Source organism: Haemaphysalis longicornis, unplaced genomic scaffold (assembly GCF_048455015.1).
Source record: "Haemaphysalis longicornis isolate Haplotype H1 unplaced genomic scaffold, Haemaphysalis longicornis Haplotype H1 scaffold_1, whole genome shotgun sequence".
Taxonomy (NCBI): Eukaryota; Metazoa; Arthropoda; class Arachnida; order Ixodida; family Ixodidae; genus Haemaphysalis; species Haemaphysalis longicornis.
The window spans coordinates 142,321,341-142,437,500 of record NW_027526203.1 but is presented as its reverse complement, the minus strand read 5'-3'; the positions used below and the strand labels follow the sequence as shown (position 1 = coordinate 142,437,500).

The following is a 116,160-nucleotide window of genomic DNA, read 5'->3' as shown; positions in this document are numbered from 1 at the left end:
GGACCCTAAACCATCTGCAAGTCGCCAAGCAAGCCCCACTCGTACCGGCCGCCGACAGCAAGGCCTCCCACCCGCCGCGGTGGCTCAGTGGCTAAGGCGTTGCGCTGCTGAGCCCGAGGTCGCGGGTTCGATTCCCGGCCGCGGCGGCCGCTTTTCTGATGGAGGCGAAAAGCAAAAACGCCCGTGTGTGCGAGATTTCGGCGCACGTTAAAGATCCCCAGGTGGTCGAAATTAATCCGGAGCCCTCCACTACGGCGCGCCTCATCGCCTGCGTTGCGTCGGCGCGTTAAACCCTACAATCAATCAATCAATCAGCAAGGCCTCCCACCCGAGCTCGGTCTACTACTGCAGAAAGTGAAGAAGGAAGACGTCGCTACCAGCACCATGGTCAACCAAGCCAATCCTCCCGTCATTCTGGAGCAACCTCGGGAGCCCCCATCATTCCGAGGATACCCATGTGAAGACCCCGAAGAGTGGCGGGAGAAGCTGAACCGCGTCCAAAATTTCAACCGATGAGATAACGAAGAAACCTTGAGGAAAGTGTTTTTCTACCTCGGAGACACGGCTCGAGTATGGTTTGAAAATCAAGAGAGCTCGCTAACATCATGGCGCATCTTCACAACAAAATTTCTGTAAACTTTTACAACTTTGGTGCGTAAAGAACGAGCTGAGCTATTGTTGCAGACGCAAATCCAACACCCCAACGAAGGTGTTGTAGTGTTCGCTGAGGAGATGAAGATGCTGTTTCGACGAGCTGACCCCGAAATGGCAGCAGAGAAGAAGCTGCGCTTTCTAAAGCAGGGCGCTAAGCAACAGCTCTTCGCTGGACTCCTTCGCAACCCACCCAAAACCGTCGCTGAGTTCGTGAACGAGGCTTCCATGATTGAGAGGACTCTGGACGTCCGTTCCAGGCAGTACGATCGACCACTGAGCGTGTTTTTGGCGAACCCCGTCAACTCCCCTGGATTCGTGACACAAGACACACGGGAAACAATCCGCGCCGTCGTTTTCGAAGAACTGAGGAAACTTTTCCCAACAACGCCGCAACCTCAAGCCGCCTTCCTGGCCGACGTTATCCTAGAAGTTCAACACCCACTGGGAACGTCTACGCCGTCGGAAGCCTTTGGTGAGCCACAAGCTATGGCCTACGCCGAAGCTGTTCGTCGACTCCGCCCTTCTCCAACCCGTCGTCAAGAGGACCCGCCGTACCGCCGCCCACTGTCACCTGCCCGACTGCCTGCCGTTCAAAACCAGACGCCACGGAACACGGACGTATAGAGAACTCCCGATAATCGTCCTCTGTGCTACCGCTGCGGAGAGGCGGACCACGTCTGCCGTCGCTGCCCATACAAGAGGCTCGGACTGCATGGTTTTTCCGTCGACGCACCTCACCCTCTCCCTGGCGAACGACCACGTGATATCGACGAGTATTTATCTATCTCAAACCAGCCAGGGCCCAGCACGTTTAAACCGTTCGCCGTCGCCTTACCTATACCAGTCGCCGAACTGCCGTAGCAATGCTGACTTCGCACATGGAAGATCCCCCAGCCCACGCAGGGGAAACTAAAAGCAGCAACTTCTGGGGGTGGAGTTGCTCTACCGCGAAAAACTGGAAACCCTCCAACAACGCAAGGATGAGCCGAAGAGCGTGATTCACGACATACCCTCATCCCGACGACCCGGCCTAACCCTGACAAGACTCCCGAACACGACCACCGCCACACGGCGCGACATGTACCCGATATGACCGAGACTGCCGCTGATAAAACCACGACGACAACAAGGACGACGCACACTGCCCGACTGTCAACACGCACAAGCCGAGATGCGACGCCCAGACGCACCCGGAACTCGAGGAAGGCGATGTTCGACGCAAGGTGTCCATCACCGGCTTTGATGTAGCCTTCCTCATAGACACTGGAGCCGACAACGCAGTAATGAGCAGATCATTCCCGTCTAAGCTGAAGATAGTTACAACCAGATGGGAAGGTCCGCACATACGCACAGCAGGAGGCGGTCTCGTAACACCAAGTGAAACGTGCACATCGCGCGTTCCCATAGATGGCAACACATACGCTGGTGCTTTCGTCATTTTGCCTAACCGCTCCCGCGACGTAATTCTCCGAATGGACTTTCTGACGGACAACGGTGTAATAATTGTTCTGCAGACCAACTCCATAACTTTTTCCTCCGATCACTCCAGGACCGCGGACCCGAATCCCGAACACCGTGCTGATGTAACGATCGCCAATGGTCACGTCACTCTGCCACACCGCGCAAGCTTGATGATCACCGTTTACTGTGAATATGCTGTCCATGACGTCGTTGCTATCGTTGAGGGTGTTCAAAGTTTGCTTTTCGACCGTGGTGCCTCCGTCGCGAGGGGCATTCGGCGCTTTAGGCAACGCAAATACCGCGTTTTGGACTCTAATTTTTCCGAGGAGTACCAGCATTTAAACAAGGGCGCTGCAATAGCGTTCCTCGAAGAAACACAAGGAGCAAGTGACGTGATGGCGGTCGCCCACTTTGAACGCGCACCCGAAGATACCTTCAAGCTTCCGCATCCCTTCGATGACAACTCAGCGCTACCGCAAGACAAACGGAACAAATTATTGGCTGCCTGCGTCGCTACAGAGAGTGGTTTTCGTCGAACTAAAAATACTTCAGACACGTCTGGCGAAGCACCGAATAGTAACCGAAGATGGAGCCCGACCTACCCGACAGCCGCCGTACCGCGTCACGGGCGGGAAGCTATCCGTACACAAGTCAACGACATGTTTAGCGGCGACATTTTACAGCCATCGAAAAGCCCCTGGGCTGCGCCGCTCGTAATCGTGAAGAAAAAGATGCCACATTAAGGTCCTGCTTTGACTACCGGCGACTGAACAAAATCACCAAAAAGGACGTGTACCCCCCGCCACGAATCGACGATGCCCTCGACCACCTCTGGCACGCAAAGTATTTCTCTTCGATCGATTTGAAGACAAGCTACTGGCAAATTGAAGTGGACGAGAGGGACCCAGAGAAAACTGCATTGATAACCCCGGACGGCCTATACGAGTTCAAGGTGATGCGGTTTTGGTTGTGCACGGCACCAGCAACGTTTCAGACTCATGGACACTGTGCTAGCTGGCCTGAAGTGGCACACCTGCCTCGTATACCTCGACGACGTTGTGGTATTCTGCCGGACTTTCTACGAACACCTTGCAAGGTTGGAGACTGTAGTCGAGGCCATTCGTCCGTCGGGGTTAACGCTGAAGCCTGAAAAGTTCCGCTTCACGTACTAGGAGCTCAAGTTTTTGTGCCACGTCGTTAATGCCTCGGGAGTCCTACCTGACGCGGCGAAAACTTCCGCCATTGCGAAATTCCCAAGACCGAAAGACAAGAAGGGTGTGCAAAGATTTCTAGGATTATGCCCGTACAATCAGCGCTTCGTCGGAAACTTCGCACGCATTGCAGAGCCACTCACGCGCTTGACGAAATATAGCACCCCGTTCAGCTGGGAAAACGCACAAGAGGAAGCGTTCTACGAGCTGCAACAACGCCTGCAAAGCCCGCCTGTGCTCGCTCATTTCGATGAAAACGCCGAAACCGAAATTCCGACGAACGCCAGTGATATAGGTTTGGGGGCCATCCTCGTCCAAAAGAAAAGCGCTTGCGAAAAAGTAATCGCCTTGGCGAGCCGTGGTCTGACAACGAAAGAAAAAAACTACTCAGCCTCTGAAAAAGAGTGGCTGGCTATTATATGGGCGATTTCAAAATTTCGCCCATACGGGTATGGTAGACCATTCAAGGTTGTTACAGACCACCATGCGGTGTGTTGGCTCGCCATTTTGAAGTACCCCTCCGGCCGTCTCGGTAGGTGGAGCTTGCGCCTGCAAGAATTCAACGTCACAATCGTCTATAAATCCGCCAGGAAACACTCCGACGCTGACTGCCTGTCACGCGCCCCCGTCGAACCACCACCACACGATTCCGACGAAGACGGCGCATTCTTCGGAGTCGTGACGGAAAGTGACCTAGCCGCCCAGCAGCGTGCCGACGCCGAGTTACGCGTCATGATCTACTATCTCGAAGGGAGCAACGTCAGCGTGCCAAGGGCCCTCAAACGCAACTTACCTGCATTAAGAGTCAAAAACGTCTTCCTCGTGAAGAAAAATTTCAACCCTGGAACGAGAACAAGTTATCTTCTTGTCATCCCCGCATACATTTGAGATGAAATTTTGGAAAAGTGCCACGACGACCCGTTTTCCGGACATCTCTCACAGCTCGCACTATTGGAAAAATAAAGACGAAGTTCTGCTGGTTCTGCCTTACAACCGATGTGTCCCAATACGTCCGCAGCTGCCGTAACTGCCAGCTCCTAGAAACGCCGCCGACGAGACCCTCCAGAGTTCTGCAGCCGATCGGCTACCCATCGAGGCCCTTTCAACAGATTTGAATGGATCTCCTGGGCCCGTTCCCAACGTAACGATCTGAGAACAAGTGGATTGTCGTAGTGACAGACTACATGATGCGCTACGCAGAGACGGCCGGCTCTTCCGAGGGGGACTGCACAAGAAGTCGCGAAGTTTTTCATAAACCAAGGTTTGCTGCGACATGGAGCCCCTGAAGTCCTAATCACGGACCGCGGAATGGCCTTCACTGCGGTGCTTATGCTAGTAATCTTACGGTTCAGCAACATGGATAACCGAATAACGGCGGCGTACCACCCCCAAACGAACGGACTAACGGAACGTCTGAACAAGACGATCGCGCATATGCTGTTTATGTACGTCGACGGTGAACATAAGAGTCGGGACGGAGTCCTTCCGTATGTCACATTTGCGTACTACAGGGCTATCCAGTAAACTACGCAAAATTCCCCGCTTCATCAGTGATGTTCCGTACTGGAAAAAAAAAATTATAATTTCTGGGTTCAGAAATTTCCTATATTTTGCATTTTTCCCGCAGGTTTCTTGAGAATTCCCTCTACATTCTCTCGCATTCTCTATTAGCTGCTAATCGATCTTTACGTGGATTCCTGTTCGGTTTTGAGGGTCACCCAGCGCCACCTCTGTCTACATTACTTAGCCTTGCATGCGCAGGCATCGTTACGAGAATCAGAGTTTCAGCGTGAACTAATCCCTGTACATCTCCGCTTAGCAGAAGTTTACTGTGCATTGCCATTGATTTGATTGATTTAGGCGGATGATGCATTTCACGTTTTGTACCAAACAGCATGCTTACTTTGCATGCTAAAGTTAAAAGTGTCTGTATGAAACAATCGCGACATTGCTGAGCAAGTGAGATACTTTTATTTCAGCGCCGTCTCTGGTTCACAGCACGCGCACTAATGCCCACGAGAAATGTTTTTTTTTACATTGCTCAGGAGTACATACGAACAGGCTTGAGCCTTTCAGCCGCCACCTATTCACGCTTGACAAGCTCTTTCTCATAGATTATTCTTTCCTTTATGCTCCCTCCCTGTTTTATGATTTTATGAACTGGATTGGAAGTGGTCTTGGATGCTTGTGGCTTGCGCGAGTACGACTGCGGATATTTGAAAATATATCCGATGAAATGTTAAGAGGTTTGTTCAAAACAAAACAAAGTAACAAATGATACGAGGTTCGGCTTACGGGCATTCTTTTTTCCTTTTTACTTAAGGACTCCTAAAATTTCTGCATCTATTAACGATTCCATTTTTTTCCCTTTTGGCCAAAATACAGCCGAAAATCTTTGAAAGACGGGAAATTTCCTTTACAAACCAACTTTCCTCCCACTACCTGAATTTAAACCACAGCACTGGGTGTGGCTCCTGAACAGCTCGTCCCTAGCCGTACAACTTAGGCTGGTGGTGAGGGCCCATCTCCCAGGAAGCACCAAGTCAGCTTGCAGACTTAGGGACCTCCCACCTGCAGAGCACCCGAAGGTCGCGCTTTCTGCCCTTCAATGTTTATGCACGCACTCTCTTCCAAAGGTCGTACTTTCTGAAGTTCGGACGGTTGCGTTCGAAGCCCAGCACGAGTTGGCTCAAGTACTTATGATGTAAAAGTGCAGGTACAAAAATTTCGGTGGCCGTAGTAGGCTTACCCGTAGCAGCGCACCCAAGGAAATCTAGAAAAGCACATGCTAACTCCACTGGGGTATTCGCTAGCACTTGTATAAAGTATAACAGTGAAGTTGATTTACTCTTCGTTCGGTTCGTCTCGCCCGCGAATAGTTTTCTATTTTACCGTTACTTATACTATACATACACATACCTTGGCAGTACAAAGATACGATAGTTCCTCCATTCACCCTCAATAATTTTTGAACAAGCGCACCAAGACAGAGTACTACAGGCGAATCAGATTTGTAACAAATTTCAGTGTTTATTGTGTAAAAAAGCAGGTTTGGTAATTTTTGAAAGGTAGAGTTTGTGTTTCTCAAAAAGTTTTTGTAAAAGTAACCAAGATGCGTTGATTAAACATTTGTAGGTGCTCATATTACCATTGTTTCCGTACTTTTAGGGACAAGTCTCTTGTATCCTGTCTTGACATTCCTGAAATGCTGCCATAAATCGTAGCGCTGGTAAACGTATATGGCAAGGACACGAGTTTCCTGCGTTTTGAAAATTTGCTTGTTAATAAACAAGTTCGGTGGCCACGAGCGGTATATTTATATCAAATTGATTCATTGTATTCTAACGATATCGGCAAACGTGCTTCTACGTTTTAGTGTCTTTTCGGTATTAGACGCTAGAGCCACAAATTTTGTCTGTGCCCGGTCTCATTGCCCACTACCTTACGTTTCTCGCAGGGTTCCCTTGCAGTCGTGCCACAGACTGGCTGCATTTATAACATGTCTGTTAGAGATAACATCCTCTTTGGCAAGCAACTTGATGTTCACCGCTACAATAGGGTGCTCGCTGCCTGCTGCCTCCATAAGGACTTGGCTGGCTTTCCTGCAGGAGACCTCACTGAGATTGGCGAGAGGGTACGTGATCTGAGAGCAACATAGATACGAAACCCTTTATTTAAGGGAGCACAAACTTTCCGCTCATTGCAGGGGTGTGAACCCCAGTAGTACCTTTTTTTGTTTCGTGATCAAGATACCCCTGAAGAGCAAAGTGTGGCTGTCAATGTCTTCAAAAACTGTCTGCCAGTTGTCTGTCATTTGGCTGTCAGTTGACATACAGTATGTGGCGGTCAGTTGTCTCCAAAAACTGTCAATAATTCAAGCAACCTAAGTTCTTTACCTGCGCCGAAGATCTTACACACAAGCATGATTTTATCTAATGCTTCCGCTTCTTCAAAGTTAGCTTGAAAATGTTTCTCTAGCTTACGTTAGGCTTAGTCAATGAAGATGTTCAATAAAGCAAAGTATTCAATCAATTGTATTAAAGTCTTCGTTTAAACTAAATGCTGTTCATGTTATTTATGATGCACTCGTGTGACTGTCAATAATCAGTCACTACTATGATAGAAAGGAGCAATGAATTCGAGCTTTGCAGATGCAGATTCACCGGTTATTTCGTTCATAAGTACCACTCCTACCTGACCCCAAAGTTCAGTGTCGTGTTGGTAAGTATATAAAGCAACTGGGTTGAGGTACCAGCCGCGCTATGCGTCCAGGGTAAATTGAGTCTAATTTTATTATGCTAACAAAGGTGAGACCAACATAAAACCTTACAAGTAAAAAGATTGAGGTGCTCAACACCATCATGAACTGTACCGATGACTGGACCTACATTCCATGGTTATACTTGATCGAAATATCATTTGTCTTTGTCAGCATAATCAAGTTGTAATAAAGTTTCTTACAAAACCTCCCCAAAGAAAGTAAGCAATCTGAAGTGTGATTTATTGTTCAGAGAATTAACAAACCCCTCGGGGGCTCCCAGCCTTGTCTCTTCCATGGAATCTGTAAGCCCTGAACGTCGTTCTTATCAGCAGAAGCCACGTCCTCTGAAGTACATTCCCCGTTTGAAGAAGCATACGCCATGCGGTCACTTTAGGAGGCCACCCTGTGGTTGTCTTGCCGTTTATACTAGTACATTAAAAAAATGCATAATGTGCGCGCACAGCAGCCACTAAGCATTTTGGTGGCAGGTAATGGCTCATAAAACCGATTCGAATGTATTCAGAGCGGTCAGTTATTACGCTGGTCTCGCTTTGATATTTTCCAATTACTGAACTGGTCGGGCGTCACCTCCCTAAGATTTTTCCGAATTTCCTTTCTAGGGCACAACTTTGAGCGGAGGACAAAAGCAACGCATTTCCCTCGCGCGAGCCGTCTACAGCAACAGCAGCATATACCTTCTTGATGATACCCTTAGCGCGTTGGACATCCACGTCGCTTTCGAGGTGTTCGAACGTGTCATCGGAAACAACGGAATCTTGAAAGGAAAGGTTGAGAAATCTACGCTTTTTCTACTAAAGACTTGTGCAACATCCGACCCAAAACAAATCTGCATTTATTGCCTGCATGTGTCACTGCGATTGTACTAGCGCCAAATGCTGTGTACAGCTGTAGCACGTGCCTTCTGCAGTATCACCTGTTAATGCCACATCCGTCGTGAAATGGTGGCAGTTGTGCCATACAAATGGCCCTTAGCCACTCAGTGGGATTGGCCATTAGAAGACAAGTGGTCCTTTCTCACTGGCGAAAGAATTACCATGGTTGCTTAAAGGTGGAACGCGTCATGCGCGGAGACTGGTCTATTATTATTAGATATTTATGTTTGCAGTGACCTTACGGAGGAAATAACCGTTGCTCAAAAGACGTTTAAACCCCTTGAGCATCAGCACAGGAAAACAAATGACCTTGAAATCTCTCCGGGAGCCCTTACGCATATCACCCCAAACGTAGTACATTCCATTCTGTAATGTAAAAATTCGAATCTGTCGGGAAAGCATTTCCCTGCCACTCAGGTTACCACCTAGTCGGTGTGTTCTCCAAAAATTTGCATTTGGAATTTTAATTCGTTTAGTAAGAACATACAATAACGTTAATGACATAACCACTAAGTTTATCTCTGAACGGCCAAGAAACTGTACGTGGCCCATTCTTTTTTCAGACTCGATTCGTAGTGTGTACCCAGGGAAAGTATCTCAAGAGAATGGATAAAATTCTCCTTATAGGAGATGGACATGTTCTATTCTTCGATAATTTCACGAAACTACTCAAGCACTCTTGGTGCCCAAAGACTATTTACGCCGCCGAGAGTGTGGAAGACGGTGTGTTAAGAAGTTCCGAAGGGTACGTTGCCATTTATACGCTATGTGTGTGAAAGTATTTGACGTGCATTTTTTATTTCGGCCAAAGTTGAACACATGCAATCAAACGCAACCGAGAAACGGCATGGCCGCGTACACAGAAGAATACCTTGCCGTACAGGCGAACACGCGAGCATTTTCCTGTAAGATGGTGCGATATATAATGGCGATGAGCAATATTCGTTTAGGCAGTGTTGCTGGAAAATGTTTCAACCATGAATAGAGTTTGAAGGTAGAAAATTTGTTCAGTTACATGTAAGGTCTCATACAGGGTGCCACAGCTATCGTGCAACAAAGCCTGAACAACAGAGCATTCATGTTACTCGATGAAAACTTAGCGCATAATGTATGCAGTCCAGTGGATTAGTGGCCAGTAATTTTATTGTAATGAGATTTAATAACAATTGTAATTACTTATCTAACTCTACAAGTGCTGTCTTAATCAGGAAAGGGTCAATGGGCACTTCTAGGTACCCACAAGAAGCATCTAACTGCGGCATTTTCAGCAACGAACTAATTGCGTACTCATTTATACTGACAATTATAAGAAACCCTGCAAATTTTTGAAAATACCACGTGACAGCGCTCCTGCCCGCATCACAAAGCACTGCCCTCCAACAGGCTGCCTCTGAGTTAGCCAGAATGAAATAAGTAAAATAGAGAAAAAAGAAATTGCGACCGGGCAGAGAGTTTCTAACAGTACACACTAGATTGGAATCTGGCGCTAGCATATATTCGGCTCCCATGAAGGCCGTCTGTGTCGTGATGGCCTGCCATTATACCCTGCGCTCGCCTTGGCTAGGATTGAAATGTTTTGGTAGGCGTAAATTCAAAAGCAATGCCACTAACAAGCAGAGAGTTGTGTTAGACTACGTAATTATAAAATAAAACACGTTGTTTTAAAGCTAAAGAAATAAAAATGAAGAGTTTTCTTGTTACTGAGAGACTGACAGAACGTTTAGGCCTACTATTCTGCAGACAAAGCAGATAGTTAACAATAATGTAAAATTTAGGGAGAAGCTCATTAAAAAGACTGTTATTGTCCTAAAATTTCAAATCTAAAATTGTTTCGAAAGCTCAGAAAGATTTTATGCATTTACCTATGAAAACAAGCACCTACCTTTCGCGGTGTTTTCGTTTGTGTTTTCGTAACAGACCGTATGCTACAACTTCCTCAACGCCAAATTACCTACTCCAGAGCCCTACAATTGTTCCAGAGCGCTCCACTACAGCAAGCTTCACAGCCGAGGAGTAACTTCAGGGCGTTCAATCAATCAATCAATCAATCAATCAATCAATCAATCAATCAATCAATCAATCAATCAATCAATCAATCAATCAATCAATCAATCAATCAATCAATCAATCAATCAATCAATCAATCAATCACGCAATCAATCAATCATTTAAATAAATTAAAAATAAAGGAATAATAAATAAATCGATCGCACAATCGATCAATCAGCTTCGGTGCGTTGAACCCCAAGTTAAATTTGTTCTTAGATTAAATTGCTGTCACGAGGCTCCTCAGTGTTTTTATTGTATTATATGGTTTAATTAGCAAATATCATAACAAACCGGAGTTTACCATCCCACACTCTTTTTTACCATCCCATACCATTGGCCACAGCATACGTTTTAACAGAAAAATGAATCCTGCACTGGGACCTACCGCAGCGCGAGCATGTCGTTTTTTTCATTGCGTGATGTCATAGCACGGGCTGTTTTTGGTCAAAATGTTCTTGCGATTATATTTCATCAAATCTACAACATAACACCTAACTATTTTTCATTCTTGTGTAACGAAGGGATTAAGACGAGAGTGATTTTTTAAAGTTTGGCGTGGAAATTTAAACCATACAAATCTTGCCGTAGTTGGACGCCTTAAACATTAAACTTTCTAGAGCTAGTTTTTGCGCCGAGAGCGCGCAGTAAACCGAAGCACAATTGCACCACATAACAACACACTGGTGCTGGCCGCGTAGTCGAAGCTCCAGGCGTGAACAAGCGGTGAACTAGGATGCATTCCTCAACAGAATTTGTCAATATCCGAAATTTGCGAGCCTCCGCTTTAGAGACCGGGCTGTCCGAGCACGCCTACACCGTTGAAGCTGAAGGGCAAGCGTAGTGGTGCGACCCCTGCAAAACGAAAAACTTAACTTTCCCAAGAATTTATGAATTATACAAGCTAATGAGTTTTCTGTGCAAACCAGGAAACATACACTTGTGTACTGTTTGCTTCGTTTCCACGGTTTTATCTTTTATGACTTACGGCAACAGTCGCAAGCACTTGAGAGCTACTTCAACTTTCTGTCGACGAATGGCCAGCTAGCCAAATTGCCCCATGCTTGCCTCGTTCATTTGTTTCCCCCAGCACAAGGGGGCAACAGCGGACCGTATTTTGACACATGGCGCTTATGGGGAGGTTCGCAACTGGTGTTTGTTAACTGTGGCCAGACCCTCCTTGTATCACTTTCTGATGGCACGTACTCTTACCCTATCCTCCTATGCCCCTTTCCGCACACTGTTTCTTGAAAGAGCGAATGATTCGAAGCTTTCACAGCGCGAAAGTGCACAAAGCGCTGGCTTGACCTTGGCTGAGCTTGAAGATCAGACTGACGGAACGAGCCGGTTTCTGGGTTTGTACCTGGAGTAATAGAGCTTTCGATGTTGTGTTTGTAAAGTATTCCAAGCAAACTGTGGTGAACTACCAGAAAGTTTTAAAGTCCTCACCCCACAAAAGTTTCTCAAGGCGGAAGCACAGCTACGTTTAGTGCATTTGAGCACAACAGAAGCACTGCGAACACGCGGATGGCACTGTGACTTCTTTGAATAACATTTCATGCAAATAATCTGCATCCCCGAAATAGTGAAGATTGAAATTGGAATGACTAATAAAATACTTCATAGATCTGCTCCTCTTTTGTCCCATTTGGGCAAGCATGTTTATTTCTCCAAGTATGGTTTTAGCCTAAGTGAACACTTGTGAGCTATAAACTTAGCGGAGGCATGCGGAGACGAAAAAGTTGGGGCAAATACTAGTGACCTAACAAATTGGCTTTATCTTCCATTGTTCTCTTCAGGATTTCTTCAGTAAAGCATTCAGATCAGGAAGGGAAAGACCGGGTGACTGAGGATGAAGTCGAAATGTCAAAAATGGTATGTCATTACCGCGCTTATTGAAAGCCGCTGACATCTAATTTTTGTTCTTCTTTAGGTTACAAAAAGAATAGGTCGGAACAACGAATGGTATGACTGCTATACAAGTTCCTTAACATAATCATTCGAGGAATTAATCGCCAGCTTGTGGAAAGGGCGAACTTGTAAGCAGCTCCTCCTGCATTGGGATGCAGCCGCTAATCCACCCCGTAGGCGTGCCGAGAGAAGAATGCTGGGTCATCACCATTAACGTGAAGCCTAGGGAGGGGCCAAGCATGCAGTGTATACGCCTCGAGCTTCGCGATCGCTGCGCCGCCTGCCGCCGCTTCTCCGCGGCGTTGACGGGATTTGCGCTGCGTGGCTGATAGGGCCGCGTGCAGTGTTTAGGTTCTGTTTCGCTTCTTTTCGCCTTTCCGCGCGCTGTAAAATACTTGTTATGGGGACGTCTATAGGCAAAGAGTACGTTTAGGTCACTTAAAAAGCAGCCGCGTCTTCGTAGAGTACGCGATCGCCTGCAAGAGCTACCCGGGGACGCGGTTCTGCGTGCTTCGTCGCCGCTCTTCCGGGCGTCGGCGACGGTAGCAACATATCACCCCTGTCACCTCCAAAACATCAGGCACAAATGAATTCTACTGTCGCCTCGTTTAGACCTGATACTGGCACAATGAGAGGTTGGCTTCATTTTGCAGCGTCGACAACGAATGCGGCTTCGTTTCGAATATATACGTCGCAGAAAAATATGTTTCGGGGATGTGATTACCAAATCCCGGACTGCCGGGGTTTGGAAGACGTGATGTGCATGTAACACCGAACAACACGCTTTCCGCCACAACGCTCCGCTACCTCTCGCATAGCATGAATTCGTGATCATCGCCGGCATAGCAAACGCAGCTGACGTAAAATAATGAAGTAAATTCTTAAGCGCCAACCTGTTATAAGCATATAAACCATGCGAAAATGTTAAGTATATTCCAAGCCTAGCTGTGCGTCGTTAAATATGTGCCCACAAACCAAGGCAAGTTAATGAAACCACGGAAAAATAAATGCTGTGCAAGTGCGGAATTAAGAAACATAATTCTCTAACGGAAATAAAGAAAACAGTGCAGCTTCTGACATGCTAAAGACGTTCGTCGAAACTGAAGCCAGGTAGGGTTCACTAGACCAACTATACGCGAAAGGCACTGCTATTTCGCGAGACATCGGTGGGGGGGGAGGGGAGGGGGACGCTGTGTAAAAATGCGGAGCGGAATCAAGCAACTACGTTTTAGTAATCACACACAAATCTCGCGTTCACTTTCCTTTTGTGTTTATACTTCAACGAACAGCTGATCATGCGGCGGCCGCATTTTTGGAAGTATACAGGGTAGGCTGTTCAACAAGCGATGAAAGGTGTCGTAGGAAGAGAGTGGTTGTAATAAGGCCCTCTGATTTCAGTTTCTGCTTTATTCTGCTGGCTCCCTGTGCCATGTGACGATATTTCGAAGAAGCATTAGTCGCGGACGCGGATTATATTCCAAGCCCGTCTCCGCGCTGCTCGCAGAGGAGCAGATGAATGTTTGCGGGCGCTCACCTCACGACAAGAAGACTTTGTCGTGTGCTGATCCCCGAGTATAATTACGTATGCATTGTCCATCGTACTTTTGTTGAATATTCCCGAAATTAACACAGACTGGCTTGTAAATGGTGGTGATCAATATCAAAGTTATAATATTGGCAAACGCAACTGGCGTGCTGTCAGGTATGAGAGCCCCGCTGATTATGTAAGCGCACAAAACCAATTTAAATCGTAGTGTATAGCCGTAGAATGAACATCTGAGGAACCGGTGGTTACGGAGACACTGCTAGTAAATTCAGGTCTGTGTAACTACAATCGGCTCCATCACACGCCGGTTCCGCGACGCTGGCCTGTGACACACACCTGGCGCTTATACAGATCGAATATACAACACTAAGATCGCGTCAGAAATATTTACACTCTCTAAAACAGACCTCATTTGCGAACAGAAAGACTGCTCCACATAAACATGGATTTCAAACGCCCGCACACGATAAATCTCAGTCGTGGACGTGACGCAAAAGCAGCGGCGGCACTGGGGAGCGGGACGCCGACTCCCGCGCCTGCTTTCGAAACGGGCCGCTAGGGGGATTTCAGTGGCGCCCCTACAGGCCGCGCTCGAGGCGTATAAGTGCATTCAAAGATTGCGTCTCTCTCGTGCCACACGGGGTGCGCTGATTAAGCGCCAGAGAAGCGCCAGTGGGAGGAGAAATCGTGCGCTTGCTGAAGTGGTGGCGCCATCTCTTGCGTTGAACCGGATTTAAGCAATTTACATTCCCCATCTGCGCAATTTTTGGGGTCAGCGCGAGCGCAGTGCAATGCCCGCGCCTTGCCCTGGGGGTTCGTCCTCAGGGGTCAATGAGGCCCGGCAGCAGGTAAGTATGCCTTCCCTTCCTTCGACCGACCACCCGACCCGATCACGCTTAGCGTCCAGAGCGGGTGGGTACTTGAGTGTAACACAAATTATAACCCTTTAACACCAGCTTTTGCTTTTGCTTGACGACTGCTGAAGTGGACAGGGAGCGTTCCATAATTCTTTAAAACATGTCAGTTTATTTGGAACTGGTCTCGTTTTTCTTTTGGTACGTGTTACCGTCTACGGCGAGGCGGTGAAAACGAGTGTCCCGATGCTTTAGTACCGTGACTACATGATATGACGACGACCGGAGACGCCGACAGTCAGAGCCCCTAAGGGGCTTCACCCCTAAAGAAGCCGGTCATGCTGGCACTTCTTATGGGTTGTGATTTCGAAAGACTGAATGTCCATCTTTGCGCCTCACACGAATTGTTGGTCCCCATATTGTCACACGGCTTTGTAATCTTGTCCGTGGAGATAATTTGATTTGCGATCTACCTTGACGCTTTCGAATGGCTTCCATCTCTCTCCTACGCGTTGCGCCCTGATCTCTCATGCCGCTGTATAATGGGAGAGTGTACGACAATGGTAAATTTTAGTGATTTTTCCCTTCCCTTTATCAGCTGTGTATTGGCGGGGACGACCACGCCTCGCTGAACCGAGTTTGTGGTCAGAATGTGGAACCTCTCGTGAAGGGCCCAAGTTTTCTTTAGGGCAGCCAATGCCGAAGGCTGGCTATTTTCGCGCACGTTTGTGCCGCAGAACGCCTCAGCGTCCAAACGGAAGTTGGACACAATGCTTGAAGAGATGTCGCTTCTGGCAACGTTCCTCTTTGATTCAAAGTAAGCATCCACAGTAGCTTCTGCCGCGTACAGCCGTTGATCGCGTCGGTGAAATGTCCGTCCTGCCATCGACGGGGAGGGAAGTTTTTTTCTGCAATCTGTATAGCAACCTGTGATCTTCCACACTAGAGCAGTGCAAAAGTAACTTCAGGGACCAAGCATGAGAATGAGCTCCGCTCCCGTATATTAAAACGACCATGCCACCATGCTAAAAAGTATGGTGGGGTTGCCGCGTCTTGGCACGAAATTAGGCGGATGGTGTAGGCACATTTTAATCCGATGATCACTTTCTAAAATGCATCCTATCCGCCATTCCATGCACAGTCTACAATGGAGCATCGAAGGAACGATTGGCGAAATCAGGAATTTTCGTTCTCTTTTTTTTGCGAGAGTTTGCCTTACGGCATAATAGTTGATGATGATGATGGTTGGAGGTTTTTGGCGCAAGGCCAGCTGGGGCAAAGAGCGCCAAACAAAAGTATCTAGAAGAAAATAGTGGCTACTAAAGCCAGAATAACACTAAAATCAACTAACGACAATGGTGATAGCTGGTGTATAGGGCCAGTTTTGATTACGCATGATAGGAAATGAGGTTTAAAAAGTTTACATCAGACAAATATTTAAAAACGCGTTGCACAGAGACCACGGCATTATCACCCAAAAACAACGAAGGGTGTAGCGGAATGTGTTGTCTGTATAGTTCCTTGAAGTGTCTGTGTCTTGTTGTGTCGAGTGCCTTGCATGTGATTAGGATGTGGACTACGGATAGGCCCTCCCCACACCTGCTACACCCAGGTCTTGGAGAGCTAGTGAGCAGGTGTGAGTGTGTTACATGAGTGTGGCCTATCCGCAACCTAGCTAAGGTAACTTCAATGTGTCTGTTATGTGAGTCAGTAGCGTATGGTCCCAAGTGCGGTTTTATTACATGTAACTTTTTATCTGTCTGTTCACTCCAGTGTGTTTGCCACGTGTTGTGCAGTTGGTGTCTGATGTGTGGCTTCATATCTGTGTACGGAAGTGTTGCTATGCCCACTGAATTCAAGAGTGTAGCAGCAGTGGCCATTTCATCTGCAGTTTCATTCCCGGCTATTCCACAATGGCCAGGAACCCAACATATTGTTATTTCAAGACTTGATGCGTATGCCACCATAAGGCCCTTAAAAACAAGATTGATTGCATGATTTTTTGAGCGTTTTCTAGACAAAACTGCACGTACAACACTAAGAGAATCTGTAAAAACTATGGACTTTGGAATTTGCTGTTGAACAATGTGGTCTAAAATAAGTAAAATGCCGTGTGCTTCAGCTGTAAAAATGCTGTTGTGGGAGTTCATTCGTTTTGCCATGTTAAAGTTCGGTCCATGCGCAGCACAAGACACAGCATCAGCTGTCTTTGATGCGTCGGAGTAAAACTCTGCACACTGGTACTTATCCTGTAGGAAGAGGAAATGCTGCATAATAGCTGCCCTTGGTGCCCTGTTTTTGTCGAACTGCACAAAGGACAGGTCACAAGAAGCATCCCTGGCTTGCCATGGTGCAATAAAATCAATGATCGCTGTCTTGTGGATATATGAAAATGACACTGCTAGCTCAGAAGCTTCTGCTCTCACTCTGAGAGGGAACGGCATGGGAATAGATGGACGGTTTAAAAAGAGCTGCTGTGAGGATGCATCATGAATAGTCGAGTTAAGAGGATGATTTGTGAGAGACATGATTTTAGAGGCATACAACAGGTCAGTGTATATCCTCTGGTGATACAGGGACCATTTGTGGCAGTCTGCATAGTGGCTTTCAACAGGGCTGGTGCGAAAGGCGCCACAAGCAAGGCGAAGCCCCAAATGCAGAACTGGGTCAAGCATTTTAAGTGCCGTTTTCGTTGCAGACCCATATACGACGCTGCCGTAGTCCAAGCGAGATCCAACCAGTGCAGTATACAGACGCAGGAGTAGCTGCTTGTCTGCACCGTACGATTGGTGGGAGACAACTTAAGGATATTCATAGTTTTTAGGCATTTTTGCTTAAGCATTTTCAGATGAGGAAGAAATGTTAGTTTGTTGTCGAATATTAGGCCTAAAAACTTGTGCTCCTTTTTTACAGGAATCCACACGCTGTTTAGAGTAATGTCAGGGTCCACATGGATCCCGCGAACACGGGTGAACACAACGCAAGTACTTTTTACGGGGTTCAGCTTAAAGCCGTTTGTGTCCGCCCAGCCAGCAAGTTTGTTCACGACGAGCTGGACTTGGCGTTCACAGATTGACATATTACATGATTTAAAAGATATTTGCACATCATCTACATAAACTGAGCCAGAAATGATTGGTGGCAATGCCTTACGGAGTGAGTTCATCTTCACTATGAAGAGTGTGCAGCTCAAAACACCTCCTTGAGGCACGCCATTTTCCTGAACATGTACATTAGAAAGTGCCCTACCAATTCTTACACGGAAAGTTCGTTCAGACATGTAGCTAGAAAGAGTGCTAAGCATGTTGCCCGAAACACCGAATGACTTCAAGTCACTCAAGATGCCGTATCGCCAAGCCGTGTCGTAGGCCTTTTCCATATCAAAGAAGACTGTAATGCAGAACTGTTTGTGAATGAGGGCATCTTTTATGTAAGATTCCAATGCAACAAGCTGATCATTGGTGGAGCGCCCCGCCCTGAAGCCTGCCTGGCAGCTCTCGAGAAGACCGTTGTACTCGAGGAAGTACACGAGCCTGCGATTGATCATCTTCTCGAAGAGCTTGCACAGGCAGCTCGTTAGGGCTATTGGACGGTAACTTGTGGGGGACGACGGGTCCTTTCCCTCCTTCAAGAAAGCCACTACAATGGCCTCCCTCCAAGAGTATGGAATGTGCCCCGAAAGCCATATTTTATTGTATAGATGTAGAAGTGCTTCAAGTGTGTCTGCGTGTACGTGTCGTATCATTGTGTATGTGATGTTGTCTGGGCCTGGAGCTGAGGGTTTACACGTGCTCAGAGCAGCCCTCAGCTCATGTAGTGAAAACAGGGAGTTGTAAGAAGTCTGTGATTTGTTGTTGTCGTGTAGGGACTTCTTTTCACAACAGGCTTTATGTTTCAGGAAAGTGTTCGTGTAGTGTGCTGAACTGGACACGTGTTGGAAGTGTTGTGCGAGTGTGTCAGCCTGGTCTTCAAGTGTGTCCCCTGTAGTGCTGACCAGAGGCAGGCTGTGTGTTTGTTGTCCCTTGAGTTTGCGTATTCGTGTCCATACTTTCCGTGAGTCTGTGTAGGAGTTTATTGATGTTATGAATGTACGCCAACTCTCTCGTTTTGCCTCACGGCGCACACGTTTTCCTAACGCCTTGGCCCGTTTGAACAAGAGGAGGTTTCCCGACGTGGGGTACCGACGAAGGATACCCCACGCCTTGTTCTGGGCCTCTCGCGCCCGCCTACAGTCCTCATTCCACCACGGCCTCCGCTGGTTGCGCGGGGCACCAGAGGCGTGGGGAATAGACTTTTCGGCGGCGTCGAGGATGTGCGCCGTGAGGAGTTGGGTAGATTCTTCAACGTGTAGGTGTCCTATGGATGTGTGGTGTAGTTTGGATGTCTCTGTAAATGTATTCCAGTTAGCTCGTGTTTCATTGAACCTATTATGGGAAGGTGGACTGCATGGGCCTTTACCTATGTATGTAAGTGAGGTGGGGAAGTGGTCACTGCCATATGGATCAGTTCCCACACCCCACTCGAGAAGAGGAAAGAGAACTGCGGAGCCAATAGCCAAGTCAAGACATGAGTATGTGTTGTGTCCTATGTTATGATATGTAGGCTGTTTATTGTTGAAAAGGCATGCTCCAGAGGATGTAAGTAACCTCTCTATCAGGCGACCCCGGGCATCCGTACGAGAGGAGCCCCAAAGAGAATTGTGAGCATTAAGGTCGCCTGTTAGAATGTATGGTTCGGGCAGCTGGTCAAGCAGCGCCTCGATGTCAGAGCTCGAAAGTGTAACATCAGGAGGAATGTATATGGAGCATACCGTTATCAACCTATTAAATATTATTAAGTGTATTGCTACAACCTCAAGGATAGTGTTTAAAGTGACAGGGTGGCATGCTAAGGATTTCCGGACGATTATGGCCACACCAACAGAAGAGTGTGTGCAGCCATCCCTGTCCTTTCTGAAGACCATGTAACTATTCAAGAAATTTGTGTGCTTGGAATTGAAATGTGTTTCCTGAACACACATTACACTTGGCTGATTAGCATGCAGTATTTCATACACATCGTCAAGATTTTTAAGGCCTCTACAGTTCCATTGAATTATGTTTTCTCTTCCCATTATTTAGTGTGAGAGCTACTGGAGTGTGTGTGTTTGTTTATGTGTCGTCTTTCGGGGCTGTGACTGTCGCCTTTTTCGGCTTGTCGGGAGGCTTTGGCGTCGGGACGCGTTCCTTGCGGTGCACCGCAGGCAAGAACGGCACGACATCCATGTCATCGTTCGATGTCCTGGGTGTGCCCGTCGAACCGGGCCCCCGGACTTGGTCCCCCCTCGGGAGCCCTTCGTTTGAGCCGCCACCGCCGAGGGCGTCCGGGGCGGCAGAGGTGGCACGGGCGGTGCGGTGGCGGTGGGAGCCGGTGCGGGGCCCGTGGTGTCCATGGCACTCTCCAACGCACTGGAGGACGGGGAGGCAGGGACGGGAGCGGCACCGGTCCCGACGGAAGAGGTTGGCACCACAACCGCTGCTGCCTCAGCAAGCGGTGTAGTGGCGGGTTGGGCTGCCAGAGGCAACCCAGGGGGGGGGGGGGGGGGCAGGGGAGGGACCAGGTCAGACTCGCTGAACTGGGTCCCTGTGGAAACCAGACGCCGCTCCGCCCCCCGGCGAGCTGCGTCGGCGTACCTCCCCAGAGGGAAAGAGGCGAACCTCTTTCGCGCCTCGGGGAAGGTGATGTTTTCTGTTACCTTTATGTTAATGATTTTTTTCTCTAGTTGAAACTTTTCACAGGCGCGAGAGTATGCTGCATGTGGACCCTGGCAATTCGGGCAGGTAAGGTTGGTTGCAGTGCAGTTGTCGGATAGATGATCATGCTGGCCACATTTGGCACATGTTGTTCTACCACGACAGGAGTTGGTACCATGCCCGAACCTCTGGCACTTGAAACAGCGCCGCGGGTTCGGGATGTAGGGCCGGACAGAACAACGGACGAAACCTGCGTTGATATGCTCGGGCAGTGTGCAGCGGTCGAAAGTCAGAATCAGATGTTTGGTGGCTATTTCTTTGTTATCTCTCCTAATGACGATGCGCCTTACTGCTGTCACGCCTTGATCTTTTAGGCCTTTGAGCAGATCGATCTCTGTCTCGGTTAGGAGGTCTGGCTCAGATATCACACCCTGGGAGCTGTTGAGGCTGCGGTGGGGTGTGACTCTGATATCCAGGTCTGCCATGCGGGTTTGGTTCATGAGAGTTGTGGCTTGCTTCTGTGAGTTAACCTCAACTAGGACCTCGCCAGTTCTTAGTTTTTTAGCATTGTATGTGTTGCCTAGGATAGATTCAAGAAACTTGGATACAAGGAATAGAGATTGTGAGGAAAGAGGCTTGGATTTGTCAACCGATTCAACTATCAAAAAACGTGAGTAGTTGTCAGGTTTCGGTGAGTTGATGGCAGGAAGAGGTGGAAAAGATTCTTCGGTGCGGACCCTTTTCAAGGTCCGATCATGTTTGGGGGGGGGGGGGGGTTTACGATTTATCATATGGCATGTAATAGAAGCAGGGGACGGGGGTACTTTCTTCCCAAACCTTACCCTGATAGCCTGAGAGGTCCCGGAGCTCCCTGCCTGGTAGACAGACAGGGAGCCCATCCCCCGGAGCTTGACCTGGGCACCGAGGGCCACCGTTTGAGGCTTCTACCCTTGACCTTTAGACACATCACCCCGGTAGGTTACAGTTTATGTTGGGGGCTCGGGGTCCGCGGTGTCGCCAACACCGTCACCATGAATACTCAAGGTGCCCCGTGCGGGGACGGCATAATAGTTATATGTACAACATCACATCTCTTGAAAAAGCAAACAATCATGGTTATTCGGCGCAAAAGTGTCACCGACGCCGCCGCCGCCGTCGACGACGACGACGACGTGACGACGACGACGAGGGCTATGACGACCACTGTTTCGATGCAACGAATGTCGCTGCCACATGCTGGGCGAAAGCGAGAGGAGGACCGTGGCTCTAAAAATCACTATATATGGAACAGGAGACTTTAGTTCATCACCATCAACAACAGTATATTTCTGTCTCTGCAGGGCAAAGGCGTTTGCATTACAGAAATTACGGCTGATGTTCCAAAAATTGCGGATTAATCCTTAACTCTCTGCCGCATTCCTCAATTTAGCTCTCGTTCTCCCGTTTTGTAGCCTGTTCGTCCGTAGCCATTCCGGGAAACGAATTGTCCCCCTCATTTCCTCAAGACATTACATATCATGCCCAACCCTACTTACCCTTTATATGAACTCGGAGATCTTCCACCCGATTTTGTTCCATAATCCACGCCACTGTTTTGTTATCCCTAAGTTTAAACATGTCATTCTCTCGCCATGTTTGGTAACGCCAGCCTATGTTCTCATTCAAGGTGTTAATTATTACCTGTAGGATCTGTCTCTACGTCTTCACCGGAAGAACGCAGTCGTTATATAATAGCCTTTATAGTGACAACGGGAGCTCACTGCTCATTGCGTTTGAATATTTCACGAAGGCAGCTGTTAAGTTCCGGCACTTGACATAACTAATAAAGAACCACCGGCAACTGGTTTTGTTTTTGTGTTGTTTGACTTATTACTTTATGTTTTTTTTATGTCGGACGAGCTGATGTAGTGTGTGAGGCGTGCGACGTGCTTGCGCAGCGGCATTTTTCATCGTCTGTGTGTTTTTACGGAGAGTATAGATGGAGGGGACCGAGAGGCCAGAAGTGATTCCGGTCATAAACGAATTTTTTAGCCCGTTCTTTTTGTGAAGCCGGAAGAGTGTCTGTTTTCTTGCTAGTGACGTCGATTACAGCCATTGAGAATGCGCGCAACGGACGGAAATGCGTGTGTAGCCATATTCGTGGCTTAGAAAATTTAGTGAATACGTTTTTTTGGGGCACCTGAGCCTTTTCAGCAAAACTGCCTATGGCTAGGTTCCACCATATCGTCTCTGGCAACAGAGCGATGTAGACAAGAATCGCAAGCGAGCCGAAACCCCACGTGGGTGCCGAAACCATACGTTTCGACACCCACTCAAATTATCCGGATCGAAACACTGTGCGCCACATCTTCCGCGCATGGAAAAGCTCGACAAAAAATTTTAAAACGTCCTAGGGCATTCATATTTTAAGACAAGAGGTCCCGAATTCGCGCTGAAAAAATTTCTTCCAAGCATTGCATTTGTGTTTAGAGGTGAAGCCGACCTTAAAGAAATCGTTGTATTCTTTGTTTTTGTAAGATGGCTTTCCCGCAGTTAGTCCTGCACAGTGAAGCACGTCCACATTTGAAGGGAGTATCATTACAGAAGGTGGCTCTACCTCATGTTTATTGAAACTTTGCCTAACTAAATCACATGATAATTAGCCGCTAAGATGACTTCAACATTCTGCCGAGTTTTATATTTTTCAAAAGTACAATGTTCACTGTAACGTTGTAAATATTCTGATATTGTCGTGTGCTTTGAATACACGGGCTTCTACGGGAGCGAAAAGGGCAGCTTCGTGTTTGTCCACTGGAATAAAACTCAAATTCATTAATGTTTCACTCAGGTAATTAACCAGGAAGTATTCACAATCACAAATTACAAACACACGTATTTTGCTTCGTGAACCGCTTGGACTACGACTTTTCCAAAGCACATTGTCGCTTACTTTGAAGCCCGGCACCACTGTTTTGCTGGTCATCCTTTTTGACATTCCGTAAATGGTACACCCCATCCCTGCCGCCTCGATGCCCCTTCTGCGCCTCCCTCACACCCGCCAATCTCCAGCACCTAATTTGGCACTGTCCAAAATTCACGCGTTACAGAAACTTCAAGCCTCCTCCAAATGCCTCCTCCTCATACATCGACCCTCGAACACTGGAACCCTCCACGCTGACTTTAATTGCGCACTACTCTCTAGAAAGCGGTCTAGCGCGAGCAGTTTAGAGCCGTGAGCCTGCTCTCCTCACCCCACGTGGCCTCTTCCGCCTTCGTAAGAAGCCAACCAGCTTCAACTTGAATGGTTTATTTTCAAGATGTCCCAAGCATCGAATATCCCACCCTCTACTCCCACTTCCCCCACTTGACCTAGTGTCTTCCTAATGTAGTAAAGGCTATCTCCTCCTCCTCCTTTTTGACAGAGTGGAAGGGTTATGTATATTTTTTCCAGCGTGTAGTGCTGTTTATGGTTCCCATCGGTGTATTGAAATGGTCATGGCAGTTAGGGGCCCTCGGAACAGAGACGAGAATTGTAAGGTAAGTCGTGTGGTCAGGATGTAGGAATTTGAATACCGCGGCATTAGGTCTGCGGAGCCCATATCGTTGAAGAGTCGCAGCGGTGCTTAGATTCATCAGGGCCTTGCGGTTGTCGCCCTGACGGCAGAACTATGTTGTCGGGGGAGTGTCAGCGCTTTTGTAATGGGCGTGCGAAGCGAGTTCCGCGAACATGCAGGGATCGACAAGAGATTGGACTCTTCTGCAGGGACCCACGTTTCAGCGTTATTTATTTGGCGGGAACTGAGACGCACTTTTCCGAAGTTTTTATGGTCTTCGCTGAGCGTTTGCCGTTATTTGATCGTTTTTTGTTATGATTGAACGAGTTAGGTGGACACCTTGGAGTTTCCGCATGGAGTGATAGAGGGGGCTACGTGGTTATTTGTGTACACACCTACGATTGGTGGCCGTTGTTACCAATCAGAGTCCTATTGTGGGCTACTTGATAGGTCATGAATAATCTGTGTTGGAACGTCCCTTTGAGAGGCGGGACTTTCGGAATAAAACGGAGGTGTTTGGTGTATAGTGTGTATATTGTGTTTGCGGGGCGTGCCCGAACTCTTTTTTGTGATACATGCGATGAGATCTAAATAGTTCGTGTACATAAATTGCAACTCTTTGGAGTAGACCGTCGTCTCCTACGTGCCGCCGACCACGAGCCAGCCGTCTTTTTTTCTTTTTAACTTCCATCGGCCGGTCCGAGTCTGCACATCTTCTGGGAGCCTACCTGAGAGAAGCACAAAATGATTGGGCGCTTAATTTTTTGTTAGCCAGCACTAACAACTTCCAGTTATTGTTATACTCATGTACATTCATTACTTTAACTCCTGCCTTTAAGACGTGTTTCTCATCATGTTGTCCAACTTGCTTCGAGTTATCAGTGTTGCGGTTATTCTTCCAACTGCGCTTTTTATGTGCATTTCTTAAAACATGTTCTGCAAGTCTTTGCTGGGCTGCCTCTAAAGGTCAATATCATTTCAAAATGTAAAGTTACTCACGCATGCGTCATTTATTTCCAACTCTGGCATCTCCAGATTAGGCTCCCTGAACACCTCTTCTTGACAGGCTCTCAATTTCGGAAAGAGACGTCTTCTTGACTCACACGATTCCTGATGGTAAACGAATTTGTCTTCTTATGGAAGAGTATCCTACCCATCCATCCTCCGTAATGTCGTCTAATAGATTTATGTATCTATGGCCCCCATCTCCACGATTGCTGGAGGCTTCCACCACCGTTGCATTGGGCCCACAGTCAAGCATTTATTATAATCAATGAATGCAGTACAGAAAGGTGAATTATATGCCGGATATGTATTTATTGACTGGTTGATGGCAGGAATACGATATATTGTATGGAAACGTTTCGAAAGCCAGCCTGTTTTCTCCGTTCCTAAACATCTGGATAGCCGTTTATGCGCTTAGGTATTCGTTCGGCAAAATACTTTTGGGGAAAAAATAGGTTTGTTGTGGTGCAATTGTTTCCCTCCTTAGCGTAACTTTTTTTAACAGCCAAGTTGTTTAGCAAATCGCACTTTTCGTGTCCGCAGTTAAAAATACCAAGAAATTGCCGAGAGCGAGGACGTGAGCGCGGGCTGCGCGGCGACCACCCGGCAGTTAACAAAACCAAGAAAAATGCCCAGCGCTCGTGTGTGCATGTCTCGCGATGACTTCCCATCGTCTCGTGCGCACGTTTGTCAGACCAAGCGTGCCCACTTATGGAGATTGTCCAAGATTGCGGCGACCGCCTGGTAAATAAAGCGCTCGTGTTTGCGTGCCTCATGGCGACCGCCCAGCCTCCAAGGCGCATGTTTGTCAAGCCAACATACCCACTTAGGGAGATTGGCCATGACTGGCAAAAAACAAAACTCCAGCGTTCGCCGTAATCGTGGCAACACTTGGGCAGAAGGAGAAAGGCACGTCATAGCGTACGCCCCTCCAAGGTGAGCCCCTCCAAGGTTATGTCCAAGGATTATCATTTCCAAAAACAATGAAAGAACCTCACACATATATCAACAATGCCAGAGTAAAGGTCCTCTAGGTAGCGAATAACGAGCAAATTGGCTGCAATCGAGGACTTAAACCTTCGTGACGGGCGTGAAGGTTGCGTACACCTTCGGTACTTTCCGAGTCTTACGCGTTAGTGTGAGCTTCTTTCATTTTTTGATATTAGAATTAGGTTCGCTTATTTATACCAATGTTACCTTCAAAGTCTATAATAATTATTACAGGGATCATCCTGAATTTTTTACTACAATGCCTCCTCAATGATGCAATAGATAACTCTTGTTACCGGTATTCACTGTTTTGAAGGCCTTCCCAGCTTCATTTGGGGTTATACTGGTTGACCGTTGAACAAGGTTCAACAAGGTAATTTTTTTCAAAACTGTTTTCTCAGTCATCGTAGCAGGAATGGACATTTTTATGGGACATATTTCCGCTGTTCCCATGTATGACCCATGTATTTATTTATATGTCCGGTTGCGTCTGTGATTGCACAAGCTGCTGGACTTCCCTTATTTTTTGTGGGGCATCCATCACGCTTTACTATGCTCATTTGGCTGAAACAGTGGCTGCCTCAGACATGCGTCGACGAAAAGCATGACTAGAGCTTGTTATCTACATTCCCACCCGCTTCGATGTAGCCCACAACCATTCGTAAAAATTCTGATTAGCTGTGACGGCCTTGCAATATACCCGCATCAGGTGGATTTGGGAGGGAAGATGGCAGTGCCCGGACAAAGCTTGCCGCCCGTTAGGCTTAAAGGTACGCTTATAGTTCTAACGTCCTTATCTGGAACCTGCTATTTAACGGTCGCTGAGTTTAAAAGTTTCTTCACCAATAATTAGAGTCAACGAAAAGGTCGCGTAACGTTAATGCTGAATGCACGCCTCCAAACATGCAATGTACGTAGATTGGCATTACGTGGCATACGTGGATTGGCAATATACGGCATTAGACAGCAGAAGCTCTTCAATGTCGTCAATTGGAATGGGTAGCTTGACGAACGAGATTCACCTTTCTTGGAAAGCCGTTTTGCTCAACGTTAAGGCTTTGAATATGCCGAGCGAAATACCCAATAAGTGGATTGTGTAGTGACTATGAATGCAGCGGTATCTCGGTTGCGACGTTACTATGTCAAACCACTGTCCCCAATACCCGCTAGCCGATTCAGCGCGATTCCCAATTGGCAGCCATGTTAACATGTCCACCCACACATGTCCTCTAAACATTGAACTGGAAGGGACGCCCTCGCAGTTCGACGCCATTAAAGGAAATTTTCCTGCCGTAACGAATTATTACACCCCCCTTTCTAACGCTTCCTCTTTTTTTGCGACGTTGTGCTCACGAATGACCGCAATCATGCGGTTAATCGATTTCCAAAACTACGCCTATTCCATTGGCTCAGCTTCGGGGATCATTCAGTTGAGCTATTGTATACGAAACGTCCTTTGTGAACCCTTCGAAGTGGTTCTGAAGCAGTATTCTGTCTTCTTCCACCCTGTTTCTTGCGGACTGCTACTTATATCTATTTGACAACACTACGCTGCCGTATTTATTCGCTTAATGATCGCACTTTTTTTTCAAAAAAAAATTAATGCAAATTTAAGGGTGCGTTCATTACTCGGAGTAAATTTTTCGCGAAAAACTTTTAAGCACAGAAAGGGCAACCAAGTTGCAGGTCAAAATTTTTATGGTAGGCCTCATAAACACAATAAAAATAATAAATAAAAACATAATACAGTTCCGCACACCGCCGCCAGCTGCTTTGCAAAGTGACACAAAATGCATTGTTTTAATGAATTGCGGAACGAGTTTACTGCGAGGTGACGACAGGGCGACTTATAAGTGGCTGCCGCTGTCATAGTACAGGACATCAAAAGAGACATGGGGGCCGACGCAGCAAGCTGAGCGCATTTTTTTGCTTGTCTTGTGAGTACGTTATCTGCATTTACTGAGAGCTTTTTCCTCATCAATATTGAACGCATGCTTGCCGATATCGCTATTATCGGCGAGTCGGCGGCACTAACGTAGCCATGAGCGGTTTGAAAGGGAAGGAAACAGAGGTAAGCACGATCATCATCAGCTAGACTTGGCACACATACCACATACTGCGGTGGCAAGTTCAGGGTGCGTTCATTGCGCGGGAAATTTAAAAAAATCTAATTTTGACGACAAACTTCGGGGGTGCGACCATTATGCGAGTGCGATCATTAGGCGAGTAAATACGGTATTTCTTTTTTCTTCTCAGACTGAGAGGGAGTCGGCTGCATACTGTGTTGTGACCACTGGTTGCGACCTCACCAAGCACCTAAACATTTTGTACAGTATTCGGGTTTGCCTTTAAAATACGGACTATGGAATTTTTGGCGTGGGAATTGAGGATTTTTATGAATTTTTTATTCTTGTACTTTTTAAACGACGTATTCATTATTAGGGGGTTATTTTCTACCGCCGATTTACCCAGTGGGACATCTCGGCTGTTTAGAACATTTACTCCAAAATTTCCCAGCGCACACTCTGGTGAATTCTTTTTCTTTTTCGTCTGCGGTGGAATACCGAAAGTTAAACTTATTTATAGCCAATTAAACATCCTCGTAGCCCCTTCCTAACTTTTACCTGCGTAGACAGACATCGGTACATCGACTTGTATTTGCTTATTTCAGCATTTATTATATACATAAATGCAGGAAAATGGGAACAAAAAGCTAGTCGTGCTACAAGTTCAGGCGGTCCCAATACCCATGGCATACAAACAATGGCAGATACATTGTGTACACATGGAAAACAACTAAACTAATCTACATACAGATTTTTTGCGTGAGTAACACAAAGCCAATTGAGCATAGTAAACCTGGAAAGCAACGCATACAACGTACACAAGTGTTTTATCTTCTAGTTAACAGAAAGTCATGTATGTGGTTTACACATGATAAAACGGCGCACATAAAACCATACAGTTGCTTAGCTCTTAATTATTACAAAGTCATAGCAGTGATGAAAACAAAATTAAAAAATGTATATGTACTTTGCTAAGTAACATCTGTAATTAATAAAGGAATTCTCAACGTGCCAGATGAAATCGAAGCTAATAACATCTAAATGATAATGCCACACTAATACTGCACACTGCTGGAAGAATATCATCCTTACACAAACAATACAACTCGCAAGAATTGCCTGCAACTTGCGCTGCTTAGATGGGGATAGCAGTCATCTACCCATTCAAACTGTAGGATTCATCCACATACTCTGCTATCTCCTGGTGAATCAGGAAGCCTAACACCAACTCCTCAGTGCCTCTATGCCCGTCGTTGCACAGAATATGGCCCCTAGCCACCAGCCTAAAGCCTTCTACTACTTTTACCGGGCAAACGCTATGAAGTTCTATTCATTTCTGAGAGCTCCTGTTATATTACTGCTAAGCTACATTAATAGAGTTTAAGGTTAAACGTTGAGATGTTGAAATTCGAGTGATGGCCACTAAGGGCCTCCCAATTGTTACCACCTTTTTCTGTATCGTTGTCCAGCCAGCCATCTCGGACAGCTGCTCCACCGTTTCTAGGAACTGAGGGCAAGCGTTGCGTTGACGAAATCATCAGCTGCGTAGGGAAGGTGTAAGATAGTATTTCTGTGTAACGAAGGCGCAGACTGTGATAGGCATACAATCAGTTCCGAAGGGTTATTGTAAGGATTACAAGGCACCCACCGCGGTATCTCAGTGGCTATGGCGTTGTGCTGCTAAAACCAAAGACGTGTGTTCGATTCCGGCCGCCGAGATGGCTTCTTTTCACATGAATGCGAAAAGAGAAAAGGTCCGTGTGTCGAAATTTTTGGGGCACGTTAAAGAACCACAGGTGGTCAAAACTATTCATAAACTCTAGACTATGGCAAGTCTCATAGCCCAGGTAGAAAATCCGTGCTTCAAGGCCCTAAACAAGAATAACACTGTAGAAGACCTACTTCAGAGCCAGCTTACCCAACATAGAGCTCATCAATGAAAGCAGCTTTATAGCGCAAAGATGTAATCGGCCAAATTGGCAGTGTTCCGCTGCGAAGAAAACGCTATGTCGCAGTAATCCTACGGAAATATAGCAACGTTGCAGCAACTCCAGCGTGTAATCCGCCTCGCTGGCGTTGTTTTTTGTTTAGTTGTCGTTCATACAAACGTCCCCTAAATATTTATCATTGTATTAGTGATAAGCCACGAACGATCACCTTGAACTGATGTGCCGCGAAGATCCGGCGATGATCAAACTCATCGATATTTTCCGGGCGGGTTGCACAAACCCCTGCAGCTGTCTCACTAGCAGCTGTGGTTTTTTTTGCATGGTTGTTGTCAGTAACGTTGCCAATAATGACGCTCTTCAACCCAAAATACCTCAAAAATATTATGATGTCAGCAAGGTTGTACCGGTTTTACGAGGAAACATTTTACTGGCACAGAATTATATTCTTGATCGTGTGTAAATGTGGCGCATTAGTAAAAACTATTCGTCATTGCCTGGCGGACTGTACTTGCCTCTGATTCCTTAACTCAGTTATCTTTCAGACGTCGGCGGACTTGCTTCTCTCCGTGGCACGGATTTGTGGCCCATGGCTTGTCATCGCGTTCATCTGCTTTGCGCTCCGTGCTGTGGCTGTCGGAACATACCTTGTTTGGATTAGGATCTGGACGGACGAGAGCAGGGCTGGAAAGTACACGCCTTATCGTTTTCCGGGCCTGGCAGCTCTGTGTCTTTCAGAAGGTGAGAAATGATATTATTGATTATGCAACATTCGCCTCACGTGAGGCTGCTCACGTGAGGCGAATGTTGTATTGTGTTTTGATCCCTGATATGAGAAGAGGAATGATCTACGTTAGGGCTGGGGTGATCGTAACTGCTTTTGTGGGTAGCGAACGCACTTTTAATCATTTTTAATCATTGCTTGAATACTCTGAATGCCTCTAAGGGCGTCATAGAGAGAAGTGGGTAAAATTACGTAATGTTTAGTTAGCCGCATTATATGATTAAGGGTCGGGGTTGGTCCTTGTCGATGGAAACGAATTGAAATGCACATTTGATCGGCAACTCAGCACAGTGACTAAATCTTTGGTCAATGCGTTATGAAATGTAAGTAGGTGGTGAGAGAAGGTCTTGTCTGATATCAGGATTGGGGAAGTAACTTTTGTGAAAAAGGCAGATGCGACAGATTTTTCTTCTGATCGATAAGTTAGGACGCCAAGGTTAGACTCAATTGTAGATGCGTTAGCCGTGTGGGAGTGTTTACAGATAATAATCCAAGCTGAGCGGTTTTGGGTGCATTCTAATACGGAAAAAAAGATACTCGGTTGGTCTCAATTTGTTGAACCATACTCAAGCTTAGTTCTAACAAGCGTGTTAAAAAAAGTAGTTTTATGAAGATTAGAGCTAGAGAAAAACTTTGGCACATGAACCCAAATGTGTGGTTAGCATTGTTAGTGGTGTAGTCGGTATGCTTATGCCATGATAAATCATTAATAATGTGAACCACAAGGTATTCCTCTGAAAAAACTAACTGTAGTGCAGCTGAATGATAAAGGGCTGATGCGGGTTATAGCGATTATAAACGTCAAATATCCTCACATATTTGCAATTTTTTGGATAAAGGTTCATGAGCCACTTGCACACCAGGATGATACGTCATTGAGGTCCGACTGTAGTAAAGAAATTACTCATTTTACGATAGGTTACACAATATTCTCAGAAAAGCTGAATCGGCAAAGAAACATGGTCAGCAACGTCATTAATGTAAATATAAAAAAGCAAAGGCCCCAATACACATCCTTGGGCAACCCCAGATGTTACATAGTCTGGCATGAATTGCAGTCACTAGCATCGACATGCTGCGTTTGTTTCGATCGGTTGGAAAAGCTTCGATGCATTTTAGTAGGCTGAGGTATAGGGTGCGTTTGCTTAGGTTGTGAAGATGGTGTGTGACGGAATAAAATACTTTCTGAGGACATGAAAAGCTACAGTCAGTGACTAGCCTAATAAAATGTACCGTACAGATGATTATTAAAAAGTAGGTGATGTGTTCCGCAAGAGTAGTGCTTCCGGATCGGCGGTTCGTGTTTATTAAAAAAATTACTCAGGTGAGAATTATAATTTGTAGAATTATGCAGGAAATACTAAAAATTTAATGGGTATAACGTTCACGGGGACGGAAGTGTTGCCTTGCTTCGGCACTGGCGCCACTTTTCTCGTATTCCAATTATTGAGGAACGTTAACCATCGCGAGGATTGTGTGAAGATATGATACAAGATTACGAATGAATTCTATTCGGTGCACTTAACGCATTTAGCAGCATTCCAGTCAATACCAGGTCATGAAGTCTTCATGCGGGCAGTCAGTGATACTATATTGAAGCAATAAAAATAAAATTAATTGGTGCCAAGGACAAGGGGTACGCACATTCATAAATTCAGAAATAGTGTATTGGTGCAAAATATACATAACGTCTGTAACATATCTACAAAGAGTCAGTGACCGCACATTGTAGAAAATGGAGTACTTTGAATTTAGTTTTAAGGCAAGGCAAAAGAGGAGCTATTGCCGAATGAAACAGTATATTCCTCTTCTGTTACTTCGCAAAAGTGATCACAGGGAATAGATCTACCGTGTTCACCGGAAAGCGGAACTTGTTATTGTTTAGGGCCAATAATTATATTCTATAATTTACGTTGGTTGCTTTACAGCAACGAAGCTAATGTGTTCGTAAACCACTTTGTTTTCCATTCTTTAAGCGGATTTATATAGTAGGAAAGAGTGGTATATGCAGAGCATCTTTCTGCTTGATGTGTCGACACACCACATTGGTAGAAACGCTTTTTAGTTGTGAAGCGCTTATATTCGACGTGAACCATGGAGACCTGAATTTACAACGCATGCTACGGTCGGGTATGACTTTGTCGATGAGCGACGATGTTTTCGTTTTGAAAGCCGTCCTGTTTTCTTACTCTGGGGTCTTTAAAACTGCAGATGGAAGAATCTATAAAAGCCTAAGTTCAGAATTGATGGAACTGTAATAACCCATGTATAACATTTTATTTTTGTCATTCGCTGTCTCCGAGGAAATTTGACGTTGCACTGCAAAATTCAGTGTTTCATGTGCAGCACAGATCGGCGTACTCCTCCTGGATAAGTAGCGACGACTGGCTCAAGCTTCCGGCGCCTAGTCTACTATTGTGTAACGCTTAAAAAAATTCTCTATTCAACAGCCTTCTATCCGTTTAGCAACTGGCAGAGGGCTGTTGAGTGCAGAAATTATTGAATCCTTCCACATTAGGAGACTAGGCACCGCAAACGTGAGCGTGGCGTCCATTATGCTTAGCCAGAAGGAGTCGCCTATGTATTCAGCACTTGCAGCTGAAATAGGCGTGGCCAGATGACCAGTGTGTCTGAAACACGAGCGTCATTGTGACCATTCTTTGGTTTTTGAGTGTTTCTTGTCGTAAAGGGAAGTTTAACAGGAAGCGAAATATGACCGCAAATGTATTGTCACTAAAGGGAAAAGAACTGCAGTGCCGCATACCCCCATGTTCACCCACGACCGATAACGACGAAGGAACGGGCAGCCCGCAGCCTAGGTGGGACGCTTATTGACACTTGTACATAAATCGTCTCATGTTTGTAAATACATCGCATCATTCTGATCCATAGATCATCTCGCCTGTTCTGCCACCTCGTAACAATATCTTCTGAATTTACAATAAAAATTCAGTTGCGAGACTGCACTCGCCTTCGTCTCTACTTGAATTCCTTCCTTGCTCAGTAAAATCTTTAAATTACGAGGATTGCGTACTGGTGCTATTGAGGACTACATTGACTGTGACTGTGTTTCATGATGTGCTTAGTGAATTACTTGAGGGATCGAATCACAGCCATATTCGATTAATGTTTCCATCGATGTATAAAACAGGCATTCCTGCTTTCCATGGGCCTACTCGTTTCTCTATTAATCTTCCACAGTGCTGTTCAGCTGGATGGGGTACGTGTTTTTAGCTTTGGCCTTCCGGAACCTGTCCAGCCGGCTGCACAGCGCCATGGTTCGTGGGGTGCTGCAAAGTCCAATCTCTTTCTTCGACGCGACACCACGTGGGCGACTCCTCAATCGCTTCTCGGCCGACTTGGACTGCATTGACAGCCGATTCTTACTGGCCACCAAGGTGGTTATGCAGACCGTCATGCTAGGGGCCGTCAGGATAGTAATCACTGGCCTCCAATCACCACGAGCCGGACTGTTGGGTGGCTGCGTATTCACCGCTTTTCTACTTCTTCTGGTGGGTACTCCAATTTTAGGGTTTGGAGATAAAGGCTTCCTTAGGTATCAAATCTGCTGCAGTGGCGGTAGAAAAGTACTTTTCCACGCGATACTGCTCACAGCATTCTTGAGTAAAGTACTAAGCTGTCAATTACAACCTGACAGTTTTTGAAAGGCACGCCGCCCATAGAGAGGTCCGGCAAAGTAAGCTCTTTTTATTCACTCTGGCACAGCTTCAAGAAACATTTTTTTTTGTTTTTGCCGTACCCACTTGGCGCACCACTCTTTTGCTTGTTTTCAGCGGCATGTTTCTTGTTCTTGTTCAGCTATTTTGCAGTGCCAGCGTCACTGCCTGCTTTCGTCCTTTAGTACCAGAATACGTGATTAAGCTTGTGCGGTACAAGCTGCTGTGAGAGTGGCAAGTGTATCATCAGCTAGAAGATACCAACTGTTTTGATCAGATGGGACAAAGGGTATTATTTTAATGCAGCATTGTTTCCGGCCGCACCATACAGCCACCACAGAATCATCCCATAAAACGTTCCGGAAGTGCAAATTTTAAAAAAGGCTATCTTTAAAGGAAAAGGAATTTCTATTACGAGTTCACCAGCTGACCCCCTTTAAGCCTAAGTGATGCAGGACATACTATGAAGACGTCACTGACTGATTTATTGGCTCGAAACACCTGTTATTCAAGAGGTTTTTTCAACAACCCTACTGCGCATAATTACTGCTCACCGAACCTACCTATATTGTATTCTGCTTTACGCGTATACAATCACCAGTGTTCAGCGTGAATGCTTCGTCGCACTTATCAACGCCCACATTTTACTCTTCGCAGCCATTCCTGTCCAAGGCTTCTAATGCAGCCAGGCGGCTGGAGAGCGCTGACTATTCGTTCGTTTTGCAACATCTGGCGGAAACCCGTGACACACTGAGTGTGGTGCGCTCCTACCGCGCCGAGGATCGCTTCGTGAAGTACTGCTACCGGCTGGTTGACGCATCCATTCGGGGACTGTTCGGGTTCCTTTGTAGCTTCCGTGCAGCCCGATTCCTTGGAGGACTGTGCGGTTTGCTCGTCGTCCTTTCCTCTCTGGCCTTCGCATTCTCCGCATTGGAGAGCAGCAAAGACATCGCAGATGCCGGTAGCACCATAGGGCTTGCCCTCACCTCGTCTATGGGGGTAAGACCGCAGTTTTCAACTAGCATTCCGCAGTGTTTACGACACGGACATACGCGCACTATTCACCTACTGCCAGAAAGAATACCATGAATGCTGAAGTATTCAGCAAGGTTGTAAGCAGATCCATAGAATCAACAATGCAGACCGATTCGTCGAACAGCCCTATACGGATTTTATCAGAAAAAATTTGACACAACAAATGGAGACAAATATTCTAACTTTTACCCTTGGTAATTTGCAGAACACAGATGCACTCAGCGAAATATTAAATTGGTTCCTGGTAAGCCGCACGTCCAACATTTAAATGTTGTCTTGGCACTTCAAATGACCGTCGCAAATATTTCACGCTTTGTTGGTTTTGTCCCGGTGCCATCGTAGTTGCTTACTTACGAATGAAGTAAGCAATGTGTGCACGGGTGTTACAAAAAGCTGAGTCACGAGTAACAAATCTTGCGGCTATGCTAGGTGTTAAAATAGTTGTGTGGAATTCTGGAATAAAAGCTTGTGCGCTGTTGTGCCAAGGTAAAGTATGTTTTACAAACATATTTCACAAAACAGTCATTTCCTGATTCATGTCTTCATGAACTATATTTACAATGGTCGCCGGACCCTCCTACAAAAGCGTCATGGCACTCCCCTCCTTGCTCAGCCTGCAGCCTGCATAAGACAAATTATCCCCTCATTTAAACAACATGTAGACTTGCGAAAACCTCTGGAGATGTGTGAAAACATTTCTTTTTTTTAATTTCCTCCCTTTGCACTCAGTGAAGAAGGAGGACCAGCGAAGCTGACCGTTGACAAGCAGTCACGAGGGAAAACACGTCTGCTTGTAATTTGTGATTGAGCATACTTTGTGGTTAACTGAATGAAACCTGGAAGAACTGGAGTTTAATTTAAGCGGATACACATGAGGCGGTCTCCCGCCTGTAGAAGTCCATCTATTGATATCAGCAGGAATTATTTATTATTTACAGCTATATCTCTGACGTTACCTGTATTATTACACTTTCTTATGCTCTTTTAGATTAGGAGTTCGTCTCTTTGCTTATCCAGCAGTATCTTACCAGTGGATGCTTTATATATGTAGTATACGAGTCGCATGCAGACTTTTCTATACCCCGTCTTTTAATGCTTCCAGCACTTCTGCGGAGCCTAACGAATCAAACGCTTTTTCGTAGTTTCTAAATGCCATGTAGAGGCGCTTATTATACTCTGCGAATTTTTCTATCACTTGATTGATTATTAAAGTAAACATGCTAAAGGCTCCAGGTGACGTAACGCTCGTCAACATCGTATGGCGAAGCCGTAAACGGTAATAATCAGCATACACTGAAATATTAGGATCGAGCACTGAGCGTGACAACATTTGTATCTGTGCTCTCTAAAAACCTGCGAACGGCTGTGCTAACTGAATTTGTTCACTTCTTTATTCCAGATTCCCCTTCTCTTTGTTGCTAGCACTTCTGGGATTTTCTATTTCTTCCAGACCTTTGTGTCAGTCGAGCGGTGCCTCGAGTACACACGGCTACCTCCGGAGGTACGTTCCGTCATGCCTTTTCACTTTGTTCAAGCTGCGGTAAAATCCTACGGGCTACGTCTCTCAAATGATATTTGAGGAATGGTAACAACTAACGAAGGGAGACCGTAAATGATAGTTCCACAGCTAATTCACTGCATTGGTAGCGCTTTGAACCGAACATAAATGTATACTGCAACAGACGTCGATCGCCTTCTTTTGTAGCACGAGATACTGGGAATACGATGCCTCCAATTACGCCGAGTGTAAATTGGTGTAGTTGCCGAGTGTGGTTGCTAAGAGTAACATAGAACAAGGGAGTGTGTGGGAGGTGCTCTTCAGAACACCAGCTCTGGGTAACACATTGGTGCCTGGGAAGAGGCAGCTATATTTCCAAAAAATTATTTTTCAGCACACCCGTAGGCACTGTGCGCGCCAGCATACTTGTTTTCGAGCAATTGTAGGAGGGCCACGCGTTCCCATGTTCTTTTTATTCAAAACATTTCAAAATTTGGGGCTTTACGCGCCGAAACTAAACCTGGGGTATGAGGCGCGCCTTAGTGGAAGGCTCCGGATATTTTGTTCCATCTGGGGATCTTCAGGTGCGATGAAATCTCGACACACGTGTGGTTCCACTTTTCGCCTCCATCTGAAAAGCGGCCACGGCGGCGCGAGATCGCACCCGCGTCCTTGGCCTCAGGAACCAAGCCTTAGCCACTGAGACATAGCGGCGGGTGTCACATGTTTTTTTTAGCAGTGAACCGTGAACCATAGTGTATGTTGCTGTAACGGGCACGGCGGGCGTAAATTTTCGCAGGTCAGCTGTAGAGCACGAGCTCATCTACCATCATGTGCCGCGCCTTCCGGCGCATATGTTATATGTTTATATATTTACGACGGTCATCATACTCACTCAACAAAGGGTATTTCTAGCTCAATGGCGGCCGAGGATCGAGGCCCGAAGTGTTCCACTTTAGTGAATAGACGTGCTACCCCATTCTTCTTGCGTATTGATTTTTACTCTCTGCGATGCGTGTATTTAAAATTGTATGGGGTGCACAGGACTGTGTAATGCGCCCGGGCAGTACGGGCACCTAATGCTATTTCTGAATTTCAGCAACAACTGCCATTGCATTTGTAGAATTTTTTCTCGAACCAGAACTGAACTTGAATAGCAATGGTTTTGAGCCTCAAGGGTCTCTACCTCTAGTGGAGAAAAACCGAGGAAGCACTCTGACAGTTAGCTGAGGCAAAGTAAAAAACGATCGCCCTACTTGCTTTGATTATAATTTACCCGCTGTAACTAGCTCAGCATCCGTGCTCCCCTGCTGTCGTCGCACGGGCGATACCTGACGTGAAGTCAGTGGGGTAATGCTATTTTTAGTGTTTGAGACATCTGCAGCCCGGTCAACGATGCGGTGAAGCTTATACATACTCCATGATGCCCTCTTTTGTCACAAAGACTGGATTGTCATCTTTATGTGAGACGATAAAGATCTGGGCAATTACAGATATATCCCACACAATAAGGACGCTATTCTCGACCGAAGCAACAAGATATATAGCCTTTAAACGTAGTACCACCCTCAGTATCAGCAACACTGTAAGACCTGGGGTGCTATTCCAGAAGGCCCGACGTTGAGCGAAGCTCGGGAAAGCCGAGCTGTGGTAATTACAATAAGCTCATGATAATATTTCGAGGCTGAGCTAAAACGCTTTAAAAATGCGATACATGTCATTTGCTGGTTATTGAGGTGACGTAAGCGATTCAGGGCAGCGCGTTCCAAGGATGCGCGATTAAGGCGTGGCACAATTTTCAGTGCGTTCTCTCGCTCCACTGTTGCTCCGGTGGCTACTGGGGCAAGACAATTGACCTTCTTTACTTTATTTGGCTCTTATTTTATTAATCTGTATTTCACTACAATGTTCACTGAGGTTTCATTTGAGGCGTCCATACGAGCTCTTTATTTGAAGATTTTCGTCCTGAAAGCAGCTTCTGCCGTCGTTGGCAAACAATGCCATCACTGGACTATGGACGACTGCTAAAAAAGCAAGCACCTGATGGAAGCGCGCCACATTCAAAATAACTGCTGCTCGGTGTTACGTTATCTTTATCCTCTGTCCGCTCTTCGATACGAAATTTCCCCGGGGTACTCAGGTCTGCTTAGATGCTTTAAGGCGAAAGCCTGGTGATACGTATTAACGTCTTTACTGATACAGTGTAAGCGCCTTTTTCCTAGCTTTCGTTTCTTTGTATTTTGGCACGGATTACTTATACCGGCTTCCTTTCTGCTATAGCGTGTTTTCATTCATTTCTTCTCTTTTATTCGTTCGTATTAGTGCGTCAAACGTCAGCGAGCATGTAGGAACATGCCACAGCCTCGCTAAAATCCGGGTTCGGTGAGGGTGGTGTGCACCTGTCCTACTCCCGTGACATCACGTTCGGGTGTCACGCGGCATGCACTATTCTACCACTTTTACTTGTCATATTCACAGTGTTAGGAATTTTGCGAACAGAGGCACATTAGCTCCTCAAAGCTCCCAATTGCGGGCATATCCCGCAAGTGCACGTGCTACGAATGAAGAATAACAACGATGACAACAACTTTTCAGATTTCTTTGGTTTATTTCCATTTGCTTTCCACCGGCTCTTGTTCGACGAAGCCGTTTTATTTCTTCATCGAGTTCAATCCCCTCATTCCCCTCTCTTCCTCCGCACCCTTCCCAACCCCGCTTACCATCCCTTTGGCGTCACGCGGTTACTTTGATTTTCAACTCTGCCCTTTACTCGCTTACCATGCTCTGCTTCTAGCCAAACGACGATAACGCTGAACAAAAGCCGCTGAAATATGTAGAGATCGCGTCCTGCGAATAGACACGCGCCGTTGATAGTATATGTATATTCCTATCAGCTATCGTTTCAGTAACCTTTTCACAAGAAATATGCGTCACGCTACGCCCCAAGCGAAACTGCCAGCCGCGCTGGCGATAATTGAAACGCACGGTCATGCGATGCCTCGCCCGAAATTGCTTGTCGAGCAGACAAAAACTGAAGCGCACACTCAGGCTGCAGACGGATATACGCGTGGTAGAACATGCGGAACCCATGCCCGGCGGACAACCTGAACGAAAGGCAAGGTCTTGGAAACACGTCTCCAGGATCATATTGCGCACTCAGGCTGGCTGTCGACTGGTGGCGGTCGATGGTGCTGTCTCCACCAACGCTTCTGTGGAACTGCCCGTCGCGTAAATACGCAGCGCACATAACACTTGCTACTCGACGGCCATGGGGCGAAGGCCGCCTCTAAGTCGTTGCAAACTGGGTTATGTCGCCATATCACTGCCCAGTACTTTCAGCACTTTCCGAAAGATAAAACGAGCTCGAAATTCCTCCGCCGTTTAAAAGATCTTCAGGGTGAAACCAGTGGAAACACGTTACACAAGAGGATAGGCAAGACAAGGATAGTCCCTGGATTTACAACAAATGTCCTTGCCTTGCCTCTCCTCTTGTGTAGCGTGTTTTTACTGGTTTCTCCCTTAACATCATGAACATTTCTCCCTTACACTTTACTCCGTTAAAAAATCTGTCGGGGTATAATTATGCCTTCTACGGTGTCCATGAACCACGACGAAGCAGCGCCGCCACGAGCGTCACGAATTCAACACGGCCGTGCAAAACGGTTCCCGAGTTTTGTCCGAGTTCTAATGTTAATGACACACACCCCGCCCATCTTTGGTCGCGGCGCAGCGACTGGTGCCACACTCACCCATGGCGTCCACTTTGTGTGGGCGTAGCGCCGTAGCCACGAAGTCGTCATATGATGCCCGCTAGCAGCGACAGGTACGTAGCACCAAACAAAAATGAAGTCCCCAGGCCACCGTCAGCCAGTGGTCCCACAATCGCGGGGGTGCTCGGTCCGAAATGGAGTTCTCTCTTGTCCGAGCCGATATGACTGGCCAAGAGGACAAGATTTTCTCACAGGAACCGTTTTCATACATTGTGAAAACAAAGTCGATTGCAAATGACACAGCTTGAACTTCTAAAACGCACTCCAATTCCGAAACACCTTTTTATACGCTGAATTAGGACAATTACTGATAAGCACCCGCCGTGCACACTTAGCAGAGCTATAACCAAAAGCCAAATTTCACAGCCGGGAGCAGCGCGCGCTCTGTTTACTACAGTGAACACACTTGCTTACTTGGTTTGGGTTGGCATAGAGCTTCAATGGATCTACCCTCAAGCCACATAAATATTTCCATGAAATATACATAATTTTATGGTGGATTTGTTGGGAAAAAGCCGCTCTAGGCAGCTTGACAAGCCCTAAAATCCATTGACAGCAAGCATAGCAAACATAATTCAGTCGAAGCACATAACACCAAGAAAAAAAATTCCCGCGCCTTCCCGCGAGGGGAACACGAGTAAATGCAGAGCATTGGGGGTCGTTAACGCCGCGTAAAGTCGCGTTAGGGTGGGTATTTGGGTCGTAGTTGCGTTGGTGTTGTTTTGGGGTAGAGAGAGGAGAGCGAGACGAAAGTGTATATAGGGCTGAATGCGTCATTTATTATTATTATTGGTCGGTTCCGTCGTTATACTGTACGGAGAGAAGGACTGCTTTATGGTCGCTGAAGTGGACCGTCAAGTGGTCTTTGAGCAGCGTTTGTGCGTTGGTACAACTCGCGAAGACGAGGTCGATGCAACTGCCGTGGATGGTGGTGGGTTGCTTGCTGTTGTTGTTTGAGACGCAGTAGAGTCCGTGGTTGGTGGTCATGTACTCGATCAACCAGTCGTCCTTGCGCAGGTCGACGTTAAAGTCTCCGACGAGCACGAGGGGAACGGACGACTCGGACTTCTCTCTTCCCAAGCGCTCGTACACGCTGTCGACCGCACGATCGACGCACTCGGTAACCGTCGTTCGGGGGAGGTTGGGCGCCAGGTAGATCGCGAGGACGGTATCCCCGTTGCCGACTTTGTAGGTCTTGGTGTAGAGAGTGGTGTCGACGCCACTGTCGGCAATTGTCGCAGCGGCGTGGGAGGTACAATTGGCGTAGACGTTGCCGACGAGGTTGATTGCACAGTATTCGCCGTGACGGCAGCGCGCGCAGTAGAGGGAGATCAGTACGGGGGGGGGGGGGGGGGGGGAGAGAGCGCATGCGCAAGCAGCGCGCGCCCTTCCACGCCCCACCGCACTGCTATCACGCACCTGTTACGCCGAGACCACGACGGAGCGAACGGGCTGACTACGACGCATGAGCGCGCCAGCTGCTGTTGAGAGAGAGGAGGGAAAAAGGAGAGGCGCACCTGCTGCGGACGCGGAGCTGTGGACGCCGTCCGACGCAGGAAGAGGTGAGGCTAAGAAATGCTCTGCATTTAAAATGGACCGCCCCGCGCCCGTCGTGGCCAACAGCAAGGCTGGGCATTTGAATTCAGTAGTGGTGTGATCTAGATAATGCCAGGGAGTGAGTATTCAGCTCGATTTCACATGGCGCGCATGCCGATGATAGCACAAACTCTACTTCCTCAACGTAAGCGTCCCAAATACGGCGCGCTGAATTTACCAGGCGTACTGTGCACGATTGTACCGCTTTCGCTCGAGGTGTGTCGGATGCTTCACTATCACTAAATCCATAACTCGAGCAGCTGGAAACTCGGGAGCCGGCAGAACTCGGACCTTCTGGAATAGCGCCCCTGTTCAGGACGAAGGCACCTCCCATGCATCTCCAACAGTACCTGTCCTTCGCTGCACGAGCGCATACTCTGCCTCAAATTTTCGTAATTCGTGCCGCCATCCAAGTAATGGACTTCCCCTACGTGTCCCATCCGTCGGTAGCACTGTTACCTTGGAGGTCTACCGGTCGTCATGTTGTCGCACTACATGCGAAGCTTGAGTTCATTTATTCTTTTTCTTCAAACTAGGACATCCAGCCGAGCTTGCTCCCTCATCCAAGAGGCCCGTTTCCTGCCACAAGCTTTATTGCAATTACCCTCCTTTCCAAGACTTGTGTACTTCACCAAAATTTTTCACGAGGTTTTTAATCAGGTATAATACTTGTGAACCATCTATCACCACCGGTATTAGTAAAATAAAATTAGTAAAATTAGTAAAATTACTAAAATTAGTAAAATAAATTAATAGCATACTAATATTTTCAGTGATAAGGGTCTACTATTCCTTATTTGACAGTGCTTGGAGCGTACAGTCAAGTCCACATATATTCGGTTCCATATTTCCTTGTCCTGGTTGGGGGTCTGCACTGAAGACCTGTTGTACATGGTAGTTCTATTCGTCCACTTTTTTACCGTTAATATACCTAGGCTGAAGGAGGGCGCTTTGACTGTCCACTGCGAACAACCTCCGGTTTACTTAAATTTATCTTTATCTTAAGACCAAGCCTTTTTCGTGCAGCTAAGGAATCAGTTTTGCAAGCATTTTTTCAGACTCAGTGAACTAGGCCATACAGTCTGAAAACGTTAGGTTGCCCAAATATTCTGAATATTCCCGTCATCCTGCCTTCTCCCACTCAAGCTTCGCGGATACCCCTTACTGACGACCTGTAAAGATTTTCGGTGCCATGGCTTGTGCTTGCCTCATTCCCTTCCTTATTGTGAACTTTTCGCTTTTCTTGTGGTTGAACATTGAGACCGTACATGCATTCAGCCAAGTCACCCAAGGGTATAATACAAGTCTCTTGAAATCCATAGTCTTTCAATGAGTTCAGTGCTGCTGCGGGGTCGACAGAATCAAACGCTTTTCGGTAGTCTATGAATGCCACGCGAAGCTACTTGCTATCCTCCGTGATTTTCCTGCTTGTTCGTGACATCAGAATGACAATTTGTTGAATATCCTGTCCTTACTTCACCCTGTTACCGTTGTTAGAACCGGCGCCTGAAGAAGCCGGGGAGGGAGGACTCAGAAGAAAATTTTGATTTAGAAGGGGGAGACGGCGGGGAGCAATACTTGGCAAACGTGCTGGTAGTAGAAGCTAGAGGGAAATGAAAAGATGAGTCTAGAGAAACCAGGAAGATGAGGAAGAGTGGGAGGACAGAGAAAGAGAGAATGCCACAGAGGAAAGAAAAGTGGATGAAATTAAGGGTTGGAAGGGAGGGTGAGCTCGCCTGAGTTGCAGGGCATGGGAAAAAGAATACGTCATGAAGGAGACGGGACGAGTAGACTTGGGCGAAAATTATGCGGCGAAGGATGCTGGGGGAGTGATTGAAACATTAGAAAAGGAGAATGCAGCAGATAGTGGGCGGAAAAGGAGTACTGAAAAGTGAATTACGTGGCGTAGGGAGCGTAAAATTGCAGTGATGGAGTATGAGGGGAAATGAAGGGAGACCGAAGAGACAGGGGAAGGGAAATGGGAGCTTTATATGCGGCGGGGTGGGAAAAAGGAAGCAGGTGAAGGTAAATTAGGAAAGTGGTGGAAGAAGACGGTGAGAAGTGTTCCGGAAGGTGGTGACCGTACCGAACAAGCAGCCCTAAAGAGACGGGACGTAAGAAGGATCAACGACGTCGTCGTTCATCCGTCTTATGTCCCGTCTCTCTTGCGTTGCTTGTGCTTGTTCGATACGGTCACTATGAACCAACTAGCCTAATTTCCTATCCTTCGGAAGGTGGTAGTGCTGGGGAGGAAAACTGTCATGGGGAGGCGACCGCGCAGGAATGGGAAATAGGAAAAACTTAAGAGGAGGGACGGAAATTGGGCAGTGCGATTGGACGGTGGTGACGGACGTTCAGGAGGGAGAGGATATATAGCAGGTGGTAATACTAGGGCGGAGAAGAATTGAAAACAGAAAATGAGGAGGGGAATATGGGGACGTCGGAAATAGCCTTTACCGTCTAGACAGCAAGCCGAAGTTGTGCTGATGTCACGGAGTGCTAAGGTAAGTGATAACAGAGGAGCGGCTGCTGGTAAAGGCGGCGGCAGCAGCGTGCGGCCATGGCCTCCGCGATAACCCTGTGCGCGTTTTGCTCCGGCCGTCCCAATCGGCCGGAGAGAGCGTAAATTGAAAAGGGGGCGTGGCCGCGTCTTTCGCCGCACCGCGGCGCTCGCCACCTATGCATAAAGTATTCCGCAGCAGCTTCGCGCAAGCTAGGAGACACGCGTTTTCGCAGCTTGCAGTGAAATTGAGTCGAGCAGCCAGGTTTAAAATGACAGGTACAAGACAATAACCAATAGTTTAATTATGGTTAACTTCATAATATGAGGCGCGCAAGTACAAAGATTAAGCAGCAATCACCCGAACGAAGCACAGTTGCTTCTGGCGCTCTACGCTGCGGTTTCGCGTCCTTATTTTTTAATTTTTACATTTTTGGATGTGTATTTACACGCGGTGCCCTTGAAAAACCTCACCTCCTCACCCAACATTATCGGCAAGACCGGCGACTTGCGTAAACTACTGTCGCATAAATGCAATATTAAGATTGTTTCTGATTGGTATGCATGTCACGGTAGATTTGTTGGCGCGGCTTTTTAAGGGAGGCTTAGAAAATTGTAACCACAAGTCCGACACAAACCAACCATGGTTACATTCAGACACCACCGTCCATTTCAATTCAGTGCCAGTGAGTATTTGTGAGGTTTTAGTAAGCGCTTTGTGAACTAATATAGCGCATTTCGCGGCTGTTAAGAAAAGCTAATAACGGTCTGTAAAAACTAAACGATACATCGTAGCACATAAAGCTGCATAATTATCGCGGAATCTGCGACTTCTTATTTGCCTGTGTTTACAATTGAGAATGCTTTTTGCCTGTATACCTGTGCGCGCAGATGGCTCAGCTAGATTCGGGGTTCCACATAAATTACACAATTAAATGTGCTAACTCCCCTACTTTTTTATTTTGTAAGATTTTTATTTTTGTTGTCTTTTCTGTTTTCAATTTCCATTCCAGCTCCATTCACGCTATTTTTAATACTTACCATCTTATCATGTGAAATATGCACTTCTATGCAAGGCAGGGGTTACACAGTTGGTCGCTCTCACGATATTTTTGTACGTGTTTCCGTAGTTCTTTACAGCGCTTTTTTTTTAGTTTTTGTCATCCTTTTTGTAGCAGGTGTATGAATGCGCATTTTTTTTGTTTTGTAAGCTGGCTTTTATAATCCATTATATTCTGCTCCTGGTTTTTTTTAAGATTCCGTACGACCAATCGTCTCCATTTATAGCTTATACAGTTTTTCCTCGAAGGCAGGGCGTTACACTTTGGTCACTTTTCATAATTCTCTGCTTCCGTCGTTAATTTTTGTCAGAGCTTTTTATTATTTTCTTCGCTTTGCGCGGGAGATGTATAGAACTCATATTTTTGAATTCGTATATTCACTTTTATAATTGTGTTCTAGGTTTTGTATTTTTTGTTTTTAAGATTCCGTTCGATCAATTATCTGTATTCGCGCTATTATGCATTTATGTGCACATGCAGGGCGTTACAAGGCTATAAATAGTATGTTCATGAGATTTTTTCATTGGCCTTTTTGTCATTATTTTTGGTGCTCCTTTATTTTTCTTTGTTTTGTGGAGGAGCTCTACAAGATTTATATTTTTAAATTTATTGATATCACTTCTATATTTCTTGTTTTTCTCCTTCCTGTATTTCTGTTTTTCTTTCTAAATTACGTTCGACTAATTATCTTTATCCACGCTTTGTCGCCATCAATTACATTAACTCCGCCAATTTACATTTCTGTGGAACTCCGCCAATTAACATTTCTGTGGAAATCCAGGGCTGCACATGTGGTGCCGTACGTGGGGTACACGCTCTGGAATCAGCCAACAACGATAGGCTGCTATTTTTCTAAATGCGATTGTATGCCTCATCGCATAAAGCGTATATTATAGTTATGTGTTGGCTTTCGTTCCGCGGAAGAGTGCGAGGGAGCAGTGGTGGGGTCAATGAACATCGGGGGGCTCGACCTGCAAGGGCGAAGGCCTGTGCCTCGAAGTTGTCGAGTTCTCGGCTGTTCCAATGAAGGACACATCTATTACAGGTGTTCTGTGTAAGAATCTTCGACAGTAGCTCAGCAGAAATGCGGCCAATAAACTTGCAAATACACTCGTGTCAAGACCAGAAAAACTGCAGCGTTGACACACTGCGAAATGCCGCATAAACAGCGGCCCAACGGGCTGAACGATGCATTCGATGCATAGGTGCGCACTGCCGCCTGGGGGTGCGCGGGGGAACCAGCGCGCTTACAAAATTTGGCTGGGGCGCGCGGCGATTGGGGCGGCCGGAGCAAAACGCGCGCGGGGGAATCTCGGAGGCCATGGTGCGGCACGCGTGAAAAGCACACGCCGAAGCAATTTTATAGGCGTCTTTTCATGGAGTTACAATAGATGGGCGCACAGTAATGCGACAAAAATATAATTCCCTGAATTGTGCTGATATTTTAATAAGATGGGAAAGCAATTCTCTGTGCGGGTATATAAACATTGGTCACATAGCCGTGATATGTTCCAAAAATACTGTCATGTAGCGGAAAACGCTGTTGTGAAAGCGCAGTATACTTTACTGCTGTGTATACGAGGTGTCGCATCACACCGTGCACGTTAGTTTGCTGCAGGCGCGCGTGGGTGCACGTGCGCGCACGTTGTACTTTTGCACAGATTTCCTCACCGTGCCGGTTTTTTTAATTGTCAATACCAGTCGTTTTGTTGCGATGGTTGGAACTTCAATAAACAACCTCTTGAATTCGCCATGCTGAAGAAGTGTTGCGTCCCTCAGTGCCATAGAAATTACGAATCGACGTGCAAGGTGCGCGGTATTCGATTTCCCCAAGACGAGGAACTACGCTGGAATTCGGTGCACCCTATTCAACGAGAGAACCTGCACAGTATTCCAGTTTGAGTCATCTCGCAGAATTTCCTTCGCGCTTTAAATTACAATAATAGTACGCAACGTTTCGTCTTCAAATAGCACATGGTTTTAACAAGGCTGTGCAGCGCGCACTCGAAAAAAGGTTGAAGTTAAACGATGACTAGTTTTTTATAGGTTTGCGAGCTTCACTACTTACCGAAGACGTGATTTCCGAGACTCGGTACGTCGCCGAACTAACAGGGCACACGGCAACCGCACCATTTCCTAGTCCCTGCATTCGTCCCGGTGCTGTGCATTCAAAATTTCGGGGCTGCCCATCATATTTTTCCAACGAGAGCATAACCAGAGAAATCCCGCACTTCATGCGAAAGGCGCTTCAATCAGCAGCCATCCTGGCAGATATTGCCGAATCCGCGGAGACGTCTCGCAGCGAACAAGAGGCAAATAGAATATCCTCTTCTCCGGGCCCAGACGGGATAAACTATGCGGTTTTATGTCATCTAGGCGGCAATGCGAAGCGGTGGCTTTTGTCAATATTCAACCGCTCCTGGGAGACCGGCCGTCTTGAACCTGGGTGGAAGCGAGCTCGTATCGTGCCAGTTCTGAAACCTGCGAAAGACCCCACGGACATTGATTCGTATCGGCCTATTGCGCTTCTAAGCTGCATTGGGAAGCTCATGGAGAAGATGGTGCTGCTTCGCCTAGAGTGGGATCTAAATGACAGAAGCGTTTATCCGTCGCAGATGTCGGGCTTCCGAAAGGGCCGGAGCAGCATCGACAACGTAATTGCCCTTGCAACACATGTGAAGCACGCAAAGCTCTTACGGCAAATTACCATTGCAGTCTTCATTGACATTAAATCGGCATACGACTGTGTTCTCCATGAAGCTGTCCGGACAGCAATGAGGTCTGTAGGCATCGCGGGACGAATGTACGACTGGATGTCTGATTACCTCTCTGATAGGACCATCTACATGTCTGTAGCGGATGGTAAGACGTCCCTCCATAACGTGACCCGTGGTGTCCCTCAGGGTGGGGTATTCAGCCCGACTCTTTTCAATATTTCAATGATTGACCTTGAGAGATGCCTGCCGAAATCGGTTGAAATCTCTATGTACGCTGATGATATCTGTATCTGGTGCTCGGGCCGCAACAGGCGTGTGCTCCAATCGAGACTTCAGCGTGCAGTAAGTTCAATTGAGAACTTTCTCGCGACACGTGGCCTCGCGATATCACCGGTAAAGTGCGCTGCCATGGCCTTTACGAAGCGGGACGTCTCAAACTACCAGTTAACGGCCGCAGGCGTACCGATACCGTATGAGCCTTCGACCGCCATCTGACATGGACGGCTCACATCCGAAGCCTAAAAGAGAAGTTAACGTCATTCGCGCACATCTTCGGCATGCTTTCCAACAGAACTGATGGATGTAGCGTCAGCTCTCTTTTACGGCTATACGACGCCCTCTGCGAAGGCTTACTTCGCTATAGCCTCCCAGCTCTGCCTTCTCTTTCCAAAGGGAATTATAAAATACTAGAGGGGTTGCAGGCTCGAATACTGATGATATGTCTGGGTGTCCCGAAGACCACCTCCACAATGGGAACCATGACAGAGAGCAGACGGCTTCCGCCCACTGCTTTGCAGGCAATGGAGCAACTTCGCACGCGCCTGCGCGTTGTGGCAAGGCAACATGGGCATCCGCTTGCTGCCGCCTGGGCCTCTGAAGTGCAGCACGCTATGCCCTCCCAGTGTCAGCCTTCAGCCTCTTTTCCTCACCCTCCGTGGCTATTCCCTCCTATGAAAATTGTCACCATGGTACCTGGATTTAAGCGGAAGGCGGATATACCAGCCCCGGCTCTAAAGTTCTTTGCCTTGGAGCATATTAACAACCAATACAAAGGCCACACTTATGTGTACACTGATGGCTCAGTGACGGCTACATCGTTGGAGATAGGGATCTCGATTTTTTCGTCGCTCACTACCATCTGCGCCCTATTGAGCCACTAGTCCTCGACGACAGCTACTGAGCTGGCTGGGCTGCGCGCTGCTTTTCAGTATATTCTAAAGCAGCCGGCCAATCAATGGGCTGTATTTACAGACTCCAGGTCAGCACTCGAAAGCTTGAAGTCACTTCCAAAAGAACAGCTGGCTTGGGAAATCAATCTCTTGCACTTACAAGCTATACAAAGGGGACACAGCGTAGATCTGCAGTGGCGTCCTGCCCACTGCGGAGTTGCCGGCAACGACGCAGCTGACAAAGCCGCCTCATCTGCCCAGTCTCTGCACTGAAGCTGTGCCGATCCCATTCACGAGAAAGGATGCGGCAATACTCGCCTCATCAACCGCATTGACTGCGCAGATGTCTATCTGGACTGATGCAAGGCAGCAATACGCACCTCTTCATGAGATTGATCCCAAGTGCACCTTCAGAATGCCACCTGGACTTAGCAAGCACGAGGAAGCCATTCTGCATAGGCTGCGCTTGAATGTGGCCTACACGGGACATTACCTGTACAAAATCCAGCAGGCATCTTCACCTCTTTGCTCCAAATGTGACTCACGAGAAGACATCCATCATGTTATATGCGTGTGTCCAAAGTACACCGTGCACAGACAGAAACTCATATTATCTTTGTGCAGGCAGCTTGGTGCGGGACTTGATCTGAGGGCTGGTTTGGGTCCATGGTCGGGTCCCAGTCAGGCTGCGCGTGCAATCAAAGCTCTTTTGGAGTTTCTTCGGAGCACAGAACTGGACAGAGTTTTGTGATTGAAAATTTTGGCCGCATCAAATTACATCATTTCGTTTTCACTTTTTTTTCTCTCTTTTTTTTTCGTTTTGTTTTTCTTCTGTCATCTAGCGTAGCAAGCCAGCCCGACGGCTCGGCTAACATCGCTGGTTTTCATTAAAGTTATTCTCTCTCTCTAGAATAGTGTGCGCGGGAGATTTACTTGACATTTCAGAAACCAAAAATGAACCCTTTGGCACTGCATTGAGAATGAGAAGGGACTCCTAATATTCCACATCGTCGAAGGCACAAGCTGGTTTCATACAATACTCGCTTTTCAGAGCTGACATGGCGACCACTTTTCATTTGATGAAGCCGATAACCACGTTAGGGAGGGATTTGTGCGTCCCGCCAACCCCGAACAGCAAGAGGGCTGTAAGGGAATTTCTCGAGTGTCGAGGCGTGGGACACCTACACAGATTCGCCGTTGAAACAAGAGACTAAGGATATTATTAATGAGTAGCATTTTTCGCCGAGTATCCCCACAGCGAGGACCTTGTAACGCCCTGCCTTTCCACAAAAATGGAGACATCGCAGAAGTTCGACCTACAATCCCTATAATAGCGTAAATAGAGATAACTGGTCGCACGAAATTGCGAAAAACTAAAAACTAAGAAAAATACAAAAAATGCGGGAAACGGCAAGCCGTGTAACGTCCTGCATTTCTATAATAATGCAGATTTCGCGAAAGGCCCAAATGTAGTCGTTATAACAGCGTAACTGGAGATAATTGGTGGAAAAAAATTTTGAAAAACTAAAACAAGAAAAATATACAATAATTACGAAAAATGCCAACCCGTATATAACGCCCTGCATTTCCACAATAATGCAGATTTCGGGAAAGTTCCCCTTCGAATCGGGATAATACCGTGAATGGAGATAATTGGTCGGACAGGGTTTAGAATACCAGAAACGTTGATTGTAAAAACTCACACTCAAGACAAGCGGCATAAGAATGCTACGCATTAGCAGATGACTCTCGGAATTTCGGCAGAATTTTTAAAGCCATTTGTTTTTTGCTCAATACACTGTCAACGGCGGAAGAGTAAAATGCCAGTGTAACACGATTCCTGACGGACAAGCTCAAGCTTTTTTTGAGAATAAGACGTGGAGGCGCTACTTACCGGAGTTCAGAGTATTTTGTTGTTTTCTGTATACAGTATCGCCACACGGGTACAAATAGTTGCGCCCTTATGGAAAAAATCACAAGGCCACATCCCCTAACTATTATGTGTACATGTTCCTCACATGGAATGCATCCACAGGCAGAACATCACAGGTATACTTGCTTAAGTTACATGAAAACAAGGAAATCTGGCCTGGGTGAGAGTCAACACGCTGTTACTGGCATGGTGAATGCGATCCAAATTAACTCTTTCTTCGACTACAAGGGCGGAAACATCACCGGCATTGCGGATAACACCTGTAAGACATGTATTAGCGTCATAATTTTTAACGCTAAGAGCATTTTATTTTGTTTTAAATAAGTTGCCCAGATATCTCCTTTCCGCGGCGCCACAGCAAACATTCTGCACAAACTTCTCATAGAGGTAACCTGTGGTCTTGAGAAGATCGGGTACACAGTAATTTGTGTTCTGACCGATAACGACAGAGTGAACCGTAACGCAAGGACGCAGTTCTGATTGGGGCCAGCCAGTGACTCGCCAGCTTTCGTCTACCCGCAGTCATGCGATCCCAAAAGGGCTTTAGTCTTTGTGATTGATCCAGTGCACATTCCAAAGTGCGTTCGCAACAACTGGATCAAACAGCGCAATAACGAAACGAACGCGGCTTCGATTTTCCGGACTTCGAAGAGAAGACCACGTAAGAAAGTCGTATGCTTTCGGTATCTTTTGGTACCCTTGTGGGTGTACAGAACAGTGAAGTCGGCTAACTACTAAGGCATGCTTACACATGGTCGCGGAAAGCGCTTTTTCCGACACACATCGAAAAATAGAATGTGAAGCTTCCTCTGCAGCTGCTGAACTATACTGTCCCTCGCGCTCTTCGAGTAATTGGTGAAAATAACAATTTCTGCCGAGTAGAAGGTACTGCGAGGTTCATTAAAATTACGGTAAAATGGTTCAAGATAGTATACGTAAAGACCCCGTCTAGGGGATCTAGATTAAGATACGACTTTCAAGAGCCCCCTGTTTTTGCTTGCCGGCTGCAAAGCAGATTTCGTCTACAACCTTCCGGAGTCGATGGAGGATTTTAAAGAATGGACCAAAAATTGCGGTAGTGGTACGCTGTCTAAGGAAACCCATACTGCTCGTCACCAGACTACGCAAGGTACTGCTTAGACGAATTTAACTTGATTTATGTGCTGCTTGGCAAAATTCTCACCGTTGCCTAGCAGACCGCTTCGGCAAATTTAGACAACTAGCGGCCGCTCAAAACCTTGCGTAGAGAAGGCAAGTGTATGAGCATGAAAACAAAAACTACGTTGGCAAAGCACGCTTCCGACTGTCGCCAAAACTCAAACTTGAGTGACAAAGACGCACAATGGCAGGACCAAGACATAGAAGCTCACTGTTGACGGCCTGTTGCCAACGTAGTTGTCACCAAAGAAACACTGTCAAAGACAAAGGACATCATCCGTGCACTGGTGCATGTTTCAGGGTATGCAGTATACGCGGCCTTGAAAAAACTCAGGTCTAAGAAATGGAGCGAATCATTGACCCTTAACAAAAAAGTTTCATTGTCAGTTGCTGACAAACATTACGATCGCATCACAGCGATGGATCGAGAAGGCCTGGTGCACCCAGCAATATCTCTCGTGAATGGTGTGGCACATAATTATTCTGCGGTTGAGCAACTGTCTGAAAACGAACTGTTTTTGAAACTCTCGAACCGGCGGCAAGTTGTTAGAGACCTCACCGTGGAGCTCCTGACCAACGACGAGTCGTCCGATTTCGACACATGCTACGACCGGCGCTCCAGAGAGGTATATTTGAAGCGCGTGTTGTGGTGTAGCATAAACATTCAACTCAACACCGTTTCCAGAAGAATGGCTGATGAGATTTGTGAAAGCGCATTGTGATACACCAAAAAGAAAGTTACAAACACTCAGCAAAATATATCCGGGGAAACAGCCTTGCGCGCTGTAAACAAACTTGCTATCAATTCGTCCACTGTAAATACACTTGTTCAGACAAAATGCTACTAGTCTCCCGATGTTGTTTATAAAGCGTGCGAAATGTTTCGGGTCGTATAAAAGATTTGCTTTTGAATTTATCTTCTAACTGCCCATAAATGGCTCGCCCGCTGGCAATTGTAACCCCGTATGACAAATGTTTGGGAAATATGCACTATCGGCCCAAAAGAGTCGGCGTTTTATTTTTGTGAAATATCAAACGTTAATGCTTATCTACGAGTCTCTTTTGTTTATTTTAGCGTTCCAGTATGTTTTACGTGTAGGAAATTCTTTCCGAGATGCGACGATAACTATCCGTTGGGACTGTTTTCTGTTTCATATATCAATTAGAGCAAAATTGTCGTTACGTATTCTATACGTAATCGAGAATCGATGGAAATATCTCTGTTCCGGTTTGCTAATGCACTGTAACTATACTTCTGCAAGCCTGACAAACGTCGGTTTCAAACGCTTGCTAGTTCCAGCGGTTTAAAAATGTTACATTGTGTGAGGTTTCCTTGTCGTTAAATATGCGCAGCTGTATACCTTTCTTTTTAGTAACGGAAATAGCTTGCTCTTTAATTCGCACTACTTGCGGAAGGCACTTTTCAGTGGTTACTGGCCACTGCCTCTGCGTCTGCTTAGAGACGTTACGATGGCAGCCGTCAGGTCTAAAATGTCGAGAGGTTGTTGAAATATCAGAGCACGAGTGGGAATGGAGGAGGAGGAGAAGGCATGGCGGATAGCAAATTCAAAAGGATAGAGAATTGGAGGAAATTTGCAGGAAGGAAGTTAGGAGTGAGAAATGATTGTGGAGAGGACGATGGGCCACAGGCGATTAAAATACAAAGAATAAAAGAGGGATCATTGGGGTGTGCTAGAGATGGGGTATTCATAGGGGTGTGGGGAAAGCGGCTGGCAAGTAGAGAACAGGAGGAGAGCATGAAAATGGAGTAGATGTGCGGAAAAGTGGAGTTGAATTGCAGCTAGGAAAAGCAGGCAGGGAGGGGTGCACAGGCGAGGGAGAAAGGAGGGGAACACCACGACGAATAGGAGGATTACAAAGGTGGGGACGTTACGCGCAGGAGCGAGAAAGGCTCATCATTTGATGTAATTGGCTGCGAAGCGAGGAAATATGTGGTATTGCCGGCGTTTTGGCAGTCTGTGTCATGCGATTTTACGGCAAAAGCCTTATGGGCACCATTCTGAAAAAAAAAAAACGCCATCGCTTCTGTTGTCAGTTCAAGAAAATGACCTCCGCCGTAAAGAGTAATTAAATAAACAGACATGTGTGATCCAATGGGGTTTGAACCCGAATGTGCACAGCGGCACCGCAGTGCTCTGCCAAGTTTGCTATGGGAGAGTTTTTTTCGTTTTAACATGGTAATCATACCAATTTTATGCGCTTAAAAAGTGCAGTCTATAGGCCGCCTAAAATATTCACAGTTTAAAAAGGGGCACAAGTCAAGTGTAACTAAAACTCCAGTAGGCACACACACGCACCAAGAAGGTAGAGCCATTGTGGGGGCTCACTTTAAGCAGCATATACGCTTCCTACCCACGCACATTGCTCCCGAAAAAGTGATTTTGTTGGACGAGTAGGGTCCTCATTTAGATTGATCATGCGACACTTACACAAAATGAAAAGCCCGATATCTAGGAAGAGATATGACACGGAGCTGCTCTGTCTGGAGGAAATCGAACAACATCGGGGGTGGCGTCTATGTCCTTCTTCAGTGTCCGTCGTAGAATGTCCCAGAAGTGCACTGCGCGTCTACCCATAACAAAACAATGGTTTACAGCTTAAGGTTAGGGGCACTGACACAAAAATTTTGCATCTTGTTTTTTTTGTTGCGATAAGTAGCTAGTGACCTACTTATAACCTGTAGAAACCTCATTTGCTTCAGCGTGCGACGGTTGTTTAATTAGAGGCATTTTCAATGCGGCCAGTCGCAGTTTCGGTTTCAGCGAGTGCCGCGAAACGATGGATTTTGTGGATTTTGTGTGAGCAAAGCTGACCACGTGACCGTCGGAGGGATATCACAGAGCAGAGCCGCCGTAGCACTGTCGAATCCGCATCGACGGCAGTTTCTGCGAATGCCCCCACGTACTGATCTCGTGAGGCGCTTAATTAAAAAGTGACTGTGGATGTGACGCAGGCGCTGCGAGTGCAAATGCTACCGCGGCTAAAGAACGACGCGCGACGCTCGAGACGGTGGGTGGCAAGACGCGCGCTGGGAGCAGCCGGCCGGTCTGCCTACAGGTCCGCCTACAGATGTGTTCGGCTCAGCACTGCGGCGGATATTCGAGTGCCGCTCTCGTAAGCGGTGCAGATGACAATTTTTAATGCAACCCGCCATCGCATCATTAACTCCTTTCTCACGTAAGCCACCATGGTCGGGACTTGGGGGCAATTTCGTGCAGCGGTAACAAGCTATCACTCGAGCTACCTGCGCCGGCCTGGGCCACTTCGCGGCCGTGGCCGCCGCCTGCAGAGCGACCATGCGGCTAGCTCAGTGAGCTTTTCGTGCCTCCGGCGCGTTTTAGCATCCAATGGTAATAAACAGTAATAGAAACAGAGTGCCTGGAATCGCTGTAGAACTTTGGTCGCGGCCAGCTGCCCGATTAGCTGACGAAATCACGGCGCCTCCGCCGCCAACGATCGGGTTGTTCGTTCTCGAGAGCAGAAGCTCCGCCCTCCGTGCCTCCGATTGGAGCGGCGAGCCGCGCGAGCCGGCGCAAAACGCCGGTAGTGCGGAAGCGGCAAACACAAACTCGTGACGTGTATGGATGTTGTTTATTTACAATTGCGCGTGGTCCTCTGCTGGCTGCTCGGTTGCGTTTCGCACACTTCAAAACTGATTTTAAATATGTTCTAGGCTGTATTCGCCGCTGATATTTTGCAGATGATGTATGTGTGTTCCCACCAATCTATCTCCGAAGTTATCTCGCCTTCAAAATTTTGTGTCAGTGCCCCTTTAAGGTTGATTTTACAACCGACAGTTGGAAAACTATGATAAAAAATCTCTTAAAATGTAGCCACGTTTCAAAAGCAGGGTTGACGTGGGTAATTAAAAGAAGAATGTTTTCGCAGCCGGCTGAATGCGCATGCGTCTAACACGTGATAAAACAGTGTCGTCACTAATATTCAAGTATGGCTGACGATACATAGGCTCAGGAGACACGTTTTCTGATAATGCACGGGTATTCTGCTTACTAGAGAAGTAAAACAAGAATTCAAGTGAGAAATGTATTTTCAAAAATCGAATGTCTCCACAATTTCTTCAAGAATCCCCAGGAAGCCCTACCCACCATTGGTCCAACAGGAGGAAACCCAAACGATGCTGCAGCTTCGTTCATTAGAGCTTGGTTCATTAAAGGAACCCTGCAACACTGTTTGAGCAGTGCCACTAATCCAAGATGACACTGCCAGGATTACCCGAGCCAAATATTACACGTGCACGTAAAGCGGTAAGCTTGCAATCGCTTTGAAAGACGCGGAAAAACCAACCGCGCTCTCTTCAATTGTCCTCATTATGCACCCCTTGCATGGCCTAAACGACGTCCGTTGGACCACGGCTGTCCTATTGGCTGTCACTGGCCAACTTCGCGGCTTATTTCTCGCATTTCCTGCGACGATCCGCCGTCATCGGCGCTGTGTACCAACCTCTTCTATGTCTGAACCTGTACGCATAGTTTTGGTGTTTCTGTTGTGTTTTGAGTGCGCGCGGAGCTTGAGTGACGGGCTCAATACTCCCCTATCCACGAGACCACTCTACAACAAACATTTATTGCTTCGAAAAAAACGCCCCACCAGCACAGCGCCCGCTTGCGAGCAGGCAGCCATGACTGCTTGTTTGTTGTACCAGACCGGAAATAGACCCCTTCACGTTGCGCAGAAAAGCAGAAAACTCCCCGGCCTGTGATTTATCGGAGGCCGCCGAGGAGAACGCCGCGAGCCGCCCCCTCTTCGGTAAAGGGAGCGCAGCTTTCGTCGGGTGTCCGGGGTCGAGTTGAGAGAGAACAATTGTGCGCGATTTCTCATCACGCGTAGTTTCGGCGATAGTGAACTGATTTTTATCATTCTTGCGAAATGAGATTACTGGGTCAATAGACTTTACACCAAAATACATTCCAAGTAGTCGATGGTAAGTGTTGCAGGGTCCCTTTGAACAAAAACAACGAACACGTTCAAACCACGTAAACAGACTTACGTCCCGCAAGGAGTTGGTTTGTTATCCTCTCCAAAATCCTTGATTGTGTGGGCTGTTTACCTTATAACGTTTCCCACCGCAACTCCGATATTCAAAACTGGAAACAAAGCAAGAATAAAAATAGAGACTTGTCTCGTCTGGAATTATTTATGTGAAAATTATTTACCACTATAATTAATACCACTGAGAATACCCAACCTAAACCGAACTTTTTTTCCCAGGACACTTTCGTTTGAGCAAGCAGCTTCGTTGCTCCTCTCCATTCCTGCAATCCACCCATGCGAATTTCGCTTCCATTAATATTGGAAAACATGTTAACTGTGGATTTTTTACATGTTCAGAAAGCATTTATTCTGTGGCAAGCAACGTTCTCTTATATATTTTTTCGAAATTTACTGTTGTATGTTCTCTCACGTTTCTTGAAAATCCTTGGGTCGATTTCTCGACGTGATTGTCCATAGCAAAAGGCAAGGAGCGAAGTAAAGGCACAAAGCAGGACCAGTATTTTGTCTACCGAATACAGCGGGTTATTCTGACCAAATTGAATCCTTCCGAGGTCGAAGTTGTAAAAGGGAGATTGCAGGGACATATACAACGGCTCCCTTGCTTCATGGTATCTGTAAATTATGTAGGGCCACCAGTATCATACCCCATGACCGTGTTCCCCTACTGTTCCTGTACATGTCATGCCGCCGCTCCTTTTCGCGAGTCCGGTCAACTGCGAAGTGACCGACGTGCTATATTGTCGTGGTGCAACACGTGAGATCATAATGCATGCTTTTCAAAACTGAACATCGGGGCTTTCACAAGCACAATGCAAACAGTGAGGCAGATCAATTTTAAGGACGCGAATGTTTTACCATCGTGCCAAAATGGAGGTACCTGGGCGTGTATTCAGAAGGACAATTTTAAATACTTTGGTGCTAAGAAAGACTCGGTTTCAATTTTATGCTGTTGCTCTAAATACATTCCTAACAAAATACCAAAAACGCGTTTTGACACGTACTGCAAATCTTCAAGTACGGATTCGTAGATTTGCTTCCTGAAACCAAGATATCTGCACATTACGTGCAAAGAATTCAGAACTTGGCTGCGAGATGTATGCTTGGAAGCCATGACTAGACAAAGGCTAGTATGGCATATCCAAGAAATATCGGCAGTTTTTTCGGATAAAAAGAGACCATTGTTTACGGCTGAAACTGCTTTACAACATTTTTAAACTTACCTGACTCGCTTGAGTAGAAATATGTACACCAATTTCCAAGTTACATAAGTTACATATTTTTATTGTCGGACGCATTTTTTCTGCTTTACGAATATCAATGTGCGTAAATAGCGACATACATTCTTTCCGCGATAATTTCGACGAGAAAAATAAGCTACCCCAAGAAATTGTCGCCGCACCACAATCCACGTTTGGAAGTGCTTGTGTTGTTTTATTGTTGGTGGAACAAAAGCTGCCATCGTATGCCTATTTCTCTGTTAATTGTTTCATGAAAATCGGCATGGCGTTGCATTCCGTTTAAATGCTGCGCAGAGGCTTGTCTTGCTTGTGTTATAACTCCTTTCAGCACACATATTTTGCTTATAATGCGTTGTTCGTTTTCTTATTCGGTTTTTCTCGTCCTGCATGTGTTCCTTACCTGTTTCTTTTCTATTATACGCCCTCCTGCCACACAACCCATTAGTGTGCGCGGCAGGTTCTTCAAAAATTATGCAACTATGTAACGCAATTTATTAAGCATTTATAAACAATTAAATGAGAATGCGTGAGCATTTCACAGATTTCCCGGCCGAACTTGAGGCTCCACCCAACAAAAACGCTTTGCTTTGAGTTCGTATTTTTCCACCCTATTCAGAGGAAGGTGGGAGCCGCGCTTCGAGACGACATCACCCTGGAAACGTCGCCACAGTGACGAAGGCAGCTTGCAAACGACGACTGTCTTTCTCAAGGACAACTTTCTCCGCGTGGTTTTTCTATTCTATCGATCAATGCCAAAGTTTTGTAGATAAGCCCCGTTATTGCTCACGCAATAATACACAAGATAGAAGCTTTCATGGCACTTTTACTTAAAAGTTTCAGTTTCGTTTCCCACGCATGCATGGGAAACCAAACCGGGTTTACACTGCTTAACCATCCTGGTTTTTTATTATTATTTCGAAAGAAAGCAAAGTTGATATGTTGGTAAAACGGGATGTAAAGGAGTCAACTTGCCCAAACACAATACCAAATAAACCTTTGAAGCAATACTATGAATGGGTTGCATGCTTCTTGTTCAACTTTCTTTTTGTATCAGTAACAAATCGCGCACTTCCAAGTCAATGTTTGTTAGCGATCATCGTAGCTGTTTTTAAGGCTGGAGACGGAGTAAAGTTTGCAAACTGGGCTCCTATATCTGTCATTTGTACGGTTTGCAAAATCTTGTAGCAGGTAATTTGTAAACAGGAGGTGGAATATATTGAATATAATATCATTTAGAGAAAACAACATGGTTTTCTAAGACGCCTGCCAACTGTCATGCAATTACTTGCAAACATGATGCACTTTTTTGCAGAGGCACTAAATTTGCTTAAACAAGTCGACGTCATCGCACTTGATTTAGCAAAATCATTTGACAGGGTTAGCTATACCAAGGTTATTGAAAATTTTAATAGGTGTATTCTCAATACAGAAATCCTAAATGGATTCAGGCTGATGTACACAATAGATAGCAGTTTGTTGAAATAGCTGGTGAGTGTTTCTTTGTGCTTGTGGTGTCATCAAGTGCCACTTAAAAGTCGGTTTTTGGACCAATTTTGTTTATGGTGGGCAATAATGATATTGCTACTAAAGTGCATCCAATAAATGAAGTGCGGTTGCCTTCCGATAATTGTGTCTTGTTTTGCCGCGTCAAAAGTTGTGTCGATCAAGAATTACAAAATGATTCTTATGTCGAATTCATAACCGTTGCTAAAAGGTGATGTTCAGATCAATGTTGATAAATGTGATTGTACGACGGTTACGAAGAAAAAAGCTGTATTGATGTTTTGGTACTCTGTTAATTACAATCTAATTCAGCGTTTTATACACCTGAAATATCTTGATATAACAGCTAGTAACCTAACGTGCAATTAACATGTCGAAAACGTATGTGTTCCTGCCCAGCGCAAGCTTGGATTGCTACGACGTAAATTAAGAGATGCTGCTCCAAATATCAAGCTTCAGCCATACACTACTATTGTTAGATAAAGTTTAGAGTACCCTAGTATAATTTGGGACCCTCATCAACAGTACATAACACATAAACTGGAACTTAATTATTCAGCGAATGGCGGCTAGGTTTATTTTTCGGATTACAAGACACACGGGATAACCTGCATGCTTGCCAGGGCTGGTCTCACTGCGCTGGCTATGCCCCCGAAGATCGCACGTATTATGTTTTTATATCAAATTTACAACAATAGGCCAAACTTGAATTTTAGTTTGTATTTGCAGCTGCCTGAAAGACTTTTACCGGGAACTAATACCACTCATTCTATGATGTCTTATGTGCCTATAGTTGATGCGTGTAGGCACAATTGTTCAGTGGAACAAACTCAACTCCTTTCAGCACAGAACATTTCCAACTAACCACTCGGCACATTTCCAGCACATTTAAGCACATTTCCAACTAACCACTCGGTTGACTGATTTGAAGGAAACTTGAAAGCATGTTTTGCATAAACTTGTTTTCCATTACCACCCTGTAACAGACCGGGTGAGCTCAAAGTATTCAAAATAAATAATAAATAAATGGATAATAAATTTGTAGGTACCATGAGTCGCAAAATAAACCAGGTTGACAGTCCTCAACAGTCATGTCTCATTTTTTCGCTGTTTCACTAGTACAAACTTTAACATGTCTTTTACCAATTATTTCCCATTTTCTGCACCACTCGAATCAGGCCGAGACCACGGGCGTTGCTCCACACGCTACGACCGAAAATTCGCCGCCTGGTGACCTTTTGGTCTTTTGGAGAGCCCGCCCTATCCCAGCTGAATGGCCGTCTGAAGGAAAGCTCGAGTTTGATCACTACACGGCATCCTACAGGCCAGGGATACTTCCGAACGCCCTTAATGACGTGTCCTTTGTAGTGAACCCCTGTGAGAAGGTAAGTCATTTCAAGCTTGAAATAGCACCGCATTCTGTACAACAAATATTTCAAATTGCCTAAACTGTTGCGCACTGCCAATTCTTTCTGGATGCAATACGCACGAAAAGGCTGGTTTGAGAGCTTTTAAAAGGATGACAGAATGACACTATTAATTTTGTACTGCGTGATGATGATGCTGGCAATGATGATGATGATGTTGTTGTTGTTGTTGATGATGATGATGATGGTGGAGGTGGTGGTGGTAGTGGGATCGTTTATTTTGTTACTAAAACAGGAAAAAAAGGCTGGCCTGCCAAGGAGGCCACGTAGGCCTTCGGTGGGAGAGCCTGCCTGACATCATGAACCAAAGGCGCTATGAAATACAAGCCAAAACGAAACCAAATAAGAAAACAACAATTTCGGGCCATCGAAGTTTGCATAAAGATACAAGGCAAATACACAGAGTAGGGGAAGCTGGCAGTACATTTATTATTTATCGACTTATGAAAGAAGGAAAGAAAAGAAGCTGTCCACGTATCAGCAAGCTTTGCCGCAAATATCTTCAAAATGTGATAGTGTTCCGCCCCCTACCATGTACACCTCTTTTAGTCTCCCCGTCAAACACGTCTCACTATGCGTATCCCATTACTCCTCCCACGATCAACTCAATAGGTGTTCGTTTCATTCAATTCAGCTGTCCGCGGTTCAAGCGGCTGGAGCGCCATTTGTTGGGGCAGCTAGGGTTCATTCTTTTACCAGTTATTTTTGTTTTGCGTGGAACAACAAAGCCCAATCTTTTTTGTGCGTTTGCTTTTATCCCCATTCCCTTCGACACCATTTTTTTTAAAGCCGTGTGTATACAGTTTCTCAATTTTCAAGCATTCTCTCGCTTTGGCCGAGCGGCTGAGTTCCGTATCAGATACACGGACACACTAGACACATGGTCAGTATTCACGCTTCGTCGAAGAAAAATATATTGTCCTTTTGAGGCCCCGTGAATGTTTGCGTCGAACCTCGTGCGTAGCTCAAACGCTCCCTCGAAGAGTGGTACCGCCTCCCATGATGATGATGATGATGATCGTTGTGGCCAGAAACCCTTTGTATCGGGCGAACACCGAAATGTCCAAGCCAGGTGAAAAAGTTAACAAAATACATATAAAAAGAAAAAAAACCGGCTGAATGCCTAAAGTCATTGCACCGTCCCCACCAGCGAGAAAACTAAAGGTAGCAGTTTTCCCGCAGTCTTGTGCATATGGTACACTGCATGCGTATGTACGTTCACTGCACTGTCACCATTCACTGCAGTTCACTCGTGCGTTCACTGCACCGTCACCACAGCCGCACCCAGCCGAACCGATCGCTGCCAGAGTTGCAGTCGCTCTTTCGTCGTGTGTACGTCCATGGCATTGTCAACGCCGTCCTCGAACCCTAGCGCCTGTTGTATAGTGGCGTTGACTCTGGCGGGTGGGCGCAGCTTGTGGCAGTGCAGCACCAGGTGCTCCATGCTTTCCTCATGGTCGCCGCATGCCCTGCACTTTGCTGCTTGAACCTCTGGTGTGCTGTCGTAGTGCCGGCAGTACAGCAGCGCGCGCAGTGCCCCCGCACGGGCCTCGAAGAGGAGTGTGCTGCCGCTGCTGTTGTCGTAGACACGCATCCGGCCTATATCTTGCCTGTGGTTGCGGTACAGTTCCAGGGTAGACTTTTGGTGCATTGCGGTCTGCCAGTGAGCGCGTTCCTCTTCTTTCACCCTGGAGCGCACCTTCTCCGTGATCTTGTGCGGCGGGCCCACCTCGATCGGGCTTGTAGTGAAGCCAAATTTTCGACGGAGGTGGTAGAGGCGGTTGCACCACTGTGTGCGAACACCCTTGAATGCCATGTAGCGGAAAAGTCGCCGCGCCCAGCGTTCGTCGTTCATGACTCGGAGTCGCTCTTCGAATGCAATTTTGCTGGTGGCCTCGCGAGCCTCAAATGTTGACCATCCCAAGTCACCCTGTATGGCCTCCACAGCCACTCGGCCATGGCAGCCCAAGGCAAGGCGGCCCACCTCTCGCTGACCACGCTCGAGCCACCCCCGTGTTGGCGCCGACACACACACCACAGCGTTCGCAAAGGTGAGACATGGGACGTGCACCGACTTCCACAGGTCACGGACCAACAGGTATCGGTTGCACCCCCATAAGCACCGTCTGCGCAGGATACAGCTGGCGCGTCTCGACCTTTCTTTCAGTAAAGCCTCGTGTGTAGCATACTTGTCGCCAGTGGTGTTGAAAGTGATGCCAAGGTAACAATAGCTGTGCATCGGTGGAACTTCTTCACCGCCAGGCAGCAGCACAATGCGAGCTTTGTCCTCTGGGTCGGAGAAGCACAGGACCGCTGACTTGCGCGTGTTGAAGGCCAGTCCCAGTGTTGACAGATGCTCAGCCGAGGCGGTGACAAGTCCCTGTAGCTCAGCCACACTTCCAGCGAGCAGGACAAGGTCATCGGCGAAGACCAGCCCCGGTAGTGTCCACATTTGCGGGAGTCCATCTTCAGAATAGGGCAGCGTGAAACCAAGTCCCGACGCAATAAGGGCTTAGCCCCGCTACATACAGCATGTATAGCAGCGGGGAGAGCGGGCACCCCTGCTTCAGTCCCCGGTGTATTGCCACTGGCTCCGTGTGGACCTCTCCGAAGCATGCCACTGCCTTGTTGCTGGTGTATAAGCGCCGCAGAAGGTCAATCCATTTGGATGGCATAGCCAGGTCGCTCATGTGCTGCAGCATACGGGCGTGTGGGACATTGTCATATGCCTTAGTGACGTCGAGAAAGCATGTCACCAGGCCGCGGGATTCTTTCCGTGCAATTTCTATGCACTGGGAGAGTACAAACAGGTTGTCCTCCACCCGACGACCCCGTCTAAATCCATTTTGCAGCTCCGTCAGGTGACCACTTTGCTCCGCCCACGCGCTCATCCAGGCCTTAAGCACTTGAGCAAAAAGCCTATACAGTACGCTGGTGACTGTGAGTGGCCTGTGATCCCTGAGAAGGCTGCTGTCACCGCCTTTCTTTGGTATTAATGACACTTTTCCCAGTAGCCATGCCTCTGGGATGGGGTCGCCGTGGATTATGCCGGTGAGGATTGCTGCAAGGTGTGCTTGCGCCACTTCCCCCAGACACTTGACCAGTTCCGCAGGGATGCCATCGAGTCCGCTTGCCGTGTGAGCCCCAATGCGAGCAAGAGCACGTTTGAGAGCCAGCGGTGTCACTTCCCATTGGCAGTCAGCCATGTGCGAGTCCTGTTCACTTGGCGGCTCTCCTACCGGGCTGGCTTTGTGCTGGACGTCACCTTGGTTGGGTGTAGGGTCAAAGATTCTCTCAAGATGCGATTGGAGGTGCCGACGTATATCAAGCACTGTGTCACCCGTCATTTCATCTCGGAGCTTTGGCAGTGGCGATTTGCAGTCGAGTGAGGAAACATAGGTCCAAAACTTCCGGGTGCTGCTGCGGCCTGCTGCAGTGATCTCCTCCAGTTGCCTTTGGTCGTTTTCTGCGATTTTGCATTGGACCAGCTGTTGCACTGCTCGTTTGCAGCGCAGATACTCTTCCCAGGCTAGGAGGCATTCACTGGCTGTGAGATTTTTCACTGCATGCCTGTGTGCCCGGTTCGCCGCACGCCGCTTTTCAAGGGCCTCTTTGATTTCCCTGTCCCACCACCGCTTTCGCTGAGGGCCTCCACGAGAGCCTGTGCGAACCTCGTGCTTGCGCATGATTCTCTTGAGCTCATCGACAAACTCCGAGTACGTTGCCTTCCTTGCGTGGATGGGGCTGCACTCGAATTCGCTGGCAACTGTTTTGTATGCAGGTGCCGGCAGATAGCGCTTTGCAGGTTTTCGAGGCTGTCGCACATGTTTTTGGTGGGGCGATGAGAGTGACAGCTTGATGCGATTGTGGTCACTCCCCAGGCTGAAGAGGCCGCCTTCGTCGATGTGGACCTGTCTGATGTGTGCTGCCAGTGAGGACGATATCAGTGCGTAGTCAATGCAGCTACGACTGTTGCGAGCACACCACGTAAAGCCACCTTCACAGTCTCCTCGCAGGTTGGCTATCTCGAGAGAGAGCTTCTCAGTCAGGCCAACCATAAGGTTACCATTATAGTCCTGGAACCCATCGATGGCCTGAATGTGCCCATTGAAGTCTCCCATCAGGAGCACTTGTTTGTTGGTTCCCCACCGTGCCACATCCTGTTCTATGCATTGCAGTATGCTGCAGTTGCCGTCGTGTGGCCCTTGGGTGACAGCTAGGTACACAACACCGATGATCGTGGGCTTACCAAAGATGTTTCCGGTGATCCAGAGATGTTCCCGGCACGATCCTTCCAATCTCGCCCATGCATCACCGTGTCGCCACAGCACGCCCACCCCACCACCTCTGCAGTCAGCTTCCCGGTTGCAACCCGCCCAATGCCAACTTCCATGTATCGGAGGTTCCTCAGAGCCCCGAAGGTGCGTCTCAGTTACTGCATAGATTGAAATGGCCTCCCGGTCAAGAGTTGCATACAGCTCTTCCCACTTCGAAGCTTTCCTTGCCCCGTGCAGGTTTAGGAAGCCGATGTTTACCGTTCCTGCCCACTTTGTGCGGTGTCGACAGGAACGCTTCCTTTTTTGTTGGGCACTTTTCCGGGGGTCAGTAGGAGGTGCTCCCTCCCTCTGCGGGATGTATCTGGTCTGTTGGGTTGGCGGCTTCACGGTGGTGGCTGTGGCCTGCTGAAGAGATGGCGGTGGCGGTGGTGGGCTCCCTCGGCCATCGGTGTTGTTGCAGGTGTCTCCTACTGGGTGGGCCATTTCTTGGCTAGGATGCTTTCCAGGGACTGTGCGATGAGCTGAACCAGCTCCATTTGGTGCTGATTTGTCCCGCTCTTCCGTCTCTGCTGGTTTTTGTTTACCGGCCTTTTTTGGGTATGGTGCATCACCCCTGTACCTTGTTTTGGGTCTCCACGCTTGTGCCCATGCTTTACAGGCAGCTGGCCCTCCTTGGACAGCATCCTTGTCAGGGGTTTTGGTTTCCCCAGTCGGGGTGGGCCTCCCCGATCTAAAAAACGCACCAAGGACTGTCCAATGAGTCGGCTGATGAGGCGTGTGCTGTCCTCGCTGTAGTGGAAGCCATCTTTGCCATAGCCGATAGGCAGCTCTATCTTGTTCATGTCGATGAAACGTTGCCCGGTCTTCCGACACCACTTTTTGAGCTTCGCATTGGCCAGCACAATTGCAGCGCGCACCTCTCCGCCTCGGCTGGTGATCTCTGGGATGGAGCACACAGTGAGCTGTCCGCGCCGACCAGACCATTCCCGCGAAAGGATGTCTGTGATTCCCTGAGAGGTGCCTTGCAGGACGTCATGGATTCCGGCATGCAGGATGTACTGTCTCTGGGTAGATGGGGCCTTTTTCTCAAAATCAGTGGCATAGCGGACAGCATTTGCCATCGTTGCCTTTGCTCCGTATAGGAACTCAAAAGTTCCCCGAGAACCAGTCTCGGCCATCAAGGTCTCCGCCAGGAGGCTCACATTTTTGTCGCCGGCCATCACAACCTCCCTCAGCCTGCTCTGTGGTGGGCACCCCCTCGCGTTCTGGTGTCCGTGCTGGTCGTTGGCAACCTGTGGCTTATCCGGATTCTTTCCAGCAATGGTCAGAGCCTGAGCTCCGCCACTGATGCACTCTGGGGTGTTCCACTCCGAAGCCTTGTTCCTTTCATTACGCCGCAGCTTCCGGTGCGTTTTTCCTCGCGTTCCCTTTAGCTGAGCATGTCCCAGGTCACATGACTCTTCCACATCCAGGGCATTGGGCAACTTCTCTTGGCTATTTTGTCTGAGGTTGTTCTTCGATGCGGCATTTACTTGCGTGTCACCTTGCCCAGTCCCAAAGGCCACCTCATCTGGACTTGTTCCCGATGATTCATGTGCGGCACTTTTCTGTATATCTGGCTTACGCGCAGGGGTCCTTTCCTCCAGATGTTTCCTTGGTGGTTCGTCCTCACAAGAGTTCGGTGCTGCACCCAGATTCGCATCCTGGAAGCTTGTTACTTCCGGTGCTGTAGCAAGGGGCTTGTCAGCGACGTTGCTCAGGTTGTTGATTCCAGATTCATCCTGCGTACTGCTGCCCGCGCCGAGCGCTTGTATAGGAAGGACTGTGGGTTCAGCTCGCCGGGGTGGCTGCTGTTGACTTTCCAGAGCAATTTCTTGAGCACACTCTGATGGAATGGAGGGCACGAGGGCTGACGTTGACTCAGACGGTCGAGAAGACTCCAGCTCGGGTCCAGAGCTCCGCTGCTCAGAGATCACGCCACTTCTTGCGAGCTGTGTATTCAACACCAGGATTTGCTCTTGCAGTCGGGTTATCAACTCTCGCAGCTTCATTGTCTCCGTTTCCAAAGCATCCAGTTTCGCAGCAGAAGTGGCATCCGAGACGCAGAGAGTGCACATGAAGCCGTCCGCGGCTCGGGCCTCCCGGAGCGTCTTGTACCCCGTCTCGTCCAGGTACACCCACCTGTTGCAGTTGCATTTTACTTGCGGCGTGTCGGCATCCTCCCGTCGCACCGTACTTCGTACCATTTTCCCGAGCGCGCCGGCGAAGAAGCGGATGGAGTCGGCGCACAGAGAGGGTTGAGCGGTGGGGGAAGAGGGAAGAGGGGAGCGTCCTTGAGGAGAAACAACTGCCCCTCCGACGGGCCCGCTTTGCAAGGAACTGCAGCGGCGCTGTCCCTACGTCACGTATCGGGCGTCCGAACAGGCGTGCGTAGTTTTGTTGACTCCCTTTCTCACATGGGTGCACCACTTGGCGGAAGGCCGATGGCCCTGCGCTCGCGCCGCGTGAGGCCTAGACGACCAGCACGAGAAACGAGTCGCAGCACTGTGCGGCGTACGCCTGCCGACATACCGTAGTGCATCGCTGTGGTACTGCAGTGCTCCCGGCGTCTTCACACGTAGTCGCACCAGCAGCGACACACTGAGAAAGCTTCGCTAGACAGGCTCGTGCTCCCGAGCTCCGAACCGCATATGGAAGGTTAGCGCCATCCAGCGGCAGCCAGGAGAGACGTTGCGCGCTCCAGACGTTTTAACCACTTATGGTGCAAGTTGCGCGGTATACGCCTCGAGCTTCGCGATCGCTGCACCGCCTGCCGCCGCTTCTCCGCGGCGTTGACGGGAGTTGCGCTGCGTGGCTGATAGGGGCTCGTTCAGTGTTTTGGTTCTGTTTTGCTCCTTTTCGCCTTTCCAGGCCCCAAAAAAACTTGTTACGGTGACGTATATTAGCAAAGAGTGCGTTTAGTTCGCTTAAAAAGCAGCTGCGTCTTCGTAGAGTACGCGATCGCCTGCAAGAGTACACCCGGGGACGCGGTTCTGCGCACTTCGTCGCCGCTCTTCCGGGCGTCGGCGACGGTAGCAGCATATCAGCACTGCCACCTCCAAATGCGTCATGCAGAAATGAATTCTCTGTCGCATCGTTTAGACCTGATACTGGCGAAGTGAGAGGTTGGCTTCATTTTGCAGCGTGGGCAACGAATGCGGCTTCGTTTCGAATATATACGTAGCAGAAAAATATGTTCCGGGGATATGATAACCCCATCCCGGACAATAACTTATGCCTTTTATAAGAATATAAAGCATGGGAAAATGTTAAGTATATTCCAAGCCTGTGCGTCGTTAAATATTTGCCCACACACGCCTTATAGCAAGAACCAAGACAATCTAATATGAAACCACGAAAAAATAAATGCTGTGCAAGTGCGGAAGAAACATAATAGCTCTAACGGAAATGAAAAAAAAAAAAAAACAGTGCAGCTTCTGACATGGTAAAGACTTTCGTCGAAACTTAAGCCAGATAGGGGTCACCAGACCAACTATACGCGAAATGCACTGCTATTTCGCGAAACAAAGGGGGGGGGGGAGGAGGAGAGGGGGACGCGGTGTACAAATGCGGAACGGAATCAAGCAATGACTGCTTAAGTAATCACACACACAAAACTCCCGTTCACTGTCCTTTTGTTTTTCGACTTCAACGAAAAGCTGATCGTACGGCGGACGCATTTTTGGAAGTATACATGTAGGTAGTTCAACAAGCGATGAAAGGGGTCGTTGGAAGAGTGTGGTATGTGATAAGGCCCTCTTGATTTTCGTTTCTGCTTTATTCTACAGGCTCCGTGTGCCATATGACGATATTTCGAAGAAGGATTTAGTCGCGGACGCGGATTATATTCTAAGCCCGTCTCCGCGCTGCTCGCAGAGGATATACGTAGCAGATGAATGTTTGCGGGCGCTCACCTCACGACAAGACGACTCTGTCGTGTGCTGATCCCAGAGTATAATTATGCATTGTCCATCGTACTTTTGTTGAATATTCCCGGAATTAACACAGACTGGTTTGTAAATGGTAGTGATTAATATCAGAGGTACAACATTGGCAAACGTAACTGGCTTGCTGTCAGTTATGAGGGCTCCGCTGAATAGGTAAGCGCACAAAACTGATTTACATCGTAGTGTATATCCGTAGCATAAACATCTGAGAAACCGGTTGTTACGGAGACACTGCTAGTAAATCCAGGGCAGTGTAAAACTACAATCGTGTCCATCATACGCCGGTTCCGCGACGCTGTCCTATGACAGACACCTGGCGCTTATACAGCCCGAATATACCACACTATGATCGCGTCAGAAACATTTACACTCTCGTAAAGACACCCCACTTGCGAACAGAGTGACTGCTCCACATAAACATAGATTTCAAACGCCCGCAAACGGTAAATCTCGGTTGTGAACGTGCCGCAAAAGCACGGGCGACAGTGGGGAGCGGGACGCGGACTCCCGGGGCTGCTTTCGAGACGGGCCGCTAGGGGGATTTCAGTGGCGCCCCTACTAAGGTCCCTGAAAGAACTAAGGTAGCGCCAACTGCTCCCTCCTTCTCCGCTGCCCTCCTCTTTTTTCTCTCCCCTCACCCGCGGCGCCGCCGTCCCTTTAACTCCGCGGCGGGGCCGCCATATTTGTTGGCCACTTGAGAGCAGACGCCCTCGCTACGCTTCAGGGCGCTCGCTGCAGTTTGCTCTTGTTTTCGCGCCGAAATCGCTCTTTGGTAGCATTTATAGGATTTCTAGAGCCCCGTTTTACCAACAGGCACTGAGTGATAGTGTTTTGTTTTATATCTTTGTCTACAAGGGGATATTTGCGAGGCGGATGCCGCTGGCGCATACGCACAGCGCGGTTTTTGTTTACGTGTGCGGCATTCCGTAACACCTCAGGATAGCTCGTGAATGCGAAAGGATCGAGCGTGGACATTTCAAACTGCTCTGTTACGGTAGTTCCGTTCTTGCATTCGCGTGACTGTGGTCGTGCAATCACTGCACAGAGGTCTTGCGCACGGTTCGCGGCAGTATACAGTGCGCTTCATTCGCAAATGCCGTAGTTCGAGCGCTGCGCTGGCGTCCTTGCACTCGCCTTTCTTGCGATAATTGTGTATCCTCAGCGGCGTTCACTCTGTGCCCGCTTTTACTAACGACCTACAGTCTACCTTAATTACGCGCAGTTTAGAGTGCTTTGCCGTTTTTGTAGAAATGTTTCCTTCACCTTCATGTCGTTATAGGCTGCTGTGAGTAGACTAAAAACATACACATGCTGTTGTGCGTGTGTGCACGTACAGCGACGTGAAAAGCCCCTGCTTCCCCGACTTCGCAGCCGGATACACTAAACTACACTCGCGGCCGTACGTTCATGTGCGAACCTAGTGAAAAACGCAGACTTGTAATTCTGGGAATACGCGCCAGCGAAGACTGCGATCAATCGATCGGGTAAACTGAAATTACAGTCCCTCTAGGTACAAATTATGTAACTAGTTACTGCAGTTAATTAATCATGCAATACGTTTTTTCACCGGGCGCGGTCGCTTACAGCCGTTATTAATGGAGGCGCCTGGACAGAATTGTTTTGTGCTGGGATATATTCTGGCAGATTTGTACATTGCACTAACACAGGGATACACCCGAAAGAAATTCGAAAGAGGACCAATGTCACGATGATTATCAAGAGAAAACAATAAATCACAAAAATGAATTGGTGCCAGCAAATAGATATTTTATTGGAACAAACGTCTGTAATGACGTCGTGCAGGTGGCTTGTGCTGCTGACGTGGCTTCCCGTGAGAAAAAATGTTGGGAGTGGCATTTGGGTTTCGTTTTTTTAACGCCAAGCTTCTCCAATATCCGTTGCTCAAATTGATCCGTGAAATAATCCTATTGAGAAGGGAAAAGAAATGTCGCCACCGAGTTTGAGATGCGCCACAAACACTCCGCAAATATAGGCAATAATGCATTGCAGAAGGGAGTTAGTGACTGTTCTACCATAGCATGGTCAAATTCGTGTTCGCGCATCTGCTCAGTGCTGCGTCCGCTCAACTCGCTACACTAAACCCGTTTAGCAAGCGCTTTGCTGGACAAAAATACGTCTGCTGAAAATAATATAGTCGCCCAGTGTGTTTTGGTTCAAATCGCAAAGACTGGATACGCTGCGCCATTGACTACTAAGATGAAGTAAGCGCGCACACTGCAAATGTACGGCATCACGTGTAATGCAAACGTAAGTCGTAATTAACGTTCCTCTGTGCATACACGGAAGAAAGGGCGTACAGCCGTTACGGTGCGAATATGCATTTGAAGTGCTCATTCAAACGTGCGCGAATTTAATAAAGCGATAACAGAAATTGCGCATCAAACGTACGTCAACGGCGCGGTCACTATATTAGCTGACCTTAAATTGTTTTACCTAGCCGCAATTTTTTTTTTCTCGCAACAGCCTCAATTTGCGCCGCACCGACCAAGCCCATATTACGCAGCAAATCACTCCGATGTCATAACAACGAGATTATAATACCACCCGGGTAGCTAACACACAAAACATGACTTCACGCCAAAAAGAGCGTACACGCACTCGGAACGCACACGATACATGGTCAGACGCAAGCTGCCGTCGGCCAAAACAAGCATGAATTCAGGTGAACAATTCTCGCGTCACGAAACCCTTACGACAACTGACTGAACATGCTACGCCGCTGATATTGATGCTGGAAGTTAAGCGCGCACATGACAAATACACGGCCTCTTATCCAAACCAAAGCTTACGACGGGACGAACTCGGCTCTGCGCGCAATGCCTACTCAGAACAAAGCGTGGACGACGGTCGCGAAGGGAATACGCATTTCTTCGTAAGTGACCGCTCAAGCTCGCGCAGAATTTAACAGAGCAAGAACAAGCATTCAGAAACTTACCTCGCAAAAGAGTGATGGTAGCGTCGGCCTGAAGTATGCCCGTTCAAATCTATGCAACCAAACTTTTCTCCTTTCTGCGTCGCGTTTCCCGGACGGAATAACGAAGTCTTGTGCCCTGCCTGACGATATTCGCGCTGCCTAAGGCACAACACATCGACACCGAGAAGCAACCTAAAACGACACCGGTGCGACATTTTTTCGAAGCGAGCAGCTAATTCCGGTTCTGAAGCACGGTGGCGACGGTGGCTCGGAAGCCAGCAATGGCGTCGCAGCGGCGGCGTTGCGCAATGTCCCAGCCGGCGAGGCATCGGCGAGGCGACCCGGCGGCGGAGCAAAAAAAGCAAAACCACGTGACTTTTCCCTTGGCCAATGGCGCGCGGCGTTCGCCGGCGAAAAAGAAAATGGCAAAAAACGAAGTAAGAGAGGAGCGCGGGCGAGGGCGAAAGGCGGCGAGATCTAAAGATGGCGCTACCTTAGTAATTTTAGGGACCTTAGCCCCTACAGGCCGCGCTCGAGGCGTATAGACAGTGGCGGCGGCATCCGTCTTCACGTTTTCGCTATCTTATACCCTAATTTAAAAAAGCTAGATGTAAGATGTATATTTGTATGTAAGATGTATATTTGTGCTCTCGGTGAGCTAATCGATCGATCAACGTGTATTTCGGTGAGCAAAGTGTCGGTGAGCAACGCGTGTTTTGACTTCAGTATCTTTTTAAATCGCCGATATATAAACGGATGAGGAGAAATATAGGACATGGAAGAAGGCTACCTGGCATATCTGCAGGAAAGCTGGGGCAAAATAAATGGCTTAATCTCCTTGTTTACTGAGTGCATTTTATTATAAAGAAACTTGCCGTGTTCGGAAATGAACGTCAAGCATAATCTTATCAAGTGGAGTAGGCGCACTCTTGCTTTTTCTGTAGCTTTAAAGAGTGCGCGGTAACGGTGGCACGCTATAACTTTATTTGTGCGCCATTTGCAAGTATGTGTTCGGTATCACATCTCTCATTTGGGTCTTCATGACCCTGCAGCAGCTTCGCATTGCCAGAAAATCGACTAAAAGGTACGGCGAAGCATACGTTTGTGTTAACGTAATGGCAAACAACAGGCTAAAGGAAAAGCTCACACCGTCGGTAAAAATAACTAGTTATCAAAGCATGGTGAGTTGCCTCATAGGAAACAAGCGCGAGATATATATACAAATAATGATCATTTCATTTCGGCTGGTGTAGATCTAGAGCGAACTATTGTCTGTATATATATTTCCTCCAGTTTCCGCCGATTAAATTTCTGAAGAAACCGCGCACAGACTAAATGACTGCTTTACTATCACACATGTGACAATAGTCACAGAAGCGGCGTGGGCGCGATCGGGAAGCAAATCTCAAATAGTAGACAAGTTCTTGCCGATGTAGCACCGACTGAAAGAAAACAGAATGACACTCTAGGAAATAAAAAAGACAAACACGAAGGAGTATATTAAAAATTCAAAAGGATAACTGCCACAGAAGTGACAGATAAACATGACGGTGGCAGCAACAAACTCATAGGATGCTGGGAAAGACGGCTTGTATGATGAGTAATCCTTGGGTGCCGGGGCTACCACATGTGTATACGCTAGCCGGCTCCGGTCTTTTCGGTACAGGACGTTTCGGTACAGGGCGTTTCGGTACGGTCTTTTCCGTGCACGGGCGTTTCGGGACCCGGGCGTTTCGGGACACGGACCTTTCGGGACACGGGTGTTTCGGTACAAAGACGAATTCCGGCGAGCGCTTCAGGCTGCGCGCGCTGTCGACGTGGTGGTTGCAAGCACGCAATTCGTACCTATTTATTACAGATGTTCTTGTTCCCAATTCTGCTTTATTTTAGGCAAGGAGGTGGTCTTGCCAGAAAAAAAAAACGCCTGTTTATGTATTCAATATTATAGACAACCTATTGTTCATTATATTTTGTTTTTAGAGACTTATTATCCCCAGTATTTTATACACTAAATCAGAGACAGTATCGTTGTGTTTTTCACCTGTTTTTGACGACTTATTATCACCTGTTTTTTTTAATCGAGAATGAGTGAGATCAAGTATTTTTGTATCACTTTGTGCAGTCCCTACGACAGCGGCTGCGTAAATGAGTGCCACCGCACGGGGAAAGGATCCTGTGACGGGTGGGTGCGAGAGGGACTGCAAAGCCAGGATGCTTCGTGCACGGGTTCCCCGAAAGCGAAACATTTTTGGGGGCGTGCCTTACTGCCAGCTTCGGTTCACCGTGGCGACCGTGAGAGGGACCAGTACTGCAAAAAGGTTCATAGCTAAGTGTTGCGTATTTTCGGCAAAAAGAAAAGTTTCTAAGCTGCAAAGTGCAATATTATCGATGTCTGAAATCATGATTCGTGCCCCTTCGCTGATCCGAACTGAAGATATAGAAGCATTTCAGGTGGCGAGCGCAGTAATTTGGCTCAGCTAACGCAGTAAACCGTTCAGCAGGTAAAGTTCTTTGATATATGGGTAAATCGTTGAGCGTGATGCACCAGTACACGTCTATATTGAGTGGCGGTCAGCAGTATCGACCCACTCACATTTTAGATACTTCACATAACCTAAACAATACCGTCACTGTAAATAAACTAACCGCGCAGGCTCAAGTGGGAGTCGCTTCCGAAGCGTCAATAAACCTTTATATCCGTCAGAGTATTGCACGCCAGCCAGTTAAATTAACGCAACAGCTGCGTTGCACCACTTTATAAAAAAACTGCGTGGATTAAGAGAATCAATGTGGCAGTCATTTAGTGTATTCACTTTAACCACTATGCGGGGGCTGCTAAATGCACACAAGCTTTGATGAGCCAAAAAAAAAAAAAACGAGCAAAGGAAGCACGGGAGCGCAAACACGTGCGACGAATTATGGGGTGTTTGTATACATCATTTAGGGTCTAGGAGAACTCGTCAAAAGTGAACTCGTCGCAGGAAACTCGTCATAGGTGAATTCGTCACATAGGGCAAGTTGTCATAGGCCATCTCGCACTAGGGAAACTCGTAACCTAGGGCAACTGGACACTCGGCCAACTCGTAACAATTTACGTTTTTCGTCTATCATATTCAAATGAAAGAGTACAGAAGCTTGTATAATTCTCATCTTATGCGGAAACATTCTTACACTCCTTCAATTCACCACCCTTAATGTTTCCTTTGTCGCCTTCGATGAACGCGCCAGCCAGACAGTGTGTCTTATTTATTTTTTTGTGCAGCTAATTACGTGAGTCTTTTATATTAGATTTAGTTTGCCCGGTCTGTTTTTTATGATACGTTTTTTTTATTTTTGGTAGTTAAGTGACGGTGCTGTATTGGGATTTGCGATTTCGTTCTGTGCTTTCGCTTTTTAGTATTTTGATCTTTTGTTTTCATGCCTGATGACAAACGATGATTGTCAAGCTGGGTAACTTTCCTTTTTTAGTTTTCATATCACCTTTATATGGGAGCGAAAGTCAAGGCTGGACTTAAAAGTTGACCCTCCCCCCCACACACACCCACTCACACAAAAATGTGTGACGAATATTTTTTTAGAAGCAGAAGAAAAGCAAAAAAGAAACCGGAAGTTGTGCTGAAACCGAAAAGCCAATTTCAACCACCACCTGCAAACAAACAAGAGGCCGACATTTTGCCCTATTTATACATATATATACATGCAGGCAAAAAGCTTCAAAAAATAACGTAAAAAAAGAAAAGAAAGAAAAGAAAACGCAAAAGAAAGAAAACGTCAACCCCTCCTCCACAGAAAAAGTGTGAGGAATATTTTTTGGAAGGAGAAGGAAGAAAATAAACCTGAAAAGAAACTACTTACCAAGTAAAAAAAATTGATTTTTTTTGCAACATGAAGGGAAATAAGAAGGGGACAAAGGAACATGTGTTAAAATATAAAAACCATTTCAAACACCGCCTGCAAACTAACAAAAGCAGAGGAGGACCCCCCGAACTCTGAAGAGGTCAACCTGGGAGTAATAACATTAGAAGCCACTAACGTTCTCTCTCTATTTCCTGGACATCGGCCAAAAATGGAACCGCGAGACGACTTTTCCTAGCACGAGAAGGTCAGTGCTACCACTTTTCCTAGTACGGGATCACCTAGAACGAGATGCCCTCTTTGACCAGTTTCCCTATGACCAGTTTTCCTAGGACGAGTTGGCTGCGACGAGTAGGCCGGTTCCCCATCATTTAACTTGCTTGAATTTGATATATTTAGCAGTTCGAGTATTCGGGTGTGAGTAGATGAGTAGATCGTCAGGGAAAGTGGCAGCGACTAATACCTGAGCTTGAACCAATGTGGCCTGCAACGAAAAGACGGGCGTCTCCCCTGTAGACGAAGCGAGAAAAAGATGAACCCTGGCCCAAGCCATGGCGCTAGCGCGGGGTGTTGGTGCCCAGAGCGGACTGACAGATCCGCTGCCTTTTCGGCCCCAGTACGTTTGAAGTACCCGCGAATGTATGAAGCGAGCTAATCAACACAGTCACAACACGTTATTCAACAACGTGTTTATAAAATGTTACCTATAATGGTATCGCTCAACCTCTGCAATAACTTTAGCCGGGCGGCTGAATCGAGGGACATGCAGACAGGCAGACAAACTGACATACAGAGAGGCCAAATTTTCCGTGAATAATGAGCCCAAGAAAGACTATCGTCTTTAAAAATACTGATGGTGGGGAGGTGCAGGTGCAATTTATCTCTGATAGGAATAAAACCCCACCAAGTTATGGCAAGTATAATTTCTGGCAGAACGTTGAAAATCACTAACGAACAGTCCTGGCAAAAATATATCGACGTAGATTGCAGAAAACATTGCAGGTAGCTTTCAATATTATACCAGAGACTTTTTAACCTCTAAATTACAAACACAGCACGCCCAGCATAGTAACTGCTAATGACGATAAGGCCGGGACGGAAGCATGTACAAAAGGGGCCTTCAGGAAGGAATTGGTAATGGCTCGGTATGTGCATTGCGTTATCGGGAGAAAGCAACACCCACGAATTCGGAATCCCAAACTATTGCAAGATCTTCGTCGTCATTACATTAGAAAGACACAGCTTCCTTAACCCCTGTGGTGGCGCTTAATTACGTAGCTGTTATTGTAGTTTCTGGAAAGTGGAGAAAATGGTTACTGTCGCTGATTTTTCATAAAAAAACGAGAGAAAATACATGATGATACTGTAGCTAAAGAAACGAAGTAATGAACGCGCTATACTTTTTCTGGCTACTGTTACGCAAATAGATAGGCATTTTTTGGCAAGGCCGAATACATTTAACTGGCCTAAATTAACGTAAAAATACGAGCAACAACAGTTGTAATAAACACCTTCGATTTGCGTGCTTGCAACTCCCATGTTAACAACACGCGCGGATTTTGCTGCCTCCAAAGCTCGCTCGAATTCGTTTTCGTACCGAAACGACCTGTACCGAACCGCCCTGTACCGAAAAGTCCTGTACCGGAACGCCCGTGTCCCTAAACGTCCGTGTACCGAAAAGACCGCACCGAAACGCCCTGTATCGAAAAGACCTGGACCCTACGCTAGCTGCTACAATGACGTGGCGGCTCTTAGTTCAAACTTCTCAGCGCCGTGCCTTCGTGGTGGCAACACGGAGCGGGTGGCCTACAGGAGCTGGAAAAACCGAGGTGACGAGCTGATTGGGCGGAAAGAAGGAACTTTATGGCAGTGGGCGTAATTACGTACGGGACAGCCATTTGCCAGAGCCTTTTGGGTGCAGCTGGCACAAGCCCCCTCAAAGCTAAGGATGTGGACGACATGTGGGAGTTATTAGGAAGAGATCCTGCTTTATGTAATCTTATGAATATGCATCTCGGCTTCAGCTGATATAGAGTCGTTTCCATTTGATGTACGGAAACGCGAATCCAATTCCTCACTGTCTTATTATGAAGCTAGTGAAGCCTTTCTTTTATTAAGCAACGTGCACTTGACGGCAGCTGAAGGACGTTACTTCTTTGCGGTGAAGTATTGTAATAAATAAAAGCTTGGAACACTGCTTGCATGCAATCCCTCAACATGCTATAATTTAAACACTCCATTTCACAGTGTGCTCTGCGCGGAATCCACTTTCACCGCAGAGGCGCCTGGATTGTGCCGTGTTTAACGCTAAAGTCCCCGAGTCACGTAGTTTCCCACTTTCTTGCTTTGGCAGAAAAACTTCACTTGCATGCCTAGCAGCCCGTGTGCTAACCACGTGAGCTTCTGATCCACTTCTGTCGGCTTGAATCAGAAGGAGTGCAGTTCTTAACAAGCAATGAGGACTGCGAAATTACTGAGCTGATGGTGGTTTTACATTTTAGCTCCAGTCTCGCCGCATGTTAAAATAGTATACACCTGCCGGCACCCGGGAAAGTAATTTATTCTTACTTGTGTTGAAATACTGGCGGTTTTTATGCGCGTGAACTAAATACCTTCAGGTTACAAAGGTTCGCTAGCGAAAGCTGGTATCCGCCACTGCCTTGTGTGGCCTTGGTATTGTGCCCTGCTTATGACGTTCCCATGTCGCTGATCTCGGATGTGACACCCATGCTTGCGAACACCGCGTGTGAAAAGACGCTGCACATATCCAACAAGCATAACTCTTCGGGCTGGTGCAGTTGTCGCTCTGAAATACGCTTCTCGCCGATCGGCAGTTATCCTGGCAGTTATTTCAACAGCGCAGCTGTGATAAGTAGAGCCTTGTCGTCATTCCAGCGGTGTCACGCAGAGGCAGCTTCCTGGATCCCCCGCCAGAGGGCGCCCAAGTCTCAACGAAATGGGGCCATGCCAATCGGAGTGCCTGCCGGAGTAGGAAAGGCATATCGCCTGCGCGTGTCCTTTCGCCCCATGCACTCCGCAGGGTGCGAGCGGCAGCGGGAGCTTGTCCGCCAACTGCAGCGCCGACGCCGCGCAAATCCCGAAATTTTGAGAGCGGGAATCCGAAGCCAAGCGTCATAACTGAGTTTCATCGACAAACTTCGCGCCGTCAAAATCGAGTCTCGCGGAAAAGCCAGATTTCCAGTACGCACATCTCAATCTAACGAATAGTATCCGGAAAAAATACTGAAATTACCCGCTGAGCTCCCTCTTTCATCACCCCGAGTTTCTACTAGGTGTTTTGTATTGTGCACTTTGTCTGAACCCAGATCCGCTGGTCATCCTACTTCATAGGGAGGAAGGAAGGGCAGTGAGTTTTTTATACCGCCGCAGGTGGGCATTGTTGGGCGTACCGGAGCCGGCAAATCTTCGCTAGTGCTGGCTGTGCTGCGTGCCTTGACGGCGTCCAAAGGAAGCATCCGCATCGACGGCGTCGACATCGCCTCAGTACCACTGAAGAAGCTGCGCACTGTCATCACGGTGATTCCGCAGGCAAGCAAAGCGTGCATGCTTGTGGGCTATGTGCACCTTTAAATATCTTCTCGGCTCGTCAGAAAGAATTCACAAACTAAAGCCAAATAGGTAATCCTAGTCTTGATTTATTGGCTACTGAAAGATAAACCGCAGTGTTATTTTTTTTCTTAGGGTCAACATCATCCGTATCCTCCGCTTGAAAACTGTTCAATACTGGTTGTTTCACCAACCAGTGCAAGGGATAAGAAATAAGCTTCATTTATCCAGGATTGACGCTGTTCAGGCTGCTTAATGGCTGTTTTTGGAACTTTATACTCATTCGTGCTAATATTGTTAAGAGCAATCATAGACGGTAAAAAAACGAATTCTTTGATAGAGAAAACAGTGAATCATTGCTTCTGACAAAGTTGTCGAAAACTAAAAAAACGTTGGCATTAACCGCTTTGGCAAAAGTGCACACCTTTGAGCGTTTTTGCGGAACTCCGAAATAACTAGCCCGCTGAGCGCTCGTTTCAAATATCGGTTGTAGCAGCACCACACGATCTGCTACCAGCCGCCGTCCTGGCCGGGAATGCGCACATTCAGCAACGTTCATCATACCGGCCTAACTCAGCTTTTCTAAGACAACCTTACTTGTCCCAAAAATGACAGATCTCCACGCCGTGAACGATGCCGAGAGTGCGAAGCACTGGGACGCACGCTGTGTATTTTGAGCGGCATCGTCAGTGCGTGCTGATGCACTCTGAGTTTTAAATGATTTTGAGGTGCAGTAAATGCACTGTAAATGACAAGCGCCGCACGAAAAACAATTGGCGTCCCAGCACTTCGCACCCTCGGCGTCGTTCGCGGCGTGGAGATGTGTGATTTTATTGGCCCAAATTGGGCTGAATTGACACGAATTATTGCGCATTAAATGCATTAATGAATGGATAAACGTGTATGCAGTGTATATATACAGTGATTTATTGGTGGTATTGGTGGTACGTTGTGACGAGTTTTGGGGTGCGTTTCCCCTTCACGATCACGGCCTTGTGGTCGGTGAAGTGCAGAGAGAGTGGTTCTTCGAGCGGGGCTAGATTGCAGTTGGCAAAGACGAGGTCTATGCACGTTCCCCTGATGGTCGTCGGTTGATTCTGGAACGCGCTTATATACGCATTGCACTGCAGCGCCCTTTCGTCTAGCTCGTTGTAGTCACTGTAGTTTCAACAATAATTCCAACTGCTCTTTTTCTGCGAATTATCGTTGGCAGTTTATGGTTTTTGCTTTGTTTTTGCGTTTTGTACCCTTTGAAATTCGCGCTCCTTGCTACTACAGTTTGCGGCGCTCTCCCCAGATGGCGCGCGGATGGTACTACAGTGTGCGCCACCCTCGATAGATGGCTTACAATGCTGTGCGCACGGACAACTCCCGACAACGGCACGGACATTGCGGGGTCCTGAAGTGCTTCGCACTTAGAAGAGACAAGGTGGCGGCTTCGTGAACAAAAGATGGTCGCCAAAACTTGGCTACACATCTGCTCACTTCACTCGAAATGTCGTGGAAACACGATAGGGCTTTGCCGCCTTACCCACGTGAAGGCCTCTCTTGTCTTCCCTGACCACGTCTCACGCTCTTCCCCTCCCGCCTCGCTCTTCGTGGGCTGAACACGGTGGAAGTTATTTAAAGCCAATTAAATTTTCCCGTGCTCCACAGTCCACGTCCCATCTATTGGAACCTTCCATTACTTCCGGATTTGGGATGCTTTCACGAGGTCCAATCTCCAGCGCTAGCTCCTTCTGATATTTTTAGCAGAAATCTTGTTTTGAACGCACCTTTTTTATTTCCTATCGCTAAAATCAGGCAGCCATATATTTTCATTTTCTAGAGCATTGCAAGCATCACTTATGCGTTGCCGTTTTTCCTTAAATGTGCTTCATTTTTTCTTTGTGCTGAACAATATTGACAGGTATGAAGTAATGCACCAGATTTAGTGGTTGGAAATAGTTTTGCTTACCCAGGGTGTCCCAACTGTCATGCCCCAAGATGTTAAAAAAGCAATGACGTTGCTCGAAGAACACCTTGTTCATAAGGTTTCCAGTACATTGGAAGAGCCGCAGTATTTTTTTCGTTAATAAGATTTAGTTACGTAATTATAATTAATTTCTAACTCAAGAAGTATCGTCCTAATTGTTAAAGTGTAAACGAGGCACTTATAGGTAGCCACGAAGAACATCCAACTGCGGTGTTTCAGCGGCCTACTAAATGCGCACTCATTTTTTTTGGACTGATGAAAAACCGCGCGAAATATCAGAAATACCACGTGACGGCGCTGCGACTCGCCTTGGAGTTCGTGTATAAGCTTCGCAAACTTGCGTGGCTACTTTCTGCGAGCCGCCGCGCCACCGCTTCCACCATTGCAGCAAAGCCCGGTTTCTGTGCTGCCCAGTGAACTTCCAGTTGTGCACAGGTCAGCGGCTGCGGCTGCCGCGCGCAGCAGCTGGCGCAGCCAGCAGCACACGCACGCACCGACTTTGCCCACCGCTGCAACCATCGCGGCGGCGTCTATATGCGCGACGGCTCCGCCTCGGTGGCTCAGTGGCTATGGCGTTGTGCTGCTGAGCACAAGGACGTGGGGTCGATTCCCATACGCGGCGGCCGCTGTTCTGATGGAGGCGAAAACCAAAACGCCCGTGTGTTCGCAATTTCGGCGCACGTTAAAGATCCCCAGGTGGTCAGAATTAATCTGGAACCCTCCACTACGGCGCACCTCATCTCCTGCATTGCGTCGGCGCGCTAAACCCTACAATCCATCCAACTGTAACAAAAGTTCGAGAACCTTCCAACAGTGACTGAAGGTGGTTTAGGTTGAATAGCTGAAGCAATAATTTGGAACACTTGTGAAGCTGGTAGAAACGGTTTCGCCAATCTTTAGAGAGTCATGTCTCTGGATGTCAAGCATGCACTGTTCATTCTGATTGTACAGCCGCAGTAAGAATAGAAAACAATGATGCGGCATATTAGACTGGCTTAACGTCAGGCCTTCAGTGTGTCATGTCGCTGGTTTTCAAGCGCACTCTGCCGCTTCTGGCCAGACAGCTGCAGTAAGAATTGGAAACATTTCCGCAGTTCTGGCTAGAAAGCTATGCTAGGAAATGAAGACGCTTATGTAATATATACGTTGGATTGGATTCAAGCTACGCGCTAAGGTTGCTAAGTCGCTGCATCTCACGCACACGCTCCTTCTTCTCGCTTTAAAGCTGCAGTAAGAATTTCTGATCTGATTGTAGGGTTTAACACGCCGACGCAACGCAGGCGATGAGGCACGCCGTAGTGGAGGGCTCCGGATTTTTTTGACCACCTGGGGATCTTTAACGTGCGCCGAAATCTCGTACACACGGGCGTTTTTGCTTTTCGCCTCCATCAGAAAAGCGGCCGCCGCGGCCGGGAATCGAACCCGCGACCTCGTGCTCAGCAGCGCAACGCCTTAGCCACTGAGTGCAGTAAGAATTTAAAACACTGGTGAGAAAATACAGATGGATTGAACGTCGGGCCTTCAGGGTGTGCTTCGCTGCTCCTGGCTGGAAAGGTGCGATGTGGTGAGAATAGAGAACGCTTGGGCAGCAGCTCATGACACCTTGGCAAGAGGCAGTAACAATTAATGCTTTCATCTCCCCGTTCCAGTTCGCTGTCCTGATTGGTCGCAGAAGTGGACTAAAGAACAAAAATGCTTACATGGCATGTCAGCACGTTCTTGAATCAGTCGCTTAGAGCTCGTCTTCGGAAATATTTTGACTGCAGAGTGGCTGTCTGAAGAGGTGCAGTAAGAATCGGAGGCGCTTATGTAACTGTTCATTGCAGTTTGGTACGTTGCTGTCGGTGTGCCACGTCACTATTTAGTGTACGTCGGGGAACATTAGAGCTTCAGGGAGATTATCAGAAGTGAAAAGCATGCGTCCACGAACGTTTGAAATATGGCTTCAAAGAAATTATGTCCTAATCGAACAGTTCTCCACGCATGCTGTTTCAAAAGCCTCATCAGCAATTGAAATATGTTCACGGGATCCTGCTACACTTCAATGTAAAGCCACTGAACTTTTAATGTAGCTTAACTTGGAAAGTACCTATCACTTTGGAAGAGTGCATTGGCAGGTCACCATTCATTTCTTCTATACAAGTATTCACAAAATCCCTTTTTGTTAGGATCATTAAAGTGTAGAACAAGATTTATCAAGCGCAAGCGGGCTGTAAAGATGTTTTGCTTATTTGATTGCTTATGTTTATGTGAATAAAGAATAGTAAATAAAAAAAACAATAGCAATGTTTTTAGACAGCTGCTATTGCTTTTCCATTATTTTCATTAGCAGTCGGCATTATGACTCTGCTATACAATTTCAATGAAAACTTCGGGGCGGAAATTTGAAACAAAGGAAACCGCGAGGGTTCTTTTGTCACATCACCGGTAACCAGATCGAAATCTTCGCCAGGGTTGCACCGTACCCTCAATCAAACCAACTGACGTAGCGCGTCCTACCAGTCGCATGTCTCGTGAAGAGCGATTATTCGAGCTGTAACATTTCAGGTCGCGCAACTCTCCGCTTGCGCCATGCGATGGTGTCGTCTCCTTCGTATCGAATGAAATAAAGCTTCTTTCGTCGCCCCTATGACTGACTTTGCGAGAGAGGAGACCCCATGCGACATCGCGATTTCCACCGTTACCGTGCGCCGCGGCGATAGGCGTTTGCAAGACGCCACTATGTTCGAAACAGTCGCACAGAGCACTGCGTTGCCCGTTCGTATTGTGGCTGATTTTTGATAGGGGCACATGAATTTTCGCCGTTGGTTTCTGTTTCATCCCAAGCCTACACAGTCCATGCCCTGTATCCAAACATTGCGGCGACTGATCGTCCCTTTCTTCCGGCCTGCGTTTACGACGCTTGATTCGGCGGTGGTGATAACAGTGGACGATAATTAACCCTCTACATTTCTTAACAATGCGTGCACATTCTAAGAGAAGGAATAACCGCACTGTGACTAGCACTACCAAATACAACCGACGACCACATACTTTCCTCCACGTAGACCGCAGATAAGCGACGCGCAGCGAGCGAAATTCGAACTATTCATACCCAAAAATGGTGTTTAGGTTGTTTATTTTTATTTCTTTTGTCTAACAGTAAAACAATCACAGATAGCATAGAGTTAACATAAAATAAACTAGAATTGGTTTGCATCAAACATAAATTTGTCTGGGTAAGAAACTTTTTTTTCTTCCAGCATGTTTTCAATGAGGACCAGCTATTCTTTTTCCTTTGAAAATCATTCATTCGTGGTAATAAGACATGTATAAACAACTTTGCAATCCAATGATTATACTTCCTTCCTTGTATATGAGTGATCATGTGTATAAACTTCTCCAATCTAAGGAACTATTTTTTGAAACTGCGGAGGGTCAGGAAGCGGCCATACAACGCTTGCAGGCGGAGCTTCTCTCGTGTTCTTAGTGTCTCGATAACTATAGGTACCTGTCTCTTGTACGACGTGGATGCAGGATGAAGGTTCTAATGTTGGCCTATTTCCTTAATGTAACGATACGATTCTACAGGGCGTCTGACACAGTGACATTCTGAGCAACCACACTGCTGACAAGAATGCTGCTCTAACCGTTTTCAACAGTAGGGTAGACGTCCAACAGGCCTACCGGGTCCCGTATCAGGACCTGAAGCCAATGCTTCTTAACCCGAGGCAGCAAGGGCATGGCGAAGAAATGTATTCACGTTATAAAACCACAGATGGGTACATGGTCGGGAGCCGCACAAAAAAATCACTAATTTTTATATGCAGAATAAAATCGGTGACAGACCGGTGAACCATTCTTTTTTACTAAATGACACCGAACCTCCAATCAGCAACAGATGTAGGGGACGACTGTCAGTCCTTCATGCCCTAGTTCAGTGTACAACATGTGACGCCTGAAGTGGCAACACTTTGCGAAGGTCTACACTTAACAACCCTCAAAATTGTAGCATATGAACCTATGTAATTGGCAAGTTACCTGTCACGGTACCTTCATAATATCGAATATTTAATATTCATCAACAGTAGGTAACCTGCCCGCCGCGGTGACTCAGTAGCTAAGGCGCTCTGCTGTTGAGCCCAAGGACGCGGGTTTGATTCCAAGCCGCGCCGGCCGCTTTTGTGATGAAGGCGAACAGTGAAAACGCCCGTGTGTTCTAGATTTTGGCGCACGTTAAAGATCTCCAGGTGGTCAAAATAATCGAGAGCCCTCCACTACGGCGCGCCTCGTGACCTGTGGAGCGCCGGTGCGTTAAACCCCATAATCAATCAAATCAAGCAATCAAAATGAATAACCTCCGCTCCCTTCCGGCCCATTGGGGCAGAGGAGGGTCAGTTCTATCCGCTTTGACTATCATGGCCCTTCTTAAGCAAACGGGCATTCTTTGACGCTGATGAAGCTTTCCACGACCGAGCATCTTCATTTTAATTTATAAATGTTGCAGTAGTAACACTTTAGAATTACGGCGCTCTATACCCACATACCAACCACTTTTTGCACTTGCTTTCATCTGATTTTTTTATTTTAACCCGAAGTAATAACGAAATACTGCGCGCCTAATATTCGTGCTGTATGATTTCAGAAACCTGAGACCCATAAAACGCAAATGTTACTATTCAATATTTGTCACTATTTAAAAGAACAGATGGTAGTACTTAATAGGTGGGGTCTAATAAAGTATGCCAAAGAGAGCCCTCGCGCTCTGCTCATCTCATGAGTACTTTTGGTCTTCCGTATTGCCTTTACGTTTACTCGCCAACCAGGATCCGTGTCTCATGCGTGGATCGCTGCGCGACAACCTGGACCCAACTCACCAGCACACGGACGAGGAAGTGTGGAAGGCGCTGGATGACGCTAACCTGAGAGACTTCGTTCTTGCAAATCCGGACAACCTGCTACTCAAAGTAGAAGACTCTGGGAGTAACCTCAGGTACCGCACCGATGCTAGCGCTGAACGAACAAATAACAGCAGAGACAAACTAAACTAGCGCCAGTCTCGTAGCTCTCCCTATGTACGGTTTGTTCAGCGCTAACGTATTTCTGGAACATTGTTTGCAAAGTCACTGTATTGCTACTCACGCTTACTGCACGCAAGTTATGCGCGTAGATTACTTCATGGCTACTCTTTTCAAGCAAAGCCTGTATTGGCTCACTTGTGCCGTCGGTGGTGGCGTACGCCGAAGTGCCTTCCGGCAAAGCCAACTTTATCCGCGTCCGTTATGACGACGATGATGATTATGGTGGTGATGATGATGATGATGTCATCGAAGTCTTTCGCACGTACATGCTCGAGGGAATTGGCCAGGGCTAAAGTGTTGACTGTGCCAACTTTACCCACGTTGTCATGGGGTGCAGCTCTCTCCCACCGTTCGCAGCTGTCGCGGGCACGCGCGCACAAGTATCGCACTCTACCACGCCAGAATAGGAGCCAGTAAGCATCGTCCCTCGAATCACGCCACATCGCAGGTGCGGTCACTCTCTCTGTAGGGCACTTCACCTTTTAGAGCGGAATCGGCAGGCCACGTGGTGTTCGCTCCACAGAAAAGTTGGCAGCCATTCAATAACGTAAACGTTCCGGATAATCGCTGAAGGAAGACGTACAATAAAGTATTTTCCAAACAGGTGCGTTCGGGTAGAGCTCAGCGACATGAAAGGATCTTGTTTTAGTCGATCGCTGGTTTTGCGTTTTCTTTTCGTTCATTTTGTGCTATTTTTGCAGAAGTGTTTTCGTTTTCGTTTTTCGGTAATTGCGTTTTTCCTGAGTAGTTACGCAAGTACTACTTAACAACTCCGAGTAATGAACAGAACCGCGTGGCCTTTGTCCGAAGTTTGAAGGGCTCACGATGGGCACTTTGGTGCGAAGCAAAGGGCTTCAAAGCAAGGTCGAGGTGGGCAACTCCACTTATGAGTGAGTAGAGAAGGCCAATGGCAGGGTGCACAGTACGCTAGGCGAAACTGAGAGATTCTAGGGGCAAGAGAGATATGCTGATTCAGGGAGGGTTTACAAAGCCCGCTAATTGAACCTATATGGCATCGTATTTGAGAGAACTCACAGTGGGCCTACCACAAGGTGGTACAACATACAGAAACCACACTTAGGCGGAGAGGACGGGCTATTTTCCGCGAACTGTCGCCAAGGCATATTCACATGGAGGTAATCAGATGAGTTGGTGTACTTTTTGGGAAGTCGTCAGCGGTAGTTTGCGTTTGGCATATCACGCCCCAGCACCAGTCGTTCCCCGTTAAAAATCGTTACCCGGAGCCTGAAAGAATTTCCAGAAAATCATGGTATGAAAGCCTTTATCTCCTTTGCTTCTCTGGAACGTTCGTCACGAGTACCATAATCGACAGAGTCTGTCGCAGCTTATCAAGCATAACGCATCTGTCATTTGGATGGTTGCTCTTTCACTGTATATCAAATTTTTGTTCCAAATAAGAACGCCCGATATTGATTGTGCCTTCGCCGTCCACTCTGCTTTCCCATCTGAGTAGCACAATCCCGAAATCCTTCAAATGACCACCTCTAGTCAAACGTTCCTAGCTTCCTCAGTATATTTGGTATAAGCGCCCTGTTTATTACAGGGGGCCAAGTTTCGGTAGTATGTCACTGCGCTGGCGTGGGAAATGGTGCATACGGGTGTTTCAAAGTCGGATTTGTGTGTACAGATATATTTACGAATATACTGCAACCAATTTCGCTCAAACAGCGTATGGCGCTTTGCTTTTGGTATGCGATGTTGACAACGCGGTGGCAAAGTTCTTAAATCACGTTCAGCCACCTCCATTATGCTCTGTGTATTGTGAATGGTTTGTGCTTGTAAAGTAATTAAAAACACGTTACCAGCGAAAAAAACGACACGAACTAAGAAACAGGCAAACAGGACGACCGCTGCTAATATGTTTTTAAGTCAACACCAACTAGCCCAACCTTCGGCCTTAATTATGAAGGAATCTTTTTCTACCCTGTAGAAGAGTGAACAGTTGAATCACACCAATAACATCACTGTAGCTTCATACTTCGACTCTATCTATGCACCTCAATATACACTGTACGTTCAGTTGGGTCCGGTTGAAACGGTACATCTGCTTAGCCTAGTCTCGCGAGACCACTTCTGTGTATTCCACAATACGCCTTCTTATAATCCGTGCCAACGCTCCCCGCCTGCGCAGTAGAGCGTTAGCACAACTTCGCGAATGCCGCTGTTTGATTCCAGATAGAAATTATGGGTTTTATTCAAGATAAAAACTCATAGGCTAGCACCGGTCGCTAGGCGGTGGTCACTCGCCACTGCGCTCCTACTTGTAAAAAACCTTTTATTTATTATTTTTTATTATTTATTGGTTCCTCAATAGCTTCGCCTTGGGGCATTACATGAGGGGTGGGCGTGAGTACGGCTAATATCCCGCAACATCATTGGCATGTTCCAAAGGTCCGCCTAAAACACTGCGAATCGGTGATAATGGATGTTTCAGAAGGCAGGTAATTCCAGTATCGAGCAGTGCGCAGAAAAAAAACGATTACTGAGTAGTAGTGCAAGCATACTAAGGATACACTGCATTAAGATGGGTGGTGCTCTCTTGGTGTGCTGGTTTTCGATGGGCAAGGAATGTAAAATCTTGTGATGAAGACAAAGCCGTGCGATCCTGCGACGGAAAACAAAAGTGGGAAGGTTAAGCTGCGTTTTGAGCGCGGAGATGCTTGAGCCATTGGTGTAATCGGGAGGTATAAACCTTGTTCCTCGATTTCGGACCGATTCCAATACATTAAGCAAGTTATTTCAAGAAGATCAAAATTAGCATTAGCATACCCAAGCTTGGGTGAGACAAAAGTTATGTAACCGAGTAGTTTAACGGGAAAAGGCATCAGGGCAAGATTTGGGCGAAGATATCCACGCACCCGGATAGCGGAATGGTCTATGCTAGTTAATGAACTGAAGTCCATGAAATATGAACACCAATTTTTTTTTTACGAAACGGTAGTGGTCATAAGATTATTATTATTATAGGTCGGTAAGAAATAATTACGGCCATGCTGAAAGGATATTAGCTTAGGTTTAGAGACGTTCAGGGGCATGAGCCAAGTGTTGTACCATGGTTAAATGCAATTAAGGTGTTCTTGTAGAGCGGAAGTGTCAGACTTGTTAGTGATTACACAACAAATTACACAATCGTCTGCAAATAGACCGATATAAGAGGAAATGTTAGAAGGCAATTTAGTACCATATATCAACAAGAGCAATGGTCTCAGAGCCCTACCTTGCCGTACGCCTGAGACTGCAGGCGCTAAAGATAATGAATGAAGCTTAGCGTAGACGAACTGCTGTCAGCCTCTTTGAAAAACTTGATTCCAGTTAACAACACATGGGTGGAGGTTAAGGGACAATATTTTCAGTATAGGCGAGCATGGGGAACGTTTTCAAAGGCTTTCTCGAGGTCAATAAATGTTGCATCCGTAGGGATGTTGCAAAAGAGATTTAAGTGGATGTCGTAGTGTGTGCCATAAATGGTCTTTCCTGAAAGTATGCTTTTTTGTGTAAAATAAAATCATAGATGTTACGAATGTGGCAATATGCGAGTGTAAAATATGCTTTATTTTTTGCAGCAAGCGCTAGTGATAGAGATTGGACGATAATTGTTCGGGCATGACCGGCTTCCACTTTTATGGACTAGAACAACTGACCTTTAAACAACCTAACCGTTAATTTACCAGGCTCTTCCGATAGTACTATGTGTGGAGACGACACACTTCTTTTTCTCATCAAACGGCTTCGAAATTCTGAAAACTGTCGCAAACAAATACGTGGTGTACCTTTCAGCGTGGTTAAAACAAAACAAGCTCTAGATAAATGCCACGAATAGAACCTATATAATATTCCGCCCCATCATTAACCCCTTAAAACGAAGCTGTCAGTCTCAAATATGAAGGCTTTGTTATTTCTTGTCTAAAGAAACAAAAGTTTCTTGTTTGGTTCCAGGATGAGTTAAACTGGTCAGTAGACGTAAATCATTTAGTTACGTCTGCGGCACGAACAGTTGGACGCCGTTATCTCACTCAGTTCCGTTATGGTCCCTATTCTATTTAAGACTAACGTACGGAATCTCGGTGTGGCAAACAACCCTACGAAATACTTACAATGAGCTTGTTGTCCTGCAAAAAAGATCTAACGCTGTTTCGAGAATTTTGAAAGAAAATTCCAAGATCTGCGAACTTCACCCTTGTTCTAAAGAAAACTAAACACTTAGAACTGACCACTGTATTACTTTAGACTTGTCCAGATGGTACCCAAAAATAAGTGGTATGTAGATCGCTACGCAGAAAGCCATCACGGCCGTGTACTGCGACTAATAAGACGTACACCAAAAATAAAACAAATTACCGTAAACAATTAGCAACTTAACAAGTACCACATGTCTTCAACATCCCAGTTTCATTTAAAATGTAACTCCAGTACAACTGCCTCGAAAAACTAAACCAAGGTGAGCTTTATAAAAAATCAAGTAAGATATCCCAATCACTACGTTTGTCTTATATTAAACAATATAATCAGTATTATGTGCAGAAGTAATTTTTCCATTTTTATGCATAAGTTCAATCAGTCAAGAAAGGCGTCGTTTTCTGTGAGAAGGTTCTGCTGGCAACATGTATTTCAGAAAAAAAGTTGTTTCGAGATATCGTACAAGTTTTGATTGCCATTGTTACAAATGTACGATTTTCTTTTCATTTTTATTTCTCTGTATGCCAGTATGTTATTTCTAAGCATTCATATTTGACTGAGACGCGTCTCCCGTTCTGAACTCGTAAGGGTCAAGAGCCCCCGTCAAACAGTGAATGCCTTTAGCTCCTGCCGGCAGAGCAGCCATTGCAACACTAGGCACTGAAAAATAGTATTTACTTTACTTTCCACCACTACTGGGGTAAGCATCCAGAATTTCAATATTCTTAAAAATTAGTTGCCAGAGAAGGCTGAAAATATGATTAATGTTTTAATACCATAGTATTAAGCACATTGACACAATTAGATCATAATTGTTTTAGCGAATAAATCACCTTTGATCTTCCGTATTATAAAAACACTATAGGGTTCACAGCTGGGTGCGGGAAGGCTGGTGCATGAGGAATTTCATGCCGAAGTGCTTCAGTGGAAATGGCGCTACTTCAGAGTCAGGAACTAAAGAGCCAGTCTCATCGCAAAGCCATAAGAAGTTAGACCGATCTGGATTTATACTTTTACAAAAGCGCTTAGTTCGATGCGTAGAAGGTAGAGAAGCTGAAAAAAAAAATTACGTTTAGTCTGTCGCGTTAAGCTGTCAAACTCATTGTTATTACTTTTCTACCAACGTGTAACTACGGTTAGTTTGCATGGATGCTCGGAACGAATGCCCAAATGCTGCATAATATTTTCCCCGAAATCAACTCTTCAACGCCACCCTTTTCCCAGCATCGGCCAGCAACAGCTGGTGTCACTGGCTAGGGCTCTCCTGCGATCTCCCCGCGTGCTTCTGCTAGACGAAGCCACATCACACATGGACGGTGACACCGACAAGCTGATCCAGGACACAGTGCGCAAAAGCTTCGCCCGCTGCACCGTCCTCACCATCGCGCACAGGCTGCACACCGTGCTCGACTACGACAAGTAAGGGGGCTGGAGTCAGGGCAATATTCTAAATGCGAAGTTACATCTTCTGGAGAATTAGCTGCTAGATCACCTAAGCTTTCTAGAAGTAGCGGATGTAGCGACCCTACGGCGAAAGGCGATTAAGTTGAGTTGAGTCGGACTCGTTTGAGATTGAGTTTACGCCTGCTTAAATGCCTACCAAGGATTCATCTTATTCACCACTAGCGGCATTACCATTAACACCGCCTGTAACATAATTCAGAGTGCGGATCTTACTCTAGCACATTTCGGAGTTCACGGAGTATTCGCCGACCCTCTGCTTCAGCAGCGCTGGCCTTAGGAAATTAAATTTTTGGAGGACGATAACAAAGCGCCGATTTTGAAGCGAAGATTTCTATGCCGACTAATGGCGTCTGTCACGTCGAAAATGCACTGCAGGAAATCAAAATTTATCAGGCGATGGTGATGATCGTGGGTGAACTGAAAGTAAAAAACGCTTCCCGTGGTCGGAATTGAAACTGGGTTAAGCGACGTATCGCTGATTGCGTCATTCTGATATGGCCGAAGCAATATTGATTTTCAGACGGATGCATGGACGTACGACATAAGACAGGAAAATCATCCACACCTTCGTCTAACGGCGACGATGGTTAAATGCGAAATCAAACGGCGAAGGGTCAAAGTCACAGCCACTACGTTTAAAAGTTCAAACTGCGTGTGCGTAAAAGACAATGCTCAATGAGTCAAAGTACAAACCGCCTGCAAGTCGAAGTCTAAACTCCGATGACAACCAAGGAACCGCTCCGAGAAAGTTCCGCGTTGAACTATCGTCGTCGTTAACGTAGGGGTCCATTATTTTGATTCATCAGAACCAATATAATATCGAGCATTTGACCAGTGTCCATGCGGAATATAATACACAAATCACTTTTGCCGCCATGTTGACATCCAGAAACTGAAAATTAATATGCACCAACTGCACAAAGCAGGCTAAGATATCACATCAATCGCTTTTCCGCAGTTTGTCACCGCTTCGCTATATTCATATCAAACCAATGGCATACATCTGCTTCCCGTGTTCAGCAATTTGCTAAAGTGCAAGGTTGAATTCAGCAGATAATTTGAGCCGCTCGATAAAGAACGCAAGCTTTGATTACGCTCTGTAACTTATGAAAGTGTAGGCTCATAACCTGCCGAAATTTGTTTAGGTATTAATGGTAACGACGTTCATAGTTTCCCATTTAATATTTTAATATAGTGGTCTTATGTTGATTATACCCTACTTAATTCTGGGTAAAAATTGTCCCAGAGGTTTTTCTGCATTATTCAATCAGATTTATTGCAAAACTGACGTTCCCTGACCTTACCCGCAACATATTTCACTTGTCATGCGCGAAGCAAGGATTTTTTTCTTTTTTTTAATAACAATAACTGCGAGGGGGTTCATTCCTAACACCATTCCAGGCAGAGCGATCAGCACACGCCGAGAGGCGGTACATAAAAGGCATGGATTGACAAAACCTACTACCAGACGATCCCACATCCAAAGTGGGAAACTCTACAGTGAGTCACGCCAGTAATCTAAGGCCAAACCGTTAATGCGTAAAAATCCCCAATGAGTCAGAACATCTGGACCTATCCGACTCAGAACATAAAAACCTCCAGTACCTCCGATTAAGTACAGAGGCAAATCAATTCTTGTAGTTGCTGCATAACGTAACGTGTTGGCTCTTCTTACTGGGGGTTCTCTAAACGCATAGGAGCAGGCAGGCTTTGCGTATTAGAGTAAAAGCAGGTTAATTCGAAGTTAATTCGAATTAATGAAAGTTCGAACTAGCGAACGCTAAGCACAAAAGCTATACAATGCGATTGGGGAGCAGTAGACCATGTCAGCAGCAGAATTCTTGAAAAAGGCCGTGATGGAAACATGCCTTTTATGCTTAAAGGCGAAAGCTAACACTTTTTTCTCTAGCGAGCGAATGTAGCGGAAGGCCTCCTTTTCACGTACGCCCAACCTTAAGAAGAGACGGGTAGCATTCCATCCGGTCATTATCCTTCCGAGGGATGGCCGCACTGGTGATCCATCCCCCACCTTCTCGTAGTCACCCCAGCGACAGGTACTAACATCACCTTCTGACATCAGAAATGATGCCATCTATCAGCGCACTCCACACCCTGAACTCGTGTCCACATCGATGTAGTCCGCACAGAACCAAAACGTCCGCTGAGGGGTTTTAGACTGCTTTTACCCTATTTAACTTCTCTCTCTCTCTCTCTCTCTCTCTCTGTTTTCCGCTCCTTTCCGGACGCGAAGAAACCTCGTGTGTAGGCAGTGGGTCCGTTTCTCTGGCCGTGCGTCAGGCCCCAAGCTGCTTTGTGCAGGGTGGCGCGTAGTCTGCATTATCCGTAGCAGACTCCCCTTGCGTTGGATTTATAGGCTTTTCAATGCCTGTGCTTCTATGGAGACTTGGCCGGACGAAATAGTAGAATTCGAATTATCCATACGTACAAATTATCCACACATACATACAAATAGCTTTCATTGTGTTATGACTACGACCACAATGAATTCTGTTCATAGGAGCAATGACTGCCGACGGAGGGCATCCCAGGAACGGTTTTCTAAGCATGTTTGTTAACAGATGTGTGTTAGTAATCTGTTAACATGTGTGTTAACATGTGTGTCCAATTATTGTGCATCCTAGCAACTATCTCTGTATTCTGCTACAATGAGTGTGTATGGATGACAAATTCCCATTAAAAATGACCTTATAGCTATAATACAAAGAGAAAAGCTAGGCGAGAAAATTACTCAGGAGATGTGGGTGAATGATACCCTTTACAATGATCGTACCGGAAGAACACATATTACGATATACGCATGCCGTCCATAGCCTCTCCTACTTACCGTGTCATGTGGCTGCCAGGTTTCAAACCTTGCCACATGTTCTGATCTCCGACACCTTTGACGGCGCTGAGTACCAAGAGATCGTAAACCGACTAAAGGAGCGAGGGTGTACGTCTATTTAGTACGGAGTTTAAACAACCGCACGCAGCAGATTGAGAAGCAATATCTGAGCACAGTACTTCGCACACGTGGAGGTTAATTCTCCTTCGCTAGATTGGCTTTCTGGCTCGCCGTGATCGATGAAGTCGCGCTCACATTCTGCCATACCGATGAACATCCATACAGATCCTCAAGTTAACCGCTAGGCTATATATGTTTTCTTCTCCCTTCAAACGTAATACAACTTCCAAAAGAAAGCGAATACTTTTTTTAGATGATAGTCTTTCTTAAGATACTAATACCAGACAATCTTGGTCTATCAGTATGTCTTTCTGTCTGTGTAGTCCCTCGAGTCAGCCACCCGGGAAAAACATAACAGAATTTTCAAATGAAAAGTTTATTAGACATACGTTCCAAAACCACTAGAATAGGTAAGCCACCGCAGGCATATCAAGTTGACAAAAAGAAAACCTCAGGCATGTCTGAGGGAAAACATCAATGTATGACTAGTACTTGTCAGTGTTCTTTTAATTAAGCATGTATGTCCGCTTGATATTTGAGATAGCAAATAAAAACACGCGTTTAAACAATATCTTGACCCAAAAGGCAATAAACGCTTCTAGCGGTATTCAAATAAGTCCAATATTAACGAAAGGTTGATTTGTGCAAACCTCCACCGCGCTTTTTGTAAGAGCAGCGAGACGGGGGGGGGGGAGGGGGGGGGATAGTGTGGGAGGTGGGTAGGAGAGAGAAGAGGGGCATTTACCTGGCACAGGCGGCAGGAGATTTCAACGACATTTGCAGCGAAGTGAGCAGACACGCGGCCATTTTATTATGCAGCATGTCGAGCACTAAATATCAGTTCGCCTTTGGATGACCGGTGTCGAGGCATCAGTGAACTAGAGTTCCCGTATATAGTATCCCTAGGTGTGCAGAGTTGCGCGTCCAACCGCCATCTTGAGTTCCAAAGTCATGCGGGAAAGCCGCCCGTCACGCATTTCGGAGCAGCCGTGCCGGTTGCAAAGGCGGGGGTAGAGAGACAGAAAAGACTTTAAGTGGCCCGAAAATTATGAGCGTCCACGATCAGAGAATGTGGTTCGCTGATGGAGCCTTCTCCTATTGTGCCGGCTGGAGGGCCGCTACTTCATGAGTTGTTCTGCGCCATTGGCTGGAGCCATTTTTTTCGAGTCTCCGGTCTCGTGAGAGATGATACGCAACCAAGAACATTAGCCTGCTTTCAGGCGTATATTCGTGGGAGATCTGTTCACGGTCACGAAAGTTTTCCGCTACCCTAGACACATACAGCTTGGCTTCGAAACACGTCAAAGGAGAGACTAGGCAAGACAGATCACGGGGCTTGCTGCGTATAGCTGCGCCCCGTCTCCAGTGTTCCTGCCTGGCATTTGGATCGTCTCGTTTTTGAACATGACATTCTTTCTTTGGCTCCTTGGACGCGAAAATTTTGGTCTGTCTGTCTGTCTGTCTGTCTGTCTGTCTGTCTGTCTGTCTGTCTGTCTGTCTGTCTGTCTGTCTGTCTGTCTGCCTGTCTGTCTGTCTGCCCGTCCCTCGATTTAGCCGCCTTACTAAAGTTTAGGTGTGGGTATATAAGTGAAAAGAAAGTAGACGCCCAGTAACTGTCTATCGTAGGATGGCACCTCAACCGGGATGCGAGAAGGAGAAGAATATAGCAAAGGTAAAGAAAATGAGTGTAAAGGGTAGGGTTATTTAGAGAGGCAGGGGGAGGAGGGCAGGAGAATGATGGGAGGAGGGATTACAGGACGGTATGGAGGACGTTTCGGTTAGGTAAAAGATCAGAGACCGGAGTGTCTTTTCTTCTACTGAAGGCTGGGCCTTGGGCCTTGGGATCAGTGGTCGTTCTGTAGTTCAGGCGTTATGAGGCGAATGTTGAAAGTAGTTTCGAGCGAGGGCCCGAGTATTGTGAGCGCTCTACTGGAAGGTGCTGGATGGTTTATTTTGCAGTACAGTTGTGGCAAATTAGTGGCAACCGAATCGAAGGCAGAGTAAGAGCCCCCTTTCACAGCGAGAAAAGCCTTTGTGCGGGAGGGGGTGGAAGTGGAGGCCAGTTGCGATGCGAGAGTTATGGGTGGATAGAGGTTAGCTCTCTTCAAATGATAAGTCCGGCCTCGTCAATCCGGCCGACCTCCGTGCAGGGGGTCGGAGAGGGGGGGGGGGGTATTACGTGCTTCCTTAGCTAGGGCATCGGCCGCCTCGATTCCGGGGGTGCCAAGGTGGGGTGTTTCCCTGTGGAAATCTATGCGTTTCCCGTGTTTTGTGAGGTGCAGTGTTTTGTTCAGAAGACTTTTAATTGCCGGTGAGGCCTTCTTTGGGAGGGAGAGTATGCAGAGGTCGGCCCGGAACTCACTCACTATGACTGCTTTATGTATCTCGGGTTGGTCTGTGATGAGGTCGCAGGCGAGATGCAGTCCTCCGATGTCGGCCGTTGTGGAGCAAACATTGAACTGGAGATGGCGGAAGCTCCGTGCGCCATATACTGGGATAATGCAGGCTGCTGTAGCTGACCCTCCCCCAGGGAGTACCGATCCTTTAGTGAAGATCTGCGTAAAACCAGCAATGTTGTCGTGGACGTTATTCAGTGTCCTGACGCAATGAGTACTTTGGGGCATTGTGTTTTGAGTGACCTCCGGGAGTGAGGGGGTTAATCTGGATCGCTTCAGTGCAATGAGAAGGGGCGAGATCGTAGTGTTCAGTCGAAGTGACCTCGCCAATAAGGTTTTCAAACTGTACAGTACTTTTTCCCATCTGGGAGTGTGGGCGCTTGTTGAGGCGTGCGAGTAGGAATGCTTCATCACAGGTTATGTGCAGCCTCTCGATGCTCTTGAGGGCAAAATTAGTTGCCAGGAGAGAAAGGGGCCAGGTCTCTGCTTCGGCATAGGTTGGTCCGATCTGTGAGTGGCGGGGTAGGGCGAGACAGCGGCGGTAGATGTTTTTTGACTTATTCCAATGCCGTTAGCGGTGGATCCCTGACAAATCCATCAGAGAGAGGGCAAAGAGAGATGCCGAAACCTGCGAGGGAATGTAATATGCGCACTACCCAGCGGGGAGGACACCCTCCCGCTATCAGTTGGGAGGCTAACCTTGGGGTTCGTCTCATGGCGGCCAAAGCGGCTATGACAGCGGAGCGACAGGATAGGTCGTGGTCGATAATGAAGCCAAGGTACTTGATATATCTTACCCAGGGGACATGTTGGTCTGATACACAGAGAGGACGCGGAAGTCGATGGCAGAAGAGAGAACCCCAAACGAACAGGGTTTGAGATTTTGTAGAAGATATAAATAAAGCGAGATCCGCAAGTCGTCTGTTGATAGCATTGATTGCCCTCTGGATTGAGGTTCGAATTTCGCAGAGGTTGTCGGAGACTTCATGGGCCCATAACGCGACGTCAACTGCGCATATAGAGGTGTTGACCGCTCAGGGGAGTTCCGAGAGTATGCAGTAAGGGAGTTGTCATGTGACCCAGTTAAACAAGAACGGGTTGAGTTTGCTCCCTTGAGGAATTCCGGTCTCCACTTTCCTGCAGGCACTGTGTAGGCCGACGCTTCGACTCTGAATTCTCAGTTGCTAAGGAAGTTACGGACGTAGAGGTTAAGGTGGCCTGTAATGCCTAGTAGTTCTAGGACCTAGATTATAGTGCTATGCTGGAGAGAGTCGAAGGCAGTCCCAACGTCCATGAAGAACACAATGCTCCGGAGTTGTGCTTCGCGTCCTCTAGGGTGGAGACAAGGTCGGTGATGGAGTAGGCGATGCAGTCGGCGGAGCTTTTGTTCTTCCAGAATGCTGTTTGCTGTTCACGGAATGTCCCAGCTATGTTGGTTATCCACTCCAGACGCCTTAAAATAGCCGCGAAAATTTTTGCAACTGCTTACGTGAGGGCTGCTGTACTTTAGGAGGATAGTTTTTTGGAGGGCTTTCCTTTTTTAAGGATGGGGACTATGCTTGTGAGTATCCATTCGGAGGGTAATGTGTCAGAGAGCCAAATTTTGTTGAGGACATCCTTTAGCGGGGAGACTTGAGGTGGGCCCAGGTTTTTTTGGTGATTGGTATGAAAACCCACTGTAGCCAGGGGCACTACACGTCTTTGAGGAGTTGAGTGCGGTTCGAAGTACGTCAGAGTGATTGGTTCATTACATCACTACCGTATTCGCTCCGCGTCACGCTTAGGGAGGAGAAAGAGGGCTGAGGAGGAAAATGTCTCTGGGTTAGTGGGTTTGGCTGCAGCTTGTATGTAGGTGCGCCCGTTGTTTGATGTTCGTCTGTTGTCTCCCTTGCTGCCCGTACGCTCAAGACTAGCTTGTTTTGGGGGGGATCCTTTTTGCCGCCGCCTCCATGAGAACTTTTAAATGCGGAGCATTTCTTAGGCTCGCCAACGCCTCCGTCCATAGGCGTCCGCAGCTCATGACGTCACGTCGAGGCGCAGGTGCGCGCCTCTCCCCCGTACCCTCCTCGCTCTCAACAACAGCTGCGGCGGTGCGGCAGGAACGCGTCTGCGCGCGCATGCGCCGTAGCTGCCCCGTGCGCCTCGTCGCTCTCAACAACAGCTGCGGCGGTGCGGGGGGAACGCGTTTGCGCGCGCATGTGCAGTAGTTACCCCGTGCGCTCCGTGGCGCTCAGCAGCAACAGCGGCAGGTGTACACGTGATAGCGGCGTGCTAGCGGCGTGACAGCTGCGTGACAACAGCGTGGTGGGGGGCGTGGAAAGGTCGCGCGCTTGTGTACGGAAGTGCGCGCATGCGTGTCTCTCCCCCATACTCCTCTCCCTCGACAGCGCGCGCAGTGTATATAAGCGGCGGAGCGCGCGTTCGAACTTCAGTCAAGTGCGTCTTTGCTTGCCTTTCGTTTGGCTCCAGATGAAGTATAACCCCCGAATTCATAGATGTATCTTCTTCTCAACTTAAACCGAGCTTAACTTGCCGCCGTCTAAGTCGGCTTCCCTCAATTCATAGACCCAACCCGCTCTTCGATCGCGCTTCAACCGTACTTCGACTGATCTTGGTCGGCCGAAATTCAAGTCTGCTTCGTAGCTACCTTGAAGGCTTGAAGTCAACTTCGTCGCTTCGTTATTCCAACATGGCGCCTCGGCAGCGGTAGCGGCGCGACGTTGCGCGATGGATCGCCGGCTTCGAGGCAGTCTGTCGTGCCACTGATGTTGTGTTTGGTGACGCGTATACGACGAAAAGACGAACTTGAAGGCAACTTCGTCGCTTCGTTATTCCAACATGGCGGCTCGGCACCGATAGCGGCAGCGGCAGCGGCGCGACGTTGCGCGATGGATCGCCGGCTTCGGGGCAGTGTGTCGTGCCACTGATGTTGTGTTTGGTGATGCGTATACGACGAAAAGCCGAAAATACCGCTGCAATCGTTGAGCGGCCACCAAAGCCGGTGTACGATGATCGCCGGGGACTGCCACTGCCTACACTGCAGCAGCTGATGCTGACCCTCCGTTTTCGCCAGTTTTTACGGCGCCGGCTCCTTTCAAGCAGCTACGGGAGACTGGTGAAACCTACTGTGTGCCACACCGTAAAGAGGGTGACGGAGCTGATCGGAAAAAAGCCACTGTTTGAGCGGCTGGTGCACTTCCCGGTCGCGTCGAGGTAGTGCTGCAAATAGTATTATTGCCATTCACGGCCCTCTGATGACTGATATCAGCCAACTTGCTTTTGCGCTTCGGTATCCCTTGAACTTGTCACCGAGTATACCTTGTCGCATCCCTCCCGAAAGTGGCTTCACGTGGTTAGTTTGAACATTTCCTGGTGTTGTTTTTTCTCTTTGTTGCAACATTGTGTGATTGTTAACAGTGTTTTTGGTCTACACAGTAAATCCAGCGAAAAGGGAATGTTGTGCAGGTTATAGTGCGCAAGTTTCTCCTTAAGAGGGACCATGTATACAGCATACATCTTTGTTTTGCATTAAAGGACTGGCCTTCAGTTACACCCAGTTCTTCTGGCCCCAAAAGTGGTCTCACATGCACAAAGAGTTATTGCAGCTCCAATTTTTTTTACTCTACAGTGTAATCATTTTGTGAGGTAACCAAACAGCGTAGTTGGCGTGTTAACTGCATGCTAGCATTCAGGCAGCACAATCCAATGGAACCTAGGGCCCAATACAATTACACAGTCATGTTTATTGAAAATGGCTTTTGTCGACCGTGTACTACAGCACTAGTCCAGTCCCAGTGACGACACGGGCAGTACGAGTTGCTGGCTATAGTCTCCACTCCGTCATCTGGGGACGCCAACCCACACTTACCAGTTACGACGTGCTCGCTGAGATAAACGGGTGGTAATTTCTTGAACAATTATAACGAATAGCCTGATGTTACACGCAGTTATGTGGAGACCGCACTGAAGTGCTACTTTTTAAGCAAGCCGAAAAGAAATTGTGGGGAATGCTTCGGTGTCACTCTTTTTTTTTTTTTTTTTTGCCGCCTGAATAGCTGTCACGTAAAGACTGGGGAACGCTTCATCTTCGGGCTAGAACAGCAGTTATTGTTCTTGGCTTGCTGAACTAAAGAGGCCACCCACATTTACTTGATTTTAATCGGCTTAAATAAATGTTTTTGCAACAACCGGGTTGGCTTGCCGCAAACTCCATCACTGATATCGTGTGATTTTCACATGTTCCTCAAACCGTTATTTTCTTGTGAATTGCATTATCCTGCTATAGCCTTCTTGTGGGGTTTGTTAGCTTGATGCATGATAAAAGTGGATATTGATGACTGAACTTGGGCAGCGACTCCTACGTAGATTCAATACTGTGAGCTGGGGAGGCACATATTCACAAAACGCTGATGTTGCTCAAGCAGCAAACATCACTGCAACGCACCTACATGAACATCCACGTTTCAATTCGAATCAAGCAAGTAGTTCCCTGTCCGCTAAGTATTTCTGTATTTTATTCTAAATTGCTCGCCATTCTTGTTGCCCTTAGTGCAAAAAAGCTGCCACTAGAGTGTGCAAAGAAAAATACCAGACCAGTAACAAAATGCCTGTACGAAGGCATTTGGTTTTGTTCAAGTACTCCTAAAAGCTCTAATAGCCACATTTGTCAAATAAAGGCAGCAGACTGAAATCACAGAGCTTACACATACTTTTATTATTTCTGTTGCAAAGCCTTGGCCATAAAAATTAAAAAAACACTGGCAAAACAAGAGATCCAAACCTTTCAAAGACAAACACGTTTTGGTTTGCCTATGGACAACAAAACTCTAGAAAATCCAAAATGTCGTTTGTTTTTGTTTTTAAAAGTTCTTCGGCTGGTGTCCAACACAGTCCAACAAGAAACACCACTCCAGAAAGGACAAGGCCCTGACAACATCCTCCTGCTCGCAATACGATAAAATTCTCTCTCCCTTCATCCCGACTACACGGGCTCCTGTCGAATTCTCACTCCAAAGCCTGGGCGAGCAAAGTTTTCTCACGCTTAATTTTATACTCAGGAGCTCTAACTCAAGCTCTTTTTGCTGGTTTATCAGCTGGTCCTCTAGCTGTATTTTCTCAGGTGCACCTCCTTATCAGCAGAAGGTGCAGGTTGTGCTCCTCTTGCAGGAGCTCCACCCTCGTGTTATCGTCAGCCCAGAGCTTTCACTCGAGGAGAGCCATATGACCGTTTGGATGCCCTGCGGCCTCCGTAGCGGGCGCTGCTGCATCACTGCTGCTGCAACTGCCGGCTGCGGAAGCTGTAGCTGCCGCCACCAGACTTGGCTCCCAAAGAGACTCTCGTGGTAGACTGTCGTCTTGCGCTGTCACAGCCCATGTTTCCCCTGGAGATGAGTCTGGCTTGGATGAGTCATCTGAAATGAACAAGCAAACTATATCTGTTGAATGTGAAATCTTATGCGATATGTGAGTGCACGGAAGGGTAGGTGGAGGTGATCTTCCTTTCAAGGCAAAGGTGACGCCACTGCCTATTCCACGATACACAAATTGGCTGCCTTACTCTTTACACAGCCATTTGAGTATGTACGGGGAATTAAAGGGGCCATGTGAGTTACCACTCCGTTTTTTCAGCACATGGCCTGGGGCAAAACTTAGAGTTAGCTTAGAGCGTGCCATGTGACAGGTAAATGTGATGGCATGCAAGTAAAAAAGGTGCGCACTGTAGCTGCGGAGAACTATGTTTGTGGGGTAGCCGCGGCGTGACGTGTCGCCAGCCTGCTTGTCCAAGTAATTCGCACCAAAAGACAAAAAAATTAAAGTAAAGCAGTGTTTGGGTTTTCAACACTGCGTCCTTGTGTGTGTGCAACGTCTATTAGAGAGCAGTATGCCACAAGTGAGGCTGGTGTGCAGGACACGTCACTCCATCGTTACACCGAAGTGCAACTGAGGTGATTACGAGACGCACCGTAGTGGATAGCTAAGAATTTAGACCACCTGGGGGTCCTCAAAGGGGCCATTAAGACAAAATACACCTTTCTTCTATGTTTATGTATTCACTTGTAACTTCTACTGTTTACCCAACACTTGCTACTGCTATAAAAAGCATGTGCACTAAATGTAAATGCAGAGATCTTGTTCTGCAAGCTTTGTACTTTGCATCGGATTTTGTCGGCCTCAGCGAATTGCAGCGAGCTGCCAATAATACGTCGTCAGTTCAGTGCGGAAAAGTAGCTAGGGTATTGCAAACCCATTATCTGTTTTCCTCATTATTTCATTTATTTGAGTCAAGTCTGTGTTAAAATTTGTGCAGTGTTATTCTAACGAGGCAATCTTTCCAGTCAACCAAACTTTAATTTTGTCTTCACGGCCCCTTTAACATGAGCTGACCTTTCATTTTTCAGCCTCAACCAGAAAACAGGCTGCAGCAGCCTGGATTAAACCTGCATGCTAAAAAATGCGGATGGCCACTGCTTTTTCTTTCTTCTGCGGCAAAATGGATTCACACGTAATTAGGCCCCTGTTTAGAAACCAAAGCTAATTAATTCAACCACGAGCCCTCACTGCACTGCAGCTCAGAGATGTTGGACAGTTTTTTTCCCTAAAGATGGAAAATTTGTACCCACCTGTGGCATAAACACGGTGTCCCTGGTGCTGTCCACCATTGCCTGCACCAACTGTAGGACCAGTCGACTCTGCACAGGCAGCAGGTGGCGTGTTCCGACCAAGTAATTCTTGTTTTCAGGCCGTATGCCAACCATCTCCATGGTCGGCGACATGGGTCGAGGTAGTGGTCCTCCCCCTAGAAAGCAATGCGTAACACACCGTCAGTAAAAAAAAAAAAGGCTGGAGTGAATGTGAGCACTGAAATGGCTCTAACAGCAGCATTCCAGTGAAAATATTCACACGCACACACACATATACCTGTGCTTCTGTGGTCACATTTTGACTTCTCTTTCAAACTGTAGCAGACAGTAGTTGAAATGTGAAAATGAAAGCTTCACTTTAAGGCTGCTGTGCTATAGCTAGGGCAGGCCTCCACGTACTGCAGTATGCTGGGGTTTCACAGTACTGCCGATAAGCTCTCAGTACCTGGATGTGGACAGATTATTTGTCAGGGTTCAGAAGCTGAATCTGGCTGGCACACATTTCCTTTGTGCACATGATGCGCGGTACACTACAGGTTCGGTTACTAAATTTTGTATATCCTTGTTGAGGGGAGGTTTTTTATTTTGAAATGTTGAGATTCAAAATTCGGCTACGTTGAAACGGATTATTATTATATCCAAGAACGAAACAGGGATGACATAACATCCGCGGCCCTTAAGAACCGGCAAAGTTCTTTTAACACAGGAAAAAAATCACAGCAGGACGCGTGAAAGAAGCAGCTTTCGAACGTAAGGCGCGACGGCAGTAACATCTATCGGTAGCGCAATGCTAGGGTCTTTCAACGAAATTGCGAACGTGTTACTTACCGGCCTTCAATTCCTCTCGCTTTCCGCGGAACCATTCCTCGTTCCACTTCTGCTTCATGTTGTTCCAGCATTGTTCAGTCCTGCCGCGTCGCGTTTTGTGACACCAAAGACGGAGTTAAAATTCCGTAGCAACATCTCGCCACTGGGAAGCTTTCGCTGCAACGGAAGATACGTCGTCCTTGCGCTATAATTTGCTTCGCCGCGTCTTTAAAACCAACACAAGAAGAGTCTTTTCACCTTCTGTGAACCTTGGTGCAACTTTTCTGCGCATTTCTCGGATCCTTTTGCTGCGCACGCACAAAAATACGAAGAAACGAACATGAAACCAACGACACGCTGTTGAGAACGCCGATGCGGCTCGGTTAGAGATGCGTCGCTCAGGAGTGATCCGGTTCTTTTGAGCCGCTCTTTTTGAAGAACGAGTGAGCCGTGGCTCAGTAAAAGTGAGCGGCGGTTCTTTTGGAGAGAGGGAGACCCTTCTCGCCCCCTCAGTGATCAGTGTCGAACGGGGCGAGCCACAGCACTGCAAACCACTGCAAACCACTGCAAAGAGCCAACGGAGCCTAAAAGCCGGGTCAACGCTCTCTCGCGCCAGCTATTGCCGGCGCGAGAAAGCAACTCCACTGCCGGGCCAGCTGGGGCTAATTTTCCAAATTTCTCCAGCGCCCCCTGTCGTGGGAGCAGACAATTCGAGCCAGGAGAACCGGATGCAGTTTTGACCCGTTCATCGGCTCTTCCGGTGAGCGGATCCGCTCAGTTACTGAGCGAAAGAACCGAAGACCCGGGTCAAATGAGCCGTCGCTCTGCGCCATCTGTTATTGGCGCGGGAAAGCAACTGTACTGCCGGGCCGGCTGGGGCTAATTTTTCAAATTCCTCCAGCGCGCCCCCTGTCGTGGGAGCAGACAATTCAAGCCAGGAGAACCGGATGCAGTTTTGACCCGTTCATCGGCTCTTCCGGTGAGCGGATCCGCTCAGTTACTGAGCGAAAGAACCGAAGACCCGGGTCAAATGAGCCGTCGCTCTGCGCCATCTGTTATCGGCGCGGAAAAGCAACTGTACTGCCGGGCCGGCTGGGGCTAATTTTTCAAACTCCTCCAGCGCGCCTCCTGTCGTGGGAGCAGACAATTCGAGCCAGGAGAACCGGATGCAGTTTTGACCCGTTCATCGGCTCTTCCGGCTCTTTCCGCTCAGTTACTGAACCGAAGAACCGAAGAACGGCTCCCGCTCTTTTCGAGAGCCGCTCTTCGCGAAGCGGGTCTTCTGAGGCGCCATTTGGGAACCGCGATGACGGCGGCGGTGAGTGACAGATCGGGAGGCCGCAATGGCAGCAGTGAACGAACTGCGTCTGTATTTTCAAAGTAAGAGGAAAATAAACTCCTGTGACCATATAATTCACTAGAATAACTACAGTTACATTTGTGTGTGTAGCTGTTGTCCGAGTCAGGAACGAGCCGCATCTTCTTAACCGCTCAGTTCCGCGGCGATTATCGGCTCCCGGCGGTTCTTTGGCAGAGCGGCTCTTCTAAGAACCGACGTGCAGCGGCTGCTCGCTCGATTAGAGAATCGTGCTGAGCATGGCTCTGAAGGAGTCGTGTCGGCACGTTCCGGTAGAGTTATTAGAGGCGTATCGGCCGACCCAGCTGGGTCTTGTGTGCAACTTTCGCGTCATCTATTATCGCTGCCAGAAAGCGGACCCGTCGACCTCGCTTCGAATAAACTGAACAAAGTGTTGTTCACCACCACAATATTAAAATTAGTTTCTTGTATTATGTCCAGAATCATTTTTTCTGGCGTCACAGCTCACTAGTAGAGATCATATTTGTGAGGTTATAAAGTTGACAAAAAGTTGCATTTTCTTCTATATATATCGACCGAGAGTGATTCTGATGTACCACTGACACATAAAAACCTTTGTAATGATGGTGAGGCCAATTCTTTTCAGCACAAATACAGCGGATGTTGTTACAAAATAAATGACTAAATAACAATTGAGTACTAATTTAGATTATGGATGCTTAACACAGGTTACAAACCTAAATGAACCGCTGAACCGTTCAAATGAACCGGTTCACTTCAGTGAACTGAGCCGTTCTGAGCCGCTCACTGAAGTGAGCCGTTTTGCCCATCTCTAGGCTCGGTTGGCTCGGTTGCGAGCGCCCGGGTTGCCAGATCACATTCACTAATGTCTGAAACACGCGTTATGCTTTGACTGTAGATGATTGGGGATTGCTATTTGCTTAAACAGACCATTGTTAACAATTACTATGGGTGGTTTTTAGTTAAAGGGACTCTTTTATTACCTTGATTTGCATCTTAAACGAAATAATTCCCGGTTACTCTCCATCCCAGCCGCGTCCGTCGCCGCCCCGCTCAAGTCGCCCTCTGACTTGATGAAGCAAGCTCGCTCCAACGTCTATGAAACGCGAAGGTCGTCTTAGACCCGTTCAAGCCGCCTGCTGTCTTGGAGCTTACTTCATGAAGTACGCTCGCTGCTTAAGTTTAAGATAGGTCTATGAATTCGGGGGTAAGCGATGGAAGCAACAGTACCGTCAACAAGTAGTGCGACACAATGCAAGTGCAGCGTCACTCTTCTCGTTGAAATTAAGCATTCCAAACCCTCCCCACATCCCTACGGTAACCACAAACTACCCAATTACGCAACTTTCACGCAATACAACCACCCCTATGCGACGCATTTACTCGAGTTCCCCCCGTGGGAAGATGCGGGCGTGCGACTTTTTTTTCCTCGTCCTGCAAGCAGGGACATCGAGGAGAAGAGAACTTGTGTTCCTGGAGGCAGTTTGCGCAGTTGATTGTGTTTTTCAGCAGTCCGACTTATCGTGATCGTATGCGAATTGTTGGCAACGGGTGGCGTCGAGGTTTCACCTGGATGTGGCTGAATCTGCCACACTTAAACCATTACAGAGTTCGGGGCGTTGTTGGGTGGACGAGGGAGTGGACGTTAGGAACTAAATATGATTGGGGAGTGTGCTCCCAGTAAAGGTAAGAAAAACGGATCCCACTTCTGCTCGCATCGACGATCTCTTTTGAGGTCCTGAATGGGGGACCAATTCAGCGGCAGTGCCTGGGGTGCCGATGCTTCTGACGACACCAGTAATTTTGCTGGGCTCCTTGGAAGCCAGTTGTGGGGCCACAGCTATGCCGTGCAAGGTGGTCATCGCTAAGAGGGCGATATTCGTTTTGCTGCTCATGGTATCAATGTCCACGATGCGTCTGGCTTTGTTCACCCTGACGTCCTAGGTATTGTAGAGTTGCTCTGTAGCAGTGGTAACAAAAAAGTCTCTCAGGGTACGGTCCTCTAGTTTCAGTACGACTGTGTGCAGGGTGTTGTTTGTGGAGCTCTAAGGACGTGAACTGGGTGGACGAGCTGGTGTGGCTCGTGGGATCGGCTTCCCTCTAGGGCGGACAGGCGGGAAACAGTCCGAGCTGGTTCGTGCGACTGCTTGGTTTTTATACCTTTGTCAGCGTGTCTGGGGGCAGCTTTGTGACTTCGAAACTGGGTCCAAGAGGTTGTCTTCCTCTCCTGAAGTCATCCAATGGGGCCAATTGCGTCTTGTATGCTTGTCTCCCCGAACCATGGGGTGTTGTAGCTCCCACTGTTGCCATCAGCTTGGGAGGCAGTTTGGTGAGGATTTTCACGGGGCTCAATGGGTTCTGCGACGTGTTTCGGGGAAGGAGACTGCGATCCTTTTGAAGCCGTAGTTTACAATGCGCGAATTTTCCCTGCCTGTGCGCGGGCTCATGATGCGTCCTGCTGGGGTCATTGTACGCAGTGGAAGGTTGCCCAGAAATAGGAGACTCTCCCGCAGTCAAGACAGCTCGTTGAGTGCCCTGCGGGCGGCAGGGGCGTTCTGCTGTTCGAGCCAGCCTCGTTCCAGTGACTAGGCGGGGTTGTCATGGTGGTCGCCTGGTGTTGCGGTTTGTTTTGAGCTCAGTGGAATGGGAGGTGCTCTCGGAACGTCGCCGCGTTTTTTTGCTGGCTACACCTCCAGACCCGCCTAGAAGCAGCGAACTTGTAAAAGACACTGTCGCAGTTCCGCCTTCGTCTTGGCCATTCGAGCTGCTAGAGGCGTTTTGCCTCGAAGGGTTCCATCGTGGGCGAGGTCCTGCCTCTCCTGCTCCTTCCTGACGCGTTGGTTGGTGAGGCGGAGTTTGGAGAGCTATCGCGAGATGACTCTGCTTCCGAGCGGGGATCTTCGTTTTGGACGGTAGAGCTTGCGCCTATGTGGCGAAGTCAGCGTAGTACGATAAGTAAGTGGTGATGCTCCCGTGAAAGCCTCCAGTTCACGTAAAAAAATGGGACTGGGTGGGGTGGAAGAGGGGTGAGATGTTTGAGAGCAAGAGGGTGGCAGTTGCTCACCAGGGAGGAGGCTGCGTGAATGTGGGAAGACACCTCCTGGATTGTTGGTAATCCGAGAGGCGAAAACAAATCACGGGAAAAGCACGGCCGCGCGTTAGCCCTAGGGGGCCGAGAAGTTCAACGGCGGGCACACAGGGACGGGGAAATGGAGAAATGTTCATGAAAGGGAGCACCCCACACGAAGAGAACACAGTGGCAACAAGCCTCAGAGAGTGAGCCAAAGCAGCAACAGCGGCGGACACGGACGCGAAGTTCACGAGTGCTTAGACAAAGTCGAGGGGAAACGATCGTGCCAGCGAGCGCCACACACGATGAGAACGCACTCGCAACGCTCGTGACAGCGAACTGGTCGAACTTAGGCTTCAGTTAAAGCAGCTTTTGCCAGAGATATTTATATATGCTACTCCATTTCTGAACATATGAAGCTAGTGGCAATGTTGACACTTGTTAACATTGTTGAGCAAAAACAAACCTTTGCGCATATCTGAGGATAATTATCAATACACAAGTGATATATCTAGTGCTACTTTATTACACAATACATGGACGCTTGGTTTCTGCTATAGCAAAAGAAATACATCAACCGTAGACAACAAAAAGTCCCGCTGTCGCCGGCTGTCGCCCGCGACACTATAGCTCCTAGCGGCCTTCCAAGTTGTTCAACGCTAACGAAAAATTTCAGTAGAGGGCCCGAGGACCGCGCGTGGAGAATTACCTCATCGTGTAGTAGTGGATCGCGACAAACTTGAACGTATTTACGTGGCAGCGGCGGAAGGCGACTATCGTCTTTAGGCGACATTTGAAACGACGTCAGCATATACGCGGCATATTTTTAAGCACTTTTAAGCACGGCACCGGCTCAACTAGTAGCCTTCTTAACAAATAATTAACAAGAAATTTTATATTCGGCTTTTTTTAATTATTCACTTGTATTTTAAACACGCGGCTATTATGACTTCTGTTGTTGCACTTATTCCAAATTATGCTAATGCATAACCGCTACTACGAAATTGCTCCATTGAGAAAATATTTTGCTAAGCGTAGTATGTTCTATATTCCCAACAGAATCCTAGTCATGGCTGGTGGCGAAGCGGTCGAGTTCGGCCCCACAAACGAGCTTGCGTCCAATCCTCGCTCAGCTTTCTGCGCTATGCTACAACGGGCAGGACTGACACAGAGAAACGACGTTCATCATTTCTGACGGCTCTCCAGTGTCAACACTTCACCACAGGCGCATGGGAAACAGGCGCCCTGACAGTTACAGCAGTGTCGCCAGCACCACGAAGATTTCATCACTCCACCAGTCAGCTCATATATGTATCTCCATTGTGGTACCGACTCTGTGGTGCTGACTCCTGTGCCGACTCCGCAAAACAACGTATATGTCGCCTGAAAGCGTATTTCTTGAATTAAAAGAAAGCCCGAATACCTGACACAGGCACCTAATTGACTTGCTCTCTACTTACAATATGTAGCTAAAATAAAGCAGCCGTCTATCCGTAACGTGCCTAATATAAGGTATACCATTGTTATATATTACCTAAGGCATTCCTCATGTCATAAACTTACCGCTCGTTTTTCGTATCTGAAGCAACGAAATAATTTGTTATTGATATATTGAATATTTAGTAGCATGAGTTGTTTGCGAAGATGATGATTGTGTTTAATTGCGCCAGAGCTACTAGGCCAAAGGGCACCAAACAAAATGTATGTTGGGTTGGTTTTGTCTCCCGTGGGTTATATGGTCGTTTCGACTGTCTGTCAAGCGGTCGCTTGGACTGTTTATTCTTGCCACTGTCAGTTTTTTGTGAACCCTGTACCAGAAAACTTGAATAAAGTATGAGTGATTGACTGAAGTGTCATTGATTGTTTTAGTTAAAAGGCGTTTGTCCAAAATTGAGGCATAAGGCCAGAAACTAGGCAGTAAAAAGTAAATGTAAAACAGTTTAGAGTGCATGCAGGGTTCGGGATTTAAATCGTGGTTCCCGGAGGAAAAGTTATTTGAGGCAAAAAATTAGGCCCCAGATAGTCACGGAAAAGCCGTAAGTGTTGTCGTCATCACAGGCTGTAGTTACGTGGAATAAAAATTTTTTCATTAAAAAATCGACCTCAGCCAAATGCCCCGAAGCTCTTTTCTAACTGATTAGTCCTGGATCCAAAAAAAAGTGTACTGGGTACAGTGGTATCTGTACGCTGCATAGGTCGGCGAATGTCCTCCATCCATGTGTTTTTAGTTTTGGCCATTCAAATTTCTCCGTCCTAGTGTTTCGACTTTTGCTCTGTGGTGCTTCTGTTGAAGGGCATCCCTGTATACCGTGTGGATGCCCAATACTTAAACGACTGAGTGTGACCTCAACGGGTCTGTGTTCCTTTTCTGCTGTGTGTCGGCCTATATGTGGTTGAATTGCATGAAGTTTGTTTTCTCTTTTTGTGTTTTAGCGTTTCTGCCAGAGTTCAGGGAGTTTTCTTCTAGTGAGTGAGTCGGCGCATTAGTACGGCCCAGACGTAATTCTCTCATTAGGACAAAGAACTGCAGCCGTTCCTTCCTTGTGAGCACCCTCATTTTCTCTTATTTCCCAATGGCCGGGAACACAGCCAACAGTGATTTGGAGCCCGAATGAGAAAGTTAACATGACAGTATTGAAGAGCAAGCTGAGCACAGCATTCTTATGAGGCTTCCCTCAACACGGAGGTGTCCCTACGCTCAGAGAGTATGCATTTACAACTTAGGAAAGTATTTTCTGTTGTGATATGTGTTCTACAGCCATTGCAATACCACAAGCTTCACCAGGGCAAATACTTGTGCTCGGGTTGGTTGTATTTGAAGCAGAAAGATTGCTGCACAGGATATTTTAGAGAATGTTTACACCCATCTGTGTAAAACACCATGTAACAGTACATGTGTGAAAGGCGCAAAAATTTCGTTGTATCAGGGCACTGGGAGCTTTTTCGTATCAGTTTTTAATTATTTGAGCATACCACTAGTGATAGCTTCTAAGGCGCCATAGCATCAGTAAAGGTGGCTTTTTAGCTGCCTTTAAAACAAATGGCTAAGCTGGATGCCGAATGTTTACCGTTATCGCAAAGGTTGTGGGAGTGAAGGCCGTTTTAGGCAGAAAGATAACGTGGATGTGTCGTATATTACGATGCTCGATAAGTGTTTTACGATTGAGGTTGTTTTTACTGCATATAACACGGATGTGTGGGCACGCTGGCTTTCCAGGGACCACATTTCTGATTCAACATACAAGCTTTCTATCGGGCTAGCACAAAAACCCCCGTTGCCAATCAGAGGCTTTGGTAGCAAACAGCATCCGGCCATTTCAGGGCAGCCTGTGAGCTGACTGATACAAAGGGCTACCGGATTCAAGCTTTGATCTGACCAGGCGGTTTAAGATTTTGAATAAGCATTATTTAACCATGCCGTAAGACTGACACGAGAGCACCAATGGAATATTCAAGCGTTTTAATAAATTTTATTTGTAGTTTTTAATTTGTGGTATAAAAGATAATTTCTCATCGTGCAGAACACCAAAAAACGTGTCGTCCTATTTCAACCGGGTGATTTTTGTATGAAGGCTCGCACATTCCTTCGCTCGCATGCCTCACGGTTCACTAAATAACACACAGGCGTTTTTGTTTCTGTTAAACTCGAAACCGCTCTCATGTTCCCACTACGAGAGCCTATGCGCTCCAAGCAGAGCTTGTCTCTTGCAGACGGCCAATTTAACGTTAACGGGACCACACAGGGGCTGGTCGGTGATGCATAGCTCGAATAAAAAGTGCGTAAATTTCTAACAGAGAGAAGGGGGACCAGAAAGACAACCACACAGGGTGAAGCGCAACTAATAACAGATTTATTTAAACACGCTGGACATATTAACGCAGCGTCTTTGCATAAAAACATTTTCTGAAACACGTGTGATTACCACGTGTTTCAAACACGTGTAACTGCTTAGTGCGCATGCTCAGTTGTTATTTTGACAGAATTCAATCTCTTTTTTTGATGAGCTGACCCATGGTGGGCTTTCCAGGTCTCAGTGATGGCGTGCGTCGCGTCAAAAACGCACTGCAGAAGCCAACTTTTCTGATGATGATGATGATGATGATGATGATGATATGATAATCGTGGGTAAAGGGAAAAAATTTCCTTGTATGTACTTGATCCCCTGAAAATGTCGTCGAAGACGATCGGAGTCGGTCGCCCCTGCCACATAAGTCATCGTATCTTTTCATTTTCTGTGCATGTCGTCATATCTACAGCTGGCGCATCGGGACCACTGCCCTGGTCGCTGAAGGGCGGAAAACCGCATGATCTGGCGACGTTCTTTCCGATGATGATGCTGATGATGCTTAGTGGCTTCCCCTTTGTAACGAGATGGTGTTGCACAGCGGCCTTAGTAGCAACGCCGCTGTACAATCACCTCGCCAAAAATTAAAAACAAAATAAATAAAAAATAATAATATTAAATAAAAAGAAAACACTTTTACGAAATTTTTGTGCTAGTCTGACTTCTTTGTTGACATGTCTTCCCAGATTGTTCTCTGCTCTTTTCCCACCAACATTCTAACCTTCTCTTACTAGCCTCTACTGCTGTCCAATTCACTTTTCCGCTAACCTTAAAGGGGCACTGACAAAAAAATTTTGCATCTTGTTTTTTTTTTGTTGCGATAAGTAGCTAGTGACCTACTGATAACCTGTAAAAACCTCATTTGCTTCAGCGTGCGACGGTTGTTTAATTAGAGGCATTTTCAATGCGGCCAGTCGCAGTTTCGGTTTCAGCGAGTGCCGCGAAACGATGGATTTTGTGGATTTTGTGTGAACAAAGCTGACCACGTGACCGTCGGAGGGATATCACAGAGCAGAGCCGCCGTAGCACTGTCGAATCCGCATCGACGGCAGTTTCTGCGAATGCCCCCACGTACTGATCTCGTGAGGCGCTTAATTAAAAAGCGACCGTGGATGTGACGCAGGCGCTGCGAGTGCAAATGCTACCGCGGCTAAAGAACGACGCGCGACGCTCGAGACGGTGGGTGGCAAGACGCGCGCTGGGAGCAGCCGGCCGGTCTGCCTACAGGTCCGCCTACAGATGTGTTCGGCTTAGCACTGCGGCGGATATTCGAGTGCCGCTCTCGTAAGCGGTGCAGATGACAATTTTTAATGCAACCCGCCATCGCATCATTAACTCCTTTCTCATGTAAGCCACCATGGTCGGGACTTGGGGACAATTTCGTGAAGCGGTAACAAGCTATCACTCGAGCTACCTGCGCCAGCCTGGGCCACTTCGCGGCCGTGGCCGCCGCCGGCACAGCGACTGTGCGGCTAGCTCAGTGGGCTTTTCGTGCCTCCGGCGCGTTTTCGCATCCAATGGTAATAAACAGTAATAGAAACAGAGTGCCTGGAATCGCTGTAGAACTTTGGT

At 47.2% G+C, this 116,160-nt stretch overlaps 2 protein-coding genes across 3 annotated transcripts; one reads left to right on the top strand and one right to left on the bottom strand.

Annotated features, from left to right (window-relative positions):
* Window positions 1-6,801: 6,801 nt before the first annotated feature.
* LOC144137284 (ATP-binding cassette sub-family C member 2-like) lies at window positions 6,802-112,544 on the top strand. The gene is made up of 13 exons (XM_077669459.1): window positions 6,802-6,960; window positions 8,208-8,375; window positions 9,044-9,225; window positions 12,326-12,401; window positions 30,655-30,850; window positions 34,095-34,405; window positions 35,228-35,569; window positions 37,005-37,106; window positions 61,961-62,167; window positions 80,653-80,811; window positions 87,610-87,776; window positions 93,286-93,480; window positions 111,803-112,544. The coding sequence occupies exons 1-13, from the start codon at window positions 6,826-6,828 to the stop codon at window positions 111,936-111,938; spliced, it is 2,376 nt and encodes a 791-aa protein (XP_077525585.1). The 5' UTR covers window positions 6,802-6,825; the 3' UTR covers window positions 111,939-112,544.
* Window positions 103,577-106,623, bottom strand: LOC144137257 (uncharacterized). 2 transcript variants are annotated; one of them, XM_077669457.1, is made up of 3 exons: window positions 106,356-106,623; window positions 105,503-105,682; window positions 103,577-104,297 (listed from the first exon to the last, which is right to left on the bottom strand). In XM_077669457.1, the coding sequence occupies exons 1-3, from the start codon at window positions 106,411-106,413 to the stop codon at window positions 104,089-104,091; spliced, it is 447 nt and encodes a 148-aa protein (XP_077525583.1). In that variant the 5' UTR covers window positions 106,414-106,623; the 3' UTR covers window positions 103,577-104,088. The 2 variants fall into 2 exon arrangements, with proteins under 2 accessions (XP_077525583.1, XP_077525584.1); XM_077669458.1 differs by having other exon boundaries at window positions 105,507-105,682.
* Window positions 112,545-116,160: the final 3,616 nt, after the last annotated feature.

What these genes read in the sequence shown, in the direction of transcription:
- LOC144137284 (XM_077669459.1), top strand. Translation starts at nt 6,826, where the DNA reads ATGTCTGTTAGAGATAACATCCTCTTTGGCAAGCAACTTGATGTTCAC. An exon ending in TCATCACGGTGATTCCGCAG is followed by an intron (nt 80,812 to 87,609) that starts GCAAGCAAAGCG and finishes CTCGCCAACCAG; the next exon opens with GATCCGTGTCTCATGCGTGG. An exon ending in ACCGTGCTCGACTACGACAA is followed by an intron (nt 93,481 to 111,802) that starts GTAAGGGGGCTG and finishes TATTCCCAACAG; the next exon opens with AATCCTAGTCATGGCTGGTG.
- LOC144137257 (XM_077669457.1), bottom strand. Translation starts at nt 106,413, where the DNA reads ATGAAGCAGAAGTGGAACGAGGAATGGTTCCGCGGAAAGCGAGAGGAA. An exon ending in GCGAGAGGAATTGAAGGCCG is followed by an intron (nt 105,683 to 106,355) that starts GTAAGTAACACG and finishes ATTGCTTTCTAG; the next exon opens with GGGGAGGACCACTACCTCGA. An exon ending in CGTGTTTATGCCACAGGTGG is followed by an intron (nt 104,298 to 105,502) that starts GTACAAATTTTC and finishes TGTTCATTTCAG; the next exon opens with ATGACTCATCCAAGCCAGAC.